Genomic DNA, 144,179 nt, shown 5'->3' on the forward strand with positions numbered 1-144,179 from the left:
TTATGTGATCATTTAACTTGCATTAACATGCATTGTTATTTCTTATTTTCATAGAAAAATGATATACTGCATGCGTCAGTTATAGTGAATGTGCCTTGGGAACAATCAACCGCTATTGCGTAGGTCAATATATAACTGATAATGAAGTGACTAATAGCAGACATTGTGGCCAGGAACGTCAGTTTGACCTAACAAGTTCTCCAGCCCCAAGGATTCTCTGGCTCATTGAAAATCCCCGTTTAAAATTCTCCATTTCCTCCGTTCATGTGTATTCACAAATGCTTACACCATTCAAATGATCTGTGCCTGTGTCAAATGCCAGGATTGTATAGGAAAAGTATACTAGCCTTCAGCTGAGCAACCAGTAACAGGCAGGAAGCAATTTAGGGCCTTTTGCAATTCCTCTTGAAGTCAGAAGAAAGGTTACAGGTTGGCCTGGATTCATACAGTCCAAATCTGATCGTACTGAAGTCAGTGGAAACCTTTGCACTGACGTGAGGGGGGCAGGACAGTCCTTTGCGTCAAACCTGTGTTTGCTTGAAATGGGTCTGAACTGTCAATAAGATAGCAACAGAAATTGTGTTCCTAAAACAGTTTTGGGACAATATGACTCAGATGTAACAGGAAAGTTATTTTCCAGAGTAGAAGTGTAGATAAATTCCATCTGATACTTTCGTTCTTTATCTCTGTGTTTGATACGTGAATGAAGAAATAGGGAAAAATAAAGCAGGTTAAGCTGCATAAACTGTTTTACTAACTGCTATGCAGAGAAGACAATCTGTTCTGGTTTTCCTCTATCTACATTCTCAAAGACACTAAAATGTCTCTGTTTGAACAATGTATAATGTACAAAACAAAAAACATCGGAAAGGTCTTTTTCTTAAAAAAAAAAAAAGCAAAGGGATCTCAATTTTAAATATATTTATCTTAACACACCACCAAATAGAAATTTCATGAGGACAGAAGAGGGGTCAAGGGATCGGTAATGGGATTTTGAGCCCTTCTCTGCCGGGCTCTGCTTTGAACCCAGCCCCAACTCACTGACGGCATTACCATACGACTGCCTCTTGCAGCCTTCGTAGCCGTGAGCAGTTCCTGCCCAGGACCACTCTCTGCGTGCTGAGGAATGACAGCGCTGTGTTTTCCATCGCCCAGCGCTCCGGCCTTTTCTCCCGAATCGAGGATTCCCACGTTGCACAGACAACAGCCCCCAGGCAGGAGCCGGAGCCGGGCCTCGGCGGGCCGCGCAGCCCTGGGCCTGCTCTGCACCCCGGCAGGGGCGCGCAAGCAACTTCCCCCCAGCACCCGCCTGGCAGCTTTCCCAAGCATGTGGGCTTTGCGTCACGGATTAATCAGCATCGCAGCCGGCTGGTGCTCCCCCTCCCACGTTTGGGTTCCCGCATGTTCACCTGGCCTGATAAATCTCAGCTTGAGTCCTTCTGCGCGCTCCTTGCTCAGAGTGCCGGGGTGTGCACAAACAGCAGGAGCAGGCTTTGGAGGAGCTTTCAGGCAGAAATGCAGCCACAGCCCAGGCGCTGCCTGTATCCCTAAAACACTCAAATCCAGAACCTCTGAACTGCTGTAGTTTTAACAAAATATAGAGAAAGCTGGAAAGCAGCTCTCATCTGTAATAATTACAACGGAGTTTCCCTTGTCCTTGCACTAGTTATTGTTTTCGCTCTTACCATAGATTGCTCACGACAGAAAAGACTATTAAAGATCAGAATATTTCTTTCTAGACAGGTGGCAAGAGCTTTGGTAGAAAACTCCCTCTTTCTCTCAGCCATTGCCACTTCTATTAAAAAGGAAACGAGTTGGTTTACACTGCAGATTGAATGAAGCATTAAATGACTGCGTTACAATGACTGCAGTGGGGGGAATGGTTGCCTCCAGTGGAAATGTGATGCTGTAATGATGCTTTTGGAAAGGTGCAATAATTGTTCAAGTATTCTAGTCTAGTTTGTCACAAAAGTTGTCCGTGGCTCTTCTCTCCCTGATTTTTGCAAGACTGGGGGGGCAGGGAGCAGGGAGGGAAGACACATGCTAGTAATTACAGCTGAGGCTGGGAAGAGGCAGGCAGCGGGGCACCTGCCAGCCTCCCAGGCCAGATGACATGCATCTTCCCTGACTCCGCAGCTCTAGGATGGGATTTTGCAAGGAAATAGCTCACTTGCCAATACTAATAATTATTATTAATAACCGAGTGACGTCCTAATCTCGGTTACATCAGTCCGCCATACCCTTAGCCAGAGCTGCTGCCAATCACGCTCACACAGAGCCCGTTCCCAGCAGGTTCTGTCGGCAGATCGCGCAGGGACAGAGAAGAGACGAGCCCCGCTTGCGCTGGAGGGAGACGGCGGGGAAGGCCCCGGGGCTGTGGCCGTGTTGTGGCGAGGGAGGGCAAGCGGACACGGTCTTAAGACCTGGCCAGACCCAGGGAGAGTCACCTCTCTAGGGTGGTTTCCTCATCCCTTCTGCAAATCTGTGGATGCCTGAAGGATGCCAGAGGGCGTGCGGGGAGCTGTGCCCCCGGGGGGCTGCAGGCAGACACTGCCCCGGCGACACCCCGGCTAGGGCAGGCGGCAGGGTCGGGCCGGGGGCCGACACCGACGGGGTGTCCTTGCACACTCCGGCCTGGCACTGCCGGCCGGCAGGTTTGGCTGCCGCTGCTGGGGACTGCGCTCCCGTAGGAGCCATGCAGCCCTCGCTTATTTGCATTCAAGGACCATCCCTTCCCTCCCTCCCCCCCCCCCCCCCAGTCGCCCTCCTTCCTCTTTTCCCTAGTTCATCTGCCAAACTTGGAGGCAGAAGCCCCCACAAGGATCACGGACGGCCTCGGTGGCATCGCTGAAAGTTGCGGGCCGGGGCAAGTGCGAGTGCAAGGTCGGGGCACGATGGAGGTCACACGGCGGGGAGAGCTCGCCTGCGCCCGGCCGGAGCTGCGCCGGGCAAGCCGCGGCCGGCCCTGCCCCTCCGCGCCCATAGGTACCGCCGCGGCAGTGCGCGGGGGCGCAGCGCGCCTCCCGAAATGTACGGAGAGGTAGAAAGGGGGGGGGAGAGGGGGGGCGGGCTCGGATTTCTGGGTCGTTTGTCACCGTTTCCCAAAGCTCTGATGTGTTGTTGCTAAAGCCGCTCTGAAGGAGGGACTTGTGCAAGCTGTCTCTTCCCTTTTACTTGTTAAAAGAGCAAACTGCTTTGATTTCCCCTTTTGCCCAGCTTTTTTTTTTTTTTTGGGGGGGGGGGTGCGAGGTGCGTTTTGCCTCGGTACCCCGCGCTGCTCCCGCGTCAGAAAATGAATGATGCAGCAGTTTAATTAAGAGGGAGCGATGCGTCCACATTGCACGGGCAGAGGAGCGCTTCGGGGCTGGGAAATACGGGCGCGTCCCGGGGCGCGCAGCGGGGCGCGCAGCGGGGCGCGCAGGGAGCGCGGCTGCCCGCGGGAGCCGTCGGGGCGGCGGCGGGCCGAGGGCGGCCCGACTGGCTGCAGCTTCGCCTCGCAACTTTTTTTTTCCCATTTTTTTTTTCCCCCCGGCCAATTTCCCTGGCGTTTGGGAAGAAGACTCGTGGTTTAAAGCGAGAGCTGCCGCGGGGGCCCGCGGGGAGGTAGAGGGCGCAACCCCTTTCCGCGGTGCGCGCAGCGGGCCGGGCCGCGCGGGTGGGAATGCGCGCGCGTGTGCGCCGGGATATGCGCGCACGGGTGCGGGGTGCGTGCACGGGTGCGCGCCGGCGGAGGTGGGGGGGGGTGACGAGCGCGGACGCGACCTCGGGGCGTCCCCGCCGCTGCCCCCGGCAGCTTCACCCGGCCGCGGCGCAACTTTGCGCCAGGTGCGAACCCGCGCGAGCCTCGCGCCGCCCGGCCGCTGCGCGCCCCGCCGCGGATCGGCCGCCCCCGCCCCGCTCCGCGCTGCCCAGTTACCTGCTGCGGCTCCCGAGGCGGGAGCTGGGGTCGGCGGCGCTGCCTTCCGCCTGCGCGCACGCCTCCGCCGCCCGTCCGCGCCGCGGCGGGATGCGACGGGGCCGCTTCCCCGACGGCTCCGGCTCCGCCGGCCGGGGCGGGCGGCGGCTGCTGCATCGCGGCAGCCGGACAGCGGGGAAGGAGGGAGGCAGGAGGGAGGAGAGCAGGCGATGCGCGGGGCCGGGACGGCCGCTGCTCGCTGCCTCCTCGGCGCAGCCCGCGCGGTGCCCTCCGCGGCCGCGCACCGGCCGCGGCCCCGCAGCTCGGCGGCGTTTGCAGTCAGGGCGTCTCTGATTTCCTTAAGAGATTTGGGGTTATTTTTTGTGGCCGGCGGGGGGGTGGCGGTGGCGGAGGGGGGTAAATTGTGACCCATCCCGGCGGCTTCTTCCTCTCTGATTCTTCTTGGTTTTTTTCCTCCTTCATCTGCTCATTTCCCACTTCCCTTCCTCTCCGCGAACCAGCCCCCTCCTTCCCTCTTAAAAAAAAAAAAAAAAGCGGGGGGGGGGGGAATGTATAGTCAGGGCTTCCCAAATGCGCGCCCCCGACCTGGTGCCAAGCGCGCCCCCTTCATTTGTTCCCCTTCTTGAAGCTCATTTTCATGACGTGGAAAAGCCTGATCCAGGGCAACAACAACACCACACACATACACGCACACACACACACACGCACACACGCGCGGAGAAGGAGAGCAGCCCGAGCTCCGCCGCCGCGCCCGAGCCCGCCCGCTCCCCGCTGCCGCGGCCGGAGCCGGGGCCGGGGCCGGGGCCGGGGAGGCGGCGGCGCGGAGCCTGCAGCAGCCCCTCGCCGCCCTCCTCCATCGAGTGTGCCAAACAGCAGCTCTGCATCCTAAAGAAGATCATTGAGGGGCTCATTGCATTCCCAGCACGTCTCAGGCTTGCTTCTTTTTTTTTTTTTTTTTTTTCTCCTTTTGCCTCAGCTTCAGCAGGAGTAGAGAGAGAGGGAGAGAGAGAGACACAGAGAGGGAGAGACAGAGAGAAACCAGCAATCTTTAAACTCGAGCTTTTTTTTCCCCTTCCCCCCCCCCCTTTTTTTTTTTTTTTGGTAACGATGTGCTAAAATCTCTCCTGCAAACCGGTAAGTACAAGCTTTCTGGATCCTTTTGTTTCCGGCTAGGGTCAAAGACATCCCCTCTTCCAAAAAGACGGTATAATAATCCTTTTTATTTTTTTCATTTTTTTTTATTACAGCCCTTGCAGAAGAGAAAGAACTTAAGTGGCTAATATTTTGCAAAGGAGACAGAGAGACTGATGCTGCAATATAGCTCTCATCTCTCTCCCTTCTTCCCAATTAGATCCTGATTTTAATTGCAGACGGTATTTCTCTTTTCATGCTTTTAACCATCTCCTCTTTTCCCACAGGGGAGGGTTTCATTTGCAAGTTGATGCTAAGGATTTCTTTCCCCTTCCCATTTCTCTCCCCTAAATGCATCTTTCTGCTTAAGTTTCTGGATGGGGGGCAAAATTTTCTAGTTCTTGCACGAGGAAGGCAAAAAGGTCCTTTTCTATGGCAAGATTCAGACTAAAAGCAGCGATCGCTCTGAATAATTTTAATGGGCATTTCAGTGATTCAAGGAAGGCTGCACCACCATCGTTATTATTACTATCCTTAGCATTTCTCTGTGCCTATACATTTAAAATATCTAGTGAAAGGAAGGGTGAAACCATATGTTGAAGGAGCTACATCTTATTAGTACAGTATTTTCATCTGATTGGAGAAGAATGGTGTCTTCACTCGGAAACGTATATAGTAGGATAGATAATTTATCAGCTGGTAAGTGTCAAGGTATTTTTCTTCCACTTTCAGCTTTTTAACCGGGTCTCCTGCTTGGTCTTGGGGGCGCAAAACACCATAATCCAAGCCAGGCTGAGCATTTCAACCCTGGGTGCCTCTTTAGCTGTCACTTCCCTTTAGATCTGCTGATCGCATGGGCATGTGCTTTAGAAAGATTAATCATCTCTAAATGCTTTAATCAGCTAAAATGACTAATATGTAGTATGTATTTATCTGACAATATACCAGTTGCATTAATTCATCACTGTATTTGAAAGGGGAAGGTTTTCTTTTAAATGAGGGCTGATAACCATTTGCTGTTTTAAAGATATTGTGGGTAATCGTAAGAGAAAACGTCTTGCCAGGGACATCAGCAACCTTGCACATTCCTTTGAGCTTACATGTGGATATATGGAGCTGGGAGGGAGAGAGATTCAGCGACTGAAATTCAATAACTTTGGGAGTTTGCATGTGTATGAAAGATGTAGTGCGACACTGGAGAAATCTATCCGCTGATATTTCCCCCTGTAGTCAATGCGGGTTATGATGTCTATAAAGCTAAAATTGCACACAAGTATGAAATATGTGCAGCTCTAAACACTGGTCATATGGTGAAAAACATGTAACGATGCAACACGTTTAGCCTGCCTGTTCACACTGTTGTATGATCTGCATGTGCTGCCTTCCTTAGAGATGGCATTCACCAAACGGAGGAGGGGGGAAGGGAGGCTGGTATGGCATGATTAAACCTTTTAACATGTCTGAAGTATAAATCAGGGCCAGGCTGGCACATCAGACACCCCTAGAGTTTGTTTTGAACGTCTACCCAACAACGGCTGAACTTTCCAGGAGCCTAACAAAAGTCGAGCAGGTAGAGGGTTATTAAAAAGAGTGGGACATGAGTGAAATACTGAAAATCTGCGTGTTTTTTCCCCCCTCCCCCTCCCCCCCCACTGTTGCAGTTTTCTAAACATCAACAAATGATGAAACCTTCCTCGGCAGAGACTCTTCACAGAGGAAGGATGTTGTGGATAATTCTTCTAAGCACAATTGCTCTAGCATGGACTACACCAATTCCCTTGATAGAGGACTCGGAGGAACTCGATGAGCCCTGCTTTGATCCATGTTACTGTGAAGTGAAGGAGAGCCTTTTCCATATACATTGCGACAACAAAGGATTTATAAATATTAGTCAGATAACAGAGTCATGGTCAAGACCTTTTAAACTTTATCTGCAGAGGAATTCCATGAGGAAATTGTACACCAACAGTTTTCTTCACTTGAACAACGCTGTGTCTATTAACCTTGGGAACAATGCACTGCAGGACATTCAGACCGGCGCTTTTAATGGGCTCCGAGCTCTGAAGAGGTTGTATTTGCACGAAAACAAATTGGACATTTTCAGAAACGACACTTTCCTGGGTTTGGAAAGTCTGGAATATCTGCAGGCAGATTACAATGTCATTAAACGGATTGAAAGTGGGGCATTTCGAAACCTAAGTAAATTGAGGGTCCTTATCCTAAATGACAATCTCATCCCCATGCTTCCCACCAACCTATTTAAATCTGTGTCCTTAACCCATTTGGACTTGCGCGGGAACAGGTTAAAAGTCCTTTCCTACCGCGGGATGTTGGACCATATTGGCCGGAGCCTGATGGAGATCCAGCTGGAGGAGAACCCGTGGAACTGTACCTGTGAGATCGTGCAGCTAAAGAGCTGGCTGGAGCGCATCCCCTACACCGCCCTGGTGGGGGACATCACCTGCGAGACCCCCTTCCACTTCCACGGCAAGGACCTGAGGGAGATCAAAAGAAGTAAGCTCTGCCCCATGCTGTCTGACTCCGAGGTAGAAGCCAGCCTGGGGATCCCTCAGCTGCCCTCTAGCAAGGAGAACGCGTGGCCCACGAAGCCTTCCTCCATGCTGTCCTCCTTCCATTTCACCGCCTCCTCTGTTGAGTACAAAACATCCAATAAGCAGCCCAAACCCACCAAGCAGCCCAGGGCGCCCAGACCTCCCCCGACATCCCGCGGCCTGTATCCCGGGCCGAACCAACCTCCCATCGCTGCCTACCAGACCAGGCCCCCAATCCCCATCATCTGCCCTACTGGGTGCTCTTGCAGTTTGCACATCAACGACCTGGGCCTGACGGTCAACTGCAAGGAGCGAGGGTTTCACAACATTTCTGAGCTCCTGCCCAGGCCCTTGAATGCCAAGAAGTTGTACCTGAGCGGGAATTTGATACAGAAAATCTACCGCTCAGATTTCTGGAATTTTTCCTCTTTGGATCTCTTACACCTGGGGAACAACCGCATCTCCTATGTGCAGGACGGGGCTTTTCTTAACCTGCCTAATCTCAAGAGCCTGTACCTGAACGGCAACGACATCGAGCGGCTCACCCCGGGCATGTTCCGGGGCTTGCAGAGTTTGCATTACCTGTACTTCGAGTACAACCTGATCAGGGAAATCCAGCCGGCGGCCTTCAGCCTCATGCCCAACCTGAAGCTGCTCTTCCTCAACGACAACCTGCTCCGCACCTTGCCCACCGACGCCTTCGCCGGCACCTCGCTGGCGCGGCTCAACCTACGCAACAACCACTTCCTGGCGCTGCCGGTGGCCGGGGTGCTGGAGCACCTGCACGCCATCGTGCAGATCGACCTGAAGCTCAACCCGTGGGACTGCACGTGCGACCTGGTGCCGCTGAAGCAGTGGCTGGAGGCGCTGAGCTCGGTCAGCGTGGTGGGCGAGGTGCTGTGCGCCAGCCCCGAGCGCCTGGCGCGCCGCGACCTGCGCGGCCTCGACCTGGCGGCTCTGTGCCCGGCCGCGCTGCGCCCCGCCGCCGCCGCCGCCGCCGCCTCGCCGCCCGCCGCCCCGCCGCCGCCGCCGCCCGCCGCCACCGGCGCCGCCGCCTACGAGCTGCCGCCGCCGGCCGCCGCCGCCGTGCCGCTCTCCGTGCTCATCCTCAGCCTGCTCGTGCTCTTCTTCGCCGCCGTCTGCGTGGCCGCCGGCCTCTTCGCGTTCGTGCTGCGCCGCCGCCGCCGCCGCAAGCGGCCGCTGCGCGGGCCGCGCCCGGAGGGCACCGCCGACCTGGGCGGCGTCGCCCTGCGCTGCCACCGGCTCTTCGAGGAGGGGGGCGGCGGCGGCGGCGGCGGCGGCGGCGGCGGGGGGGAGCGCTCGCCCGAGAAGGGGCCGCCGGCGGGCCACGTCTACGACTACATCCCGCACCCGGTGACCCAGATGTGCAACAACCCCATCTACAAGCCGCGGGAGGAGGAGGAGGAGGAGGAGGAGGAGGAGGAGGAGGTGGTGGTGGCGGGGACGGCGGGGGCGGGCGGCGGTGGAGAGGAGGCGGCCGAGCTGCTGCGGGGCGGCGGCCCCCCCCGTTTCGCCCCCGCCGCCGGGCCGGAGCCCGGTTCCCACTACCGCACTTTGCTGGAGAAGGAGCAGGAGTGGAGCTTGGCCGTGTCCAGCTCGCAGCTCAACACCATCGTCACCGGCAACCCCCAGCACCCCGCGGGCGGCGGGCTGGCGGCGGGCGGCGGAGCCCCCGGGGCCGGGGCCGGGGTCGGGGCGGCGGGGGGAGCCCCGCGGGACCGCGACCGCCCGCCGCCCTGCGCCGTGGGCTTCGTGGACTGCCTCTACGGCACCGTGCCCAAGCTGAAGGAACTGCACGTCCATCCCCCTGGCATGCAATACCCGGACCTCCAGCAGGACGCCAGGCTCAAAGAAACCCTTCTCTTCGCCGCCGGAAAGGGCTTCTCAGACCACCAAACCCCCACAAGCGAATACCTCGAGTTAAGGGCCAAACTCCAAACCAAGCCGGATTACCTCGAAGTCCTGGAGAAGACCACCTACCGGTTCTGACCGCCCCGGCGCCCCGGCCCGGCCGCCCGCGGGGCCCGGCCGCCCCCGCCACGCGCGGCCGCCGCCGCTCCCGGATCCCGGATCGATGAAGTGCCTTCGCAGACTTTTGCCAGCAGATGTTAATCAATCATTATTTTTTATACTGAAACTGAGACTTTGACTGTGCCATGTCTAAGGTATATTATTATTATTATTATTATTATCGGGGATCTTTGTACTGATCCTGATTAAGTAAATTCTATGTGTCTCTCTCTCTTTTTTTCTTTTTTTTTCTTCCCCCCCTCCCCCTTTTCCGTTGACAGTAAACTTCCTTTATATTTCCCCTTGGAGGGGCGGGGGAGGGAAGATGGCATTTTGTGGCTTGCTTTCTTCTTGCCCGTCATGGCACAGATTCTGTACATTTACTTAAAAATGCAAAAGAAGCAAACGAAGGCAGTTTGCTGCATGCCTGGAAACTGCAAGAGGGAAGGGAGGGGAGGGTCTTGCTCGAATGTCTCGCTCTTGTCGCTCTCCCTCTCTCGCACGCACACTCGCACTCACCCTCGCACTCACCCTCCCCTGCCGGAGGCCCCGCGCCGCGCCCCCCCGGGCAGTGCCGGGCAGTGATTGCCCCGCGCCCCGGGGGGATCCCACCCGCGGGGGGCACCCGGGGCCGACAAGCCCGGAGGATGCCGCCACGTGGCACACACACCTAGGGGATGCTCGGTGACACTTCCTCATGCCGCCATGGTTTTTCTGGAGGACATCCGCACTTTCTTGATAAAAGCAACATGCATATATGCAGGAAAATAAAAAAAAAAAAGGGGGGGAGGGGGGGAGAAAAAAGCTACTGGGCACCTATCACTAACAGCTTTGTAGGAAGCACTTTTAATGTTTTCTCTCATACACACATACACGCACACACACACACACACAAAGGTACAACGATGTGCATATATTTATTCTGTAATTTCAAGTGAATATAAATTGTAAAGGTAATGTTTAATCATTGTACAGTGATGCGTCTGGTATAGCTTTCCTAATAAAACATTTTGAAAAAAATGCACATATATATATATATATATGCACATATATATATATATAGGAATACAAAGCTTGAACCTTAAACTTCAGCTTTCCCCTACCGAGATTTCCTTCGCCACCTTAACCTTGAAAGCTATTTTATTAATAACAGTTCAATGCACTGTGATGTTAACAGAGGAAAACCCTGTACAGCTTCTCTTGCCAGGATGCCACCTGAGACTTTTAAAAATCCGATTTACAATCTGTATTCCCACGCTGCACTGTAGTTCGGGCACTTCCCGCGTAGTTAAAAATAGGCAGCCAGAATTAAGACCGCGTCTCTTCTCTTGGCGTTTCTTGCAGGACCTCTGGCCCTGCTGCCTGCCAGGAGCAGAGGCGGCCTCGCTATGGCTGCTCAGAGGCGCAGCGAGCCGTGAAACGGGGGCGGGAGGGCGAAGCAAAGAGCGTTGCTATTTGGAAAAATTATTTGGGGGGGAAAAAAAAAAAAAGCGACGCAATCCGCACCAGGACCCCGATAGCTTCCACCGCGCCTTGCTGCGCGCCCCGCGCACATCAGCGCGAAACCAAAGACGGTCGGGCCGGCTTCCACCCCCCCCCCCCGCCAACCACGCCGGAGGCGCCCGGCGCCGCCGTCGGCCGCCAGGTGGCGCCGCAGCTCCAGCGCTGGCGGCGGCGGGGCGCGGCGGGGCGCGGCGGGGCGCGGAGCCGCCCCCCCCGCGGGACCCAGCCGCGGAGCCCCGCCGCAGCCGGGGGGACCACCCTACAGACCTCCAGACGGGGGGCTTTATATAGAAATATCAAATATACATATATCTCCAAATATATATATATATATATACACACACACACACACAAATATATATATATATATCCAAATATATATATATATATATATATCTCCAAATATAGATATATATCTCCAAATATAGATATATAATTTGTCTTACAGGAATAGTTATATCGGAACTTTATCCAGGTGATTTGCAAAATGTTTCCACTGCGTTAAAAAGGTACACCCCCCCCCTCCCCCCGGCCGCTTCTTCTGGTTGTCGTTCGCGAACTAAGAACGGCTTGCACCTTTGCAGAGTGGGGCAGAGCCGGTTTTTGCACACGGTGTGGGGGTCACATCAGAAGCAGCGAGCCTTCCTTCCTCTTGTGTAACAACTTGAGTTCACCCAGCACAATGTATTTTAATGGAGATGAAAACATGAATGCTTGTTTTCACCCCAAGTGTCCCTATTTATAGCTTCAGCAAGTATGCTTATTGCAGGCTTTTTTGTCTATCTGTCTTGGAGAGGCATCTGGGTGTGACAGAATAGAAATAATTTCCTGAGCCTTGGTAATAGCTAATGTATTCTGAGATGGAGGGACAGTTCCCAATGTCTGTACATCCAGCATCATCTCTGCGTTATTGGTAAAAATAGTACGCATTTGAAATTCCCAGATTCCTCTTTTGGGTTGATAGTGTTTTATGACAAATGCATTCAGCACTAATCTTTTTTTTTTTTTTTCTAATGGATATTAGAAAAGCATGCACATGTTAAAAAATAATAAACATCAAAGTGCAAAGGCTAGCTCCTTCTTATGATAATCATTATAATTACATTGATAACAGTGCACGCAGGTAATGCGTGGAGTTATATAAATCAGGTTAAAGTACAACCCCTAGTGAGAGTGGTGTAGACGCTTGGCAATGTCAACAGGTCCCCAAGTGTTCATTTGCTGTATCAAAACATAGTAAAGTCAATTATAAATGATGTTTGTATTTTATTTAAACTCCAGAAAGGCAAGAGCATCTCAATATACTGTAGGCAGCAATCTCACCTGCAAAGAGTGAGGAAATCTGTTTATTCAGTGGAAATAACTTTGTTTTATGAGAATGGAATTTTGTATTAAAAGAGATCGTTTTTGGCTTACATTGAGTTATTTTTCTTTCCTTGTGTAGGAAACTTCCTTTTCCTTCTGCATTGGGAACTCACTGGAGTCATTTGGGGATGATTGCCTTTGGAAATGTTCAGAATATTTAACTGTTACATGTAATGTGTGTTGCGATGAGTTCTCGTTTGCTGTTTCACTGTGCTGACCTGAGGCCGAGTGGGTGGTAGCGTTACTTTGCACTGCAGGAAACAAAAGTGGATCCATCATCTCTGATCTGTGACGGGTGACGTGCTTCAACCTGGGTAGCACCTAACTGATAGGGATTATTATCATTATCAGCAGTATTATTGGTAGCATTAATAATACTGAGAAGGAATCGAATAAGTGGAATGATCCACATTTACTTTGGAGCTGTTTAACAGATACTATTTTAAATAAATAAATACTCTTTTAGCTTACTTCATGATTGTATGTCAAGTAGTTGATATCTGGTTCAGCACGTGGTGCTCATTATGTTGTAGTGAATCTTTCATCATGCGTTTATTTTTATTCACTCATTCGTTATACTGAAGTTCTTCCTACAGATGGAAAAGGAAAAAAGGCCAGGTAAATCCCAGACATATTCCATCGTGACTGTATATAGGAAAACAGAAAGGATGATGCTGCTGAATTATCAGTGCTCCTTTGTGTTTCCTGGATATTGTCATTGATGTAAACGCTGTATTTGTACCTGGTTTAAAAGACTTGTCTGAGACTTAGAAATTGCTTCGTGGATCTCTTCACTGTATTAACAGTAAAAAAAAATGCTAGTTTTTATGGTACGGATAACAGCTCTCTTAATGTAAAATGTGACCTCTGGAAAGTGTTCTGTCTCTGAAAGTGTGTCCTAGCAATCCAATAACTGCTATCGTTAGTGAATATTACAGAGGGGTCATTTATTAAGCGATTCAGTAGACTTGACTTTAGCTGTTATAGCGCAAGATTTTGTCAAGAGGACTTTCCAGAGAAAGAACAGTTTTGTGCGTATCATCACTGCTGGTTTGTTTTTAAGTTGGAAATGTACAGTTATGGCCAACTTGTGTTCTTTGCTGTAAATACATACAGCAACATGATAGAAAAGTCTCTCAAAATACCGGTATGCAATGCTCTGGGTTTCTGAAACACTGGTGTATGCAAGCAGTAGCTCAGGAGTGCTGCATTACTTCTACTGTACTCAAGTACCTACTTCAAATGAAGTTAAACCGTCCATGTGAATAAGATGTGAGGAACTGGCCTTAAGTACAGCAGAAATGTTCACGTGAATAAGGTGTGCAGAATCTGGCTGGAAGTTTGGGAGTTCATTGCGTATCTGTATTACTCTACCATTAGATATAACTTCTGGCGACTCCCCAGCCACTTGCAATCACATAGGTGTGAACTTGTTCCAGAAGTGCACTTCTTAAGGGCGTTTGTCGGTATTATGTGAATTTGTTTGCACTCTTAGAGATCAGACCGCTGGGCATTGCCTATTCCTGTTTTCTGAGTTGTGCCAGAGCTGATTCTAAATCTGAGAGATTCTAATTCCCCATCTCTGAGTTTCGCAGCGAATTTGTGTAAGGGTTATTCTCCATATGATGCAATAGTTTCCGTGGGAGAAATGTAGAGTGAATTTGCCCAACGTGCATTTTCACAGCTGCGTCATAGTAACGACAGCTCTTTGTCCAGAAAATGCTATTTTTAATTCTTTGTGAATCTGATGGGAGTGGAAACATATCTTTTTCCCGTTTATTGAAAAAGTTCCGTGTTATTCTGGCAAAAGTAACGAAGCCCCGGCTCCAGACCTGCCCAGGTTAGAGGAAGAAGCCCATTTATCACAATGCAGGTGGAACAAGCCCCATTGCAAAAACGCTAATTCCATTCCTGTTGAAACCAGTGATGAAATATCCGGTTAGTTCAGTCCCGCAGGAACCAAATTACTGCTCAGTTTTAGTCCACAGACCTGAACAGAGCAGCAAGGTCTGACCTACTCAGAAAATTACAATTTATATTCAGCGGACTCTAATATTTTAAAGGAAGCACTCCACAGGGCTAGTTCAGGATATGAATAAAAGTGTAGAGAAAAGTACTTTGTTACCAATTTAGTAACTTTGTTGGCTGACCTTTCTCGCAAGCCACTGATTAGCCAAACTATCATTAATACTTTTTATTTTAAAGTAGGAGTATTTACAGGAAAATAGATATCCCCGCTGAGCCAGGAAAAGTGGAAAATGGGGCAGGAGTTTAGACCTAATGTCGTCAGCTAATTAGTCAGCAAGATTATTAATATAACATTTGGAAATACCTTGTTAGTATTATCTTTTCCTTGAAAAGTAGGAACATTAACACAGAACTGGCAATTGCATTTGATACAATTTTTTGAAATCTCTTTTGTTTGACCTTTATAGTTTCCCACAACTTTTAAAATTCTGTACTTTTCAGTGAATAAACAGTTAGGTTTAGGTTCTGAGGGCGATTTGTTTGTTTGTGGTTTTGTTGTTGTTATTGTTGCTTTGTTTAATATTTGCTGCCCTGAACTGGCTTTCCTACACGTGGTTATCCTACACTAGAAGGATACTGGGGTGAAATATGGTACCTTATCTTTGGTCTCTGTGAAAGTATTTGGAAAAGTTTCTCTGTGGTGGGATTTGCTCTGTTAAATTGGTCGATATTGTGGTGGTTTCCAGAGCAGTGTCAGATCATTCGTTTCTGTAGAAAAAGGATGGGAGAAAGCTCAGAGGAACTGAGCCCTTGGGATTGCTATGGGAATTCCCTTTCTGGTTGTCACATTGGGTAAACTCTGTGGATGTGGCATCAGTCTTTAGGTGCTTGAATGTTAAGGGTCTTCATCTTAAATGCGTGATTATTTTTAGACATTTTGAAGAATGTATATGCAATACTAAGATGCTGGGTGCCTTAATAAGAATAGATAATAATAGAGGGTGTACAACATAAAAAATTAATAACAGTCATATATCACATATTGAGTGTTTAAGGTCCATTTACTTTTTTAAACATTTTTATTTTTCTACTAGATTTTTCTGAATCTCTCAAGAGCATCCTTATATTCTGTGAATTCTGAGGAAATACTTTAGGTTAACCGAGGGTCGAATCTCTCCGTATCTGGGAATCCAGATACCACTGACTGTAGAGGAATAATCTAGCCCGCGGCGTGGGAGTTTGGCATGTTGCAGCATGGTGCCAGCGCGGGAGGCTCTTTGTCACTACGCGGATTTTGCAGTAGGGTTTGAACAATTTCGAGCAGAGGTTGCTAAACTGTGATAAATCCCTATTTGGCTGGCATAGGCCCGAGACTTGGTGCCTCCTGTGACAGCACCGCGGTCGCTTCTGCTGGCGGTGGGACCTGTCACCGCTGCTGGCAGCGGCATCGGTTCAAAACAGTAATCAAAATAAAAAGTTTTGGGAGTCTTTGTCCTGCAGTGACCATCGCGAATGCAGCGAAGGACTTTGCCCCAAATGTTAAAGTGACATTAGTATATCGATTATATAAAATTGTTTTTTTCTCTCGTTTTCTTCACCTTTACCTAAACTTTTTGGAGGCAGTAGCTATTTCATTTGTTAAGAAACTGTAGATAATAATTTGTTAATAGTCTCTCTGACCATATTTGTTCAAAATTAAATCAGTCTATCACAAGAATAGCTCTCCTAAACTGAAATGAGTTTTCCAGTAGGCTATGTGAGCCTTTGGTTTTGTTTTTGGTCTCTTATATGTCCATTATCTTAGATTAGTTCCTTGAACTAAAATCTGTCATTGAGCTTTGGAGATTTGGGGTTTGGAAATCAAGGCTAATTATGATTTGCTTGTTTGGTAGTTGTTTGGTTTGATTTTATTCAGAATGTCACCACAAAGAGGAAAACATTGCAATGTGAAAAATCACATCAAAGAATACTTTTTTAATAGGACTTTCAAGCACAATTCTTTTTATCCTACTCTTTGGGGAGCAGAGGACCTCGGTTCCTAGGAGCTGCCACTCAGGAGCAGAGGTGAAATGCCGTTCACCCTGCTCTGTCCTCTCATTTCGGAGAGGGCCCAGGACGACCAGGCTCAAAGGCAGGCGTCAGAAGCTCCCGTCAGCAAGATTGCAGGGTCAGATACCGCCGCGTAGTCTTGGGCTAGCGTTTCTGGGAAAGCTGAACTTTTAAAAATGTGGACATTGGCAATGGACGCTGGCCATTTAAAAGCTTGCCTCTGTGCACTTTAGGAAACTGGTGAAGAGTTTCGGGGGTGTCGCCGAAGCTGCTGTGCAAGGGCACGTCTGATCAGTCTTCATAAAAGCACTGCTGGAAAAGATGCGTAATGCAAGCAGTTAAGAGAGCATCGTTTCTTGTGGCATCACTTCTGTTATGTTTTCTTGCAGTGACCCCAAAATCTGGCTGCTTTGGAAATTGGATAGTATTGGCAATCAAAGAAATATGGCAAGTAAAGTTATTCCTTTAGATCCAGTTTATGTTAGTATGTCCTTCAAAAGGGGGCAAATCATAGCTGTCGGTCCCTAGTTCTGCAGCCTTCACTGAGAATAACATTGAATTTCCTCTTTACAGGCATTGATTTCGGCAAAGGTTCAGTCATTGTTTAGTCTGCGTTTAATTCTCCCCTTCACTTTTAAACCAGCAAATTAAGAAATGCGGATGTAAGGAATTAAAAGAAAAAAGTCCTCTCCCTGTGCACGATGAGGGGCCGTGATCCTGCAGGCAGCGATGCAGAGGGAAGGGATGGGGATGGGGATGGGGATGGGGCTGGGGATGGGGAAGGGGATGGGGATGGGGATGGGGATGGGGCTGGGGATGGGGATGGGGATGGGGAAGGGGATGGGGATGGGGATGGGGAAGGGGATGGGGATGGGGATGGGGAAGGGGATGGGGATGGGGATGGGGATGGGGAAGGGGATGGGGATGGGGATGGGGATGGGGATGGGGATGGGGATGGGGATGGGGGTGGCCTCGCTGGGTTGAGTGGGAGCTGGGCTAGGGCGAACTCAATACAAACCAGCAGCTGAAGCTCAGGCAACTTGCTAGGTTAGAAAAAGTCAATAGCAGCATGGAATTGTCTTTGAAACCTCTATTTTTAGAGCAAGCAAACAAATATCTCACAGAATCCTGTTTCTCCTATGTTTGACCCAAGTTTTCAACCAGCCTCCAGCTTGCTGGCGTCCCAAATATTGCTTTTACCTATCTGCGTGCACAGGCACTCGTTTGGCTGACTGTGAGTCTGCCGCCTGAGTCTGCACGTTTAACACGTGCCGGAAATGGAGATGAGTTGGAAATACGGTTGTCTGTGTTGGGTGTTTCTGCAGGGCGGTGTTTTGCCCCTCAAGACGTCACCCTGCATGACGTGCCGACTGGAAAGCCTGCCTGTAAACGCGCTCGGTAAGCAGCCCCCCGAGGCTGGCCGCGGCGACGTCACCTGCCTTGTACTTCGGCAGCCCCTGCAATCCAGCCACAGCCTGCTAAAGCCTGCCGAGCGCAAAGCACTGAACATGTCTCCATGTATATACCAGAAGCGATACTAGGCGTGCACAGTATATACATATACATATACGTACATATACATGTACATATACATATACATACATATATATATATATATATATTGTTTGTGTATGTATTTATTTGTACATGCATATGCCAGCACGTCAAAGAGTAGAAATCAGCTTTTGAAAAGTTGTGGGGGATTCAGGTACACCGCTCGCTTTGGGTGGTTACTAAAAACGCGGGCGTTTTGGCTGTGAAGTGGCCAAGTCTCCACGCGAAAGGCCTACGTTGGCGGCGCAGGTCAGCGGAGGGGCTCTCGGACCGCGCTCTTAGTCTTAGCAGCACGTCACGTCTCCCAGAAGAAGTTAGTTGAGGCCATGCGGGAGAAATCACTGCATCTCAAGTCACTCAGAAACGTTGCCGAGTTTCTCAGGAACCAGAATTGTGGAATAACGAGTATTATATTTTATTTGGGATAGAGAGAAAACCATAAGGAGTTCAGCAGGGGCAGCTCAGATCTTCTTGGCTTTTTGCGGGGAGGGAGAATTTACCACTACATCTATTAGAAAAAAAAGAAAGCTGTGTGTGTGTGTTTGTGTGTATATATATTTATACATATGTATATATAAATCTATGTATGTGTATATATCTCTGTGTGTATATATGTATGTATGTATATGCCTATAGTGTATAATATATGTATCTATATATATGTATACATTTATATAAATTTATATTTCTCTACATAAATAGTCATGCAACTATGGGAAAAAACATTTCGATAACAGGTGCTTTTCTTTAAAAAAAAAAAAAAACACCCAAAGCTTCTTTCATTAAAATCACACTGACACAAATGCTTCAAATTATCTTTCACATGTAGAGAGGAACATGTAGGTTGCCTAGTGGTTGAGCAGAAGACTGGAAGGTTTTTACTCTTCTGTAGGACTCTGAGTGAGTCATTAGCCTTCCCACAGCTGTTTGACATTTGTGGCTTAAAGTCGCGTCCAAATGACTCAGGGGCTGGTTTGGAAGGTGGGGGAACGTGCCTGCTGAGTGGCTTGTGCTTTGGGAGTCTCCCCTGTCACGTTCACAGTGTTTTGATGATAAAACATCCTCACCAGTAATTTTTCTGGTTGCTGTAATGTCCTAGCCGCTTCTGAACAGAGGGGAAAAAAGATGATGTTCTTGCCCTAAAAGTAAGTTATTTTACAGTCTCATTACTTTGTCTAAGTGATGTTGGGGCTACCATATCAGGTTGGGATATTAGGCTGTAAATCAAGAATCTTAAGTCAGTGATTTTTTTTTTTTGGGGGGGGGGAAGTTTATGATATGTCTTTTATGTTTTCATTGATTTTAAATAATTTCGCTTCATTGTGAGAACAAAAATTTTACCTTAATCATGACAAACTCAAAGAATTTCTCAGACTGAAACCATTCATGTCAGGGTGAATTTTGCACTTGGCTTCAACGGGGTTGAACTGGATCAAAGTATTTCATTAAACACTGGCGTTAAACTAAACTTGTAGCTGTGCAATGATTAACTGAAATTGTTATTTTGCAATAAAAATGAGCCTCAAAATGTCTTAGTGGTTATGTATTCTCTGACTACAGCATCTTCGGATCTACGAGACCTTTAGGCAGTTGCTGTGTGTTGGCGAGGGGGTAGGTTTTGTGCTGCTTGTGATTATTCTCACGTTTTGCTGTTGATTTGAGTCGGACCTGGCTTAGCCCCTGGACTTGCTGGAATAACGCACCCTCAATGGGCTGCACTTCAAGGAAAAGCCCCAAAGTAAGGGGGAGAGCAAACTGTTTCTTTTTAAGCCTTTTGCTTCCCTGAAGGTAGAAAACAAACAAGAAATAATCCCGGAAGTGAAAGCAGATACCTGGGGGTTTGGAATATATGATATTGAGCGGAATATTTCCTTTAAGCGTCTTGATTTTTTCACCTTGCCTTATTACTTCATCTAAAGAAAATAAGCACCTTATGGGAAAGCTCTTCACAGGCTCTTTTGCATAAATGTTACAGTGAGCCTTTGTATGATATATAGCTGCCTGTTTAAAAAAAATAGGTCATCACCATACAAATGTCATTTTTATGCAGAAAATATGCTGAATCCATATACTAGCTTCTGGTTAAAGCAAACCTTTTGCTATTTTTTGTGATTTCAGCATATTTGCCTGAATGAAGAAGACTAGAAGGGGAGCAGAGAACTTGATATATATATATATATTTTTTTTTTTTAAACTAACTCGTGCAGGCCTAATGTCATGCTAACCACTCGCATACGGTGTCTCTGGGGCAGGCACAGACTCATCATTTTCAAATGGGTAATTGTTTTCAGTAGGGAGCACGAGAATTTGAGCTCGGTGTATCCCAAAGCTCAGGTGACTGCTACATTGCTGGGCATCTGGAGATGTGGAAGATTTGGAGAGTTAGGTTTGTCCAGCGTCACTCGTTAAAGAGGACGCCTAAAGGCCCGCATCCTCAGCAAAGCCACTCTTCCAACAAAAAGCCCAGAAGCTCTGAAGCTACCACTATAATGAGGATATTAATATCCATAAGGATATTAGGAGTAATATATGCTATTAGGTGTCCAGATGCTCTGTTTAAAGGATCATTGCATATGTTTTAAAAAAAAAAAAGTCTATTGCTAGTATTTCCTTGCTTTCATGAAGAGATTTAAAGACTTATGTGAGAATTAAAACAAATGAAGGACTGGATTATTATGAATATCAAAATACTAGGCTATGGTGATATATATCATGGACAGTTCTGGATCTTCAGGCGAGAGTGTGATAGGCACTGAATGGAGAACAATGAAGTTCTGAACAGTTAAGACAGTGATTTAACTGCTGGAGATGTTCCATCTTCATAAATTTTCTACTGAAAAATTTCTATTTTTAATTGGGAAGCAACATCCTCAAACTTATTTTTTAATGATCATTTTGTAGATGAAAAAAAATCACTTGAAAGTTGTTGCAAATAAATCTTTAACATTGTTTCCATCTTAAGAAAATGTACTTTTCAGCTTAATAACACATTTTTTGCAGCATGGAGAAGCTTTCTGAAAATAATACTAAATTAGAAGAAAACACTTCTTTCCTGAAAGTGCTTCCTACTAATACAAGTATGGCTAGAGCTAAGAGCAATTTTTGAATTTTGTTTTACTAGAACACATAAAACTTAATGTGCTGCAGTTCATGTAAAGTTTTTTTTTTTATAGGGGAAAAATAATATCTTTAATCTGGCTGGTGTTATGGTGAGAAGAAACGTGCTCTGAGGCACGTGGAAGTTTTCTATGCTGAGAAATGTCCATCTGTATCAGTGCTAATAGAAGAAATTATTCAGATTACAGAACATGTAATATAATTCCTTAAGGAAGGAACAGAAGAACAGTGATAAATAAAGGAATAAAATATTAAAGGAAGGAATAAAGGAGGTTTTGCTGGCAAAGGCCTTAAAGTTCCCAGACTTAGCTTCTGTTGTAATAAGTGCATATGTGATCACCAGGTGCGTGTGAATGTATAATCCGTCTGAATGAATATCAGGCAATCCAGTGACTTTTCTTCTCTTATTGCATTGAATTATTCCCAATGTAAACTAAAACACAGTTCATAATCTTTGTTAAACTCCACTTGTCATCAATGACAGTTATAGCTGTAGAAAAACTGAAGAATGTGAGCAGGGGATCTCAGGAAAATTGTAGTTACTTTGCTTTTCCAGTGATGTGCAGCTCTAAATCCAGAAGTTATACTAACTATATTGGAAATAATGAGGTAACGGTAAAACTTGAGTGATCACATTGCAGAAAGCAAATTAAAACACAAAATCCAAGTTGTTCCTTTCACTGAGTTGCTAGCAGTCATCTGGATATTTGCGCGTCCTTGGTTGTTGAGACTTGTTAAAATTAGAAACATAAAGATTTTTTTCTCAAGTCCTATTGTTTTAGATTTTTCTTTTTTTTTTACCCCACTGCAGTATTAGGAGAATGGACTTAATGACCTTTTGATTTTTTTTTTTTAAGTTCTGTCCAGCGTCCACAGTCCTGAATAATACATCGGTCTTTGAAGGAATATATGCAAACAGATTTTCAGCTGTATATTTGTGCATGAAATGTGTCTAATAAATTGTGGGTACGGGTAGAAAATTTGTGTATATATACAGGACAGGTTATGCAAGATAGTATACAAATGAACACTTGCTGGAAGAGTTATGGTCTTACTAGGCGCAAGCTAACCATTGCAAATATAAAGCATGTAATGTGCCCATTTGCATGGGCGCAGGTGGGTGAACGTTAGAAGAATGAACCTCATTAAGCTGTTAATGCATTGAATTTCTTTTTCTTTCTTTCACTGCTGGCTGATCTTCAGCACCTATAACTAATGTACTCAGAGCGGGTTGACTTCTGTGCACTTGCTCATCTCCCTTCATAGTTAAATCCGGAAATAAGAACATCTAAGACTTATGGTCCCCTGCAAAGCGGGTTTCAGAGTTTCCCAGTACAGAGCTGCACTGGGTGGAGAGAGGCCCGACAGGGACACTGCGCTCCTGGCAGCAAAGAGCTGTCCGAGCGAAAAAGCTGGAATCCTAAAGCTCTCCAGAAGAAAAGTTGTCTGCCTTTTGGACTGACTTCCAATTCTTAATTTTGTAACTCCTTGCGGTTAAATAAACAAAGCTCAAATACTCAGAAAACCCCGAACTCTCTGTGCAGCTCTGACGCTCTGCAACTCTGGTGCCTTTCAACTTGGCTCTATACTGCTTAGGAGAATTAAGTTTTTGAATTAACTTTTCTGTGAGCATGATACAAGCATTTTAAGCATTTAAAGAACAATGTGTTTCTGTGACACGGTCAGCATTATTTGCAGGTGCTAGTAGGGGGTGAGTGTTCAAAAAGGTGAATTGGGTGTGTGTACAAGTCAGTAGCAGTAAAGGCAAGCTTAACCTCAAATATCTTCTATATTTCTTCAAAGCAGTGTCAACAGTCATACAAAACTATCATATCTGATTACATTACTCCTTGTTATTCATATTTCATGCAAAAATAATTGTGTTGATTTTTACAGTGACTGTCTTACAAATCAGTGCATTTTTCATAGTCTAAGCTCACAAAAGCTCAGAAAGCCGTTTCATGGGCCCACGGACCCACAGCAGATATACGCGTCCGATGTCTGAATAAATGAATATTCCACTCAGAATTAATCCTTTGGCATCAGTTGATGCTGAGCCCCTGCGTACATCTTTCAATGTTACGAGAGTTTTGTGAGATGAATAAATCATATGTAACAAACACTTAAAACATTTGTTGTACAAGTTCCTGAACAGTATAAATTTATATCTTGGGGGGGGTGGAGAAGATCTGGACACTTTTCCTTTTTCTCGCATGTGAAAAATTGAGTGTTTGACCTTGCTGGCTTTTGTGACTGTGTTTGAAGAATATTGGTTCTAATGGAGCCTGTGCATGTTTTGTTTAGTTTTGTCTGAATATCATGACCAGTAAGATAGTGCCTTTGCTCATTTAGGCACTGTCCAAAACCTGCCGCAGTTGATTCCTGTTTGCTTTAATGGACTTTGATTCGGGTCCTTGCTGATTGCTAGGGAAACGCCGCTCCCAGGTGCAGAATGCATTTGATAGAGGTGTAAATCCACTGGTTATCTGGAATGAAACTGCTGAGTTTAGGCTGCAATCCACATTTGTAAAGTGAAAATCCCATCAGATAAGGGGGGGGGGAAAATATATCCAGGCTTGTGATCTGACGTACGAGGAAGCCACTGGAAATCTTCCCAGATTCTTACTGACTCCAGAGGATCAGGCCCCTGCTAAATCAACCGTAGCATTAATTTAGAAATGTTTATCTTTATAGCTGTAGTTTATTGCAACGTAAACATCAGCAGAAAGCCCCTTAAATCTAGTAGATGGAAGTGCCCAAAGTGTAAATCAATAGAGAAAGGTTTGACTTTGGGACCATAAAGTTGGGATGACAGTCGCTGATTAAACAATATACTGCAAAGAGTGTGGAAGGACAGACTTCAAGTAAGTAGGGGAGACAGCCTAGTTTGTATCCCACGATTGGCTGAATTTGGGAAGAGGGAGATGATGGCAAAATGTGGAGCTATGGCCGAAGGTGACTGGCGACGCTCCAAAGAACAGACGAGCTCTGCAGGTCGGTCAGGGTCACCAGCGTGAGCACAGGGTTGACTGTAAAAGAAAAAATACTGTCATGGAAATGTAAAATAGTCTTATGGTTGTAACAGAGAACTGTAGATAATCAGATTCAGATTTTGGGGATAAACAAGTAAATGTTGTATGTTTTACCAGGAGGCTGCGTGGTTCGTGGAGAAATTAACAGTATTTTGAGCCTTTGACCTTCTCGTCTAGTTGAGTGACTGGTGAGTGAAAGCTGACCAGTGGCCTACGCAGCGCTGGTGGCTAGTTTTCATTTGATTCCCAGCTCATTAAAATCTAGCTCTGAAATCACTAGAGGTCCTCATCTCTTCCAAAGCTGAGTGGCCCAAATAAGATGTTTTGGAAAAATTTCCATTCTTTTTTGAGTAAGCACCCCAGAAAACATCTCTCTAAAAAATAGAACTGTAAAGAACAGGTACTTCTGCAATGCTTCTTGAGTAGGGAAGCGGAAGCTGAGTGCAGGGCCTTAGAGATTATTCCCTCTAATGCATAAAAATCAAAACCAAAAAAGTTGGTAATGTTTACTATCTGTTCCAGAACCCATAACCTGGATATGCACACAGCAAAGCCATGATAGAAGAGTGCAATTTGTTATGTGGGGGAGAGGGTACATCCAAAACATTACAGCAAGCTTTCCAGAGGAGGTTATCAATTACTTTTCTGAGCCCACATCAAAAACAAGTTAGTTTATGAAGAAAAAATTTCTGATTGAGAAAAGTGCTAAAATACATTAAATACGAACTCAGGAAGGTCAGCAAAAGGGAAGCTGTGCTACTGGAAATGAAGTTCTGGAAAGATTCATTATTCCGTTTCTGTTAATTCTGTGTTTTGATGAACTGAAGAGGTATACTGCGTCTTCAGTTACTAACCTGGCTGATGACCTCGTTTTGGAGGATAGCAAAGAATATCAAAAATACATTCCAAGTAATGCACACAGATTGGATGTGATGCTACTGAGTGATACTCACAGTTCATTGTAACGAGGAGTAAGGTCACGGGGTGGCAGTATCAAACTAAGAGCAGAAGTCAACATTTTTAAGTATAGCTATACTTAGGGGGGTGACTAGGGCTTTAGCTGGGTGACTTGGTACGTGTTTCTGAGTACCCATCTTCTGCAGATCTTGCAAAATGTTGCCTGTTAACCAAATCGTCATGGCAGGCGTTGAAAACTGATCAGAGGTTAGAGCTAGGCAAGCTGCAAGCTATGGCTGAATTTTTCCCATAATTATGTAAAAAAGCATACCTGAATGCTTGTTATTGAGCCAGCTGAGTAAGTGAGGAGCTGGCAGCTGGGAACTCCTGCCTTCATCCCAGGCGCTGATACTGATTTGCTGAGTAGATTTGGAGAAATCCTTTAATACTGCCTTTGTAGTTTACCTCTCTGTAGAATGTTTTTGTCTATACCACGGAGGTGTGGCGAAAACATACAGCGCTGCTGTCTCTGGGAAATACTTAGAACATATTGTATAGACGGAGCTGAGTGTTTGCAATGAAATCCCCAAACGTGCAAAACTCTAGATTGCTGCGCGCTTGCGGAAAGGTTAGCGCCAGGGAAGATCTGGGCAATGCCTTTATCGAGTACTAATAAATATTGAAAGCAGCACGGGGAAAAAAAGTCGCACTTGGGAAGCTTTGCTCTCAGCTGACCTTTTAAACATACATTGCGTGGTATGATGAGTAAATAGTACCAGTGCTAGATACGGAAAGAACAAAGTCATGGGCACAGGACCTTTGTTTGTAAAGAGTAGGTTCCCAACAGGGAATCTCAGGAAGTGCAGGATCAGCCCTTGAGTTTCTCTATATTAGAGCAGAATTTACCCAGGGTGTTTTCACAGGATTTAAAAGGCAGAATTTTAGTTCTGACTTATGAGTGAAAGTTGCTACCTGTGGCCGCTACAGCTCAGAAACCCGGCGAGGCTCCCTGCTGTGCCAGTCACCTTACGGAGAGACGGTCTTCGGTCCCACGACGTGTCCCAGATGCCACGGTAGGTGGGTGCATCCATAAAGAAAAGATCAAGCTCTTTGGCACTCGGAGCAGGCGAGCTCAGGGGTCTGGTTAGTGCCGCCAGCAGCAGGAGCAAGATCCGACTCGTCCTGGTTGCGAAGCTGCATCAGGTGGGAACCTGGGATTATCATCAAACTTGACATTTTTTCAAATAGTTCCAACCTCTGAATCTGGTTAAAAGTTGCTCTGGATGGATACATTGTGTTCATATTTACCAATATATGTCACATCTCCAAATTTTCCCTAGACTAATTGGTGTGGATTGGCTGAGGTTTTATTGGAGTGAAGAGCAGATATTATTTGGTCTAGATAGAGCTCTTATAATTTATTATAAAAAAAAAAAAGTATCAAAGTAATTTTATTGTGGTGTTTTACCTTAAGCACGTATTTGCAGCACAGAAGCACAATAGGAAAAAGCTGGATATCTGCAAAGAGCCCAGGCGTCCTGGTCCCCAGGCCCCTGGTGTGGCTCCTTGTCAGTGCACCTCATTGCGTAGTCTCAGCGTACGCAACCTCAGCCCACTTTTCTGTTAGTTATGGCACAACATATTTCACACTAGATGTTATTTATTGTAACCTGGAACATAAAAGACTAGCAGCATTGTTGGGAACTGTCCTTTGTATGCCTTATATTAAATATAGATGCAGATCTCATTTACAGCTTGAAATACATGCCATATAGATTCATAAATTATATAAGAAACAATACCAAGTAATGAGACACATGTCATCTTTAGTTTCTCATCCGAGAGGCAGCAGTATGGTGCCGTGGATTTATTAACTAGCCCAGCCACTGGGTTTCCTGCAGTCCATAGCTCATCACTTTGCTTTAACCTGCAAATGGGAATGAAGATACGTTTTGCAAGAAGGAAAGATATAAGTGAGATAGCAGCCTGGCCCAAGTGATGGAGCATGGGGCTGAATTTGGGAGAGCCGGGTCTCAGCCTGGATCAGCTCAGAGAAGTCACTCGGCTCTTGCACGTCTCCCTCTCCTCGTCTCTAGAATGGTGCTGACTCCTCCTTTTTAAAACATAAGTCAGCCTATGGAAAGTATAGTATAAAACGACCACCAGGACTGGTGGTACCACAGCTGTGGCGGTGCTGTGGGAGCAGCAGGGAAGTGAAGAAGGTGAGGAGAAGTGAAGAAGGTGAGGTGCTGGTTTTTGGTAGTTTTATTCAAAACACTGTGCTACCAGCCAGAGTGAGAAGCTGTTAAAAAGGGAAGAATTCTGTGGATCTGACCGAAAACTTGATCTGTCTTTACGGGTTTGAAATACTGTCTGCATTGTGTTCAAGCATGACAGCCAGAGATTAAAAAACCAACCAAACCAACCCCCCAGCCCTGCTCCTCAGCCTTCCTAAGAGACCGTGAGTGCTGACCTCCTCACTGGAGATCCTAGGAGATGAATGAAGTGCTCGGGGTTAAAACATCTTTAATGTTTCAGATTGTTTCCTTATGCTGCATAGCTGTTGGTTTTAAGTGTATGTCTGCACCGTGCACATGTAAAATTGTTATTTTCACTGCTTGACAGCACATTTTGTTCAGCTTGGTGTAAATTCCATGTATTAGAACTAAATCAGCGTGAAAAATTTTGGGTAAAGATCATATTTGGACCAATGTTTCTGCTTTAGCTTCCACACATGAGAGATGTCTCAGGACGTATTTGCGAGACAGCAGGATGTTTGTTGTGACCCAAAGCGGAGGCCGGAGGGGAGTGTGGCAGGCCAAACCCGTTGCATCTCTCTAAGTCAAGGCTGGGAATAATGATAAAACTTCATGTAACATGTTTGTTTTGAGGCTAAACTTGGTCTCCGGTTGCCATGGATGTCAGCCTGCATCGCTAATAAACAGAGAATGAAATTAGGTAAGACACTATTATGGATAATTATGTTTTATTTTTAAATAAATAGCGTGCAAGCAAATGTGAATTGAAGATTGCAGAGAAGTCCTAAAAAAATAGGAACGAAGATGTGATGTATTGTCCCTTGTTATGTTTGAGAAATAATAACGAATTAATGGCATGGTTATAAGCAGGAAGATGTTCTTCAGATTACTGCTTTTCTAGGCCACGGTTACTGTGTGATTTTGTGTGGACACTTCCCTGCAGGGACACAAAGCCCGGCAAAACGGGGTCTGGCCACTGCATAGTAATTTGTAGGAATAAGACATAAGAAGAATCATTTAATACACTAAGTTCTTTTGCAGCTAGCAAAGCAGTTCTGCAAGACTTAAAAGTTCACTGAAATGATTTCCTGTAGGACTCGTTTAGCATTTTGTCATATTATGCCAAGTCTTGCAAGTTACTGATGAAACAGTAAAAATTCACGAAAGTTACGTAGGCAAAAATACTCAAAATTACTTGCTGTGTTTTAAAAGCTTGTAATCCAGAAGCCAAGTTTCAGTTGCCTTTTTTCCCTTTCATAATAGCATCCTGTATTATTCAGTAGAATTTCCCATCTGCAGGTTGGAAACCCTCGGTAGACAACGTGGATTTGTATGTGATTGGAATTTGCAATGAAGCTAAGTGTTCAGGACAGCTAGAAGACTAATGGTCTATTGATCATGAAAGTTATATTTCAGTGACTAGAATAAAGAATATAGTCTAATGGAAAGCATGAATGCTACAAACACAGACGCACAGAAGTATGCACGCTGTAGGGAGCTGAAAAATAAAAGTTTAGTTCCGAGCAAAGTTTACACTTTCTGTAGCTATTTATCTGAGTTTACAACAATAATTTGATAGCTTTATTGACTGAAAATCCAGACTATGAAAGCTTCCAAGATAATAATACTCATGTTAAACCTGTAGAGTATTTTAGGATCATTTGGGTGCTTCGAATAACTGTGTACAAATTGTTGGATGTCACAAACTCTTGCATTATTAATAAAAGTACCCTTGCATCTTCCTAGCTGTAATTATTTCTCTAAATATCTCCAGGAAATAAAATCATAAAATAGTAACCATTTAAAAATACTGGCTAAGCCTCTTCTTGAGAACATGCCAATAAAACGAGTCACACTTTTTATTCCTTTATATTGATTTTTGGAATCATAAAATAAGTACAAGATTACAAGATGTCCAAATCATGGTGATTACAGTCAGGTCAGGATTATGAGTCAGTAGTATCCTGCTACATGAGAATCTCCACTACTATCAGTGGATAACTCAGTATTTTTAAATATGAAACTAAACTGAAAAGATATTTAAAGATCACATGATATTTGAGAAAAAGAAACTATACAAGTCCCAGACCATTTCAGCAATGTTGAGGCTGTTAGCAATCAAATAAGAAGTTAACCACCCTCTCAGTATTTACTCTTCTTATGTGAACTATATGTAAAAAAAAAAAAAAATAACAATTTACTAATTCTCATACATGCAGTGCAGTCATTCTGCAGGTTGCCTCCTGATGTCTTCAGGACAACAAATCATCCTTGGCTGTAGGTTGACCAGCGCTCTTCTATGGAAAGGTCAAGCTGTATGTTTAAGAAGAAACGATATAGCTCATAGCGACCACAGAGAACCAAATTCTGCTCATTTTCTAGTAAAGTTGTCACTGTTTCGTGAAGTGCCTGACTGGGTGTTTTCTCTAATAAAAGAAAGTACTGTAGAGTGCTGATAAACTCCTATGCTGTTTTTCAGGACCAGACTCTGAGCGCTCTCCTTTCACGGGAGGAAGGATGAACAGAATTTACTTGTATGTGGATTCTCATGCTTTGCTAAGAGCAAGTAGCTCTTTACTTCATAATTAGCTCTACTCATTTTGGGCTTACCCAGACTTTTTCCTGTGTTTCTTGTTTGTCTGTCAAGGGGGAGATTTTTCATCTTGAAGGACAGTGTTTGAGATTGGCTGGACATTTGCAAAGGAAGCATGCTGGGCACAACGGGAAGCCAAGCAGCAGTAATTCTAGACTGCTGCTCATGGACTGTACGTATAGGTAAACATTTTTTTTTTTAAATAGGAAAATTTGTAGCACTTTGAAGGTGGATAGGATTATTTTAAGCTAATGTGTTTATACTACTGCTTTCTGGAAGTGGTAGGAAATTATGAAACTAAATGGTCTTGCACACCTCCATTAATAATGGCTTGCATACATTATTCATATACCTAAAGTAAAAAATATTTACGTGAGCTATTACACTGGATAGCCTTACTCTGAACATGACTTATTTGGGACCTCCAATATTTTTTTTACATTCAAGTTTCAATCCACTAATCTATTATGTAATTCTTTTTAAATTCCCAAAGGGAGGAAAGCAAATATCATCTTTGTGAAAACGTATTATTTCTTTCTAAAATCAGTCCATGAAGCACATTCTTTATACTTGATCACGCTTTACCATACAACTGTAGTCTAATCAATGTGACATCCATATCAGTTATTCACTGTTTTCATTTACACCGATGTAGCAGAGTGTCTTCACTAAAGCACGCCATAACGACTGGAATTACTTTGACGGTGTAGAAGGAAAAAAGGGTCTAGAAAGGAGCAATTAAAGAAAAAGAAAAGATCTGCCAATGCTCCTGGGTCAGGGTGCCAGGGCGCTCTCAACCTTGGAGCAAGAGCCCTGCCAGCAGATAGGATGTCACCAAGGGCAGCCGTGGCAGCAGGGTGAAGAGCAGCCCTGGGAGAGCTGTGTGACACCTGAAAGCTCCCGCACGAATGGCAGGAGCTGACGTAGGAGAAACGCCTGTCATCTTTCCTGGAGCAAATAGCACATCTGAAGACAAGGCTAAGCCCTCTCCATGCGAGAGCAGAGGATGATGAGTGCGAGGTGATTGTTGACATGTCTCATGGTCTGGTGTCACGTTTCTGATACCGGGTTGTCTTTACAGCGACTAAGCCGTGGCACTAAGCCCCAGACTGCTGGGACGGGTGACAGCTGATAAAGATCAAGAGGCTCCGTGCAACATCAGGAGCACCGTGCACCAGCAGCGGCCTCACGGACTAGCGACAGCCCAGGGAACAGCCACACACCTACTCATCGTTTTTGCAAGAAAGGGGGATATACAAGCAGGGGTCACCAGAATATCTAAGAAATAATCCCATTTGTGACTCTGCTGCTAGCCAATGGGGTTTGTGGCTTCTGGCCCCAGACTTGCAATCCTGAACTCAACAATGAAAGAAGTCAGGAATTACAAGTGAATGTCTTACTGTGGTATCTTTATTACATCTGTTAACTTTAAAGCTGAGTCACAGCATAGTATTTACTTCTAGGCAACAATCACTGAGTAGGATAAGCTCAATAGCACTCAGGTTACAAATGGAGAAAACTCCTGAAGTTATCTCCTGTTGGAAATACAATTTTGGCCCAAGTGAAGAAAACTGCGTGATCGTTTGAAAAAGTGATGAGTATTGCAGGATCGTGCTGTGACTGGCAAGAGTTTAGGTCCAGTTGGTTTTATCCTGCTATTGCCTGCGTAAGTTTTTTATGATATCTTCTTATCTTATTTCTTCCTTCTTTTATGGCACGTAAGCACTAAAAATATTTTTGAAAGCTGGAGGAAAATTGACGCTGACACTATACAGACCTTATCAAAGGGGCCTATGACCAATTATTAATTGGTTAATAATTAGAACTATGCAGTAATTTAGGTTGGATGAGACCTTTGAAGGTCATCTGATACAACCCTCTACTAAAAGCAGAGCTTACTTCCAGGCTAGGTAAGTTTTGAATATCTCTGTGGTTGGAGACCCACAGCTGCTTTGGATTTCTGCTGCAGTGTTTGCCCACCCGTGTTGTCGTGGCCCTGCAAGGACGACAGACAGCAGCCACATGGTGATGCCCACCACTCTCTCAGCACCGTCCTGTTCAGTGCGCCTGTGTGTGTCCTGGCTGCCAATGGGATCTCCTGATCTCCATCTGCTGTGGTAGCACTTCCTTCCCCCAAACTCGGCCAAAGCGGCAGAGCCGTGGGAGACTTTGCAAATAGGCAAAAAGTCCCTGAGTACCTCAGCCACTTCTAGTTGCTTCACCCCAGACAGCAGCGGGTCTGTGGTTTTCCTCTTGCCGCCGACGTACCTATGGAAACCCTTCTTGTGCCCTCCACATCCTTTGCCATTTTGACTTTTGACTGCTTTGGATTTCATGACTACATCCCTGCATATGCAAGCAACCTTCCTCTATTCCTGTGAATACCCTAACCTTGCTTCCACTTCCCGTGCGTGTCCTTTTCCCATCCAAGCTCACTCAGGAGCTCCCCGTTCAACCAGGCTGGCCTCAGCCGCACTGCTTAATTTTCTGCGCGTCAGAAATGGCTGCTCTAATGCTTTGGGGAGGTTGTCCGTATTCGGCTTTTATGGCTCTGTTCATTATTTTGATTTTATGTCCAATTATTTGGCTTTATGGCTATTATTATTATTTGCCTTTTTGGTTTTCAGGTCCTGAATTTGTTAGGTAATCGTAATAAAAAAAGCTAAGATATTCTCCCATTTGTTAATAAAGCATCAACATTTTTAGAATGAACTTGAAACATGCGTTTGTATTCCTTATTCTATGCAGGATACACAAATCCAGTAGAATTTTTAAATTGTTTCTAAAAAACTCTAATACACCAGGTTTCCACCTTTAATTCGGTAGCTTTTACTCCTAGCAGTTGTTTCAAACATCAGCCCAGGAAATAAGTATTTCTCATTAAGTGTTTCCTTGGGCTTTTCCCTGTTTCTTGTTTAAACAGTAAGCTTTAGAGGTAGAAATACGTATCATAATTGACTTTAAGAGTTCTCTTTTTTAAAGCTTTTTTCCACAATCCGTGTAACGTCAGTCTTTTCCCATCCCCATTGCTTAATTCACTAATGTGGGTCACCAGCGGGTTCAAGCACCCCCAGCTCCTGGCCAATTAGATTGCCCAGGCCTCACAGCTGGCTAGCCAATCAGCATGCATATAAACACCGTGTCCAGTTAGGGCAGGTTCTGGCTTGTCTCTTAACAAGCGGATGGTGCTGGTGGCAGGTCCTGGAGCCCCAGGGTTTGGGAAGCTCGTGTGATGAAACGCAAAGGTAGTCAAGGGGAAGGTACTTAGTGGGGCCATCTGGGCAAGCCCACCCCACGTGTTGCCTCTTGCTATAGCACCCAGGTGTTGGGACACATCTTTGATTTTTCAAAACCTGTTCTTTTTGGAATCATAGAGGTTATTTAAAAAAAAAAACACCTAAAAGATGTGTTCATTCTTAGGTGCCCACCAGGAGAGTGCAAGGAAGGGGCTTGTTTGGAATAGGTGGTAAAACTGATTAGAGTATCCTCAGCCTCTTTTTAAATGATAGTGCTTACCATCGGATGGGGTAAATCCCTCCAGGTACTCACGATCGATGAAAATGTTCTCATACCCCAGGATCCGAACTGGTTTGAACAATTGAGAGAGATGTGGATTAATTTAATAATCTTTTTTATTTTTGTGATCTAAGTTTGAATTCCGACTTCAAAATGAAAAGTTTGTGCAGTTATTTATTTCTGTTTGACTTTAGTATGAATTTTTTTTCTTTCAAAGCTATCCTGTTTCTGTGGTAGGAGTACCGAAACTCTTTATATATAGCAACCCTCTGTTTACAATGTCAGTATACAGCATCTACTGACTTTTCCATGGAATTAGGATTTCCCTTGAATCCTACTTGCTTGGCTGTAGCGTCTCTCTTCATATATTCTTCGTGCAACCTTCCTTTCATACGCTGGATTTTGACACTTTGATTCTGGGGACTTTCAGTTTACAGCACAGGAATTTGCAGATGACAATGAGTGTTTGATCCACGCAGATTACCAGTTCTGTTTTCCTCAAGGTGCTGTCTGCGCTGCAGAAAGACGAGAAGCATTGAAGGCTTTTACCTTTACACTTCAATAAACTACTTTCAAATTTACTTCTTTTTATTGTGGAGGGATTGTTTCAAGAGTGATAACAAAGAAAAAAAAAATAAGATCAAGTGTTAGTTTAGCTTCCTGAGGCACTGCTAATAGATAAAGAGTTAAAATTGTTAATGTATTTTCATGTTACTACCCTATACAGGCAGAACCAGAAGATGCAGTTTCTATACTGGGTGATGTCTTGAGAATTACAGGGATTAAAGAAAACAACCTATGATTTGCTGTAAGAGGAATCTCATTCAAAATATATTAAAACTTTTTTTCTCCCCTTTATCCACGCACTTGAAAGTGTAACTTGGAGTGGAGAATCATTTCCTTTCTCATGTAAAAAGATTGTAGGTGGGTAACTTCATTTTTATGGGTTATGCAGAATAAAATAATGAAATTCTCAAGCAAGGCCTGGAATATATTCGCACTGAACCAAGATAGGATCTCTTTTTGCATGACTATTTCTACTGAAGCCCAAAAGCAGAAAACATCATTTAGCTGAAACTGTTGATATGCCCTTTGCCCTCCTTTTAATAACAGTGATAAGGTTAAGGCAGGGATGTTATGGGTCCGATCCATGAAAATAAAAGTGGCAGATCTGAGCGCACAGAAATAGCACAGAGATACAAGGCAGAAATCCATAAAATGTACTCATACAGGGAAGCATGTTTGAAACAGCTGATGTCCTCGTGCAAACATGCCGATGATACTTTCTCTTTCAAAAACTCAGTTCTTTTGTGTGAAACTTGTGATCAACCTGCCGCTCAATCGAAGGTTCAAACGACATAGAGTCTCTTTCCAGCTGTGATCCTTTCAGAACAAGTGCCATGCTGACGCTCTCTGAAATCCGTCCGTCCCATAAAAGCCTGCTTTAAATCTTTTCATGGTTTTTGAGTTAAAGTTCTGAAGAAGGCTATCTGGGGGTTTACATTCAAGGTTTGGTTCAAGGGATAGGTCCCACTGCCCTAGTATCAGTTTTCTTTGGCTCTTAAATCTGATATTGACTAATATGGGGCAAGGCTGATCAACCTGGATGATCCTGGATTTGGGTTTTTCTTTTTTTTAATTTTATTTTTCTTTACTAACAAACCTGTAGCTTCAGAAGTTTATTTGCATGATGGTCCAATGGCAGAGTAGAGTGATCTCTGAGTTCATCTCTAGCTATTACTCATACTCTAGCTATTACTTTTTTTTCACATTGAGATCTTTTGGTAAGGCTCCCAGGTTTTCCAAATTATGTGTAAAAGGTGTTAACACCACAAGCATGCCTCCTCTGTGCCTGTTAGAAGAGCTGATTGTAACAGAAGGCCCAGAACTGTTCTAGGATCATGGAAGCTGCCTACTATCTGACATAACTATTTTTAATTTTAAATACTTAGCGGATAGCACATCTTTTTTCTTTCTGAATCTCCTTGCCGAAACTAATTGCAGACGTTTCATCAATTGTTCTTAAGCTGGAAGATTATTCTATTTTGGCATATTTTCCGTAAATAACCATAGCCAAACATGGTATCTATTTTTGTGTGCCAAATTATAGAAATTTCATATTCAGTCAAACCTCTGAAGATGCATAGAATATTCACATATTTTTAATAGCAATTTAATGAATGAAAATTTGGGCAATGTTTTGTTTTGATAAAGCTATAAATAGGTTAATTTACATGATGATTTACTCATATTTAATTATATATATATGTATTTTGAATCATTGTAACCTGAAGGGGTGCTGGGATATCTTGGAAGTTCTGCTGAAAACAGATAGCAGTTCAAAGTGAAAAAGAATATATAGCCGTGTATTTCCTGAAATATAGCCCTGGAGGAATTCGGCAGCGTTCTCAGGCCATTTGTACGGAAGTATGCCTCCTCAGATATTAGCATAATATTTTGTAGGGAGCAGTGTGGTAGCTGGCATACAAACAAGCTTGTAGAGCGATGCCCCAATTAGAGCAAAGCATATAGTAACATCCCTCACTTTTTAAAGGAAACTTAGTTCAAATGTTCAAAAGTAATTTATCTGACAGTAGCAGGAGTGTCTCCACAAACCTGTACATCATTCCTGAACTAAATTTACGCTTTTCTTATTTGCTGCACGCACTTTGAGGCATTCAGTGTTAAGGCTTACTCGTCCGGAGAGTAATACTGATTTGGTGACACCACAGGTTTTGGCTCAGGCACTAGTGACTAAGGTTTTGCTCTCTGTTGCTTCAACTTGGCACAAATTCAAGTGCCATATGACTGTTATACTTTAAATGGGACGCTCTAAATAAATTAGATCTTTACTAGCAAAAAGGGACAGAAAAGTGCATTGTGTCTATGAGTCGTGATTGTCAAAAAGTACCCCATTGTCCTTCGCTTTATGGCTTTCCACTCTAAAGGTACTACGTAAGTTTCTTCATCTGCTCTTCTTTTTGAGGCATTTCTGTCTCTGTAGGACATTATTTGCCACGATAGTGTCTCTTTCTGTCTTTTATTTATCATCTCCGTATCGCCACCTGAACACGTGTGACTCATTTTCTATGATCCTGAGACATTCTCTTATGGGTGGATAATTGTTTTTCCTATCAATAGTATCATGCTAACTTTGGCTTTTTACCTCTTACTGTGCTTCTGTTAAGATTTCCTTCCATTCCCTTTGGACCCATCTCACCTGCTGAACCTCTTCCAATACCCCCAGAAAAAGCCCTCATTTTAATAAGGTCCTTATTTAATACTAGTTTAGCTCTAACCATCTGTGAGGCACATCCCTTAAGCTCTGTTAGATATGCATTCCCATCACAACTACATCCCGATTCCATTGCAGCTGATATTCAAAGGAGTTTTTATCCACCAGCAATCTCAGTTGCCCTCTATCCTTCCCAGGTGCAATGTCACTAAACCCGGAGAAAGGACGTATCTCTGCCCTCCCGGTCTTGACTCGTTCCAGAGTGCAGCAGGATGACAGCAACGCCGGCGGGATGCGACGTCGCACAGCGTTGTGGCGGGAGAAGGGACATCGGCAGGCAAAGGCGACTGCTCTTCTTTCCTAATAAAATCACAGCAAAGTTCCCTGGGTGCCGCTGGAGGATGCAGCGATTCTTGTTACCGCTCCTCTGAAGCTGCTACCTGTGGGAAGGTTTTAATGGACTTCTCTTGCTATTGCCTTCATGGATTCCCAATATAAGACTATTATAGACTATATTTGGTGACCTTATACTTTTCTACCACTTATTGTTACTTAACTGGATAAATTTTTACTTGTCTTGTGCAGTCAGATAAATTTTAAATTTAGTTATCTAGATTTTTGTACATTTTGAAAATGATCTTCAGATTGTTTAAAGCTAGAATCATTTTCAATGGAGGCAATGTCTTTTCCATTTCCTTTTCCCCTCGCTCTTTTCTGCCTGTTTGTTACACTTCCTCTTTTCTTGTAGTTTCTTATTTTTCTCACTGTTTGTGCTTCTTCTTTTCCCTTATTTCTTTCTGTTCTTCTATTTCTTTCTTGTCACCCTGCTGCTGTAGTTTCTCACTATGCACGTTTCAGAAATTTTGCATGGTCCTCTTAGCCAAACCAGCCTTTAGTATTTGATTAAGATTTATTTCATTCTCTGGGTTCCTCTGACATTATAGAGGGGTTGTGATCAAATTACTATGACAGAGGCAAGACTTATGCAGTTCAGGTTCATACATCCATACTTCTGGGGTATTTTAAAATTGAAAATCTGTTTATTAAGGTTCATCTATTCCAGCTTTCATAGTCACCCAAAATCTCCTGCTTCAGGATACACTGAAAATGAGAATTCAGACCCAGCATGAGCACACCAAGCAGTGCTTTCCTTTGGGAATTGTCTTTCCCTTCTTAAAATACTTCTACTCTGGTTTCAGTTTTACTTTGGCTGGTATCTGACAATAGCACACAAGACACCAGCAAAACTATTATAATACAAAGAACTTTCCTATGTTAGGGTTATGTGTTTGATTTGAGATAAATATTGTTAAAATGTAGTCGTATGTGTTTCGGGATAATAATGCTGCACAGAACTCTAACCAGAAGCAAAAGTACTGAAAGTGCCATGAAAAGTGACTCTACGTATTCTGACGTTTAATCCTTGAAATACAAAAAGATATTGAATAAATACGGAAGACTTCACCCACATGTGTATGTAAGGTGAATTAACTAATAAAGTTCACATTTGTAAGCAACACTTTCTTACTTAGCGGGGTGGGTGAAAAATGTGTGTTTTCAGTTTTAGTGTATTTCCGTTTGGCTCATTCTGCCAACAAGCGCTCTGGGGTTTGGGGCTCCACACTTGAGGCAGCCTTGGTAATGTTCAGCAGTTAATTCCTGTCTTTCAGCCTGCGTCCCTTCCTTTGTCTGTTCTGTTTTTCATCTTAAGACTGAACCAGAACACTTCCACAGCATTACTGTAGTCAGCTAGAAGCTTTAAATTAATAATTGAATGACCAGTATTTGATCTGGTGGTCTAAAGAATACTGTATTACATTAACTGCTTTTGAGGCTGTAGTAGAACACGTATTTTATGGGTGTAGAAAAAAATGACTACACCTATTAGCATTGCGAGGAGATTGAGATTTTTTGGTGACGCTTCAGGAAGAAAAAGGTCATATTGCATTCTTACTTTTGAAAATTATTCTGGCAAATTTTTCTGTCTGTGGGGCTCTATTGCAGGAAACAGGATTTCAATAACTGTTACTAAATAGCCTTCTCAGACTAAAATTAAGTAAAATTCCTCTTTTGTGGAAAGACATCAGGTACTGAATGCATTAGCTTTCATACTTCCTTCAGTATACTATTAGGAATGTTACGCAGCTTCTTATTACTATATTAACCACTTGCTTTAATTTAATTGCTTTAATTTTCCAATATATTTATTTATTTATCTTAAAATATAGCTTTAGTTAAACTTTTGTGAATGTATATAATTATTATCAACTGGAATGAAATTCTTTAGCCAACAGTAGTCAACTTTATGGAGAGTACAAGGTTACCTTGGTAGTCAAGCCATTCCTTCCTGGAGCAGTTTTCTGATAATATTAACAAGTATTGCTCAATCTGTGATTTTAATAAAAGATTGAACCACTTTATTTGGGAAGTATTGTTAAAGAAGTAATATTAACTGTAAGGATAACTATTTATTAAGTACACAGCCATTGCTAAATCATGAACATTATGGTAATTTATGGAAGACGTTGTTTCTCGTCTTTCTTGTAAGTAATATTAACAAGATATTCTTTGGAGACTCTGTAATTCCTTGTGCCCTTTATGCAAGCACAGATAAAAATGGGAATGCTTACTGTGGGGTGTTGGGGTTTTTATTTTTTGTGGGAGTTTTTCCTCCCCTCCTCTGGCATTAACCTGAGTTAAATGAGTGTAAGAAAAGTGTACGTATTTGCTTCCAGAAACTTCATATTAGTAAGTATTTTTTGTCTGTGAATTCTTTCACTAAGAACAGGGGGGTTGGATGTGTGGTTTTTTTTTTTTTTTAGGGGGTTTCTAGGAGAATACTTCCATGTGTTTAGGTTGAACTTTGAAGGGAAGACACTCTAGAAGCAGAAACTACCTCTTCCTAGGGCTGTTTTAAGCAGAAAGCTTTTAGCAGCTTGGTTTGCTTTTTTTCCTTTAAAGCAACAAGCAAAAACAACAGCAGAACTTTTCCCTCCTACATACCGTTCTGTAAAACCTTTCAAACCGAAGGGGGGAAAAAAAAACCCAGAGCACCAGAGAAAATACTCAAAAGGAATTCAGATAACTTTTTCCACCTGAGATTTGCTTTCATATGCAAAAAGAAGGCAAGGAGAGATATTTTTATGATAGTAAATTTCATTTTGATTGTTCTAAAAGGAGATAATATAACCTTTTAATTTCAATTTTTGGCATGTGCCTTTTCATGATCTTTTCCCCTCGGCCTGTGTGTTGGGCTCTCTAAAGCTGTGTTTTGGTGTTTTCCTGGCTCAGCTGTGAGTGCTTTCTTAGGCTTGGCCAGTTCCCCAGCTCCTGCCTTTCCATTCTTCACCAATTCACGTCTTACCTGGCCTTTCTGCTATTTCAAGAGACCCTGTTTCGTGCCGGTCTTGTGGGATGTATTGTTATCTGATTCTCCTCAGACTGGGACTCTGGTTGGGACCTCCAGTGCAGCATGAAGTCACTGAAGGAGCCAGAGCACTGAGTTGGCAGGTTGGCGTCGAAGCTTCAGTCTTCCCACACTGAGGTACCAGAATATCTTCCTCCCTGTTTGATAATTTTAATGCCAACGGCTTGAGTCAAGGAATTTAAGGTTACAATGATTTGCCATGCTAATGATGCAGTTTGGACTGGAGATCCTGTGGTGCTGTTGAAGGGAGAGCACGTTGTATGAGAGTGTCTTGGAATGAAAATTAAGCGGCCACAAGATAACATACTCATGCTGAGAGATTTATCACGTGGAGAGGCAAATCTTCAGAATGAGATAAAACAACAGGTTATAGCAATGGGGTAGAACAAGGCAGAAATCTGCAGCGTTAAACCCTACGGTGACAGTGAGATTGAAGAACCTCAAGTGAGCTGCAAGATGTGTCTTCTGGTTAATGAGCAAGGGTGTAATCGTTCCAGGTGTGGAGGGAGTGGGTGTATATGTCTTTCCTGAAGATGTAAAAACTTTACCTGCTGATTTTGGAGCTGCTCTTAATAATTTTCAGCTACTCTATTATTGATCAGTTTTTTGTAGTGTTTATTGCACCCCTACTGTGACCAGAGAACCAAGAAAAAAATCAAAGCAAGAAAGAGAACGGCAGCCCAGGCTCCCAGCAGAGCTCAACACTGTTCACTGTTTATGTTGTTTATATTGTCTGCTTCACTCTCCACGCTCCTGTAGCACAGAAGGTAGGATAGACCCTGTAAGTCTTGCAGAGGAAGATCCCCTGGGTGAAGGGAAGCAGCATAACTTCCGAATCCAGACACCTGGGAGAGGGAAAACACAAGTTCTGGGCCCTCTACCAAACACATCAAGTCCTCAGCTAATATAAATCCATTCAGGTAAGTCAAAAGATACATGTAGATTTGCACAAGAGGAAGGCTGAGCCTTTTTTGCTGGGCGTAAATAAAACGCCCTCTGCACCATCACTTGTTTAAGGTGTGGCGTGCAGCACCTCGGCAGTAACGCAGAGGTTCCTTAGAGGCTGCTGTGTAGGTGAAGTGACACGGAGAGGACTGCGCTGACGGAGATCATGGGCCTTTGGGCGTCGCGTTTCTCACGCCCCGAGCGACGCGAGGAGGAGCTGACACGCGGCGACCGCACAGGCGCCGAGAGCCACAAAAGGCTCTGCAGAAGCAGAGGGGGAAGCAAATGAGGTTCCTGACGCTGGTGCTAGTCACATCTTCCCATTGTTTTACAAATGTAGGAATATTACATATTCACCTATTTTATAAGAAAGAACTCCTAAGCCTTCGTTCTTTGTTTTCCTACCATGAACTTATATTATTTTTTACTGAAAAAATTGGAAAGCTGAGCAATATAACGTAACTAAATGTCTAAGTACTTAAAGCAAGCTGGCTAGGAATCAGTATATAACAACGGTGGCTTTGCTTTGTTTCCTGCTCAGTAGCAGCAAGAAGTACCGGAGCTGGCGGGAGGACCATCTGCAGCAAGGACAAGGAAAGTCACAGAAACAGTAAGCAGATAAGCCTTGACAAAAAAATGCAAAGGGTCAACACAGCGACTTCATTAAGCGGCTACTTTCAGAAATATCTTTTCCTCACTCCAAAAGCAGGGAGACAATCTGTCATTTCAGCTTTTGGTCAATAATGACCTGCAAAAATGCAATAGGTTACAAATCATGGATCATGAAAATTAAGGGTTAGTAAGGCATGGTTTGAGTGTTATTTACTAACTGGAGATTTTTACTGCTCTTAGGTTATTTTCAGTATTTCAGCTTCCTAATTTCATCTTAAAATATTTGGTATTATTTTTTATTCTTCCAATTAAGTGAAAATATCAACCTTCATTTTAAAAGAGTAACTAAAGTTCCTGGTCTTCCAGGTTGCAGAACAGAATTAAAAATGTGCATATGCAATTTCACAAGCCAAGAAAGTTAGAATGAGTCCCCAGATTCTTTTTTCCCTTTGTTTTTGGAAAAAGTATTTCCTAAAGTGGAAGCGTTTTGGAAATAGCAAGCATTAATCATAATTTTGGATCTGCCTGATGTATGACTTAAGATCTTCAGGGCTGGCAGACTCCTGGGCTTCCTGGTGGTCTGTGCATATGTGTCTTCAAACTAGCCCAAGTAGGTAGTCGTGCAAATGTTTATTTTACGCTGATGTGCGTTTTGGCTGCCAGAATACAGAGTGGGCTGATTTAGGCTCTTAAATCGCAGGCTGTGTTTTGCCTGTATTCGAATTATTAGACTTTATACATCGTTAGTGGTGGTTTGAACACCGTATCATTGAGTTATGACCCACCTCCCCCGTCATGTGCCTCATCCAAGGCTGAATTATCTCCTCATATGACCTTCACGAAAATTATGGGAAAAAGTGGCAGGGAGAACTTCCCCTTGTATCTCCCTAGGCACGTCATGATTTTTTTTCCTCTTTATGTGTGTTCCTGCTGCCTCAGACACTCCATCTCATTGTTACTTTTCACTTTCTGATTCAAATGCTGAATCCAGTACTGGTACTGCTGAAACCAGGTCTTGAATCGCTCACCAAGCAGGTTTCATATAAAGAAAAATACTTTTTTTTTTTCAAGAAAAAAGCTTTAATTGAGTGTTAACCTTGACACATCTATGTTCAGCAAATTTCTCTCATGTCTCCAGATCCTTTAGCAGAAGTGACGCTTTTTCTCCACCAGTACGTTTCACATAGGAAGGAGTACAATAAATCACACAAGGTTTAAGAACTTGAGAGAATTAAGATTTGAGAGTGGAACAAAACACTGGTTGCCAATAACACCCAGCAGCTCTTGGGCCTTACATGCCTGCGGACACCCTCAGTAGGCTTCAGTGTGAACATTTTGGAGCAGCCTAAAGGCTTCCTAAAGGATTCGACACAGGTATAGACAAAGTCATCCCGTATGGAGCGTCCTTGGGAATGACAGAGCAGAGCCATGAGTTACTGATAGCTTGCTTTTGAGTGTTATGGGTCATGAGGTAGCAACTAGCTGGAAGAAAATATTAATTCTCTTTTCCCCCTCTCTTCGTAGGCAGAGAAGTGTACCCTAAACTGAACACGAGCATTATCAACCACAGGTGGCAGGTTCAAATCTTTTGCTTGTAGGACACTTTTTACATTTTCAAATATTCCCAAAGTAATCTCATTACAGCTTTAGAAGTAAAAAAAACAAACAATAGATTTTGATCATGTAGCACCGACAAACACATTTTAACATTTCCTTTGCTTTAAGCATGAATGGCCGCAGAGAAAATATGCTTTTTTCAAGCAAATTTGTGTTTTTTTCAGCTAAAGGATAGATAATACATTTTTGGCAACACGTAAGATTTGGGTCTACTAAGACATATCATTTAGTTATCTTGAAAAACAGCAGTTATTAATTTACAGATACAACCAAGTGATTTATATTCATGATTATGGTTCAAACTTTAGTAATACTTCTTCCCTTTGCATCAGACACCTTCTCAGTTCCTACTTTAATTGTTCCTTAGTATGAAAAGAAAATCACCATTCATTTTTCTTAGAAGCTTTATTATAACATTTTTTGCTCTGATATTATGTCTTACAACTATCAGATCATCACAAGTGCCTGACAGATGTCTACTGTATTAACCACAGTGAGACTTTCCGCAACGCTTGCTATCTTGATAGAGGCACGGTAAGTCATTTCCTCATTTGCACTGAGCGCAGCAAAATTTCTTCCTCTTTCACCTAGTGTATGTTTGGTTGGGAAGGTTATCACCACAACTGCTGTCGGGCTTGTACAGGGCTATAACTCAAAGTAATAAGAACTGGTAAATAACACTTAGATTCAATTTTACATTGTGCTATGATTCGCTCTTGGCTCAAAAGTGCTATCTGAGCCAGGATAAAGGCCCATGTTTTGGATACAGAGATAAATATCTATTAAGATATCAGAAGACAGAGTTTATACAATGCCTAATTGTATTTCTCTTAGGAGAACTGTAAGTACTTTGAAAATAAATATCAAACGTGCAGCTTTTCCGTGACAATGAAATTATTCAGTTGAAATTACTTCTGTATCTGGTGAGTAAACAAAATCAAAATCTTTTGGCTGTCAATTGCTGTATAATGAAAACTATTTTTGCCTGAAGCTGAGCTCACAGGAACTGATCTTGAACCGTGAGGTGCTTTGGGAAAATGAGACAACTTTCAGGAAAGATCATTCAGATTCCTTCTTTTGGACGCTCCTTTGGGACTGAACCTTTGCAAGACGCTTGCCGGCCGTTCCCAGCTCTTGGCCTTGCCGGGCCGGGTTCACACGGACCTCCGTTCAGAGTCTGAAGGAAACTCCAGTGCAGGTGTACGTGGTTGTTTTTTTTTTTTTTCATTTCATCCAAAGCTTTCTGGCTCAGTTTTTCCTCAAAATTGCTTCACAGTTCTTGTCCTAAATGTAGGAATTTTCCATTTCTTCTGCGTGGTCTTCAGCAGCTCACAATGAGCTGAGAAGCACAACAGCAGCATGCCCTTTCCCTCGTGTCTGGAGCCACGGTAAAAATTTGCTAGGGCGCTCGGTTAAGGCCTCTGTAAAAATGTCTGTAGAAGAGTTGCCTTGCACCGGCTATCAAAGCTGTCTGCTGAATGCAGTGTTTATTGAACCTCAGCAAAAGCACATGGATATCCATGGCGTAGCAAGCATTGACTTCTTACATAGCTGCCAGTGAACCTGCTGAAGCTGTTTCCCTTGCAGCGTGTCTCCTTATCCAGCCTTGGAGGGCGATGGTTTCACAGCTGACCCATGTCACTGTTTCCCGATATGCAGTGCAGTCTTAACAAAGTGCAAAAAAAACTTGCTTTTTTTTTAAGGCGTGTGCTAAACTCACTTCAGGTTGAATTCTAGCCGATTCATCAGACCTTGCACTGCTTCATGCTGTTCTGCCAAGGTCTGGTGGATTTATTGAGGCTTCATTTTATTTGTGTGATAAATAACCAAAATAAAGTACAGCCTGTAAAAATAAAGGGGAAGAGGGACCAACTTAAATTTTCCTTTGCCTCTGTTAAAACAGTCCCGTGATAGATTAATAATTCAATACTGATTGAGCCAGAGAGAACATGCAATGACTCCAGCTCACCGGCTAAAAGCCTTTTCAAAATAAGGAGTCCTCTGCTTCAGGACTGTGTATTTATTCACTGCCTATGTAAGTAGAATATAAAATAATCTTGAAAGCACCCAGTCTACACCCAGTGCTCCAGATGAATATTAAAATGCTAAAAATAGAGCCTTAGTTTCTCTTTGCGTTCTCTACGGGCTGGGGTTGTTTTAGCAGAGTTTCTAAAACACAGTCCTTTCAGTGTGAAGAGGAGCTGTGCTTCGATTTTTTTAGCAAGGTTATTTTTTTAGCTGTCCACTTGGATAAGTCTTCTACGATTTCAGTGTCAAAGATGAAGACTTTGGGGGCAGGGATATCATCCATGTGGTCTGCTTTCTGTTTGATGGTGAACTTCTACCAAGGGGTTCCCAGGAAGCGTTTGAGAGTTGTGCTGAATTTGGACCCGTTTTCTGCTTGCATACCTCTGCCTTATTCACTTGCCAACAGATCCTGAAATTCCTGGGACCAAATTCATCACTGATATAATCTAACTTATAACAGTAGAGCTACAGCAGGAACAGATTGGGTCTTAACAACCTATTCAATCATATAACGTAGGGTCTGTGACTCTGACCAAAATTTGACCCAATTAGATTAGATTTTTGCCCAACTAGGATATCTGTTTTATCTCAAGAAAAGTAACTTAGTACTCAACGTATGCAGGGCCTTTATGGCTCAGGTATACCCAAGCTGCTCTTGGCTTTGATGCTCAGAAAACCGTAAGACCTTGTGGAGCAGGACAGCAGGCAGCGCAAGGTGGGACTGCTTTCGCTGGTGACAGGGGTCCCCTGCCGGAGCCGCTTTTTGGAGGGCAACGGGTGACCTGAGCTGAAAAGGTCTTAGTTTGCTTACCCTACTCTCTCTCGGCTAGTCACTGCGTCAGCCATCATCCTGTCCCTCCTTGACCTCAGAAGCAAATATCTTGGGGTCTCAATCATCTCTAAACCCCACTAGTGTTGATTATGAAGTGAAGTTGCATCGCTCATGAATTATGTTAATTGTGTTTTTGAAGGTTTAGTGTCTGATGCTGGAGGGTTTTTTCCCAGACAACTTGTAGTCACTAACTCAACCCTTTGCATTCAAAAGCATGCCTGTGCCAAACAGAAAACCACTTAGTTACAGTAATTTTATAAAAAGTGGAGATATTTTCCCAATTTGCCACATATCATTCCACTCAAAGATCTCATCCAAACTCAAAAAAAAGTCCGATCTGATTCAGAAGCTCCGAACTCAATCCTAAATAAATGCCAGTGCAGGTTGGGACAGTCAGGCTGCCAGGACGGGACCTGTACAGGTACCTCATGTCCCCACACCTGGGCTTCCCAGGGAAAGAAGCTGGGGCAGCTGGGGTTCCTCCCACCAGAGGGTCCCATCGGGGGTAGGACTTTGGGCATGGCCACAGTGGTCAAGGAGGCATCGCTGCCAGAAAGCTCTGTAGCTCTAATGCCCTCCTGGATGCCACCCAGCTACTCCTTAGGAAAATTGCACCGTTTCAGGATAGAAAGCTCTAATATCAAGCTCCAATATCTAATATCAAGCTCTAGTATCTAATCAAAGTGTAATTCGCTTAACACAACCTCACAATGAAATATATGTTTTGTGGAGATCCTGCAATGTTCCCTTCCCACCAAAGTAATGAAAGTATGTCCAGCTCTGCGCTATATCAGCGGTTAAAGCAGATTTGACCTACCCAGAATACCCTGGCAGCTCTCGCTGAAACTTCCCCTGCTTGCTCTGGTTTTGGCTCAGGTTGTAAGTCAGTGATAACAGCGTTATTCTCCCCTCACGCAGCTTCCTTCACTTAAGGATTTCTGAAGCCTTCGCTGAAGTGTTATTGCCATAGTTATCCATACAGGAAAACCACAAAGCCACCAGACAGTGCATGGGAGGGTCCGCATGTTCCCATCGGATCTCCGACATGTGCCCCTCCACCTCGGTTAATCATTATTTCCCTGCATGAACCGATTGCTGCTTCTTGCAGGAATTAAAGGCTCCAAGGTGTAATTTAAAGTAAATGTTTGATATAGTGAAATAAAAAAAATCTTGTGAAGTTGTGGAAAAAGCCTAAGCTATCTTTTTTTCCCGAGGTGGCTCCTTAACTGAAAGCTCAATTATTAGCACAACTCCCTGAACAAACGCAACTGTGACCATCTAACAAGTTTTAAAAGTTGTTCAGCCTTGTATATGATTTAATTTAAAATGGGCCTGTTAAAAACCAAGAGATAAATGTCTTTTTGTTTAATGTCTATATTTTTAACAGTACCTCATTTCCCAGCTTATTTTTCTAGACTATTCTCTTACAGTCTAGTCTAAATGCACAGGCTTCTCACCGCTTCTCTTACTGATTGTCGGAAAAGAATTTGCTCTTAATTCCTGGAAACCAGATGAGGACACAGCAGAGACCATGTTGTTCCAGCTCTTGGTTTAATTGAGCTTGCGGTTGTCTTTACAGTGTCTTGGTGTCCCCGAGTGCAGCATTGTCCATCCCTGCTTCTTCTAGTTCAATATCGCATCTTGACCCGAAAGCACTGCTGTTGAGACCCTTTGTAGACTAATGAAAATATACTCAGTGAGGAAACCTGCTGGTTAACCCTCTTGTGAGACCTTTTTGTTTTGTATTTTTAGCCTCTCCAATTGCATAGAAAATGTTCATTAGGTGATTGATGATACAAGAGCGTAGCCCTGCGAGTTCAGGAAAGCACTTTAGCAAATGGTTATATTGACGGCGGTATGATTGCCGGCGCGCTCGAATGAAGCACGTGGTCATATGCTTTGCTGGATTGAGTATTTTGCAGAAGTGGCTGGAGGAAGATATAAATCTTGGAAAGTAGATATGCACAAAAAAATCCAACCTACTAAACCACTAATACCTTCATAATGCCTGTGAAACTGTTATGCCTCAATCTGCACTCATCAAGCAGTATGTTTAGCAATATTAAGAGGAGGATGATAGCATTACATTTCCAGAGCTTGCTTGCTTGCACCCCCATGCAAATGTATAAGGTGGTTGCAATGAAAGGGAGAGGGTGAGATCACCAAAGATCAGGTTTCATTTTAAAAACAGAGTCCTTGAGAGCAGTAACATTCATTTGTATAGAGACGGATGGCTGCAGGACAGCCACGGTGCTATATATGTATGATTGATTTTCTTTATTTTAAGAGCTGATTGAGGAAAAAAGAACCGTTCCCTGCGTGCTCAGAGGGGACCAGGCTCCTTTCTGCACTTGCTGGTGGGAGGCAAGATATTTGGGAAGTTGAGTAAATCTGTGAATAATTCAACAAATACAAATGGCACTTCCCAGCCATCTCTGAATTATTGCAGCATAACTTGTAAACACTTTTTTTAGCAGTATTAATTGAAAGTTTTCCTTTAGAAAATAAAGATTTAATTTTGAGGTTAGATTTGTTATGAGGAAAACTAAAAAACCAATTACTCTTCATACTATGAGAAACAGGCCCCTGTAAAACTCCTTCCGTGCTAATCTTTTACGGTTTTCTTACACTTCTGACATTTATTGCTAGAATCTTATGAGATCTGTTCATACTGATATTAAAATTAATAATTTATACTTAAGTCTTAAAAAATTGTGTTCGTCAGACATTTGATTCCCTCTTACAACTATCCTAACAGCTCTGTTTCGCGTTTGGGAGCGTTTAATGACTTCTTTGGTGATTAGAGCAGGAAGGGCCGTCGTCAGATGGACCCGGAGGTTCCACGCAGCTTCTGTGAACAACCACGTGGAAGGAGAACAGAATAGAAACGTTTGGTCACGCAGCGTGGGCCAAGCCTGGCGCAATGACGTTGCTGCTTTTCTTGTCCTTGCAGAGCCTGATGTGTGATACTGAACCAAAATATTATTAATTAACTAGCCATTCCTTGGCTGCAATAACCATAGCAACTCTATTTAGCTCAAAGTGTCTCTACAATCTGCCTGTAATTATGGCTGTACCTGCCATTGGTAGATTAGTTAACAACCAATGCAACGAGCTGATAAGAGCGTAGGATAAAGCATGGGTTTTGAAGCTGAGCCTTGCAACCAGGAGCTGTGGATGAAGGATACAAAGGGGACTTCAAGGTATGTAATTTTATATTTGTTGCATCCAAACTGTACCTCACTACTGAGTACGTGTCACTCAGGAGAATTTATATTTATAAATCCTTATCTTCAAAGTCTCAGTGCTTGGGGAGACTTTGAAAGAACTGAAATACTCTGTTATGGTTGTTTTGGGGCTTTCTTTGACAACACAAACTTTGATAATATTCTAATTTTCCCAAAAATGAATGTTCCATTTCAGGGATCTTAGGGATCAATGTTAAGGGGAACTCTGGGGAGGAACAGCTGGAGCATCATTTCCCTATTGCAAAGAACAATATTTAAAATGTTATCTTTCATGTTTTAAAAAATAATACAGTCGCAGATTTTAAGCACGGGAGTCCCTTGGGGAGTACCAAGAATCATAATGTTAAAAAGGGCTACAAATCTTGATGTTAGTGAGGAACACATGAGTAGCATTGTGTTATTTATAGAAGTTTCTTTATTAATCACCATACTGAAAAGTACTTTTGCTTAAGCACTAGCTCTACTCCTCTAGAGTCTGGGTTTTGTTTTTTTTTAATTATCATTATTATTGCTTTTACTATCCATTCATTCATTCACTCCTGTGGCTGTGGGATTCCTATGAAAGAGGGTGCAGGTGGGGCAGCAGGAGATACTGGGAGGGTATAGGAGGTGAGGATGAGCCACAGAGTTAAACTGTTCTACCAAAAAAAGCTTTTTCAAAGGCATTTTTCCCTTTTTAGGTTATCGCTGCATATAGAAGTGTTTTGACATGCCAACGTGACACATAGATTCCCATTTTTCCTTATTTTAACTAAACAGAAGTAAATTAGTTGTGTTTAAGGCTGCTTCACAAGGTTAGGTGTTCTTAACCGAATCAAAAATCCAGTTACTGCTGCCAGTATATAGTGAACTGGATGCTGGAGATGATTACTTTTAATTAGCTTTATTGCTGGTGTCCAGTTAAACGTTAACGGCGCCGTGTTGTTTGTCACCGGAGACCAAGCGCCGGGTCGAGGCGCGTTCGTCGGTGACGGCCCCGCTCCCACCTCCGCCGGCCTCAGACGAGCACCGGGCGCAAATACCCCTGCTAACTGGGTGCCGAAACGTTAACGGGAGTGCTAAAAGTAGTCATTGGCAATACACCTTATGTCCGTGTCGATGGAGCACGCCTTGCTCCAACGTGCATCGAAGACAGGCAGACCTGGAACGTAGAAATTCAGCCGCAAAAGGGGGTTAGAAAAAGAAAAATATGGGTTTTATTTACACTGCAGTTTAAGGCACTAACATATTCCACCTCGTTTTAGCTGCGATTTAACCAGCGGTCAGCGTGGTTACTTCTGCCTTCGCCAGGCTGCAGCGCCCATGTAACCGCGCGGGCTGCGCTGGCACCGTTTGCTTCTGCTTTGCAAATCAGTGACTCAGCCTGTCACCTGCGCCGGGTCCTTCCCAAGTGCCACCAGCATGACGTGCTATCTGGGTCCATTACAGGTTTTTGGCAGATATCTCTTTTTTTTTTTTTTTTAAAACAAATGAACATCCTCCTTTACAAAATAGGAGATTTTGTTTGTTCCAAAGAAGGAAAGAAAACATGCAAAGTCAAAAAATTAGGGAATGCTTTCTTTTCAGTTTCAGTAAAATATAAGAATAATTAAACTCAGATGAAAATCGTTTTGTGTGTATATTTAAAAGCAGTTTGCAGGGAACCGACTAAATTTCTCAGTGATTGCCCAGTAGTCTAACAATGCAGTCATCTATGCTGCGGAGATTATTCTGAAGATGAGAATTATCGTACTTGGTCCTTAAGGAGTTGTTTTATTTTAATCCTCGGATTTGGGGGTATGGTTTAAAACATGAATTGTTTGTAGAGTTTCCACAAGTGTCTCTGGTGTTTCCCGACCTGCCGGTGCTCCTCTGTGCCTAGATGGGGAAGAGGAAGTTCAGCAGCCTGGAGATCACGCTGATCGTCCTCTTCTGCCTGGTGGTGATCGTGGCCTGCGTCCTCATCGGGCTCTTCGCGACAGGGCAATCGGGAGTCAAATCGAGCCGTAAGTACTGCTGGGAATGCTGTTGCACCCAAGCAGAAAATCCTCCCCTGGGACGGTTCGTACCTACCGACTGGCGAAAATAGTCATGGAACCAGGAAACCGCTCAAGAACGGGTCGTGCCCCGCAGCAATCTTTCCTGCCGCTCCTGGGACCGGGCTCGGCAGGAGCGCTGATGTTCGAGAGAAAAAGGAGCGTAAGCGTTTCTCTGCTGCTCTTTGCAAAACCCGTGGGTTTTTTTTTCTGCAGCTATCGGTGTCGCTATTTTTACCATTAATCAAAGGTGAACTTTTGTCGCTCCTTCTCACAGATAACGTGAATAGCGTTATCTGTTATAAACATAGAAATAAACAGTATGATTCATAATTCAGGGTCATAAAAAACTTTTATCCCTCCCTCCCAAGCCTGCACTTCCCTTCGTTTCAGTCAAAAGGAAGGAGGGAGAATATTCAGAAATAGCCATACACCACGGGGGAAAAAAACACCCTATAACCATAAAGACCTGCAACACTTCCTGCTGATGTATCAGTACATTAGAAAGCGCTTGTCTTAGAGCGATGCTAATACAGAGCATCCTGCCTTTCGTCCCATTTTGTATGAGTAACCCTTTGCATATGGAGATTGAAGCAAACAGCTTGTAGGTGGAAATGGCAGTAAAATTAAAAAAAAAAAAAAAAAGACTTACTGCAAAACAAACACTTTGGTGTGTTAGTAGAACTGCTCACGCAGACCAAGACCTGCATATTTGCTGCCTGTTTCGATCGCAGCATGAGTGTGAGCGCAGCTGAGCAAAATGCGGATGTGCCTATATGACTTAAAACGTGAACTGGTGAACGCGTGTATTTGTGTGTCTCTCAGCCTGAGACAGGCTTTCTAAGCGTTGTAGTTCTCATCCCAAAGATACACAGGGTTCCAGACTATATGTAAAATAATCTTCAGTGTTGGGAGAGAAAGCCCTCGGGTATTCTCTCGTCAGCTGAGGCTGCCAAGAGGTCATCTTAAATCTGGTCCCACAACCTGAAATATAATGGCGCATCTTCTTAGCCTTCGGGTGCTTTAATGCTCCAAATCAAGCACCGGTGGGTAAACAGTATTTCAGGAGAAGGGGCACATATAAGAGCACAACACCATATATGAAAGAGAAAGACCTTGCAGCTCTCATTTGGCAGGTATATTTTACAAGAAGCAACGTAAATCACATTAGGGGACTTATTTAAAACTGGGTTATTGCATATCTTCAGAAATGAAATTAAAAGCATCACCCATGTGCTTACAAACGGAGAAGTGAAGCTTTCTTATCTTTATTTGGAGTAGTTGTGTGCAATTTTTTAAAGGCTCTTTTGAATTGCTATTGACAGTTACACAGTTTCAAGGTCATGAGAAATAGGCTGCAGAAATAGTTAATGACTTAAAAGATAATCAAGATATTTCTATAATTTGGGAATACTGATAATAACGCATGAATTTATTTCCCTAACAGAATTTACTCCACAATGCCCAGCTGTAGACTCGTCAGAGAGGATCGACTGCATCCCGGATCAAGTAGCAACAAAGGTCTGGAAATATTACAGGGAAAATTTAGAAAATAGGCTTTATCCCATAAAGCTTTGTATTTAACTGCAAAAACTTAACTTAGTCTTTACTAGATCAGCGTTTCTTTAACTTTTTTTTTTGATCTGTGAATGCCTGAATACCTTGCAGTGAAGTGTAGCCCCTCAAAAACCAGTTTCAGCCCACTGACAGGAGGTTTGATATTTTCATATTTCCCCCCCGGCCACTGTAGCAGTTTGCTGCCAGAGGCTGAAGGCCACTGCTAAAGTCCACCCCATCAATCCTCCTTTGAGAGAAGTGGGGACAAAATTAGGCCAACATCAAGCCGTTTGAAAAATTCACTCCTTATTTTTAACAACTTTGCTGAAACAGTTCTTTCTTGTGGGATGGTGAAGCCTGAACGTTTATAATAAGGTATATTCTAGAACTAGCAAGTCAGGACGCGCTTTACCAAGACGCACAAGATTTTTCGACTGTAATAGACACTATCATAGTTTCCTTTCAGAAGCAATTTTAATCGCAGTCTCTTTCTTACTCGGCTGACGTTTGGCTTCTGATGGAGCACAGAATTTAGAAGCAGCCTTGCTGAAGAAGCTGTGAGTTACTTCAGTTTTCCAGTGGAAATTTTCATTTTCATCCTGATTTTTTTTTTCAAAGCTCTTACATCAGTTTAAAACATTTGTATATCAGTTGTTATTGAAACATTATTATCATTACTATTAATACTTTTCATTTTTAAAAATATGTTCTCACTTTCTGATGGAAGCTGATGGGGGCCTGGCATCTTTTGTTGATTTTTGGAGGGGGAATTTAGCAGAAAAAGCAATGAGGATATAATGATGGGTGGTGCTTACATCATTCGCAGAGATATAAAACGTGATTAACCGGCTGTCTCGAACTCGGAGTGAATTCCCCAGCTAATTGCAGAACTGACAGTTGTTAATGCTCCGGTCACGCCTCAGGTTGTGTTATGCTATATAGGTCAATAAAATGCTGCAGGTAACTATATTAGTGGAGGATGAACCTCTTTCAATGGAAGGAGCCAGCTCCTTAGCCGGCTCCTGAAGCCTCCAAGCCTTGCGCAGCCAGACCCCCAGGGTCTGAGCAGTGTAAAAGCCCATTTTTTAAGTCTTTTTTTAAGTCTCCTTTTCCTTCCCCATTGTGCGATTTTGCTTACATTTCTGAAAAATCAGGAACCGACTTTTGCCGGGAATATGGGAGACTGTGGTTTAGAGCGTGGCCTTGCATCACTTGTCCAGAGCGAAGCTGCTCTGGAGGAGGAAACACTGCTCGTGCCTTCATCTTCTGCATCCCAGGTTAATGGTCTGCATGCATCTACTACTCCCCAGTGCTAGCTGGGAAAAATAGCAGCGAGGTGAGAGGCGTTATTCAGAAATGAGATATGTTGGCACGCTTTCATTCTGCAATGTATTTTTGAACTCTTGATGAGCTCTGTGAGGTGCGTGCCTGACGCAGCCCAGAATCCCACCATGCATTCCCTTGCACGTTTCCTCCTGCAAATATTTCACTTGTGCTCCTTTAGGCTTATTTTTAATCCTGCCAGAGGCAGAGCTGTAAAACTCCAGATACCTACTTAGGAAAGAAGATAACTCTTCTGTAGTGGTTTCCATTATGGGCTTGCATGATAAACAGCAGTTGGGAAAATTATGATTTGCCTAAGATCTTATAGTAGGTTAGTGTCTGTCTTGATTTCTTTATTCATCCAAGTCACCCTAAAATAAGCCAGAAAATGGTCTTTAATGAGTAGTACTGCACAGGGTAGAAGTATAGAAATGAAATAAATGTTATTAACCATTCACATGATTGTCGAAGATAGAAACTGAAAGAAAGCAGATATTTGTTAACTATTCCCTCCTGTGGCAAACTATAGTGAACTCTGATTAGACAAGAGGAACACGGCGATAAGAAATGAGCTACCATGACTAATGCTAGTGCTGTCCAGTATCACTCTAATTCCTCTGAAGCTTTTTTCTTTTTCTCTTTTTTTTTTTTTTTTCCAGCAATACTCTGCTGGCACAGGCTTATCTATTTGCTTTGCATAAAAGAAATGCTGTAGTTAAGCACATTGACAAGCTATTCTTTTAACCCTGGGTGCCGAGGTCAACGTTCAGAAGCCATCTGACAGCATATGCCATCGTACGCTGCTTTCTCGTATCCCAGACGATCTCTAATCACACTTCAACTTTTTCTCTCTGGCTTTATTGGGTGTTGGTATCTATTACGCTGTTATTACAGCTCAGGGGCTGTGGCCAGCTTTCGTCTCTATTTATGTTAAGTGATAGCTTTTATAATGGCCTCTCCAATACCCTTTGGATGGACCCTGCTCCTTCCTCTGCTCGGTGTAAAGGATCGGGCACTCCTGCACGTGTTTCCTTCTGAGATCTGAGTTCTGCAGGATTTAGTTATTTGTACAAAAACAATTCGGACAGAGGAGATAGGCGATTCTTACGCTAGCTGAGACAGCAGAGGGGATAGGTATTTCTTAAGCTATCTGAGATAGCCTATAACCTAGGTTATAGGCTATAAGCTATAATAGTTCCCACTAGAAGGGACCTTGGAAGATGGGGAGTGAACACAGTATTTCATAGCCCTATAGGATGTACTGATTTGTGGATGACTGGGGGAAAAATGATTCCCTGGTTTCTCTCCTCCAGCCTTGCTGCTGCTTTGACCCCTGATCAAAACAACAGCACTGATATTTTCTGATTTTTATCAGTCCACAGAGAGAGAGATAGAGGTGCATCAGCTTGGTGGTTCTTGGCTCACCGTGGGGGTTGATACAGGTTTCGGTGCTCAGCACAGCCACGAGGGTGCAAGCAGGCTACGGCAGCACAGGGCTGCAGCCAGCCCCAGAGCTTGTCCTTGCTCTGTTCAGAGGCTGCGAAAAGCATGCGCACTGTGCTGCGCCCCACAGCCCCAAAATGGGTCTCACCAGGGCTCGGGCCAGCAGCAGCAGAGCTCCTGAGCCAGCTCCAGCCATAACGAGCTGCGGCATATTTAAAAATAAGCATGGCACAAGCACCAAAAATACTTGGCCGCAGATGGGCAAAGGCAAAAGCAGCTTCAAGAGTCTCTGCGAGCTGGTGGGGAGAGGCAGACGTCCTGGAGAAGTGTAGTTTGGACGAGGTCCTGGAGATCCGCAGGTTGGACTTGGGCACCTGAGATCATTCGCGGACGTAGCCCTTTGCTCCTGGAGAAGCCTCTTACATCAGCGCTGCCCTTTCACGCCCATCATGAGTTATCTCTTTAATGAGAGGCAATGCATGGATGCTTACAGTGATATATTACCCAAATCTTACCCTTGAATATAAAACCCATGCAAAGAATGTGTGAACGAGTTAATTTCTAACCACAAAACAAAGGCACTCTGGTTTACCGGGCTACTGAGATGCAGTGTAAAGGCTAGTCCTGCTACACCAAGATATATATTTTAAGCAATAGGGTTAATTACTTGAGATTTTTTTGGGGGGGTGGGGGAAGTTGATTTATCTCAGGTTGAGGCTATGCTGAAGTGCTCTCAACATTTGTGGCATTGGAACATCAGATTAATATGTATGTTATACCAGATGATCCATGGAGGTGTTTCTGGGTCAGTGGAGGAAGGCATTATCTTGTTTCTATACACAAATTATTATTTTATAACTATTGAACTTTTTAAACTATATTTTAAACTGCTTTTAAAGTATAACAGCCGTAACTTCTATCCACTCTGCAGTGTGTGACTTTTGGTCAGGCTATACCGTATCTGTCATAGCTCAAATGATTCATTTTATTTTTTTTAAATGGTTCATTTTACCATTTACCAGCGGATCTTGTGACTTTGAGAGAGAACGAATGTCCAAAATCCATATTTTTTTTCAGCACCAATAAGCAAGTTTCTACTCTAAATCCAGAGGATAACTTTCTACTTGCTCTGTGCCACCAAAATCACCTGATCGATTTTCACAGAAGGAGTTGATCTGACTGTAAATAATGTACAGGTTTCTGGTGTGGGGGGTAAAATACAGTTCTTGTGCTTTCCAAATATTGTAGTACAGGGGATTTATTTGTATAAAATCTGCTTGTTTGTGCCATTTATGCACCAGAACCTCTGCAACCTGCGCGGCTGCTGCTGGAGCCCCCAGAGTGACACCAGCGTGCCCTGGTGCTTCTTCTCTTCAAACCATGGGTACAAAGTGGACGGCTCCATGCGAACAACCCAAGCGGGTAAGCCTGGCTCCAAGGCTTATGCCCAGCCAGACACCCTGTTCAAGGCACTGACGTTGCCGCTTGCGTTTTTTCCCTAAGGATTCCAGGCTACGTTAACAAGGCTGTCGTCACCTTCCCTCTTTGGAAACGATATCAACACCGTCCTCCTCACTGGAGAGTATCAGACACAAAATCGCTTCCGGTTCAAGGTTAGTTTTTTTCATATGCTTTTTTCTTAAGGTTCAGGCTATGTGCAAGATTTTGGGCTGGCTGTTATCATGGAGAAACGCAACGTGGTGGGGTTATGAGGGCTGCCTTAATTCTCTGCGTTGCTCTCGTGACCCCTGTTGAAGTGTGTCCTCGTGTATCCAAGAGCGGGTTTTGAACAGGAGAAACTTTTATCCAGCCGTGCAAACTCAAATCAAGCAAAGGTGTTGACAATCTTTTTTTTTTTTTTTTTTTTTCCTTCCCTAAAAAGAAAGGTCTGGACTCGAAATACACAGTCTGCCTCCGGACCTTGCTGTCTTGCTCCCCGCTCTGTTCAAGGAACAAGACGCATCCCTTGGGATGCTGGCACAGCTTCCCGGGCCTCAGCACCGAGGGGTAAAGCTGAGCCCCTTGGCCAGCGCCGAAACCCTCCTTTTCTTATCCTTGCTGCTCTCGCAGTGCATAGGACTGACGACGAAAATGAAAAATGACAACTTTTTAAAATGAAAAGTTTCCCAATACCTTCGGAAAGATGAGCTTTTTTATTCTTTACCTTTTCTCCCTCATCATAGGGAAACTTTTTGGGGCCAAACGTATTTGTTTACCTCTTATTTATGTCCTGGCCACATCTCACAGTCGTTTGGTCGGAAAGCTTTAGCACTGCCAAAGCTGTCTGTTCTTTATGGAAAATTCAGTAGTTTGTGAATATGCAATATTCACGGAGTCTGGGAGTGAGCTGGACTTTTTCTACAGGAAAACTTCCTCTTTTTGTGTGTTCCTGGTGAGCTAGGAAAAACCAGGGTCAAGGATAAATAGGGAAATAGCTGAAACCGGGCAACGAAAGTGGGACGAGAGAAGCAATGAAGGCAGAAGTGGAAAACTGGGACAGGGATGGAAATAGGCAGTGGACTGGGACTTGGGCTGGAAGGGGGTTTGCTGAAAGTGGGACCGCCGGGTAGGCCAGCCGGAAGGCAGGCTGGGTTAGTCTGTGCTCGGCCAGCACCTGGGTGTGGGGAAAGATTAAAACTGAGGAGCCGAAGGGAATACGGTTGTGTAAATTCTGGATAATGCAGACCTCCACGGGAAAAATCCTCTCAGATCAAGTAATAAAGGAAATATTCTAATATTTATAAACAAAGGGGCTGGGTAGGTTAACCCAGTCTTAATTCTGCCATTTATTGACTTCGACCTTTTGTTGTCTGAATGCTGTTTTGACAATGCTTGTTTTTGCTAAATCAGAAATAATTGTTCAGGCTGGAACATGCAAGAGTTAGACTTTAATTTCTAAAAGCCTAATACTTTTGTTGTTGTAATACGCGCAGATCACTGATCCTAACACCCAGAGATTTGAAGTCCCCCACGAGAACGTGGGAGCCTTCAGCGGGTCCGCGGCCTCCGACTTAAAGTATAAAGTCGACATTAAGCACAATCCCTTTGGCATCACGGTGACCAGAGTAAGCAATGGAAAAGTCCTGTAAGTAACTTTGGTGCTTTTGATGAATAATGCTGATGCCATTTGTTTTCTCTGAAAGTCCGTGTTGCAACATGAATAACACATGCCCAAGACGGGGCGTATGCAGGGTCCCCTGGGATGTGCAAGCTGCTGCTTTTCTTTTGATTGATGCACGTTTTGCAAGGACTCTGAGGGCCTTCAAAATAACTCCCCTTCATTTTCCTAAAAATAGAGAAAACCTACCTTGCAGCTCCCTGCCCAGCTTGCAGACCCATTAAAAGGGGGAAGTGTTGGGAGTAACACGCTCATTCAATCAATTGGAGAATGATTACCCGTCAGACCGCTAGGATAAGCGGGATTGCTGTCAACTCTTCCAGTTTAATTAATTAGCAATTACTTTTGTGCAGTTATTAGTATTGTTTACTTACTTAAAATCCTCTGTAGTGATTGATTTGTAATTATGGAGTGCACTATAGATGGGCTTGGCATTCAGTAGTCTAAAACTGATTAAATGGGTGTATGGAGGGGAGAATAAGTAATCCAGTTCAATAGGACCAATTAGAACCAGTGCTCTGGAAGACTGCTTGTATTATCAAATTAAATAAATGTCTAAGGATAAAAACAGTTGTGTTTTCTGTCTTTAAGGAAAAAAATCACAATTATGCTTGACTGTGAGTTTGTGAGCATCTAAAAGTAAGCCAACGTTTAAATGGGATCAAAGTAGCCCCTTGGGTGAAAATCCTTGATAAAGTTGGATGAGTAAGAATCAATATGTTATTACAATTCATTACAAAAGTCTTAATAGGCTTTATACCTATTTAGATAATTAACTTCCATCATCATCTGTTACACTAGAGCTCCCCCAAAAAGGAGCTAGCACTCTGATAGCCCAATCACCATCATCATTTGCAAGACAAGACCAAAAATTGTCATAATTTCATAGAAAATATAGATTTTCTTTTTCTACCAAAAAACTAGTCTCAGTACAATCTGTGAGCAGATGGGCAAGACTGTTCTTGGAATCATTAAAACTGGGAAAAAGTACATCAGATGAGAATTTGACCCATGAAGCCTCTTTAGAGTGTTAGTATTTTTTTTACTTTAATTAAAAAGGAAAAAAAAAGAAAAGAGGTAATATGTGTGGGTTATAAATGTAGAAAGCCCAGACTCCCCTGTTATTGTAGCTTGTTTATGCAATGTTTGTAATTGCTAATACACTGTGTATTTACTTAGTTTAAGGACCTCTTATTCTGGTAACAATAACATACTCAAAGTGACAAATACAGCTATATCATATATAGTACGGTTGTACAAATACAGTTATAGCACATTAATACATCTGGAGTGATTAAAAATTAAAATTAACGTAAGTGAGTTTGTCTAAACTTAGGAGAAAGTTGTATTACTCTCCTTTACGATTACCATGTGATGTCTTCTAGATTGTAGTATTTGTGACAAATTTAACACAAACGGCAGATTGTAAAAAGAGGTTTAATCAGAAATGCCTAAAGTCAGTAGACAAAAGCATATCACTTTGAAATTGTGTATGACATTGAAACATAGCTGGGTAGCAGTTTGCCATCTCAAAGTCAGTCATTTTCTCCGCTTTTGGTGAAAGACTGTGTTTCTGTAGATCCCCATAAGCTCTTAGTTTAATAAAGCTGAAGATAACCTTCAAATCTCAGGATCAGCTTCATTCCAATTGCTTTGTCCTTTAAATCTGGTTTAACTCATAATTACATTCTATTTATGATTGTTTCATTTAAAAAAAATGATGATTGAGGGGAAAATAAAACTACTAGGTACTTTTAAAATAAAACTACTAGGTAGGGGTCAATTTTAATATACTTCTCAATGGGGAATGCTAAAAATCTTAGAGAAAAAAAGAGGAAAACCAATACTGATAGGTTCAAAATTAATGAAATAATTAAATATTTTGATTGGAACTCTTTTTTTTTTCTCTCCAATTTGCCATTTCATAAAGAAAAAAAAGTAAATATTTCAAACCTATTTCTACTTTTCCTTTTTTTTTTTTTAATTAAAAAGTTACAGGAGATAGAGCAGAATCTGGCAAATTTGATAGGAAATGTCTGCTTCTTGCCTGTGTTGTGGGCACCCCGGTTGGGTAGCAAGACCCGTGTGAAGGTGCCCCCATCGGGTAGGGAGTAAAGACACCCCAGACGGGCAATAAAGCTGTTTGGTGGCGTGGGAGGTCCAGCTCCCTCCTCTCTTCAGTGGGGCTAAACGAAGAAGAGCCAATTAAAGATTGCTGCTTCGACACCGTGCAAATGTCCTCGCTCTTCCTTGAGTCGTGCCCATAGAAATAAGGAAGGAAATTAGGTTTTTTTTCTTAAACATATAAAGCTCTCCTAATCCTCAGCTGGAAGATTAAGAGTTTGTCAGTAATGAAAGGGATTAGCAAAAGATACAAAATTAAATTAACAAAAGATACTTTATTAATGGAATTAACTTTTACTGTGTGTTTTGCTGAGAGATGTAAAGGAGGAATATCGGTCTCTGGCTTACTCTGTTTGTGCAAATATAAATTTAAAAAAAAAAAAAAAGGCTCCGTATCTATTTTCAACCCCACTGCCTTCCTGTTCCTTGCAAACCTCAGCAGCTGCTTTATGCAAAGTTACTAAGGGAAATGTGATAGCCATCAGCTGGGATTGAACCATGCTACGGATTAAACTAATTCTGTAATCCACCCTCAAGGAGCCTCCTGCCTCGACCCCTGGTTTGCTGGAGCCCAGAGGGAAGGGCCAGCACGTGGCTGTGGTTTCCCAGGCTTGTTTTCCCTGGCACGTGCAAGCTGCCATTTATTTGAAAAAAATCTGGTAAAAAGTGGGTTATTTCTGTATTTCTTTCTACCCACGGAAATTTTCCATCTACTGGGCTATTGTGTGGGGCCGCAGGGAGTCGTGGGAACGTAGCCCCGACAGGAGCTCGGCCGCTGGGACGAGATGTTTCTGCTGCACCCTTCACAGGCACTGCTCGCCCCATCCTGGCCACCCTCTGCCCGGACCCCGGTTAAGACCCCACTCTGCTCTACCTGAAAGGAGTAATTATTGCAAAAATAATTTTTCATTCTTGTTGCTTAACCAGGTTCAATACCACCATCGGGCCGCTGCAGTACGCGGACCAGTATTTACAGCTGTCCATCAAACTGCCTAGCAGCAACATCTACGGCGTGGGAGAGCACGTGCACAAGCAGTACCGGCACGACGTCAACTGGAAAACCTGGCCCATGTTCAGCAGGGACATCGGCCCCTCTGGGGTAAGGGCTCCTTTCGTTACGCCTTATTCCTCGCACGTGAATTTGGGAATCCAAACATATTATGCAGCAGACCCGTTAATAATATGCATTGAGTTTCTCCCTGAAGACTTGTCAGGCACCGCATGTAACTGCTAAAAGCTGCATGTTACTGGTGAAAGTTCCCCGAGGAATAGCTTTTTACAAATATTTTGATTTTTTTTTATGTTCTTGTGAAGTGCTGAAAATCACTTGATAAACATTAATATATGAGAGTCTTCAGTTCCCACCGATACATAAAATAAATAACAATATGCCCAAATGCATCGCTGTGCGCAAAACTCGGTACGTGCATTTTCAGATAATGGCTTTGTAGCTCAGCAAATAAGGGCAAAATTCCACTTAACAGCTGTTTCTTTACAAGATAAACTATGTCTGTCAGCAGTTATTTGTTTCCAGTCTTTATGGCTGTCGTCTTCCAAAATGATTTCCAGGGCACCCATTTTGCAATAGTTATAAGAGAAGAATCTCATCTGTGCCCTGAGACTTCTTCAGGCTTTGATCCCAGGTGCTCTAGCGCTGGCACGCAGCGATGCGCCGTATTGCTCTGTCACTTCCTCACTCCAGTGACTTGTTAGCAGCGATACCGAGCGTACGCGGTTTCAAATCGCTTGTGCCGAAGGTGAGGTGCTGATTAAAACAATGATACTAATTTTCTGCTTGTTGCTTTTTCCTGATTCTGTATTCCCCCATGCAACCTTGCTTACATCCCCCACCGTACCCAGAAATCAAATCTCATTGCTATGTTTATTCACATCTCTTGCTTTGGCTAGAAGTTTTCAAACAAGGGAAATTTTTGCTGAAGCTTGTAAGCACTCAACTGAGCTCATGGGGGAAAAAAAAAGCCATGGAAAAATCTGTGTGTCTGATGTTACAAAATCAGCTTTAAGGACTTTATGGAGAAAGAAATCAATATAAACTGTGAATGAAGGAATGTCTGCTAATGATTTATCTGGTTTCATTTTTATTGGAGTTAAACTAATTTATTTATAACTAGCTAATGAACCTCTGATAAACACAATTTGTCCTTATTACCCGAGTTTAACAAAGCAACCACCCATACATATGCTTTATTTCGAGAGAGCACTTAAGTATTTTGCTGAAATAAACACAGGATCGAGGGGAGCTCTCCCTGTATACAATTAATTAATAATTTGAAATTAACACGCCTTATCTGGAGGCTTCTACCATGGGAATTTCTCCTGAGATGGGGTTGCAGTGTCAGGTTGAGGCATGGCCTGGTGGCAGCTGTCTGAGGAGGGTCTTTATGGGCCAAATTGTTAAAAGTAATCAGGCCTCTGACGGTGGAAGTGTAGATCTAGGGGAGTGAGTTGCTGAGATTTGTGTCTCTTAAGCTGTGCCTCTCGCAGCTCTCTGTCCATTAGGCAGCTGGCGAGGGAGGTCCCCGCAGGGGACGTTGGTGCGGTGACCGCCCCCGGGCAGACAGTCTCGGGACCTTTTCCCCCCGGCACCCCCCTTCCTTTGGAAATTTGATAGGAGAAACTAATTATACCCCCTCTGGATCTAATTGCTAGCAATGGCAACACAGGGTATGATTTGGCCCAGTGAAATGTCACAAAGCTCAGTTTTGTTTTCAGAACCAAAATCTACATTAGCTCACATTTGTCTTGCTATAAACAAGCTCTGTTGTAGAAATCATCCCATTGATTTTCCATCTCTACTAAATTTTCAGCTTATAAACCTCCTCTTTTTAATAATTAGCGTGGGGGGGTTTGAAGATGGTTCTTATCTGAGTGGCTCCATTGAATGTAGACTAATTAAGTTAAACCAACAGTCAGCAAAATTAATTTAGGCTACTTCTGAATAGCTACAGTTATGTTCCTCATTAATTTGTTCTGAGTTTTGTTTTGCAGGGAAAAACTATGACAACAGCTGTTATCATTTATAAGATCTTTTTGTTGCTCATAATACAAGGAAAAAGCAATAGAAACGAGACAAAAAAAGAAACAAAGCACTCTCTTATTTACATAGATCAGATATAAAAATGATTGCCTTGTAGGATTAATAGTAACATAGATTAGATGTAAAACCTTGTACCACCTCTTAGGATATATTATTCACCTGATGTGCATATATATTACCCAGAAATAGTACTGCAGTATATGCAGATCTGCTCTAAATTCCGTGGTACCTGTTTGCTTATGTTGTCTATATATTTCCAGAAACTTTTTGTTGAATGGAAAACATTCTCATAAAGCAGAAAAATGCCAGGAAGTAAAAACCAAAGCTGTAGGAAACTGTCAGTGTTTTTATTCTTGTTGTTTATTGTATGTGGAGAAGCTCAAGGCTCTGCCTATGATATCTTTTGAAAAATCCCAGAATAAAAACATTTGTTAGATTTTAATCAGCTTTTTTTTTTTTTTCTTTAAGGACATGCATAACTTATACGGAGTTCAGACTTTCTTCCTGTGTTTGGAAGACAGCACTGGAGCCTCCCTCGGTGTTTTCTTAATGAATAGCAACGCCATGGGTAAGAAAGCTTTCTCTGTCGCTCCAAGTATTGCGGTTAAACTTTGTTTTAAAAGGTCTGTGGGACGGCGATCCAAACTGAGCTAATTGTCCTTTATTAAGGACATTTGCAAATCTAATGAGAAAAGTCTGTGCCTTTAGGTTTTTAGCGATCCTCTTCTCTTTGCGGGACCTACGCAAATACGGACATTTAAGAGTCATCCGAACACACTTCACCTCCCTTGCAAGGGCAAGTCATGGTTTGGGGTTCCTGGGGTATTTCGGTGTTGTATTTCTTCCGAAGTAAGTTTTCTTGTGTTCAATATCAGCATGACAGAGTCGCTGTAGATTTAGCGAGCGTTCTTGTCCGGCAGAGTTTGAGGTGCAGCCCGCCCCGGCCGTGACTTACAGAACCATCGGGGGAATCCTTGATTTCTACGTCTTCGTGGGGGACACGCCGGAGCAAGTGGTGCAGGAGTACCTGAAGGTCCATCTACCTACAGAAATTGCACATAGAATTTTCCATTTGATTCTTAAGAGCACTTTTTTTTTTTTTTAAATTCTTTCCCCCTCTTTATAGGACAGTGTGTCTTCACTATGTTATTTATTAACTGATGGTATAATGCAATATTTACATAACTAAGTATAACTCTTAGCGTGTCCCTAGTGTGGCTGCTGTCACTGGGAGTCACTAGCAGGAGTGAAGCTGGGGTGTGGATGGGGTTAGCTGGGCTTACGCTCGCCTGCTGGAGCTGACCGTTCTTGTACGGACAAGTTCTTATTTGTACGGCAACGTTATAGGGTGGCTGCAGGTGCTTACGGCCGTGTTATCGTTTTATGGTACAAAGCTGTGGCAGATATTCCCCGTTAAGTACTTCTTGCGGTCAGATGATGTTGCGTTGATATCTTAAAGATCGTGTAGATTTTTGAACAGCATTGCACTTAAGGGGCAGGGCGAATGAACGGGTGTAAAGTCAGAAAATAAAACGAAGGGATGGTTAGAAGGACAGTACAACTTCATGGGTAGCAGTGGGCATAGGCTCATCGTCCCCAGATATTTGTATTTTAAAACATACAAGGGAAAATATGGGGAGGGCGACTGCATGACAGGTAGTTTTACCCATCCGAGTGGGTCAGGCTGGCAGGGTGTAGCTCTGGGGAAACCGAGGCAGGGCGGCGCGTCCCGCTGACGGCGCCGGCGCGCGGTTCTCGCCCTGCAGCTGGTGGGGCTGCCCCTGCTTCCCGCCTACTGGAGCCTCGGCTTCCAGCTCAGCCGCTGGAACTACGGCTCGCTGGATGAGGTCAAAGCCGTCGTCGAGAGGAACCGCGCCATCGACCTCCCCTACGTAAGCGCGGGCGCGCGGCTGGGCGCGGGGGCTGTGGGGGCATCTCGAGCGCCTTGCTCCTCGCCTGGTGCCTTTCAAGTCAGTTCAGAGTCGGTAAACCGCTAAGAAAACGTGCCTAGACACCCACCATTAAAAGTTGTGACAACTTTTAGTGCTGGACCAGTTGCCGGCTTGTGGGAGACGCGTAACGGCGGTAGTTCTCATTTGGGGTTGTGGAACTGCCCGTCGCTTCTTAATTGACAGGCAAAGATAAACCGCAACTCAATTTCAAAATTAGATTTCGGGTTAAATTGGCCTAATGGCCTCAAATGAGGGGAAAAAAGCCCTCATTTTAAGCTCAACTTCAAGAAGAAAGGTTGGGTTTTAAGGGGCTAGCTCCAGAAGTCGGGCAACTCCAACGAAGCACCAGCAGGTCTAGAGGCTGTTAAAAAGGATGCCAGTGTAGAGACTTGTTTTAATTAAGTTAATGCTGCGCGCAGCTCCTTTTAGGCACAAAAGATGTGTCAGTACAACACAGGTATAAGTGCAACAAGAGTTGCGCATCATTTATATATGGCGCTAACGGCACGCTTTCTGCCGGGCTGCAGTAGAGTCACGACCATAAATTCCCTTGAGGATGAATGGGAGTTAACAGGAGAAAATTGTATCGGGGTAATTAATCCTTCAGCTACCCTCTCCAATGTTGGGATCGATTTACCTTTTCTCCCAGGAGGTCCAATACACTGACATTGACTATATGGAAGAAAAGAAAGATTTTACTTACGACAAAGTGAAATTTCAAGATCTCCCCAACTTCGCAGGTTATATGCATGACTACGGACAAAAATATATTATCATCTTGGTAAGCGTTTTACTATTTCTTTTTCCATTTTAAATATTATCATTATAATTCTTTGTTATTATACTTTGCCTATTTTTACGTGATTATTACACTTATTGCCTAGCATTCTAGCCCTGGGTAATAATTGGTGGAGTGCATTGTGGTCTCTTCTTACTTTTTTTCTTTTAGGATCCTGCTATTAGCACAGCTAATCTAGCTGACGGTACAACGTATGAAAGCTATGCCAGGGGAGAGAGCAAAAAGGTTTGGATTAATGAATCGGATGGAGTAACACCATTAATTGGAGAGGTAACCGCGCTTTTATGACGACGAAACTCAGTCTGTTGGCACTGCTGTGATTTAATTAGGGGGCGGGGGGGCTTGGCCTAAACTTCATTTTCTAAGTTTTTTCCTTTTCATAAAATTTTTCCAGTGAGAACTAGGCATATAAGGTCTCGCTTAGCATATGGTATGCTGCCACTTTTCTTGATTTTTTTTTTCTTAGAATTTTTTTATATTAAATAAAAAGGAAATCTAAGATATTTAAGTCTCAAGTCCAATTTGTTAGCGAGCTCCTGTTTACGTTCAGTAGTGACTGAAGAGCCAACTCCCACTTGACACTTTTGAAAATTTCTCTTTAATAGTTATGAATTAAGCTCAGTATTGTAACTTGTGTAACTTAAAAATAATTTTGACCTAAAAGCAGTTGAAAACTCCAAAGTTAATGAAGTCATATTTTTTTCTGCCTTCTTTCTAAGTGCAAGTTATTGTCACTGATGCAGTTTATCATTCAAAAGTCTTCTGCCCGTTGCTACATTAACACTACCCTGAATGGTTAACTTGAATTTCTGAACCCCAAATGCTTATCTGGGGGTGTAGTTCAAATAGGCTGGAAAGAAATTCGAGTATTTTTTTCCCTCCTGCAGACTTATTAATGTCAATATACTCTATTAGAAATGCACATGCACGTTTCTCAGCAGAGATTGCAGGGTTTTTTTGAAGTGATGTTGCTGAAAATATTATGAGATTACCTGTATCCACTCATAAACCCAGTTGATTTTGGCTCTAGTTGAAAAAGGTGAGGCTACAGAGGAGGGAAAACTGCACACTTTCTAAATTTCTTAAGTTAGAATTTTATACCTCATTAAACATTCTAATGTAACTAACAGCTTAATTATTTGCCTTTGAATACTGCAGGTGTGGCCAGGAGCAACCGTGTTCCCAGACTACACCAATCCCGACTGCACCAGCTGGTGGGTGGAGGAGTGCAGGTTATTTCACAATACGGTGCCCTACGATGGGATCTGGATTGTAAGTAACTCGGAACTTCAATTTTTTTTTTTTAAAAAAATAGGCACTGCCAGGTGCTGCATTGAATTTGAAAGGGGATGCTCGTTCCTGCTAACCTGGAAATCAGTGTAGGACTGGTACGTCCTTTGCTGTTGAATTTGCAATCCAAATCTGAATATGAATTTTAAACCTGCATTTGAAGCCTGCATGCATGCTGAGTAAACGCATCTTGAACAGGCCCTGAGTACGGGTTATAATACACAAAATCTATATGTCTATTCTCCAGCTAGCTCACAGAATTTCAGGTTAGTAAATCTGCAATTGCTGTTCCGGATTAGGATTCGGAAAAATCAGGCTCCCTTAAATAGGTTATCCCACCGAAGGATTAATAGGGAATGTGGCGCAGTTGTTTTTAGGCTTAGTTCATGGAAATCAGGTAAGATTATGGACAATTTTGACTCACTCAGATTAGTCTCTTACAAGAATATTCTGTAGTAAAGCTTTTAAAGGTGGGTGCCTGAAGGAAATCCGTATTGAAACTTCTTAATCCCTGTTTAAGCACCTGTACAGGGATTTAATTTCTCTTTATACAGCGCCCCTAAAACTCATTTTGACTCAGAAGGATTTATAGATACTCAACTGCTCTGAGAAAAAGCTTAAATTATATTGAGGTGCCTAAGTGTGGATTCAGAAACCAGACATCGGTACCCACTTTGGAAATGCCCGTCTACATCTCCCTGTGTCAAAGGCCCCCAGGTGCGCTTCCATAGCGTTCTGCCCGGCACCGAACTCACATCGGAGGCGCTGGTAAATCCCAGCTTTGAAGGACTGTACAGTTTTTAAGTACGATACCTTCATTTTTTTTTTCCTTTATGCTGTGGCCGAAAGTGTCAAATGCCCTTAGACTCGGGAAATCAGGATGTAGTAAATTTTCCTCAGGTAGGAAAGAGACTTTTTTTATTCTTATCTTCTGATAACCGGTTGTTTTCACCATAATGAACTCCAGATCTACGTCTACAATTTAAAATTCTGGGAACGGCGTTGCGGTTAATCTCACAAAGCAAAGCACAGGTATATGCTTCGAATAGCATAGAATATAGCTGCATTTCAGCAAATTCTGTCTGATTTATGCTGATACGAATTTGAGCCTGGCGGCAGAATTCTGTGTCACCATATTGCACAGTGTGGCCTTCTTGCTCTTAACCCCTACAGAGAAATACCAGGGCAAAATGTCATTTTTTTTGTTTATTAAAAGTTGAAGACAGAGCTCAGGGAAAACAAAAAAAAAAAGAAAAAAAAAAAAGAAAAAAAGAAAGAAGATTGCAGTTTTATTCACCAAGTAGTTGCTACTAGGACCAAAAGTGCTAACTGGCTTTCATACTTCCAGCATGCACAGCAAGGTTTCAAATACATTTTAAGTTTGTCACTTACTTGAGTTTATTCAGATTTTTTTTTTTTCTTTTTGGCCCTTAACCATCATGGTACTTCGTGTTTTATGAGGGAATTGCAACATGTAGCTGACAGTTGCTCATTAAAATGCCTTGGGGTACGTCAACGTGGAGAATAGGTGTTTTTATTTGCAGGTTTCTAGTCTATGAATGGGAGCATTGGTTTCCTGTAGACAGATTATTTCCATCTGCAGCATTACAAACAAATCTCAGCATCTCTCACTGTTAGAGTACTTTAAAAAAGACTGAAGATTATCTTCCTTTTTTTTTTTCTTCCTATTTTCTCTCTTCCGTCTGCTTAAAGGTAAAATAACTTTTGAGAAAGAAAATGGGAATCTACTGAATATTGTGCCTTGCATTTTAAAAAGTCTTGATGATTTTTAACCTGTATGACAAAACAGTCCTTTAGCTGCTACGTACTAGGATATATTTTTCTTACTTATTTTTGCTAACGCTGTGGTTGCATCAGGTCAAGCTACCACGCATGAACCGCATAGCTCTCTTACGGAGAGCCAACAAATCTCAGTCTATGAAACCTGCCACCAGACTAAAGTCCATCCTGAGTTTGCTCTCTTCTTCCACGCCTGCTTTTCTTGCAGTACTTCTAGGGATGCACCGAGGGACGGATGCGCGAGTCTCTGCCGTGCGCTCGGCAGCGTGCACCCAGGCCGCGGTGCGCTTCAGCCAGCCGCCAGCGCCCGCGGGGCTGCGGGCACGGTGCAGCCGGTGTCCCAGCGCCGCCGGTGGCACGGCTGGGGACAAACCCCGCGCCCGGGCTGGCAGGCAGCAGCTCGGCCTCTGAGCTGTACCGTTTGTGCCTAATTGTACAGTACGTCCTCTAATTAATTATTCCTTAAAGGGTCTGAGGAGTAAAACATAAGGTTCTGTCGGGAAGAGGTGCTTGAGGAAACTCTGTTACATACCGTATCTTCCTTTTTCCAGGATATGAATGAAGTATCCAACTTTGTTCAAGGCTCAAATAAGGGCTGTGAGCAGAACGACTTGAACTATCCTCCCTTCACTCCCAGTAAGTCCGTCGTCTTTAACCACGAAGCAATATATGGAAAAGTTTGTGAACCGCTGTGCGGTCAGCTACAAGGATATGAAGTAATTTTAGTCCTCATGGATGGCATTTGATTATTCCTATTGACAGAAAACACAAGTATGCCTCGGCCTTGGTCAAAGGCATGGGTTACATAATTCATGATTAAAAATGGCTTTTTCTTTCCCTTTCAAATTATTACTGAACGTTATCATTGCCTTAGTTATGTCTAACAACATATTGATCTTCTTTCACCATCAATAGTTTCAGAGATGTATGCATAGCTAAAATGGAATTCAATTTTTTTTTTTTATTAAGTAATAGCTTTAGGTAACCATTGCCAATATGCTGTCAGATCAAATCACACAGAGTCAGGGTGTAGCCACACAGTCCTTCCTTGCCTGGGTGAACGGCTCTTTGCATGAGGAATCTAGCTGGCATGAAGTTGAGTTCAGTCAGTTACAGCCGGTCCTTAGCGTGCCATGTTAGGGCCAAATCTGGAAGTAAACGTGATTTCCTCTGACCTCAGACATACGCGTATGATTTGAATTAAGTGAAGAAGTTCCCATCTGTCCTAGAGTGCAGCTATAGCGTCTCCAGTTCTGTATTTAAGGCAGAAAACTAGAAAGGGGTTACCTGTTGGTTGACTGAAAGGTGCAACTTTAAATCATGAAAGATAATAAAATGAAAAATAAAAATAATTAAAAAAATTAAAGTAAAAAGCAGTTGGGAGCTCTCTTGGCATCCTCGTGCCCACCAAGGAGCTCCACGGAGGGACGATTGCTTCTGTGGTGACCTCGCAGCCTTGGTCTCCTACTTTACAGTAAAGAAAATAAGCCAGGGTGGGGAAATTGAGAGTCTGCGTACACCAGGTCTTTGCTTCCAGGCATCTGCCCAGACTCGTGGCAAAGCCGACAGCGAGCTCCCTTTGTGCTAAGATTTACTCAGAGCGGTGCCAGGAAGCACTGGCATCGAAAGCAGCCTTCGGTTAGTGTCTCATCGCACCTAGCCAAAGATATATTATGTGAGCTAATCATTTTGTGCCCTGAACAAATTGCAGCACATCATACCTTGGTGTGCTCAATTCCACTCCACCAGAAAAGCTGCGTTTCCAGAGACGGTAGCAGTAATAGGGGAATTCGTTTGCTACTTATGTGCTGATTGTCCTGAGGTAGAGAAAGCTCCAAAGCCGAAAACATTTCAGTTCGAGCAAAGACGAAGGAAAACTGGCAACCAACAGCAGCGTTGCCTGAACGGTGTTTCGTTCTTGCGCTAGTCATACTGGGCTTCGTGCAAAAATCGAAGATCAAAAAGGGCCTGAATGTGCCTTAAACAAAAGATTGCAAATATTTGGGATCAAAATATATTTGAAAACTGATATCTGTATCCTTTCATTGAAGACATTCTTGATAGGCTCATGTTTTCCAAGACGCTCTGTATGGACGCAGTGCAGAAGTGGGGGAAACAGTACGACGTCCACAGCCTTTTCGGCTATTCCATGACCCTATCAACTAAACAGTAAGCAACGCTCCCTAATATCCTTACAAAAAAAAACCGTGAAGCAGAGTATATGGCTGCAATTTCAAAAACAGCAGAAAATTCACGTCTAAAGGACCCTGATTCCTGGACCACAGGAAGTATCACATCCGAAAATCCAGTCTCTCCACAGTTTCAAAATTTACTGAATCTGGGCATCCAAAATAGCTAAAAGAGACAGAAAACTCTTGTCACGTAAGGATGTCTGCGACCCTATTACACGCAGAGTTCAAAGGAGTACCATGCTTTGTTGTTTACATTTCAACTGCAATAGTGCCTTAAAGGATAGTCATTTTTTTCATTAGAAAATTAATACAAAAATATACCTAAAAGTATGGGGAACTGTCAGCTACGTTTTGATAATTTTGAACTATTTGAACTACTTAAACCTGTCTAAATCAATTTACAGCAAATTGAAGAACAAATAAAGCAATGGTTCAGAGCTCTGCTAGCACAGGGCTAGGGACCACCATCATAACATTTAAAATGTCTCAATCTCATTTTGCATCTCGAGTTTCGACTAAGTTATGCGTCTCACCCATTGCATGTTCCGATTTGTGCATTGGTGGGGAAGGAATTACTCACTTCTTTCAGTGTTTCTCTTGGCTGAATTTTTCTTTTATTTTCTTTTTCTTTTTTTAAGGCATATCATTATACATTCTTATATTTCAGACTGGCACAGGAGATAAGGTTGAATGAACATAAATCTCTATTAATTCATTTAAGCCAATGCAGCTATGGCAAAATATACTAACTAAAGTCCCAGGCCAAACACTGGTAGTCAAAAACGTTTTGAAAGGTTAAATAGAATTAATATTATAAAAGTAGCTAAAAGACACCTGGATAGCTGTAAAAGAGTCCCTGTTCCTTGGATTATCCATTATTGCAAATTAGTCACTATAAATTTACCTTATGCAAAAGCCACTGGGGCCTGAGGCGTTTTTTTAATCTTTGCATAATACCAGCCTTGTTTCATTTTCAGAGCCATCGAAACCGTGTTTCCAGGAAAACGGAGCTTCCTGTTTTCGAGGTCGACCTTTGCTGGGTCAGGAAAGCACGCAGGACACTGGCTGGGAGACAACGCGGCGCTATGGGATCACTTGAAATGGGCGATACCCGGGATGCTGGAGTTTAACCTCTTTGGGATTCCTTATGTAAGAAATATTCCTCCGTGGCATCCTTTCAAAACAAACGGATAAGTGTTAATTCTTCACATCTGTGATACCTGATCATCTTATTAAACACTATTTATGTAACCATATTGACTTGCTGGATGTAAAATAAGAACCTTTAAGAACCTGATTTTAACATTTTTCTCCCCAGTAATTATTGATTTTTTTTTTTTTTTTTTCAGTTTAAGCCACTGTCTTACTTTCATTACTGCGGGGGGTGTGCGTATGGCGGGATACCCGTGTGCATCAATCGTACCATTTTATATATTCCAGGCTACCTGTTATCACTGGTATTTTTTATTCATCGATGATTGATGTGGAAAACTGTGGTGTTTTCCTTTGCCTTTCAAATTGGGTTAGGAACACCCATGTGTAAATGAAAGAGCTAGATTCCTCTTCATGATTCCCATTTGCACGACTTTTGAACTGTTTTCCTCGTGTATGCACATTAGCCCCAAACAAGTAAGTAAAGATTCAGAAGAAAGAGAGCAATGAGCAGTGTTAGCTAGTAGTCAGTTAAATTTTCTGTGCAACCCATACTTGAATTAACGTAATTGTACAGTGTAGATGATGGGCTGTAAAAGTGTTCTCTGACCTCTGACAATGTGGAAGAATAAGTATTTGCCTGGCTACTTCTGCTTCAAATAATAGCTTAGAAACTTCAGTAATTCCGGTAGAAGTTCCATCAAAGAAAAATACAGACATATCTACTTATGGAGGAGAAATTTGAAAGAAGAAAGGTAGAAATGTGTTGAATGGCTCTATTACCATGGTTAGCGATTACGGACGAGTTAGGAAATCTCTGGAAATCAATACTTGAAGGTCTGTGTAGAGCTTAGACGTGCAATATACTGTTCATCCAACACGTCCTGTTTTTATCTTAAGATTGGAGCAGACATTTGTGGTTTCTTTGATAACACCACGGAAGAACTTTGCAGACGGTGGATGCAAGTAGGAGCATTTTATCCATTTTCCAGGAATCACAACTCGGAACTATACATAGTAAGTTGTACCTTCTCTTACAAAACTTGTCTTGTGTTGCCCTACCGCATTCCCTTTATTACTATACTACTAATAATTACGTAGTTGACTAGTTGGAAATTGGTAGAAACTTGCACTCTCTTTACAAAATCCTAGCTCCAAAAGTTTTAGTTTCATTGGGGTTAATTGCGAGTGCTTGAGAGTCCGTTTTTTGAGAACGGTTTCATGCCCATTGGTTGTGTCTGCAGAGAAGGGTGAGCGCTCACTGCTACTTGACCCACCAGATCGATCCTTGGGAGCTCCCTTTCGTTGTGTCCTGAATGCGCATTAGGATGAAACCCAGGAGAAGCCTTGACCTGTCACCCTGCTGCCACCTGCACCCCAAAGCAACCCGCGTGGTCTGGGGGCTGGTGGGCCCGACCTCAGGTCCCCCCACACCATGCAGATGCCACGCAGATGGGCACCATCAACTTTCAGCTCCTCTGACACTGCATCCCCTTTCTACATAACTGACAAATAGCGCCATCCAAACTCCCTCTGCATGACGACAATAATAATCTAAAATATTTATTCTCAGCCTCAGGATCCAGCTGTTTTTGGGGCTGATTCGCTTTTGGTGAAAACCTCAAAGCATTACTTGAACATTCGCTATACTCTGCTGCCCTACCTGTATACGCTCTTCTACAAAGCTCATACTCAAGGAGACACAGTCGCGCGGCCCGTTTTGCACGAGTAAGTTTACTGATTAGGCTTCATAATATTTCTATTAGGAAAAAACAAATTCAGACAGGTTAAATGCTATCAGGGACTACCTAATCACATATATAATTTGTGAAAGTGCGCATTGGAATATATATAGACAAATTCTAAATTCATGAAATACCACTCTGAAGTAATCAGAAGAGTAATCAGAAATCACGTGCAATTTCTGCAAATACGCATATATTACTGTCAGTTACTCCAAGGCCTGCTGTGAAATGTCTTTGCCAGTTAATGAAATTATTCCCCATCATGATATACGCTTTAGGTTTCCTTGCCTGGAAACTCTTGAATAGAGCTATGTTAAAACTGCACACAGGCACTCTTACATATATGTGTAATCAACAACAACTAAACTAGTAAAGCCTGCGAACTTACACTCTCAGCTTCAGGTTGCCTCAGGTGAAAATAAACCTGCGCAGTTGTGCTGCGATGCTTTTCAGTAGTGATTCTAGCCAATCAGTACCCTGAAATATTAGGATTACTCCTGACAGCGTAGTTAACAAAAACAGTCAGCGCTGGGTTTTTGTTTGTTTTTTCCCCATTTGTCCAGGTTTTATTCTGATGAAGCAACATGGGGCGTTGACAGGCAGTTCCTGTGGGGTCCCGGACTACTCATTACCGCTGTGCTCGACCCGGTAGGTTTAGCCCTCCTGATATTTATCTATCTCATCACAAATTCACAGGGAACAGGGACACCTTGTGATTAAAAAGCACCTGAGTTTCGGCCTCTGTTGTTTGGTCTTGCGACAATTGCGTTATTCAGCTTAGAGGCTATAGCTCCCCTGCTTACCGTACATGTATTTCCTCTGGAAATTGTGCTCCGACTCCTTTTTTATGCCAAACAAGCCGAATAGCAAAAATAGGATATTCCCTTTCCCTGATGAGCCCAGTAAGTTTTCCCTGGTCCTGTTCCAGCCTGAACTCCTGCATGTTGACCAGAGCAGTAAGGAGTGTGGGCAGAAACCTTGTGCATTAGCATTAACATAACTCCATTTCCAGTGGCAATATTTTTTTTGATGTATCCTTAGATTATATTTATTTTTCATGGATATATCCCATTTGTGGCATTTGGTTGTCCTGGGGTTCCTAAAGAGCCTAGTTCTTGTTCTCCATTTCTTGCTTCCAGCGAGGGAGCCCACAGCATGTTTTTACCACTGCTTAAATGGAAGATCTTGCACTTTGTGCTATTAAATCCCATTTCTATTTTCGAGTCCTCTAGGGAATCTAATCTTCTGGCAGGATAGACCGATTCGCCTAGCTTGTGTCTTCTCTGAATTTCAGCCAGAGCAGCTTCTCTCACTCCTTTTCATTTTATTTCTAGTGCAGAAAGAAAAACAAATAAATAATGGCTTTTCCTGTTGCAAAATCTTGTAAATAATGATCGTTAATTCCAGTAACGCATACGCTATGTAGAAACGCAAAAAGTTTGTTAAATACTTGAACGGAAAGCGAGTATCGGAAACAAGCCAGTCCAGAAAAGGTAAAAGTAAAGAAAATTTAGTGATGGTTGTGACTATGCGCTGAGAGCGAACGTGAAGCGTTGTGGCTTGGGGCTGCACGCGCGGCAGAAAGCCATTAAAGAAAATAAGGATGAGGAGAAGCATCAGTAATAATGTCTTTGCGAATGTTATCGTGATTTTTTTGACATTTTTCATTTATTAAATTGACTCGCCTTCAAACGTGAAAGCTGCTGCTTTGCTCCCCTTCCAGGGCGTGGACGTCGTCCAGGCGTACATCCCTGACGCCGTATGGTACGAATATGAGACGGTAAGTAAACGCCAAGGGCGCTGCCGTGTGGTTTTCCTACGCGTCAGCCCGGCTTCGGGGACAGCTGTAGCCGACAGGCTAAGGCAAAGCCTGTGGGAAGGAAGGGGCGCGAGGAGGGGTCGGGGGCGAGGGCGGCCGGCACAGCCTCAAGGAAAGGTCCCGACGGGGTGGAGCGACGCAGGAGGCCGGAGGGCAGGTTGCACGGGAACTTGAGCAAAGATCATGTTTGTAAGAGTAAAACATGATGACGAGTTTGCAATTTGCATGACAGTCTGCAATTGTCTTTCACTGATCTTATTTCTGCGAGTAAGTTTCCCGCTGTTGAGATGACCCTTTCGATGGGTGGCAGAGGACGTTGTTCACTTCCGATGTGCCAACGTGGCTTGCTCTCTGTGCTGACAGAGCCACCATCGAATGCTGATGGGCATTGATTCATAATATTGTACGATAATATTGCGGTGGTTTTCTCTTCACGCGACCGCTGGCAGTTCTATAGGTATTTACCTACCTTAAAAGGAAGAATTAAGGTGAAATTCTGGATTGAAGAGCGCGCTCGTAGCAGCGAGTAACGCAATGCACCCATTCTCTTCCACCTCCCTCTTCATAAGGGGACAAAAATCTCGTGGAGAAAACAGTGGGCTGACATGTACCTGCCAGCAGACAAACTGGGGCTTCATCTGAGGGGAGGCTACGTTTTCCCTTTCCAACAACCAGCTAACACAACAGTCATAAGGTGCGTTTCGAGACCAAACGCTTTTTTGGTTAGATTGGGATGAAACGTGATGTCAAGAGTGGGCGCTGGACCATCAGGTTGCAAATCAGTAGCAGGCTGTCGTATTCAGCGTTTGCACTTAAAAATCTGAGAACAACCGAGAGTCACAAATCGCTGCCACGACTGATTACATAATGTGTTTAATGATCAACTACAGGTTTATTTGCATAGCGTTTTGTAAGCTTCCCACGTATTTTAATCTGTTTACATGAAAATGAAAGACAATCAAGGGCTAATCTAAGACAATTCTACAAGTCTTGCAACTCACTGGAACTTCAGATTTTTTAATGTGAACATGAAAGATGTGTTAAGACTGTCTAGATGTTTTTAGATAGCTAGGACAAATAATTTTTCTTTCTACAGCCGCAAGAATCCTATGGGACTTATCATTGCCCTGGATGAGAATAACAGAGCATCCGGGGACTTGTTCTGGGATGATGGAGAATCCACAGGTGAGCAGCCATCGATAGGGACATAAGTAGGATAATCAAGCTATTAATACTTACGGATTTTAATCTTCCAGCTGATTTAATGGAGGAAGAGCAAGCCATTGGGAATGTTGATTTTAATTTGTAGCAAGCTATGAATACTTGTTCTTATGTCGTTACTTTTTCATCGCTTTTAAGTGGAAAAATGTACGGTTCTTATTTTGACGAAATTTTTTTTTACTCTTTCAGGTTTCACAGTAGCCTTAAATACGTAAATTGGGTACGTTAGCGCACTGACTGTTAGGCCACACTGTAGGGATTGATGTATATTCTTGTATGTATCCAGGTCTGTTTCAATGGGTGCAAGAATACACACAATCATAGTGTGAAACTGAGATTTAGCAGAAGATGAAAAACTAGCCCTTTTGTTAAGTATACCTGGTACCGCTTATGAACTTGTGGGAACTAGTTACGTTTCTGGTGAAATCGGTAGAAATTGCATCAACCCAAAAGGTATGGTGTTGAAGCCGAAATTGTTTATGCCATCTGATTCCCACAGCATATCCCTGCCTGAGCGCACGAGTGAGCATGTGCAGGCGATACGCGCTCTGTTGCCGACCGACTAAAGCTGCCTGGGAACTCGCTTCCCACCCGGATATTCACTGCAATTATGCCACAGCCTTTTAGCCTCCTTTCTTGTGATGAACTGGGTTGGACTCTGCTTCCTTCACCAGCGTTTTTTAAAACTCATACCTCTGTTCCGATGGGTTGTGTAATATTAAGATTACAACAACTCGCCCAAGTGAAAAAAAACTCTGATTTAAGGTTAAATTCCTCTCGGCTATGAGGAAAATTAATGCCTTTGGAATGCATGCATGTCTAAGAAAAGCAGAGTTCGTTCTAGAGCAACGGAAGAAACTTGCAAACAAAAATAATATAATTCACCATTTTAATCTTGAGATGAAGAAAACTTTGGAAAATGAAAAACCTTGAAGTGTAGGGTTTTCTGAAGTATATCTGAGATATTAGTCAGGCATCCAGGTTCCATTCAATTAAAAGGATTTGGGGTACCGAAATCCTTTAGGTTGCTTTTGTAGCCTTTGTCCTTTATTCTATATTTCTCAGAAAAGCCAGCAAGCAGTTTAAACTTTTATTCTGAAATGATTTTTTGAAGAAGTTTTATAAAACACTCAAGCTCATATTAAAAAATGATTTAAGGACTGATATTTGACAGACTTTATTTTATTTGCAACCAACCATAACTTTAACAACTAAAGACACTGGTTTATGGCATATGCCTGTTAATACTACTGCATTTCAAGTAGATCTGATCTTCTCTAATTCCTGTCCTATCACATCCATAGGCTGCTATGAATTGGAAAAGTATTTGAGCTTTATTTAGCTATACTGGAATAAAACGCAGATTAGAAAATAGGAAAAACTGCAACAGTAAAAATATACAGAAAAAAATGAAATCAAAGTAATATTATCATTGAGATTCAGAAGATGACAGATATTTTCCCATGGGAACTAATCTGACCACCGTCCATGGTTATGTGATACCTGAATTTAGTGTATTCATATCCCTGTCTTCTGAAAACACATTTTTCAGCTAAAGAATCTTGAACAAATTACAAAGCTGATTGCACATCAAAACTTGCCCCCACCTTTGCCGCTCAGCAGCTCATGCACATGCATGTGGTCACCGCTTTGGTGCCTCTGCCAAAGCCCTCAGCTTTCCTCACAGGTCTCCTCGAGATGACAAATTCCCACTCGGGTATTCCCTGTTAGGACACTTGCATCAGCAACCTTAGCTCAAAACTGGAGTTTGAAGGGTTTCTGCGTGCTGATGGTGCAGAGAAAGATGCTGGTGGCAGTCACTGGGCAGTCTGTTAGGAGGACAGCTGCAGAAAAAGCCAAAAAAATAAGACTGTTTGTGCTCAAGAGGTAATGTGATGATAATATTAGATTTATTGGAAAGAGAAAAGCTTAGAAAAATTTATGCATCTAACTTTAGAAATCCCTTTTCTCATTTTACCTACACCAATCATATCTCACTCAAAAACTTCCAAGCCTCTACTTTTTAAATTTTGGAAACTTTGGGATGCTTTAAAGAAATAGAGCTGTGATTTGGCTGATTATTGCGGCAATAAATATTGGAGGCCTTGGGTGGCTGCTGATACGACAGGTATATGTACTCCGTTGTCAAGGCCTAAAATAACTAAGCCATTATTGTACTCACTTCTGTTGAGAAACAAAACAATAAAACATCTTATGATTTTATTTCCTGCTCAAAACTTACAGGTCGTAGTCTTCTCGAAGAAATAGTTTACAATTTGCTTGCAATGACAATATTTTTCTTTTCTTACATGGGGGGAAAAAAAGTGATAGACTATTTATGAGTCAACTTTTATGTTTCTTTTTCCAGGTGATGAGTTTATTTCCTAAAAGAGTTCTATGACCTAGTTTATTAATATTATAGTCATTTTTGCATTAACAAATTTATTTAATACGTTTTAATGTACATGCAGTTAAGTGAGTCTTTTTACATTTAAGAAATGATAAGATGGAATAACAATAAAATAAAAAATAATACATTTTAGAAAGGCAGTTTTCAATAAATTTGGAAAATATTGGAAAATTAGATCTTCTGGGAAACTGGCCTAAGGAAAACAGAAGTTTGAGAGAACTGTCCTGCGTATAAGAGATAAACAATTAGAAGAAAACAGCAGGGACAAGGAGAGAGAACTGGGATAGGCTAGCAAAAGGAAAAAGAAATAGTTTTCTAACAACATGCATAATACCAGAAAAGAAAAATATTGGTTGGAGTAGAAAATCCAGTCACTCTCTTTTTTGGGGGGGAGGCGGCTTAGGGGCTAGAAAAGCCAGCTGCAATCAAATAGATGCTGCGGTTTATTGCAGAAGAGCACGAGTCAGCCTGGGGTAGGGGTGGGACGCGGGCAGCGAGGTGAGGTCCCAGAGGCGGAAGCAGGGTGAGGATGGCACCTGTGCTGAAATGAGAGCAGCAGAAGAGCTGGGAAATACAGAACAGGCAGCTTAAATTAGCAAATCGTTGGAATAAATCACCAAGGATTTTGTACCGCCCTGTGGAAGGCGAGCTGCTGGCTAGGAAACCAGTTTTTAGGCTCATAGGGGATGAGCGAAGAATAATCACTGTTCTCAACTTTGGTAGGCTTTAGCTAGAGACCTCAACCTGCTTTTGAATTTCACCCCTGGGGGCAGATGTGGATAAACAGAAGCCCAGAGGAGATCAGCAAGAACAGCGACAGGCCTAGAAAAGGCTCCTCGCGAGAAAATATTGCTCCATCTAAACAGAACGAGAAGAGAGGAGATATTACGAGCTTTTGGAAACGTAAAAGGCTGCTGCAACGGCAAAAGAAATAACCTTCCACATGCACAATGAAGGGGGCAGGAAGAACTGGCTCTAATTCCTTTCTCTTAGATACTGAAAAAAACCAGTGAAACGTTGTGACATGCTGCCCGGGAGGGTTACTGAGTCGAGAAACGGAGGTGGTCAACAGTAGGTGAGACGAGGCGATCTCAGACATGCGCGGAGTAAATCCGCTCGCCTGGAAGCGCAGGGTGCGCTCAGCATCCCTCTCGGCATCCCCAGCAGCGTGTGACTCAACTTCTCCGGGACGTTACTTATCCCCAGGATCACTAAATCCTCAAAGCTGAGGTCACAGAATGGGTTTTCACAAGAGGAGGCTTCCCGCACATGCTCTCTCTGCAAACTTTTCCTCTGCGCCAGAGATTTAAGTGATGAATCTTAAATTCTGAGCTTTAAAAAGAAAAAAAAAATATCAGGATTTGAGAACAAAGTGAAATCACCAATTAAACTGCATCAAATCAACTCAATATTTGAGTCGGCAGAATGTTAAATATAGAAAGTCATTTTTCCCTCATTGGAAGATAATTAGAAGTTCATATTTTTTTGCAGTTTGCACAGCATCTGCTCAGTGGAGGAGCACTCTTGAATGCAGCTTCTGAATGTAGTAATGATATTAATTACAATTTATTGGTCTCTAATAGAGACACAGTCTTGCTTTTAATGCTGTTTGGTTCTGTACTGCAAGTGTAATTTCTTTCTTCACACTTTAGGTACTGTCGAAAACAAAGCCTACATTTACTATGAGTTTATAGTTTCTAATGTAAGTACTTCTTAAAAAGATCTTATTTTCATTTCCGATTTCAATCAATACTATCTTCTCTGTCCTTAATCTCCTGTAATATTTACTGAGAAGTAAAGTATTTGACAAAGCCAAAGCAGTGTCTTTTTCAAAATATTGTTGTTAACTAACTGTGACGTAAATCTTACATTTGGCTTTTCTTCTCCTAATTAATTTATTAACAAAAGAATCCCTATTTCCTTTCACGTAATAAACCCAGCAGCAAAGTTTACTGAGCAGGAGAACTGTGACAGTTAAAGTAGAGCAAGAAAGGAGATCACCATCATGTTTGTGAGTCTCAAAGACTGCAAAATTCTTTGTATGTTGTAAAAATAGGGCTGAATGTCTCCAGTGAGCCAAAGGAAGACCTAGGCCAGAAAAATGTCTGAATTTGCTTCATATATATATATATTTTTAATTGAAATAGCCTATACAGAGCAGGGTGAAGTCCAGATGAACAGAAAAATCTAATATTGCCTGGAGATTTCGTATTATAAGGATTCCATATTTTTTGTATAATAATCATAATATCTGCTAAAATATCTGTATTCTTCTCCCTTGCCATGTTGTAATACTCACCCTTTCATTTTTCTGAAACAACCAAAAAATACGAACCTGAAACACAAGTATGAAGCATGTTATAAATACAGAAGAAAGCATTGTGCTGTCATCTAAGTGACAGCAACAAACAGGGCAATAATTAACAAGGCAAGGAGAGGACATTGTCTTACTTTATGCTACACTATTAAAAATTACTTAGAAAAATTATATTTTAAAAAAATTTTTGACAATATAATGGGATTATTGTATTATTTTTCAGAATAGCCTACAAATGAATGTCATAAACAATGGCTACACTGATCCAAACAACTTGAAGTTTGAAGAAATCAAAATATTGGGGTTGCTCCTGGAACCAACAGAAGTTACTGTAACTGAGGGCAATGTTCTGCAAAGTTCTTCTCACTCTATCACCTACGATCCTTCAGCCAAGGTAAATTAAAATAGAAAGCCTGAAGCATAACGTCTTTGGAGTTATATCACCTTTATTTCATATATTGCAAAGGATAACACTAAGTACTATCGTAGATCTCACAGCATACACCATATATTTCATTACAGAATAAAAGTACAATTAAATCCACCGCCCCTGTAGAGACCGTGCATTTTAGTTTTGCTCTGAGACACTTAGTACAACACAAGGTTTACTTATGCACTTATTCATGTAGCTGCATTTGACGTGCAAGGGGAGGAATAGCTTTATGATCTTATTTGATATTGAAGAACGGTAAATAATATTTACATTTTAAATGATTCTTTGAGCAGTGATTGTTAAACAAAGATGAGTGTAGGCTTTTAAACCTCATTTCTTAGTTTATACAGCATTTCTCAGCATGAATACAGAGTGGCAGCAACCTCACAGATGTATGTGCTAAGCAGGCAAACATACTGCTGCAGATGGGAAATTTTCATAAACTACACTAAAGATAGCGCTTGGAACTTGCATTATACGCTGTCTTTAATTATTATAAGCACCTGAGTTACCTGTTATCTCAGTGACTGCATCAGCATCAAAGTCATATTACATTTATAGTCAAGAAGGCTAAGGAGGCGTGCACTTATCTCCATTCCTTGCATCCTTCCAAGGGAGTTGTGGGATTGGCTACATTTTTCAGCTTCTTAATATTTCAGATCTTATGCGCATGAATTTCAGTGCGTGAATTTGCAAAACCCGCGAATGCATTGAACGTCCCAGGACGCTTGTTTGTGAGTTCCCGTGTAGGAGAACTTTATTGTTCCTGAGGACCTGCACCTCTGCAGACTGAAAGACTGATGGGAGGTAGGATTTAATAACTGTTTGTTGCTTAATATTTATAGGCTGCTCATATAACAGGGCTTCAGCTTCACCTGGGAAGATCATACAAGCTGCAATGGAATCAAGAATCCAGCATCAACGAAAGATATAATTGTTACCCCAGCCCTAACGCGACGAAAGAGAAGTGTGAACAGCTCGGCTGTGTCTGGAACGTAAGGAAAAACGTTGCCTCTGAGCTGAAGGAGAAAGGAGGAGTTTAAGGGTCATAGCTCTCTTTGGTATTTGTTACACTGAAAAAGGCGGTCTGACGGTTTTGTCCGTCTGCCAGACTCCTTTTAAAACAAAGGAGGAGTGCAGCCATTAGCTGGCCTGTGTTAGCAGATTTTATTTACTTCACTGAAACTAGGGCAGTCTGCAACAGCTTAAGTTCTTCCAAAGAACACTAAAAATAGAGGGAAAATGTGTTATTTTTTTTGAAAGATGGTAACAAATAATAATAGAGTTATAAAAAGTAGAACAGACTTCAGGTCACCAACTTCAAACAACTCTTTGCTGGAACCGGGGCCTGCAAAGCTTTGCCACTTCGTCTCACGTTCACGCTCGTTGAAACACGTTTATATTAAAACTGATTCCCCTAGATCACAGGATGAGAAAAAATCCTTGAACTCCAGGGATCTTTTCACCCATATATGAACTTAACTGTTTGTATCTCTGTCTATCAGCTATATCCAGATCATGAGACCTGACATGAAGTTCTTTACAGCATATTTTTATTTCTGGATAACATAGGGCTGTAAGCACCTGTCAGCAAAGAGCCCTGGAAGGCATAAACTTTGGAGGTCCCCTCCTTCCATATTGCATTACTTCATGACTTAAATTTCATGAATCTAAATTTCAAAGTTTAGAACCTAGGTAAGAGGTCTAAATTCTCTAAAAACCTAGGTAAGAGGTCCAAAATTCTCTAACTGCCACTCCTGAAACAATAGTAGCTCAAAAGGTTGCTAGACTTTCCTAAATTTGTTGCACTTTTAGAAATATTTTTGTAATTTTGGATATTTGGAAATGGCTCTTCATGTGAAATCAAACACTGGTCAAGTTACGGACTAGATATATTTTAAACACTTGCTCAAGTTGAAAGGTGCTTTGAATTTGGTGACAGCAGATGAGTGAATATGCATTAGGAGTTCAGATGTGATTAGTAGGCATAGTTTCATTTGAACAACTAGACAGGATTGATGGTGAGTATCTAGAGGTGGAAGGCTAATACATTAACCTACATCAGCTCGTTTAACCCCAAAATAACTGGTTTGAGTGTTTATGTTCAATTATAGCAGGAAACTGAAAGTAATTTTGATCTTGCTGTCAGGACATCTTAGATAAATAGGATATAATTCTCAATGGATATTTCAAAGCGCTTCTTAAATGGGTATATTCGTATTCATATGAATAAAAACATATAAAAGCTGATGAAACGCTCTCAGCCAATGTTGCCTGAATATCTAATGAGTTTTACACACATCCTCTTGAAGACATCCAAAAGGCCAGAGGACAATGAGATTAGGAGGGAAGAAGTTCTAGGAAGTCAGCAAACCAAGCCTAAAGACTTTGTGTCACAGCTATAGGGAATATAAATCATTCAGGCCGGTGTGAGGATTCAGTTTCCTGACTGAACTACTTGTATGGTCTTGATTGAACTGTTTAATTATACCGGAATTGGTATAGAGATCAGTAGGTTCAGTATTCACAGAACTCTACCTTAAATAACAACATGACAAAAATTGGAGTGCTGGACTTCTTGCTGATTTAAAAGGGAAAAAAAAAAAGGCAGCAGGCCTATATAGTTCACTAATCTGCAACCTTTTTCCCCTTTGCAGGAAGTAATCTCGGACACGGATATTCCGTCCTGCTATTACAGCGCCGACAACGCTTACTCTGTTGATCAAGTGGAATACGCCTCAGACGGTCTGGCAGCCAACCTCATCCTAAACAACGTCAATACCAAAGCTTACGAGAATTCAACCTTACCAATTGGTACCCTTCGCTTGGAGGTGAAATATCATGACAACAACATGCTGCAATTCAAGGTACTGTCATGCTGGAATTTCTACGAGTTTAAACTGTTTTACTGGTCAAAACAGTTTTATTTATGGAAATTACATACTTTTAAGTCAATTTTTCACTATATGAATAGAGGCATTCTTGCCTCAACAGGTTTCTTCTTCTAACCAAATAGTTGTTACTGCTCTTAGGCCATATCCTTCTTATCCTAGAATTTTGTCCCAGGCTTTACAAAGTAATTACATGAATCAAAGGTATAACTCAATGTGTACCTGTAACATCGTTCAGAAACTCTGGAACTAAAAACATTTTATTAGTATACAGGTGCAATTATTAAGTGTTATTATGATTACATGGTTAACTTTTATGTTAATCATTCTATATATGTTGTAGAATTTATTATAAGTTATTGTTTATACTATTTATTATAATTTATTACTATGTACTTAGTAAGACTATAATAAATTGGGTGCATTATTAAAATGATCAGGCATCAAGCCTTGAATTAACTTGCATCAACCTGCAGAATACAGAAAACATTAAAAAGAATCTCTGAAAGCTGGCTAAAAGATGAATCAAAAAGATGACCCATACCTAAAAATATATATATATATGTGTGTGTGTGTGTGTGTGTATAGAAATCAGCATATTTAAATAATTAGCTATTAGCCATTCCTAAGCCTTAATAAATCCATAAGGTTTTTTCTTTTTTCCAACCCAAATATTTTGAAGGAATTAGAGAACGACTGCATATTGGAAGGAAAAAAAAAAAAAAAAAGCTCATCACAGTAAATTTATTCAATGATTTTCTGTATTCACTTTAACTAGATCAGATTTCTATCATTATTGGTAAGATTTCAAACAATTCTCTGTGTCAGACTGGGAGTCTGCCAGTCTACGGGAGCGTTTCTGTCAGCCTATAACAAATGCAAGGAGCAGTGCTTGAACAATTATTATTTTGAAGTCTAGAAAACGTAACAATTACTAGTGTAAGCTATGTGCTTATAGATGTACATCGAAATGAATTAATCTTCCATTCACAGATTTATGATTACCAAAACAAACGATATGAGGTTCCAGTACCGCTAAATCTCCCCAGCTCCCCTACGAGCACCGCTGAGGATCGACTTTACGAAGTGTCTGTTCAGAGAAAACCCTTTGGGTTACAGATTCGGCGCAAAAGCACAGGGACAGTTATGTAAGCTGCATTTCTTTTATTTCATTTTATTTATTTATTTATTTATTTATTCTAGCTATTTTCAGGTCAAATCATTTTCTTGTGAACTAGGTTTAAATGCCTTATGGCTAGTTTTTGCATCCTTCCCACATAACGGCTATGTCTGGCAAGCGCCAGTGGGGTTTGCTTGCCTGTTACACGTGTATGAAAATATTGACCCACGGGAAGGATTGAAAAGAGAAAAAGAGTAGCCTCAGAAAGGTGACTATCAGCTAAAGCTGCTGATGAAAACTGTTATACTCTTGTTTTCATTTTCCTCTTTCCGTTTAGCTGGGATTCTCAGCTACCCACCTTCACGTTCAGTGACATGTTCATTCAGATATCTACCCGCTTGGCATCACAGTACATATATGGATTTGGTGAAACTGAACACACCATGTTTCGGCGTAACATGAGCTGGCACACCTGGGGATTATTCACAAGAGACCAGGCTCCGGCCGTAAGTGGAAACAAAGTTGGATTTGGATTTTTCTCTATTTGGCTATTGTGATCTGCCATCCAAGGCAAAATTTGTCTGTGACCCATAAGTGAGATCTCAGCACCACTGATGTTTCCCCGCCGTAAAGGTCCCACATAACTCTTGTGGCTTCTTAGTCTCCTCTAATGAGGACAGGGGCCAATATTAGCGATCAGTGAACCTAATCAACACGGGTGTTCAGCAGGACCTCGAAGTCAGTGGCATTGGACACATTTATTGGCTTTGGTCATATTCATTGAGGCTTAAAATTTCTCCAAGTTGTCCATTGTGTCTCAAGGGCAACAGTTTTCTCTAAGCCTATTTCTAATTTGTGACCGTCAAGCCCAGTGTGGAGCTCTGGCCCCGAGTCAGATGTTAGGTGACAAAAAATGGCTTAGAAAAAACTGTTCATTGCTGCTTTTTCATGCTTCTCTGCCAATTATTCTGAAAGCTAGATGTGAGTCAGGAAAACTCACGACTTTGGGATCAAACTAGTACTTACAAAGGTAAATCAGGTATCTTATGTCTCTGTGTGTGCTTGTGCTATTTTCTACAAGATAACACAACATTTGCAATTTGCAGGGGATTACCAGTAAAATAGTGGTGGTTTATTAAAGCTATAATTTCCAGTTTAGGTTCTGATATGTCTTGGGTATTTGAAAAATAACAGAATGGCCCTAGCATGCCTCAGTCGCACTGACACCTGCTACTGTTTAAAAGGACGGGAGAGTTTTGTCCTGAGGAAGCTCTTTCCCATTAGCAATTTTTAAAGGCTGTAGTACATTTGTTTTCCTTCCCCCTTAAGCAGCCTGAACAAGGCAGACCTTAAAATACGAAGCTGAAGATGATCTTGGATGGGAATGTTAGTATTTATGCACAGAACGATGTTGAACTTCTTGTTACATGTTTGGCAGTTGTCTCCGATCAATTATTGGCTTTATTAGTAGATGTAAATAAGGGAATGCTCACGATGTGTTTCTTCTGCAGTACAAGTTGAACTCATATGGTTTTCAGCCATTTTATATGGCTCTTGAAGAAGATGGCAATGCCCATGGAGTTCTCTTACTTAACAGCAATGCAATGGGTAAAAAAACCCTTCACTTTATTCTCTCAACCTGTTTTAGTTTTTTGTTCAGTTTTTCACGGTAGCAGCTTACCCAGGCATTCGTTTCCTCACTTCTTCTCCCTGTTCACAGATGTGACGTTCCAGCCCACGCCGGCTCTGACGTACCGCACGATCGGGGGAATCCTGGACTTCTACATGGTGTTGGGCCCAACACCAGAGCAAGTTGTGCAGGAATACACTGCAGTAGGATTCTTGTTCTATTACAAACTGAAACTGTTTATTCTTTAAAAAATTTTATTTTCTCTTTGCTACAAGTATTCCTTTCTATTTTCAGCTGGTCGGACGACCAGTCATGCCGGCCTACTGGTCCTTGGGATTCCAGCTATGCCGCTATGGGTACAGAAACGACTCGGAAATCGCTGAGCTGGTGAATGCAATGAAGGCAGCTGGCATTCCCCAAGTACGTTGATAGCAGCTAAAATTTGCACTGATGCTTGAATCTTTGGCTTCAGAGTATTAACAAAGAACATGGGGGGGGGGGGGGAACCCACAACCATGGCAGAACAGAGCACACAGTTTTATGCCATAGCATAACTGTGCCGAAGAATTAGTCACCCAGCAAAGGAATTGGCAGAAGCTGATAAATCGAGTGGAAAGTGCCCTTCCACAGGCACTGGGGATTCAGTGTGCTGACACCTGCTCTTCACAGCTTCAGAGCCCCTGGGCTGCAGGGGGACACATCTCACCGCGAACCCTCTTGCAGCTATGAGTCTAAGCTTCTTTCTCCATAATGAAGTCCTTTCCTTTGAAACACAGGAGAACAGCATGGTAGCAGTGTCCGGTAGCTTAGAGAGTGACCCATTTGCAAAGGGGGTTGATCTGGCCTTTGGGGTGAGGCTCTCTGAGCCCAGCGTCCCACCTCCCAGGCCCAGAGCAGCAACCTGGGACAAGCAGGAGTTCTCAGCTCTAGCACTTGATGCCGTTCTCAGATGGACCGTGTTAAATGTAGATACCCATCTTCTTCGGCCATTTGCTTTACTATTTGTGTCAAAGCAGCACGCAGATGCCCCAGTCGGTCATGGGCTCTTGCTGCGCTAGATATGAAGGAATAGTGATCAACAGGGTAAACAAGCAGGGAAAGAATATAAAGCAGCATAATTCAATGGTATGTTGTTCTGTGTCAAGATAGCTATGTTTTTGGCACAGGCTGCTGTTAGGACAGTGGGAAAAGCAGAATGTCATCCTTTTAGGAAGACCTAAAAATAAATGAAGCTTCATTTGATATGTATCAAATTGTTTCAATATGGAACGACTGTTTCTGTTGTTGCCTTACTAGGCACAGTTACGCAGTTTCTGTGTACATTTATGTATATGTATATACATACGCATGCAAATCCAGCACTTTTTTCTCTAGCATGCCTAAATTTCTACCTTCAGAATAAACCTGGTAGCCAAAGCTTCATTTCATAGTGAACTTGCCAATAGGTTGTCTGAGGATATTCATTTAATAACCTTAGCTTAAAGCTACAGCTGATTCCAATTCCACATTTCAAAAATGTAGTAGCTTATGTAATTTGGCATATGTTCTACAAACATATATTTAGAAAAATGAAAAAAAAGACCCTCTTGTATTCTTTTTTTTTTTTCTTTTTAATTGCAGGATGTTCAATATTCAGATATTGATTACATGGAACGGCAGTTGGACTTCACCATTGGCTCACGCTTTGCTGGATTACCGGCTCTAATTAACAAAATAAAACAAGAGGGAATGAGGTTTATCATTATCTTGGTCAGTTTTGAATTCCAATTTTAAACTGAAATATATCATTGCTGAATGCAGAATATATTTAATAGCATTTCTATTGTTGTCTTTTGAACATAAAGGTGTAATACTGTATTACCTTTGATTTTAGGACCCAGCCATCTCAGGAAATGAAACTGATTATCCCACCTTCACAAGAGGTTTGCAGAAGGATGTCTTCATGAAATGGCCCGATACCAATGACATCATATATTCAAAGGTACTGTTCTTAAAATATGCATAACAGCAGAGGTATACTGTATACAAGTAAGCAAGATGCCAGCCTAGACTTCAGTGCTATCTACAGGAGGAAAGACTTCTAATATTATACTCATTCCTGAATGTAGATGACACATTAAATAAATGCTACAAACTGAACTGTCCTCAGTTTGTGTTGTCATTGGCATGCATAGCAGTGATGCACGGTTTTATCTGTCTGCTGTTGGTACTCATGTTATATCTAATTTGGTTTGATTATTTTAAAACATCCTTTGTCCCATTAGGTCTGGCCGTTTCTTCCCAACGTACAAGTTAATGAGACACTGCCTGAGCAAACCCAAATAGAGGTAAATGTTGATGAATTTTGATTATTGATACAAATATAGAGGGAGAAGCACATTAACTAAGAAGATAGCAAACTAGTTGATACAACCTAGTCTAAAGAGTAATATGCAGAAACTGGCTATAGCTTTTTTACCAGAGTTAACAAACAAGTGAATTTTATTTTTACAAATTCCAGCATTTCAATATTGGCATGCTTTTCAGTGCTGTATCTGCTTTACTTTCCTATTACTTGAACAGATCTACGGAGCACACGCTGCTTTCCCAGACTTCTTCCGCAATTCCACAGCTGAATGGTGGAAGCAGGAAATAGCCGAATGCTACAACCACCCGACCAACGCCTCAAGAAGCTTGAAGTTTGATGGCCTATGGATCGTAAGTGTAAAAATGTATTCCCTTTCTGAGTGTTTTGCATCTTTTTATCATAAGATTTTTTTATTTTTTTCTAAACACCTTGAAAGCCAATAAACTTAATCCTTTTCAATTATAATGCCTTTAGGGAAGCACAGAGACATTTCAGGTTAAGAGAGTATGAATGATCTACCAAAGAGTAACATACCTTTTTTTTTTTTTTTTTTTTTTTTTTTTTGCTAATAGCATCGCTATTTTTTCCCCCATTGAAACATTTCACTTTCTATGAAATCTTCCTTATTTACTTTCGACCTTGTTTTGCAAAGATGTCACTCTTCTATTGGCTCCTAAAGTGCACGATTTTTTCACAGCACGAGATAACTTTTTTTACAGTCACTACTTCCACAACACGGGAGGAGTTAGATAATAGGAGGTTTAGCTTGTTACTTAAATAAAATGAACTTGCGAAAGTTGCAGAAGCTCCTAAACATTCATATTTTGCTACCCCAGAAACCTCTAGACATCCAGTAAAAATCTTTAATATTTTTCTGTAACGCTAACTGGTTTACTATTGCAACCAGAGGACCACAGGCACTGAGGGCACAAGTAATAATTACAAAGTTCAGAGATTTTAGCAGTTTGTGCATCTTTATCTAGCTCCATCTTATGTATTGATTTCACTTTTACACATAGGAAAATCTGTCCTTCTTAGTCAATGTGACTCAAAGACAGAGTTTGTTTAAAAAAAAAAAAAAAATTAAAGCCCAATACCTTCAAGTAATCTCCCGGGATTAGACACTGTGCTATCTAGGAAATGAGGTAGCCGGAATCTGCCTATTAAAGGACTTTCTCATCAGAAAAATTACTTGTTAAACAGTAGTTTTACACTGATCGAGAAAGAAATGCAGTACGTAGCCCTGAAAATCAGAGTTCTCCAGTTGAGCTAATTTACTCAGTAAGCCTGCTGAAAAAGAAAATTAAATATTTAGGGCACAATCTAAAATAGCTGAAAGGAGCTAATTGCCCAGATTTCCATAGAATTTGTTCAACCAGCTCCCTTAGGCTCCTTGCAAAAAAATCACAGCCTTATGCTGGAGAGGAGCTACACCAGCCGCATGCCAGACCTGCCAGCTTCTGCTAGAGCATGCCCTGCTACAGACACCTTGACGTATCCAGACCCCTGGGAGCAAAATTAACAGAAAAGAGCTGGGCTCTAACTACTCTGCCAGACACCAGCAGACACAGCCACAGCTTATGTATTGCTGCTTAAGCCCAGAGGGTATCTGCCATTGAATTGCTGTTAAGATACCAAAAGGGGCTGGAGGCGAAGGGACCGGGGCACCGGGCAGGACGGGGCGCCCCAGCTGGTTTGCTGCGCGCCGGACCCTCTCGCTCCTCCCTGGACTCTTCTGAGGGATAAAAACTGAACAGTGCAACCATTAAACACTAGCGCTGTGGGTTTTTTTTTTTTTTCTTTTCTTTCCTCTAAATACTAACTGTGAATGTATGAGGAGAAAAGCAGACCAGCAGACTCAAGTTGCAGCTGCAAAACCTAAGGACTTTCACTATGCTGCTTTTTTTTTTTTTTTAACCATTTAGTATTTAAATTAATTTTGTATGATTCAAACAAATACAGTCAGTTTTTGCTGTATATTTTTAGGATATGAATGAACCTGCAGCCTTTATGAACGGTGCCATCGGCGGTTGTAGAGATCCCCACCTAAATTTTCCACCGTATATGCCTCGTAAGTCTGATGACTGCTTAAAACAGTCTTTGGTCATTCTGGTTAATATATCATTTCTTTCAATGGTATATGCCTAAAGTTAAGTATAGAAATAAATAACTGAGCTCCTAACTAAAAGTGGCCCTTTCAGACCTTATAAGCACACTTAACTTCCATCTATTTCAGGAGGAACAGTGACTACATGGCGTTTCTAAAAAAAATAAACTTATCTTTAGCTAATTGCCTGCATATGGATCTTGATGCCTATCTAGATACTTTGCTTCAAGTATGGTAAAGAACGTAGCTCTCAGTGTTTTGCGGAGTTTTCTCGGGTTAATAATGCAACCAATGATTAAAAATTCACAAAATATGCTTATACTTCCTCTCATTAGCAGTTATCTATATGTAAAAACATAAGGCCTAATTTGAGGCATGCCCTTGAAATACTCAGCTTTCTTGCCTTGGCTTTACTTGAGTACGGGTGCGCAGTAGTACTAACTAGTAATGATTCATTAGTGTTTTATTAGAATATTCCTGTTGCTTGACTTTTGTCTTTAGTTACTATGAATTGTTTCTCAGAATTTCTCAAAAAGTTAATATTCAATGATAAACAGAAAACTGGGAGGAAAAAGTCTATATAGATGATATGTCAGTGTTTACAAAGATCTGCAGTGTTTTCTGAATTAGGATATATGCTGCTTACTCTTTGAGCCCCTTCAGTAAGGGCACCTATAACTGAGTTATTAATGCACTTGCAGACTCAGATATCTACAAGGGAATATTAGGAAAAATCTATTTCAGAAAACTTGGAATATTATGTTTATAGTAATAAGTAAATGGCTGTACACATGCATAAAAGTGAATGCCAAAAGAGATTATGAAAACTAACAAAAAGTAACTCATTTAAACTATTATTGAGTGTTAATAATTAAAATATAAGTGTCTTCATTCCCTTTCCATTAGATTTAGGATACCAGTCAGAGGGATTAATTCGCAAAACTCCATGCATGGAAGGGCAGCAACATCTTGCGGACGGTACCCCGGTCAGACACTACGACGTCCACAGTCTGTATGGATGGTCCCAAACAAAACCTACCCTCGAGTAAGCACATAAGCCTTAAGGTTTTCCCTTTAACAACTTATTTTCTCAGTTCCCATGCAAACATCCTCATATGTTCCTTACTGAATAGTATCCCAGCCTATTTCAGATAACGTCTGATCTAATGATAATATATCTGCATTATTTCACTTCCAATTCAGTGAGTAAGCAACGAACAGTATTTCTTTAGCGGTCTTAAAGACCTTAAAGCCCTTGGTAACTTTGATATTACCATAAAGAAAGAAAATCCCAAGGCTACTCGAATTGCCGACTGAGTGGACGCTGTTGAATCTGGCAGCGCGCCGTTGCATGCTGTCCGTCAAGGCGCTCTCGAAGTCGCTGGCAGGACGGGAAGGCATGGCTGATGCTTATATTAGCACCCAAATTTGGGTCTTGTAAATAGACATTAATGTAACGCTAAGAGGAATAACATCATCTCTTCTGAGCATTAAGTCTGAACTTAAATGTAGGGAAATGTTTTCCTCTATTTTAAGAGGAACTAGAACAGAAATGACTATATTAAATCCCACAGTTTATGCAAATATTGTCACACTTGGAAACTACAGAAAACCCTTATTAGAAAAAACAGCTCCCAATTTACTCGTACCTAAGGAAATTCTTACTTACCTAAGGAAATGTCATTATAAATAATTTAGTGCAATTCTAAACCATCCAAGCAGGAGCATCATTTGCACACAAAACCTGCATAAGCACGTGACTTAAATGTGGACAGCCACTTTTTTACATAACTTGACATCATTTCAATTCTCTCTCTGTTAGACATAGCTTCTTGATATTGGCTTAATGTCATTCTTCAGCAATGAGGCTTTTGCAATGACTTGCAAGTCAGAGCCTTTAAAAGTGAATATAGTAACCGTTTTGGCATAAAACGGGGCTTTGGGATGTAAGTGGCTGCTATTGCCGTAGGCACCTTAAGCTCCGTCCTGCAGCAGAGCCCTGGGACCCTGCGTCAGCAAAACGCTTAGGCCACGCTCCTCCTTAAGCAGCTCTGCGTAGGACCTACGCTTTCTTCACGTTTCACATGTTAGTTGTAATTTCCAAAGCATTGTTTAAGCAGGGTAAACCAAGCAGAGGCTGAAAACGCTTGATAATATATTGTGAAGAAAGAAAAGATACTAGAAAACTCACTGTTTATCTTGGAAGAACTAATTACAGTACATTAGTCTAGTTTAATTACTATGGTAATTTAAGTGACTTGTGTATTTTTGCTGTAATTATAGTGACACTTAAGCTGCAAATCCTGGAGAAAAAATAAATAAATAGTGCCTTATTGAAGCAGCTGTTAAAGCAATTATTGTGGAGATATCGTTAGAGAGCAGTGCAATTTAATCAGTGTAGCTTTTTAACTAGTATTTCAGTCTAGTATTTTTCTGTAATGATTCACAGTGTGTGTGCACAGTTGCAAAGGAGTTCTTCTAAGAAATCAGCCCGGTAATGCATTTCCTCCGGTCGCGTAGCACAGAGCAGCGACGCACACCTCCGAGAAAGGCACAGAGCCCTCAGCTGAGCAATTAGGAGGCATCAGTTCCTCCTGCTCCACTTTTCTTTTTTTCTTTTTTGGCCTAACGACTGTTTTGGTACCTTTTCAGGTATTTTGTAGCAATGGCTAAGGCTTTACTTAAGAAAATGAACGATTTTTTTTTTTTCCCCTGTTCTCACGCTTTGGTCTCTACTTTGGGGAAGAGGAATATGGCTCTGGCGGAGAAACCCTGGAAAGGTGGCTGAACCCTGGTCTGAGTGTCTGTTGCTTATGAGAAAACCAAATGAGATCAGCCCAAAGGTTAGCTAATGCCAGGAGGTGTCACGTCAGTTGTTTTTTTTCTTAGCTATGAGGCCCTTCACCTGCTCAGAGCAAAAAAAACATCTGGTTTGATATGGTTCCTTCTAGACAAACCCCCATGCTGGCCATTTCATACCAATTTAATATATATATATATTTTTAAATAATTACAAATCCATGGCTTATTTTTTTTCCAGTAACTTTTTGGCAACTGAAGTTATGCTGACAGCTCTTGTATTCCTGGCACCTCCATTTACCCCCTTCTTATCTTCTTGGTCTGAGTTTTGTTAAGATTATTTTCAGCTGTTGCTGCAAACATGCAGGTACTGTAATAAAGGAATTACATGGCCTGGACCACATCACATAACCCTTTTTAAAAAAAAAAAAAAAAAAAGGTGCAAGCTTGCCTACGTTCCTATTTTCCCACCTAGTAATTAGCCTTAATTGGAAATCTCTATTTTAGCACCTCCTGTTTTATCAGTTCTCTTTCTAACCACAGGTCGGTTGACACTTACTTCTTGGTTGCTGCGTACGTGAATCACAGTGAATCCCAACCCAAAACGCATCTGGGCGCCCTGTGGGCCTGCTGGTGTTCACAAGAGCAACACAACCCCGCTTTGCTATCAAACCGAAAGCCACTGGGCTCGTTGGCAGAGACGACTCTTGCGTGACGACGTTTTAAACTATTTCAGTTCTCACGTAACTGGTCTCTTTGTCGGTTTTCACTGCCAGGGCTTTGCAGAGCGTCACGAAGGAGCGCGGCATCATCATCACCCGGTCAACTTACCCCAGCAGCGGCCGGTGGGCAGGGCACTGGCTCGGGGATAACACCGCGGCTTGGGATCAGCTCACTAAATCTATTATCGGTGTGTAGAAGGAAAAGGCTCTGCCATCAGTTTATGCTCTGCAGTCATTTCTTCTCCTTGATTTCTTGCTTTTAAGAGTCATGTGGTTTTAGCTGCAATAGGCTAGTTTGTTTAGCGATCGCAATTCAGGCTCAGTTCCTTCTCCACCTTTTCTTCTTACTGCTGCCTAAGAAGCTCCTCGCGTTTTCTGTGACCGCGGGCTGCTAGTTGGGCTCGGTTGCGGTGGTGCTGGGCGCTCTGATTCGCCCTGGGACCGGCCGCCTTTCAGCCACGGGCTCCTGCCGCTCGTTTCACGGCACCTGCTGGGCTCCCGGCTTGGTCTGCTTCGACAGACCAGCTCCCTGGTGCTCCTGTGGAAGAAAAATGTGACATATGGGAGAAACTGGGCATTTTTTTTTTCTTTTTCGGTATTGGAATATGTGTTATCTATGCAACCATTAAGTATACCAAAGGGGGAAAAAAAAGTTGTTAACGTTGAATCACTTTTTTCTTGCAGGTATGATGGAGTTCAGTCTCTTTGGAATATCTTATGTAAGCTAATGAGTTATTACCTATATTTAATTATCCTTACAGCATACAAGAATCTATAGTACTCCAACTGGATGTTTTTTTTCTTCCTCCCCCCGTTTCCAGACCGGAGCAGACATCTGTGGCTTCTTCCAGGACTCGCAGTATGAGCTGTGCCTTCGCTGGATGCAGCTGGGTGCATTTTACCCATACTCCAGGAATCACAACCAGAAGGGGACAAGGGTGAGGCACAGCTGGGTTAACGGGTGGGCCCCGTGCGGACCAGCCAGAACAACCCCCCAGCAGAGCCGCCTCCAAAAAAAAGTACAGTCCAAACAAAACGGTCGTGAAGAGAACACACCTGGTTACTATCAGACAAATAACACTTACAGGCTAGCCCTCCTGCAAGCCCGCTCTGCCACTCAGACCGCTTCCAGTAAGCATATTCCACGCTTGCTCTCACCGATTCCAGCTCCTGCACGTCTCCCCTACGTGCCGTTCCTCTTCAAACGCCCAGCACCAACAAGAAGTGCTAAAACAGCAAGCTGCCAAGGCAGCGCACGCCGAAAGGCGCGAGGCTGACCTCAGTGCTCTCATCCCTACTCGTTCCCAATTGTACGGCGAATCGGCCAAGGGAAGAGCGTAGTAAGATTCGCGAGCGAGTACCTCAAATTTCTGTGCTCTGCACATCTGCCACCATCAGATATCGTATTTCTTTTAAGAATAAAGGAAAATAATTGCCTAAATGCAGGGCTGTGCTGGCTAAGGACTATATTATAGAAAGCTGTAAAACAAGATAACTAGAAAAATAAAAAAAATTGAAACAGCACTTATACTCCAGTTAGAGCTTCAGGTCTAGCAGAGTAGAGCTATTTATATGGCATATATCTAATGGATTAAAGTCTCCTTTTAAAAAACAGTGTGCTTTATCTTGCAGCAGCACACCTTTCGATAGGACTTTTAAAGCCTTTAAAAATGCAGATTCAGGGTTATCATGTTGCTTCCAGTCTTACCCAATTTGCCAAGGTATTGTTCAATACATTTAATAAAGACTGGAAGTGCTCCCTGACATCAGTCATTAGTGCTTCGCTCTCTTTTCGCAAGTCCTGAGTGCTGCCCTGCAGAAAAGGAGGATAATAAATTATGTACACCCAAATGTGTCACGCCTTCAGTAGAGTTTGCATTAAACATTTTTTTTTTTTTTTTTTTTTTTTTACAATACTCCCCCTAGGTTTTTCTCACCCTCCTCCTTTCTAGTTCCCCTGCTTAGAGCTGACAGTGACACCTACTGTTTCCACTGTCGCTTAGTCCTTAATTAAGAAATAAGTAAAGGTGCTCTTGGAGGACAGGGAGTTTGCAAGAGTCTACCAAGATTTCCTCAGCAACGTTCTCTTATGCTGAGTTTGATGCACGTTTGATAATTACTACTACTAACAGCTTATATGAATTTATGAGCAAAATATGAAATGGAAAAAAACCCGCTAAACTTGAAGTTTATTGTAAACTAGCAAATTCTCAGACCCTTTTTTTCCAGCTCTTCAAACGAAATAATCCAGCGTGAGTAGCAACGGTCTCCTCTCTTTTAGAGGCAAGATCCTGTTTCCTGGAACTCGACGTTTGAACAGATTTCCAAGCACGTGCTGAATATAAGATATACCCTGTTACCCTATTTCTACACATTAATGTATGAAGCCCATGCCCATGGAAGCACTGTGATCCGCCCTGTCCTCCATGAGTAAGTGCGATTCCTTTGTTCTCCGTTCATCAGGAATTTCCACTAAATTTTCATAAAATTTCCATAATTAGGAAAATTATAAAAGTTCTAAGTAATGGAAGACTTTATGAATACACCAATTTGCATGAGATAGTGAAAGCTCATATCCTCAACCAAGTCACGCTTTTAAAGCACTAGCGCTCCATTGCATACTACGCAAAACCGAGCATTTGTTATCTAGGATTAATGTATAAATTTTAAAGTTCATCTTTAGCCTCTTCAGAGGTGAGCAACAATGAAGTGCTACCTGATGTTGAAGATGTACAGAGTCAAAAAGTAAATGTTGCAAAAGTAGCAGAAATAAAAATGAGGAAAGAGTAGATCCAGTTACTGACCAGAAGTCTTAAATAAGTTTGGAAAAGGTTAACAATCAATGTCTAATAATTCTTTTGTTACCTTGCAGGTTTGTGGAAGACAGAACAACGTGGGACGTATATAAACAGTTTCTCTGGGGACCTGCCCTGCTCATAAGCCCTGTACTGGAGCCAGTAAGTCGTTAAATACTTAAGGGTATAGGAAAATATTAGAAGTCACTTTTGCTAAATTTCACTTTTTGCTTTAATATACCTGAAACATATGTCTTTCATTCCAGAATGCTGTAACAGTGAATGCTTACTTTCCCAATGCCCGCTGGTATGATTACCACACCGTAAGTCATCTAAAAAATTCTATATTATTTATGTTCTTCCCAGCGCTGTTTAGATGACAGCAGGGTGTGCTGCTGCGAGTGGTGGTGAAGCGAGAACCCACTTTCTCTATTTTACAAACGTGTGTCCGGTAGGAGCTCTTTCAGCGATGCAACAATCACATCATCTTAGCTGGTTTCTTTAAAAAGCCATTGGTTCCTTTTAATGTAATAATGTTTAACACGGCCAAAGTGATTGTAAATTAAAAGGTGGCATAATACCTTTAATTCAAAGTGCTTACATTGACTTCTGTCACCCTCGAATGATATACAATACTGTCTTTGCTAAGAATGCTGGAGTGGAAGAAGACAAACCACTCGGAGCTGCATCAGCCTTTCACAGAAACCAAGAAAAGACTTGGAAGAAGGAAGAGCAGGCATCCAACGTCACTTAATTCATCACTAGTTAACATTTCACCTGGTTGATCCCTTTGGTTGAGCCGCAGTCAGCTAGGGTCAGGTCATTCTTTTATAGATGCAGAATTTCACATTTTGTCTTAAAAGTATGCAGTTACTCCTGCATCAAAAAAGGATTTGCAGTAACATCTCCCTTTCATAAAGGAATTAATTAGTCCAGCAAAAAATCGTGAATATATTCTTAACTTGATGGGTATGTCACTATAAAAAATGTAAAATCAGAGCAATTCAATAGAAGGGTTATTTTTTATTTTATTTTTTCATAACTAGAATGAACTTATTGGCTTCAGGGGACAATTTGGAATTTTATCAGCTCCTTTGGAACACATCAACCTTCATATTCGAGGAGGCTACATCCTTGCCTGGCAAAATCCTGCTAACACAACTTTTTACAGGTATGAAAAAATTAACTGAAAAATTAAAATTCAACTGTTTTCTTGTTTTCTTGTGGTTTTTTTTTTTTAATGGTAGGACTTTAATTACTGGTATGGAGAATAAACTGCATAATAATTTTATGGTGACAGCATTGTTCTGGACTCCTAGGTTCAACTTATGAAAAGTAAAATTTTCTGGTTCAGTGTACACCATGCTCCAAAGTATCTCCCATTTCATATAAATACTAGCAGTCGTGAGAGAAGCTCTGTGTGTGATAGCATCTTAGCTTTCCTTTTTTTGGCTTCTTTTAAATTTAATACTACAGATTGAGGAAGACTAGTGTCAGAGAGAAACTGAGCTGCAAATAGTATTTGTAAAATAAATCATAATATCTGATAAAGATAAAATGTGATTACCTGAGGAAATTAAGGAAAAATTAATCTGCTTTTTTTGCAGTCGAAAAAATCCAATGGGACTTACTGTTGCTTTGAATGACAGTCAGCTTGCACACGGACAGCTTTATTGGGATGATGGGGTTCGCATTAGTAAGTGACATGGATGTTTCTTGCTTTCATAAAACACTTTTTTGTTGTGAGGGTGGTTGAACCCTGGCACAGGTTGCCCAGAATGGTCATGGAGTCTCCATCCTTGGAGATATTCAACATCCAGGACACGGTCCTGGGCACCCTGCTCTAGGTGGCCTTTGAAAGGGGGGTTGGACCAGGCAATCTGCAGAGGCCCCTTCTGACCTCAGGGATTCTGTGCTTTTCCCGCCCCCCTCTCCCCCCGAAGATTCAATCTTTGGTTTCAATCTGCTTTTCCTGGATGCAACGGCTGTTCTCGTGAGGGTTCTTCGAGCCCTGCAGCTATCCTGTAGTCAGCGGTGGTACATTGACACTCAAAAGAAACAGTCTGATTTTAAAACCTTCAAATCAAAACAAAGAAAACAAGACCAGGAGCTGGAAAGAGATGACACAAATTACAGCGGTTCATGAAAGACAAATAATGCTAAATAGCTAATTAAGGAACTTTCCGATTGCTCCACTTTTTGCCCTTGTAATAACATATTTGTCAATGTGGAAACTCCAAGCTGTAAGAAACCACATCATTAGTTAGCCATCACTTTGGGGAGGGGGGTTGTTGCTTCTCTGTTAGAAGTCCCCAAGGTAGTGAGAGATGTTTGATCAGGAATGTCAGGAGCAGGTAGAAATCATGGACTCTGCTGGCCAAAGCAGTCACATTTCTGGAGGAAGTGTCTGAACAGGCCTTCAAATACAAAATTCAAATTAAACCTTCAAGTTAACATTGTATTGAAATGATTTTTCCTGATTTAAACCACATAATGTTATTTATAGAATTCGTATTTTGTATAAATCAAATTGTGCCCTGGACCTGGGACAATGTATATAATAAAGATTGATTATATGGAAAGCTTTAACTATTTTCCTCAGCTTTAATAAATTCGGAATGTCTTCAGGTAAGAGACACTTAGAGGTCTCTTATCCTTTAGATCCAAACTGGATTATCCTTGTAATAACTATAAACTACCACCTGAGATTACCAAAAGTAATGCATGAAATTATGTTGTTTAGCATAAGGATGTGTAGGGAAGTTTCCAGGATGCCATTAGTGTATTTTTGAGGTGCTTCACATGCATCACGGCCTGTTATCACTGGAATTTGGAAATGACAGCAACGTTTATGGAAGTTCAGTGATAAATGAAATTAGCATAGATTACAAGGTACTCTTCACCAGAACCTCTGTGATCTGTTTTCTACAGCGCACAGAGGCCAGAAGCTACAATGCCTCTGGTTATCAGCACTACTTGGAGTTCATTTAGTACTGAATAATGGGATTGATAAAATATACAACAGTGATTTCAAAGAAGCCTCATCACCTATCATGATAATGCGTAATTGGCTGATGAACAGTACTGGATGGGGGAAATCACTCCCATGACTTCTTCAGTGAGAAACATTTTTCTCTTGCTAATCTTAGCATCCTTGATCTTCCTAATGCTGTTTGCTTGCCTTCTTCTGTAACTTGCCTCTAAAACTTTCTTAGAGCCCTTGTTCTCACATAAATAGCGTACAGCCCAACGGGAATGCATTTTATGTCTAAAAGCAGGTCTTATGAAAATGCAGAATTGTGTTCTATTTGTGTATATGTGTGTGTATATATATATACACACACACCCCATATGTATATAGTGTATCGACACAATTCTTGGATAGAAATGTTAAAAATATATTAACTGAGGCAAATAGCAAATACATATTACTTTATTCTTTCTTTTTAATAGATGCCTATGAAGATGGTGCATATTTGCTAACATCATTTACTGCTAACCAGGTACGCAACGTTAACTCATAGTTTTTGAATAATCACTTTGAGTAGCTATTGTTGTATTTTTAGCTATAGGTATTTTAATTTTGGATTTTTTAATGTTTAGATATCCTACCCTAACATGAATTCCTGGTGATAGGCCAGTTCTTAATCAGGTGCATGAAGACTGCTGTGGGGCTATAACTGTTGATTTAAAAATGCCTTTGGGATTGCAATCACATATATATTAGCATATACTAGAAGAACAAACTCATTTTGCATTATTCATATTGGTATATATCAGGGCAACTTAATTTACTTTAGTGGGGTTATTCCACAGAGGTGCATGTTCGCGTTAAGTGGTTGGCCCAGAACGAAACCTCCAAGGCAGGTGTTCAGACTCTCTACGTGGATGCAGGCTTCTAATATGAGAGTAGATCTGTAGCTTGACAGCCAACTGACAAGAATCTTAGGCATTTACACTTGCCACTTTTTCTAGTACATATGAAGGAACTGAGGAGGAGTGTTTTGTGTTCGTGATTGAATAAAATGTAACTAATACGACTGCATTAAGAACAAATTCAAAAATGGTTCCAAAAATATCTATTTTAGCATATTGTTAAAAAAGGTATATATTTATGCTATTATTTCTGACACAATTCTGAAAATACAAGTATATTTCATAAATAATTTGTATAAAGTGAGAGCACGTATCAATGCAGAAATCAGATAAATATAAGGCTAATGGTATTATTTTGCCAGCTGCATATTCAGTGTCACTTTTGTAGATAATTTACTAGCATCTGTTTAAATGAGTGCATTCTAGGTCATCAGCTTAGGCATGTTTTGAAGCTATGGATTTAAACAAATACATGTCACAAAGTTTACTGCTACAGACTAGAAAAAGATTAATATATTAAAGATAAATATATCTGGCCGGTGACTACAGCCACAGCTAGAGCCAGGAAAGTTCTTTTAAGCGTCCAAAGAAAAGTGAGCAAACGGTCTTAGCGTCCACGTTACCTCTGGCGTGCAGAGCTAGACGAGAACAGCCGCGCCAGGAAAGCCAACCCTTGCGGAGTGAGGAGGAAACTCAAGGCAACACATAGCATAGTGTAACACATAGCAAGGGACTGCTTGTGTCCCTGGCTTACAGCTACCGAGAGGCAGCTGCAGCCGGCAAAGCAGCTGGTCTTGGGATTTTTCTTAAGGACAGGCTCTTAAAATTTCTTCTTTTAAAACGCAGAAGCTTAAACAAAGAGTAGCTAGTCAGGTACCCAGCTGTGCTTGGAAATACTCAGGCCGGCTCCCTGCCAGGCCTGGTGGTCCTCGTTGTTCTCCATTGTGCTCTTCTCCCCCGTCACTGCTCAGAAAAGAAAAGTTCACAGGGCCAAAAAAGAGGTACTTGGGTTTGTAGTTCGTTTGCCCCAATTCACTGCAGTGCTTATTTATTTTATGCAATTATTTTCAATTAAGAACATAAATATTAGTTTTGGGAGGAGGAAGGGGAATACGTGGCCACAGCAGAAATCACTTTCTAGAAGTACAAGGAGGAGGGAACTGTACCTGCTCCAGGAGAGTCCTACTCATACTGTCACAGCCATCACAAACTAAGTGAAGGATTATGGGTTATCAACCTGAATTCCTGTTCTTCAGGCAGTCTAGAACATGCACAATGAAGTCCAAGAACAGCAGTGTTTATTATAAGTACTGGTGTTTCTAAGATGTCAGTTTTTAATTTTTTAGTATGATGAGTTGAATATTCAGAATCAAATTAGACTATAATTACATGGACTATCAATTTAAGAGATGCTTTTTATATTGTAATAGGAAATATACTTTGTTTCTTTAGTTTTCCAGGGCGCCATAACGTGTTATTTTATCCCCTTTCTTCTTTTTTAATTTTGTCTTTGTCAAATAATTGGATGTTAATTGCTGAGGAAGAGAAGCTTGTTTTGCTAATACTCACTATGAGCAGTTGCAAGGAGATTATAAAATAAATACATGGTTTTTTCCTGCTCTTACAGAAAGCTGGTAAGGAAAAGCCTAATTAAAGAGGTCCTGAATCAACCAATAATGGAAAAAAGTGCACACTAAAATAAATACCCTCACTACTAGTGCATTAAATATGCATAAATATATTGTATCACATTTCCATGGAAGCAAAAATGGGATCTGAACCAGCAAATACCCTGCCAGGCAACTGGCATGACATTGTCCTGGAGACCTAGTACAATTGGGTACAACCTGAAGAAACTGTGTGCCCAGGATCAACCCAAAATCACAACTCATCCACCAAATGCTTCTCCCAATTCACACTTATGTGACCTCACTATGAGGTTTGCAGTCCCTCATAAATTTTTTTTGCATCAGTAAAAGACAATTAGACAAAAATGCAGTAAAACGACATCCGAACAGCTCAGAAATGCAAGCCCTAAGCCACTGTCATCTTGTATCTGCTGACATACAACCCTCTCCCCTTCCCTGACCTTTCCCTCCCAGGTCCCAACTACCCCAAGAGACACGTTTCTATTAGGGAATTAGTGACCCTCCTACAGGGCTTGAGCCCGAGCAGAGAAGTATTTCCACAGGATCTGGCAGCTTTGGAAGCAACGCGGAAATAAGAGTCGGTTCAGAAAAAATGGAGGCTTGTGGCATCATGAAAAACTGTCTTTTAATCCTTTCCTACGCGGCAAAATTCACAACAGATAAACGCGTGCAGGGACTCAGCACTCTGCCGGCAGCAGAGGAGTCTGCACACAACTGAGAGGGGACCTGGGAGGGCAAGGGAAGACACACGCGGGGATATGTATGTTCCTCCCCAGGGAGCAATGGAGACCATGCATCGCCCGAGTGTCAGGCAAAGACCTAGCAGAGCCCAGGGTCCAGCCAGGTTACCAATGGAAAGGCAATCGAAGTCTTCAACGTTTGTCAAATAAATAACATACAGATATTGTTTTTTAAAAAAAAAAAAAAAAGAGAGAGGAGAAAAGTGCAAGGCTCAAGTGGGCTGGAAAAAGGTTACTCTGACACATAATGGCCTCATGACAATCTCCGACTGCTTTTTTTTTTTTTTTTTCCCTTTTCTTGTCCTTTCAGAACGTTTTGGAGATCAGCGTCGTGCACCACGGGTACGCTGACCCAAACAACTTAATGTTTACTGAAATCAGAATCCTGGGAGTGAGCACAAGCGCCCAGCAGGTGACGGTAGCGCAGAACGGGGAAGCGATCACCTCCGCGCACAGCGTGGCCTACAACAGCACAAGCCAGGTGAGCCAGACAAGAGGCCTCGGCTGTCCCCATCCCGACACGCGCGATCCGACGCCTTTGGGCGTCCAGACCGCAGCTGCAATGCAAATACGTTTCTTTACTGCAGTAAAACCAGTGACATAGTAGAGGTGAGAACTCAAACGACCCAAAAGGCAGGGCACTTGGGCAGTACAGACTTCCCCGTACAGGAGCAGTGAAGCCTTGCCACCAGTCCTGGCAGTGATCAGTGAGACACATGAGCTACAGGCAGTCAACGTTTATAGCAAACGCTGCACAAGCTAACATGGCGAATATACAGCGGGTAGTGTGCAGTATGCGCAGCAGAGCATCTCATTGTAGAAATTACTGCGGAGGAACCCAAACCTTCCCTGACTGTGAAAAACCAGTGCATTTTGTTTCTTGCTTGGCTTTCGCTCTTCCTAATAGCTCACTAGCAACCAGTGGGACATGATGGAAGGAAAAGCTACTACAAGTGTTTTCTTAGTCTCTACGTGACCCTGTTGTTGTCCATCTTGTTTGACAACTTTTCATTTCCCAGTCCTATTGGCAGACCACCATTTCACCATTTCTTCTTCTGTTACGTCACGTTTGGGCTGTAGGCAATTCAGCACAGGCGTACTACTTGCAGCCGTCAAACGCTAGTTCTTCTGCACTTACTGGCAAAGCTTGCAGTAAGGTCAGCGCGCCAGGGTTTCAGTCCACGTGGTCCATGTTTGTCCCGTGCGTTTCCCAGCGTTTTGCTTTGTGCTCTGTCACATGTGGGTCCTGAGGGATGTAGTGCTGTCAGCTTTCTGGCAGTGAGACAGCCTCATCTCACCTCATGATCTGAAATCCAAAATCTACGTCACTTAAGTTCACAGAGGCACCACCACCAGGGAAAGAGGAATAAATTTTTGTAATCTAAAATGAGAATCCACTATATTCACTATCAAGTGCAGAAAAGGAGTGTATCCTGAAGGGCAGAGTTACTCACTGCTTGTTTTGTTTGTTTTCTTCCAAAGGTCCTGTTAATCACCCAGCTTCAACTTGAATTAGGCAAAGACTACACAGTGCAATGGAGCTAAAAAGCCTGCAAAATAACATCAGCCACATCTCTGGATTTTCTCACTGTTCTTAAAACCACCTTTCAATTTTCATACTGCCCCTTTGACATCTTAAAATACTTTGTACTATGAAAACATGTTAGCAATGGTCAGTTCATATTAAGGTATTTTGTGTCAAAAAAGTCATGTTTTAGTATTGGTCATGGCTAAATACACTCTCTTCGTGGGATACAGAATTTGTGTGTTAAACATTAAGACACTTCAATTTGACTTCATCTTTCAAAACTGAAAACTGAATGCAAAATGCTGTGTTTTCCCTAAGTAGAAGTTCTGGCTGCCTTCATGCTCATTAAATTTTATAAAAAAAGATACAGTTGGCATTAACTGCATGTGTTTGGGGCCATAATTCTACCCATATTTAGCTTCTATCTTAATTGTGCCATATAAGCTGCTACTACTGAGAAGTATTTTTAAGGGTAGACAAATGGAAATGTCTTCAGATAACTGGTTTAGCATGAAATGATGTTTCCTGTTGCCGTTGATCCATATAACACTAAGGTACCCGCAAAAGTCACTTGAAGTTTTTTGTATGACCTTAGGCAGCCATTTGTGTTCTCCAATGTTTTGATCTGAAGTTGTAAAATTAAACTTGAAGTTTCAGGGTTAACTAATAGATGTTGGTCTCTGAGTTTTTAATTTCACTGAAGGAAATGTGGTATGCTTACTATAATAGTAATTCATGTTGAAGATTGTTGTATCCCAAGAGTGCAGCTTATGATCCAAACAGATTGGTAAAGCATATTTTCAATTAAATTTGATGGGAATAAAATTCTGTCAGAAGTAGTAGTAATCTCTAGTGACTGTGCTTAAAAAACATTTAAATGCTTCCTCTCTGCTTTAAAATTTTATAGGAAAACAGTTAAGTAGCCAACAGCTCATAGATGGATCACTGAAATTATAAAACAGAATTTATTAAAACTTCCCAGTAAAGTAGGGAAATTGGAAATCCAGAAAAATTTGATCCTTTAGGATCAAACTCACCATGCTGATAAACAATTTTGTCCAAAGGAACAAAATACCCCTTTTTTTTCTCTTGTGCTAGTGATGACCGACTGAGTAAGCAAGCTGAGTGCAAGGGAGTGTCATATTGCTGTAAAGACGGGACGTGCAGATTACTGATCCATTTAGACCCCTTCATTATGTTATGTCCTATCACTTTGTGCCCACCTGACTGAGGTATGAAATATTCGGCACGGTCAAGGCTTTTCATTTATTTTTTTTTTTTCAATAGTAGTTTTATTTGGCTGAACTTATCATTCCATTTTCTTGGCTTTGTAAAGTCTTGCAAGAAAGCTCAGTGTGTCAGCTGAACTAGATGCATTTCAACAGGCATCAGCCACATAAGAAGGTTTTTACCGAGTGCCCGGGATAGCAATTCACAAAGAACTCGTTCAGACTGTAAGAAATCAAAGCTTCAAACAAGCACTTGCCACCCTCGGTATCTCTTCCAAAGGGCCCAGGAAATGAGCATCCCTTCCCCTAGTTTGTACAAGTGCATGGAGTTGAGCAGAACATGGTTCACAGCTTCCTCCTTAAATATTTATGCAGCATCACTGTCCTTAGCTGGAGACAAAGGAAGCTGTATACTGAACTCACTGACATTTTTTCTCAGGTTGAGTAATAGCTCTTTATGCAATTCTTCTCTTTGGGTCAGATGCTGCATGTGTTGTGTAACATCTCACTCTGCGGGGAACCCCATTAAAGTTCAATGAGCCTTGTTGAGTATTGAGGTAGTTTTCAACAGAATTAAAGGAGCAGCAAAAAACATACTACGTGTGTTCAGGCTATGATTTTGTGAGAGTCTTACTTCAACCAAATCAAGGACATCTGTCTCTAGACCATGCAAGAGTACTTCTGCTCCTGGTGAAGGCTGTTTCTCTGTTCCGTGCCTTCATTTGCTCCCTCCTTCCCCTATTTCAGTCGCAGAATAATCCAAAAATGACCAGATTTCGAATCCACAGTAAAAGATGCATCTTTTTTCAATACCCAAAGATTTTTCTTTCACGTTATAGAATGCCTGTTACATGCACGATATCTTGGTCCGAGCCCTTGAGTCCACTGAGAGCTGTGTAGCTTCGGAGTCAGGACAAGGGGAAGGTGACCTTGTGCTAGCTTTGTGGCTCCAAGCTCCCACGGGAGTCTTTAGCACTTCTTGTTATCTTGTTCTCCCTAGAGCAGGGCTGATAAGCCATTCTGACAAGACTGTATTTGTTTATACTTCTCGCTGAAAGGCCACACAAACTGCCGCTTTACCCACGCTATGCTGTCGAACAGAACTTCTGTTGGTACAGTTAATGTTCTCAGGGCGCTGTTGTGGTTTGGTATGAGAACAAAAATTGAACGAAAGCTGCAACAGGTCATCTCTCCACGCCAGAGAGCGTTTCTAAGCACATGCCTCGAGTGAACCACAAGGATGGATGTGTATGACTGGAGTGAAAAGTAATCAATTCCAGGATTTAAAAACTAGTCACTGCTTCTTTATGCAGTCTAAACAGAAAGATATGTTTCTTTTCACCAGGAAAAATAAATGGTCTTAACACAAAATTATTGACTTTAGAATGATTACATACTCAAGACTGATTGGAGACCACCAAAGGTCTATCAAGCCTATATCCTGTCTCTGTCTCAGCTGAGGAATGAATACAGGAACAGAACAAGCACATATGATCCTTGCCTCAAATGTTTCCAGTTCCCATACGTTTTCAGCTTAGGGGTCCACGGTCTGCGTTTATATTCTGGATTTTGAATTAAAATTTGATTTGTTTTCTATTTGTTTTCTGTTATCCAATCTTCCTTTTTAATCCATTTAAACTTAGCATGCATAGCATCATGTGGCAGGAAGTTCAGTAACACAACTACTTTTCATGAAACAGCTGGAGACCTATCTCTTCCTCTTCCATTTGGAACTGGCTCCTTCTTGGTTTCATTTGATGTTCTCAGGTTGAGCAGAAGTCTGATCTATTTGTACTGGGTTTTAACTGTAAAAAAAAAAACAAAAAACCTACCTTGCTTTCATTATGGTTTTTCTTCATTAGTGAAGAAGAAATAGGGAAAGAAGAGAGTCCAAGAGTACTTAATGAAATGCTACCTGGCTGAAGCTGCTCTTTCTAAATGTCAGAGGAGCCCAGCAGCTCAGAGCTACCTCTGCACGGGTCCCCGTTTGTAGCGACGCTCCAGTCACAGTTCATTTGTGAGAGATGAACCCTGAACAGCAATAGCTGATAAACAGAAACTGTTTCTGTTTGAGCCGTAAATCTGTTCTACCTCAGCAAGGTGAGCTTGTTGGCATTTTATAAGCCATCATACTACGTAGCAAAGTAATGCAGTACTGGGTAAGACCCGTGTAAAACTACTAGTCCCTAAACCAGTTAACAAAGAATAATACTTTTTCTATCTTTTCTCCCAGTATATAAGATTATGACTGAGACTACCATTCTCTGGATAGTTTGATTTTCCAACCTTTAGAAAAAATATCTATTTCAGGTAAAATAACATAGCAACATCCTTAGACTGGATGTAATTTTGCTGTCCTTTGCACCAGTTTCCACTGCAGAAATTCTCACTGAAGACATAGTGTTTTCCTTGAAAGCTATTAAGTTTTGCTTTCAATATTCTTTCTCTAAACTTTATTAGCTGCTGTCCTGGGCATACTTAAAAAATAAGTTGAGAGAAAATAGTACTTGCTAGAAGTCATAAATTTGTTTGGTATATTAAAATTTTCTGCTAACTTATTACTAATATTAAAATACCAGAGTTACACTATGAATAGCATATGAGGACTGAATTTTAATTACCAACAGAGAAATAGTGATTGCCAAAAAAAAAAAAAAAACCACCCAACAGACTGCTGGAAATTAGAAGGGTAAATTTAAAATACCACTCCACATGCACCCCATTCTTAAACTGCCACCGCGTTTTGTCAGAGACAGGATATTGGAGGGCTTTAACGCTCTCTGATCTGACCCAGTAACTTGCTTTACATTATTATGTGCATCATTTGCATGGACATAAACAGGAAAGCTCTTTTTTTTTTTAATGGAACATTTTGCATTTTTAATTACTTAACAGAATCTTAACTGTGCAAGTAAACCCTATTTTCAGCAGATTTCTTGGTGTCATACATACAGCTGAAATTGGCCATTAATAGATAGAAGGATAGATATTTAATTTTACCCTTAGTAAGCTGGGTTCCTCTCATTGAAACTTTTTTTTTCCCCCTAGTCCTGGAGAGACTTGTTCCCAGGCGCCACCAGCATTTGCCAGATTAACCAGATTCAGAGAGGGCCTAGTGAGTATAGTTACTGTAATTTTTCAAAAAGTGTTCAAGTTTTCGTTCAACCCAGGGCCGGTCCAGAGCTCGCTGACATTGATGAGATTCTTTCTGATGGCTTCAGTTGGCTCTGGACTGACTCCTAAACCATCAGGTCTGTTTTTTAATACTTGTGCCTCATACCCCTGGCATGGGTCCCAGCATAGATAAGCTTCATTTACCAGAGCAAAAATGGTCTTTGAATCCATTGTTGCAGACCTAAAGCACAGCTTGGAGATTAAATCAAGGTCAAGTAACAGTTTAATGGACTTTATAAAACTCTCTTAGTTGTGTGCTTGGAAGAATGTAGCTGCTCTATACCAAATAAAAACTTTAGACTTAAAGTTTCTTTAACCTTGGCATGCAAAGAACTTGGAAAACCGCTTGTGCACAATTTTGGTATAGCAGTTATCTATATAATTTTGGTAGTTTTCTCTAGTACATGCATAAACCAGGAATTCAGAATGCTAAATAAGAAAATGCGGCTGTACAAGCAGGCCTGCTAAAGTGGAAGATTAAAAAAAAAAAAAAAAAAAGGTCAATGAATTCCATCACTGTATTTCCCCATTCAGCCTCTGCTCAGCCTGTTTTGTTACATACCCGGTGCTTGATCTTAGTGGGTACTAAGTATTACGTAGGTCCCCATACCTAAAGCCTGGGGATTTCTCATGGTCACTACAAGCCCTTGTCTCCCTTTTCCCTGGTAAGCATTTTTGTTTTAGGTTCCCCTCCAGCAGACATTCATGCATGTAAGTAACTTTGATCACCTGAAGCATAATCATTTCCTCACTGTGGTCACAGTTTTAGCAAACATCATTAAATGCCTATTGACATGGGATTGAAGTGACATAGCTACTCAGAAAGGTTGCCTCTGTCAGTGAATTTTTTCATTGCCTTTCCCTTTTACAATTAGAGTATTTTGTAAAAAAAGTTCTGTTTTTTTTCTCCCTCAAAAGTATTCTCTTATATTTAGTATTCCGTACTACTCTCTCCCTGCACATTAAAGGTGGACGTGGAATCATTATACCCATTCAGCCTCTCTCTAATGGCTAATGGTCAGAGCTCTGAACCGATGATAGCTAGACAGGATGGGGACCGCTTGCAAAATTCATTACTGGCACGAGGCAATTTAATAGCATGCGTGTTTGAATACAGTAGAAAGAGCAAGAAAAAAAACTTAGCAAAATATAGCAATTGCACTTAAAAGTTAATGGTAGTTCCGCAGATATCTCCAGATTTAGCTACTTTTCATGTTTTGACTAACATACTTCTGAAACATAAATAAATCTGAGTACTACTGCTATAAGATAGTAGCAGATATGGAAAAAAAACCCCACCCAATAAATACCTCTCCGGAGGACAGCTTTTCAGGTACTACCTGATGATGTTCCTATTAAGACAATTACATGCCTCTTTATTCATGTGACGAATAGCTCATGCTGCAGCTATTTCCCAGCATACCAGTGTAGGTGCCATACAGGTCCGAGCTGTGCTCCAGAGCTCCACATTAGCATGACAGCAAGGCCACGGGCCAGCCTGACATGGGATTGATTGAGGTCAGGTCTACAACTCTACCACAAATCTAGAGAAAATTACATTTCCAATGATACATAGTATGCCCTTCAGTACCTCGTACTGCTGAAGCATTTCATATCCAATTATTATTAATTCATCAGCCAGTAAGGGAATCACTATTTGCCCTTTTTTCCTGAAGCCACATAGCAGATCAGACAGAGAAAGCAGCCTAACTAAAAACGGCAAGTTCTCCAAGAAAATGCTGTTAGATGAAAGGAAGGCGTGATTAGAATCGACACGGTGCAGTGCGTGCAGCAGCGTCGGAGCAATCTCGCGAAGGAGGAAAAATGTGGATGCAACGTAGTCACCAAAGTGACATTTCCACATTTCTGACCCAGTAACATTTCAGGCCCTGCCACGGAAGTACAGCATGCGCTCTCCCTCAGGTATTAAATGTCAACTTTGAGATTTAACATCTTTGTTGGTAAAATGCAATATAGCAGCACTGCTTTCTTTATAAGGAAGAGATTCTTTCTAATGGCTGAACAATGATTTAGATTAGAGAAATTATTTTTTCCCCCACCTATTGGTGTTTCTGAAGTATAATGCAAAAGCAGAAGCAAAAAGGCTTTCCTAGCTCAACAGAGGCACAGCAGCAGGTTCGCCTGCGCGGCCAGGGCAGGCTGGCGAGTCCTACACCCAGCACGTATTGCAGGGGAGGAGGGCACGCATTCAAAACACGAATCCTCATCTTCTCGGCCAGGGCTGTTCACGAGGTGCTGCACTTGCCTCTAGTCCCTTTGCCATTTCCCTCACAATAAAATACTTGCAATACTTCTAATCCTTTTCCCAGTCCCCACCTCTCTCCGCTCCTTCACCCTCTTCTCCCCCACCAAAAAAACCCTACCCGCACAGCATGGCCTAAGGGAAAGCAAATCTGCCCCTGCAAGAGCATGAAAGTATTTTCTTATAAAGGCCAGGCGACTGGCTCGAAAGGCCAAGCTGGGGGTCTTGGCCATGACGCCCTCCTGGTCCTTGCCCCCGCTGTGAAAGCTCTACATTTGGTCTTAAAGAAAGAGAATGTGGAGAAACTGAAATGCAGGTTTCCCTTTTACTGCTTTTCCTTCCGAGTTCGAAAACCAGCAAGTAAACGAGACCTCTTTGCAGTCTCCTGTGTGATTTATGGTAGTGGTTTATTTTTTATTTTTTATTTTAAATATGGTTATATGGCTCTAGTAATATGTGGTACGCAGACCTAATTATCTTCTCAATGCGTTCAAAGTGGAAGAATCAGAGGCTTGTTCAATAACACGGCACATGAAATGCAAGCCTGGATGCAGCTTGGAGCTTTCTTTCCAGATATCATAATGCAATGCGAATATTGAGGTGACACTTCTGTAAATTACACGCTTGCAAGATTAGTAGCTACAGGCCACTCTCGGAAGAGAGCCCTGCAATAACCAGCCAGTGAATTACCTTAAGCAGATTTAGAATCAAAAATCTGTGGAATCAGTCACAAAATACCGGTGTTTTCAGGATACTTTCGGGTCAGAACACAGGTTTCTGAGCTGCAGCGTCGATTCCTGCAGTATCACACCTGAAATTTTCTTGCTCCCGCTGACCTTGCCTCCCGAATCAGATTTGCCTCCGTGAAAATATTATATGCTAAAAGGAGCTCTTGTGCCGCTAAAAGGAAGTGTCCATGCCACAGGAAAACCCCAGTTAACTGATGTGCGAAGGAAATTGGAAAGAATCATCTCTCATTTGCCTTTTACTTGCCTCTCACTCCAAAGAACTTGCAAGCGGATACGCTGGCTCTGAAGAACTTCTGGTAGGTGCAGTGAGTGAACGGCTGCTGTCTTCTGGCTTCTCAAAAATAGCTCACTGGGATGAAGGCGTCTGTGAGCAGAGTATCTCTGCCGAACAGGAGCAGGTATCATTGTGCTAAAGAGACGTTGATGCCCCCGGAATTACTACTCCATTAATGTAAAAGACAAAAACAGGTCACACTTGACTGTGCTTGTTCTAACGATACCACCACATACATGCCGTTAATTGGATTTGCTTGTGGATTCTGTAACTAACAGCTGGATGGCAACATCTGGCAACGCAGCAAGAGCGCGTTCTGTCGTGTGCAAAGCGAGCAACATTTTACCTTTCAGGATAGCAAATGGTGCAGAAGTTTTAAAATCTCTTCACTGTTCTGGCACAATCTTGAACTCCCTTTCGGGGAAGGGCAATTCTTTCTTTCCACTTTCTTACATTTTACATATCTTGACATGCTGAAAAAACTAGCTGCTTCATATATTTTTGAAGCTTCTCCCAACTCCAGTGGTAGACAGTATTTTAAGAATAGCATTTTCATTCTATTTTTATAAAAATTCAAGGTTTTTTTGGACTTATCAGCTGAGGGACTTTTGGCAGCTTGTTCAGCTACAAAAGGAAATTTTGTTAACCAGCTGTTCCAGTACTCTTTGTACTTTGCTCATTTTGCAGAAAAAACTAACCTCATAGTGTTTACAGAATTAAGTCATGTTGGACAGTGTGTTCACTACTATTATCCCTCTGCAATATGAAATGTTAAAAATGAATTTGATGGGACACAACACTTCAAATTATCCAGCGTGGCAAGGTCAAGTGTTTAAATATATTCAGTATATATTATACATGCAGAATTCATAAGTGTGTCTGTATATACACAAGTATATGTAGGTGTGTGCGTGTATATACATATATATACATATATAAAAAAAGTTGGCAATATTTTAGATTTAATTATGCAATATGAGTTTCTCTTTTACTTATTATATGGCTATTCTCAAATTCAGACCCTTGTTCGGTTGAATTTTTAATGCACGATGCATTAGGCACATTATAATAATCATGTAATAAGCAATTTAGAAATGCTCTCTGACCAGTGGTTCCTTTTTAATAATCTCTGGAGACCTTTCAGGCGGATATAGTGCTCTATTTATTCCCACTGCTATAAACGCTGTACTCAGGGTCAGGCCATAATGCAGCTGATACTAATATATTCCAGTTATTTTTAAAATTGAAGCAATTTGCATTGAGCACTCTTGGTGCAGTAAAGGCAAATAGATGTGACATTCATATGGGATGGCCAAAAAGTATTTGTGAAAACATGGCGTGTGTAAGACTGCTAGTTCCTGGACACAGGTCTCCTCCTGGGAAAGAAGGCTCAGCACCTGCGAGCCTCCGCCCGGCCGCGCTCCGTTCTGCTGGGCTCCCGCTACGCGCTGGGACGGAGGAGAGCCCCGAGGCTGGGCCCGGTTATCTCCCCCAGGCTCACGTCTTCCCGTGCACGGCACTGGAAGAGCCGGGCTGGAGAAGCTAGGCAGCTAGCTGTACAACAGAACATATTCAACTGCTCAGTAAACTTTGATATACAAACCTAGGGCCAGTCACAGGAGGGGGAGTTAAATCAGGTGGGTGCAGGAGCACACGTCACATCCTTCCCATTCCTTGTATTTGTGGATTATTCCTATGCAAGGCATCATGAGGGCTGTTCAATTCACTTTTAAACAGTGTGTTAAAAAAATAACCTCAAATCTGTTTTTGATATTTGGATAAATGTCTAGGACTGAGGACCATGGTCTTATATTTTGAATCTGGAAAGAGATGCTACCTAAGAATTACAGAACTTTGATTGCTTGTTTTTGTAAATATGAAGATAACGTGGAATAACAGACTGTGACTCATGATTGCAATGCTTGAGATTAAAACAGCAAATAATCACATATTTTGTGTATGTGTATTTGTGTTGAATGTATGGAGTCGTGCAGTCTTTTCAGAGGAGGTAGAAGGTGTCACAGGAATTTGTTCATCGGTAGAATGAAATATGCCAAATTAATGAAGTAAAAGTAAAATGACACAAAAAGCTTGAGCCCAACTCTTTCTGACAGGTTGTGACTCATGACTGCAATGCCTGATATTAAATCAGCAAACAGAATGAGGAAAAGAGTTGGGCTCAAGCTTTTTTTTTTCCTGTGAAAATAACTAGCATTTCTTAACAGGATTTATAGTAGGTCGGATATACATTTATTGAATGCTAGCATTAATGATACCCTTCCATCTCCTCTAAAAAGACTGTAGTATTTACAGTAGGTCAGATACACATTATTGAAGTTAATCACAGACAGAACCAGCAAAATTTTAATACCACTGCCTTAATATCACTAAATAATACTGCTTTGGATAATGAAACTATAACAATGTTTGCAAATCCTAGGAGAAGCAGTACCCCACATTAAAATGAACCTCTAGGTACTCACAGTTATTTGGAAACCACCTTGATCCACTTATTTTTTTGCCATTTCTTGTGCCTTGCCCTTGTGCTATAGAAAGGAGTGCATGCCTGTTGCACTTCAATTTTTTCTGCCTCTTGGCTTAAGACAGTTTCTGGTTGTTGGCTTCAGACTGCAGCAGACTCTGAACTCCTCAAAGCCTTTAATTAGGGGTACAGAGCTAGATATATTCTCTGTTGCCCACTGGCAATTAATTAGTTTAAAGAAAAGACTGCAAGCCATGGACCACTCTAAGTATCTTCCTGCCTGGGAATACTGCCAGAACAGGACAAGTCCATACAGTCAGCCTCAGATTTGGGACCCCAGTACATCAGGTTCTCAAGTACCCCTCCACAGAACCAGGCAGTTCACAGCTCTTCAGAGCTGGAGTCAGACAAGGATATACATTATTACAAAATAAAGATTAAAGTAAGTTTAAATGGTGCATTGGTTTACAAAAAAACTTCCTGGCCAGGATTTTCATCCCTGAAATGGCCCTTACCATCTCGAGTAGTTCCAAGAAATCTCAGGTGTAGCTTTCTCCAGAAAGGACAACTGCTGCTGCACTCCTGCCACCGTTCTGGTGGCTTGGCCCAGAGACCTGAACCAGATCATGAATCTAGGGTCAGTGGTACTCCCCCTCAGAACTGTAAACCCATTCCACACATAGAGCCACACCACTGAGGGAAAGAGGGTTTTGGAAAAAGTCTCATCTGGTTACAACACTCATGTCACCAGCAGGTGGTCCCCCCCTCTGGTCTAGCTCTGCCTCTTTTCGATGGTTCAGCAGTGCAACCCTGTTCTAGCAGGGGATCTTTCCCTTCTCGGCCTCCCCGTGCCATCCCAGCTCCATCCTGCTCTTCCTCACCACTCTTCCTCCTAATTCCTGATTACCCACCATAGCCCAGCTGCCTGCCCCATCCCTAGCTCTACTCTGCTGCACTATCCTCTGGCTCATAGCCATCACTCCCCTCCTACCCCTGAGTTTCTGCAGAAACTTAGAAATCAAAACACATACAGAGAGTTTGCATATGCCTCATATTTAGATACATTTATAGGTCACTCCCATCCCCTGGTTGGCAAAAGTACTGAAATCCAAAGGCTAAAACATAGTTAAATACTATGCTACATCAGGGTTTAAGTCAATCAAATTTTTTTCTGAATGTTCCAAAATTATATAGTTTCCTCATATTAAAAGATGAATGAAAACAGAATTTCCTGTACTGAATATATAACTCTCAGATTAATTTGTTGCTACCCAATATTCACTGAATTATTTTCTACTGAAGCAAGTAATGACTCTTAGGAAGTATGCTTTGTTATTTTTCGTACCAGGCAGCTTCCTCTACAAGTTTTCATATGCTTCCTTTAATGAAATACCTCTCACAATTGAGCTAATCTCTCTCTCTCTCAACTCCTCCTTTTCTCATTTTCACTGCCAGCCTTTGCCACCTTCTGTTCACTCTGTGCCATCAGTCTTCAGAAAATGCTTTTAAGGGTTCTACCTATTCCACCTCTAACTTTAGAAAGCGAAATATTTTCATGACACCTCTACACACTGTAATTTTAAATGGATCTAATCGGTTCTGCTCTCTACTTTTTTTAACTAGAAACATTTTCAAATGAAAATTGAGATAGCCCATCCTTCAGTGATAGCCTCATCTTTCACTCTCTTTCCATATAACATTTCAAGCAGTTATAAAAGTTCGCCTGACTTTGACAACTTACCCGCAGCACAAAAGCTTTTTCTAAGAGTTTTAATTGAAGCTAAACATCTATTTAGGTTACAATGTCCTATCTTCAACTTGAATAGAGTAATTCCTTTTCTTGTGTTTAACCTTTGATCAGCTACCTACCTTTGAACTTTCGGATAACTACCCCTCCTCGTTATCCTTGTCCCATTTCTCTTGTAACTCTTGCGTAACTTCACCTTATAAAACACAGTGGAATTCTTCACAGGTGCGATAACCTTTCCTTTTATTTCCACAAGGATGTTTTCATTCACTTTGTTTGTTCTTTTGTTATTAAATATCGCCACTACATACGGATCTGGAATGTAACACTGTACAACATTTGTACTGTTTTAAATAAAATCAGCATAAGGAATCTGGTTTTGGTATTCCAGCTTACTTACGGAAAGTCAGTTTGTCTGTTACGGACTTTGAGTATACCCAGCCTACCCCATGGACTGCAGTCAGCTTGCCTGGCTATTTCATTGGACCTACTGACTAAATTGGCCAGCCCTTCTTTGGAGGACCAACTGGCACTCCCAGGCACTGTATTTCGGGGCAGTTTGCATGACTCCACCAGTGGTATGCTTGATGCCTCCAGGAAGCATCAGGCTTACAGTAAATGTGAACATTAATCATAATGCATATACGCAATGCATCTGGCTGTGTGGCGGGGGAGCCTCCTCCAGTTACCCAATCACTGATCAAGGCTGGTGGCCTTTTCTACCACATATAGTCAGAACAACACTCACATGCTGAATCCTGCAGGGACAAAAGTTTCACCTATGCATCATCTTTCTTGTATAGAGCTGGGTCTTTCACTGGATTTAACTTCCTTCTCCATTCCAGCATAAGTCCTCCCTCATATGAAGACACACCTTGGTCAAGTACATTCAGATCTCCTATAAGGTATGGTTTCCCGCCAGACCAGAACTGGAGGGTGACAGTGGATACGGGGCATCAGGACTTGAGCTGCAACAACTCTTCTATATTTGCAGTTGTCAGAGCTCAGTTAGCACCCAAAAGGATTACAGACTCGAGCATAACACTAATTAGACCTGTTGAGAGATTGCCCTCATTGCCTTGAGAGCAGTGCTACCCTGAACTGGCTGTATCACTGTTACAATGAAACCATTATTTCTAAAAGGGCTGTACTTTCAGACAAACTGGCTTGCGTCTCCCTAGTAAGTCCCCACACCACTTGTCTGTATGACAAGAATGAGATGACTTTCCTCAATCGGCTTCCTAAAGAAGGAACCCAGCAAGACGACGGACAGCAGGAAGAGCCTGGATGTGGCATTCCAGAACGCAGAAATGACTAAGGATGGTTCCTGACCTGTATTGTATGAATCATTGCTCTACAGCACCGGCTCCACCTACTTAACAAAGTCATTGCTTAAATAAATTTGTATACTGCCTTCATGCTGATACCTGTACAGAAAAAGTGTTAGACTACAGGAAAACCTGCACACCACAGGGAGAAATTCCAATCCTGCTGGACAGAAGGCTAGCAGAGGTGATTCTGGGTTGCAGCTTCCAGGTAACAGACACCATTAAGGATGCTTCACTTTCCTACTAGGAGCCAGAAAACTAGGAAAATAAATAAGCAATAACAACCAAAAAGAAAAAGATTACACTTTGCCTACTTTGATTGACACTTTCTTTTCAGAATTACACCTGCTTATGTCTCTCTCTTCCACCTCCCTCTGATCATGCAAAACAACCTCTGGAGAGGCAAGAGGGAGAAAAGTGACAATCATGTTGTTTTAGGTTTCAGCAGCCTTTTTGTATGAATCCAAAGTAGGCTTTTCCCACTGACAAATGACTGGTATTACATAAAGGGTGTTTGCAGAAAAGCAGCTCTTAAATTGCCCAAAGAGAGCAGCTGGAATAAGTCAACACGTAACTAATTTCTGTCACTTAGCCACCTAACTTCTAACGTAGGTACCAATCCTACACTACCTACCTTGCATTCATGGAGAGGTTAACATATTTGAAGTATTGTCTGCCAAAATATAGTGGCAAAAGTATCATCAAATCCTTGCTAACATTTAATTTAACTGTATCACTCAAAAGAGCATCTGGTTACACAATCAACATGAGTAAAATAACGTATTAGCATAAGTCAACAATTCAGATGTTAAAAATGTAACTGCGGTGTGATGTTGAATGTTATTTTTAGGGTATAAGCACTGCATGATTTATAATGTTTTAAACAATTGATTATCTCATTTTCAAATGTTTGGATTAAATGATTTCTTGCTTCGGGACAGAGACAGGTAACAGCCTCTTCTTTACTAATACTTGTCTCTAAATAATAGTCTCACAGAAACCAGGAAGACACGAGTTGCATGTAAGGGCAAGACGCTGGGAGAGATGAAACAAAGTGAAATGAAGCCACCTACTAATGTTTAGGTTCAAGGTGCATTTCGACATGGAATTTAACTGAGGCAAGGCTCCACATCTCATTTCAAAAGGTGAACGGCATAGAGCTGGAGAGCGCCCCCCCCCCCCCCCCCCCATAGAGATCCTCCTTTTCCCCCACTTCTGGGAAGACTTGCCAATACTGCCAAGGACAATGTATTTCCCCGTGCGCTTCTTTGTTAACGATGCCTTCTACATACAGAAGCTTACTTGAAAGTTTCCCAACTTTGAAATAGGAACATGGACAAAAAGCCTGCTACTGAAATAATCCAACAGTTTGGGTGATTTCTGAGAACTACTGCTCCACAGATTAACCTGGTTTTCCCTTTACTGAATGTCAAGTTCACAAGTGAACTGCAATGTTAATGAACGACGGTCAAAGAACGAACATTAGGTGGAGCTTATTTGCCGCCGAGGAAGGCAGTGTTGGTTCCCCCAGTGTCCCAGGTTTCTGGGGATACTCAGCTTGTTGCAGGCTCTTTTTATCTTCTGCTTGGCTTTGTTTTAATAAAATAATCTGAAATTAAATTATTTCTGAAATAAAAGACATCACCAAAATGATCTGAAATGAGGGATCATGTTGTTAATACTCAAAAAAATAAGTGATAAATAATATTATTGAGGGAATCAGTCAGGTGAGTTTTGGGAGAGTCTAGGAGTGAAAAGTTCAAATAAATCCTCTTTTTGAGCATTCTTGTGCTGGTTGTACTGGGCACATAAAACTTAAAAGACTGCTAATTCACCTGCCTTATTTCACTAAGGCAATACCCCAGGTCTCTGTGCTCAGGGCAGTATTTTATAGTGTGCTGTAAATATGAACCAAGGGTCCAAACGCTCCTCAAGTACTGCAGTGCTAGGTGACAGTTCGGTATGAAAAATCTGCCTGCATAACTGAAAGCTCTACGAAGTGCAGGGGAGCGTGAGGAATGTTGATTCGCGTTTATAAAAATATCCATAGTTAAAATATTTTGCCTGACCCAGTGATTTTTACACTTGCAGTTATGCTTATAAACATGATCTAGCCAGGCTCATTTTAAACAGAAATTACATGATATGGTGAAGAAGGCCATGAGTCCCTGTAAATTATTTTCTTAGAGAGCTTGAAGAACACCTCAGAAATTTTTTTATTCTGTAAGAAAAAACATAGGCTATTTAACACTCTTTCTCCCACCCATGTGAACTCCTTAGGAAGACGACAGGACAAGCATGTCGCTGGCTGCAGCGATGGGCTCTCACTGCCACGGGAAGCTGGCAGTGGCGCGCCACGGCTGCGGTTTGAAAGTCAACCATTGCTGCAAGGAGACCGCAGCAAAGCATCCCGTAGAGCTCTTCTGTTGTAAAATGCAGCCAAAACAGTACAGAGTTAGACGGTTTTGGTGGCCTTCTTGGAATAAAGATATGGACACGGCTAAGGATAATTAAACAACCCCCAAATAAACTGCAGTATAGAGATATTCCAGGTATTAGGATAATTTACAGCAGTGAACACCACGTCTGTAACAGATAACCCATATTCACATTGTTCAAGCCAAAGACATAATCAAAGAATTACTGCATTTTATGACGCTGCGATGTTTTCATTTAAAAAGGCAATTTGTGACGAATTCTAAAATATGCACATATTTTTATATATTAATGCCATGGACAGGACTGCACACAGGCACTACATTATATACCTGTTGCCACGGTAAATGCCTGAACTGCTTGGAGATAGTTTCTCTGTGCTTCGGCCTTGCCCCAGCACGAGGCCGAACCCCTGCCCGGAGCTGCGCGGCGCTGGGCGGACGGCAGGCGCGCAGGGAGAGCCCTCGCCGTGCCCGGCGCCCGCGCGGCTCGGGAACCGCGCTTCCGAGAGGATTTTGGAAAGGTTCGTGCAAAAAACCTGCCAACATTCACCGAGAGCTGGTCCCAGAAGCCTCAGCAAGTTAAAAAGTCCCAGTTTTAACCTAACACTGGCTAAATCTGGTCTTTCTAACACTGGTCTTTCATGGGATTAATATAAACATCGCTACGTTTTCTCAGCATTTTTAGGACTTGATTTCCTCATAGAGCAGAAGTCAGGAAGGACTTCCTTGAAAACACTGGAATTACACTGGAAAAACCTACCAGGAGAAGATGCCCATATTTTTGCTAATAGCGGACTATGCTGCCTGCTCCTCAGAGGTAGGTGTCTCTCAGCTGCATCCTAAAAATATTTTTCCCTCCGACCAGTATTTTCATTACTGGATTTATATTACACCATGTTATACTGACCTCCAACAAGCTCAAGTTTTCGATATTTCTTCAGATATTCTTACGCTCTTACACCTTTCAAAAAATGAATACTGCCATCAGCCCGCACAGGCTTGTGCTGGCAGCACCACACGCACGGCCAGAGTTATTATTTAAATAAATACCCAGTACCCAGAAAAAAGAACAACTCACTAATATCTTACGAGAACAATTTGAGGGCAGTTTTTTTGTCCCTCATAATGCATTTTAATGTGTTTCTTAGAGAGTCTTCCACGACAGTTCTGGCGAGGTAATCCATACTTTCCCTCAACTCAATTTTTCCTTGCTAAAGAAGAACAAAAACTGGGCTTATCTCCTAGCTGCTAGATAATTCTTAGGAGCATTTTTTTATTTATTATTAATAGATGTAGTGAATATACTTTCCAACATACCATAAAGCATTTGTGTGAGAATAAACATACATATACAGGTCAAAAGGGAACTTATTTTTTCCTTAAATAAAGGGGGAGTAAAAATAATAGCAGATTGTCTTTAATAAATGTGCACTGAAAATGTCAAACTTTGAGGCTACTTATTTCCAGTACAGATTGATTGAAATTTCCTTTACATATTGGGTCATGAATCATAATATTTGGTTATTTTTTTGTCATGTGCAGAAGCAACACATCAGAAAGGAAATATTTTCAGCTGCTGCAATTTTGGCTTTCATAGTCATGTGTATATTAAAAATGTATATTATGATAAATATTTATACACACAGACATGCATCCACATAGTCTGCAAAAATGATTATGTCAGCAAGAAAATATGACAAAGTAAATCTTGTTTTTCTCTCTTTTAAATATATAATATAGAAAATAAAAACATAAGATATTGTCATGTGCCTTCCAACAGGAAGGAAGATACTATTTTCATATCACGGTTACTCTGTATGTATGTTAACCTGTTTGGAGATTGCGGATATTTGCTGTTACGAATATATATGTTTAGAAACAAAACAGATACGTATGTGCCATGTGCTCACATACATATCTTTCCAGCGATCAGTTCAGCAGGGGAGGATATATTCAGTGAGCATCGTCTGAGGAGATCGTTTTAAATAATCACCAAATTTAATATACCTATACCTGTGTAGTAGGAAGGCTTAAAATAGTATATTCTTAATATTTCAGCAATTATCTTCAAGAAGGATGAGAAAATAGATACTTCGTTTTCTATAGCCTGATATTTTATAATTTTATTTTAAACCTTTTTGAATTTTTTGAATTAAAAAATCATTTAGTTTGTATTACTATCACATAAAAGTAAAAAGTAGTAGCTATGCTCTTAAAGCAATTATCAGAAGAGAGGACAGAAAGAGTATGTGCAAGCATCCTCATCAGGCTTAGAAGCTCACTGGGGATCTGTCAAATGGCTGCTACAGAAGAAAACATGGCTGCGCTGTAGCACTCGCTGCCGCTTTCAAACTCTGTGCAACCTGACGGAGAACTGTTGTACACCATGAGAAAACGCTGCTAAGAGACTTTAGTCCCGCAGTCCCTTGACTGCAAGTATTCTTATTTATTTTACAGGCACTTTATAAATATTTAATTTTTACAGGACCCATGGAATAATCTGAGCTTTTAGTGCAAGATGACAGAGTGGCTTTTTGGTTTAACTTTCACGTACGTTTCATGTTTTCATTGCTACTCCGGTGTAAGAGCGACGATACTGTGAAATACCCAAGGTAGTTTGGGCTTCCCAGCCGGCCAGAGGCACGACCCGCAGCGGCGGAGGCAACGGCATGCCGAAAACCATCCTCCTCCCTGCCCGCGAAGCGGGAGCAAGGCCGTGCATCACTGCGCCTCTCCACCATCCCTGCAACCGGGGAAAACGTTGCAGGTGACAAGGTGAAAAAGTAGGAGGACAGGGAAGACGATTTTTTTTTTTTTTTTTGACTTCCAAGTCACATATTTTAACAACTGAAAAAAGCAGTATTGCTGAAACAAAAGAATTTCAACTCCCCAATAGTCTTTTTTGTTGTCAACTTCAGAAGTTTCCAAAACCTAACAACATTACTTCAAAAGCATCTGGTTTAAACGCACACTAGATAATGAAAGAACATCTTTTAAGAATATTTTCAGACGCATAAAACCCCCAGCAAGCTTCCTTTGCTGACATTTTGACAAACGACGTACCAAAAAAGATCTGGTCGCGGAAATGATGATGGTGGGGAGAGTGACACTTTCTCTCCAGCTAATTGACAACCTGGGAAACAAACACATCAAACGAAATACATTATGGTATTACTCTAGCGAACGCAGGCTGTCAGAAAACGCGGCCTGTTTGTTAGTTTGAAATAGGTATTCATTTTGATCTTAGGCAGGGTACAGATACGAATTCGGGAAGCAAAAGGAATCTCTCCCTCAGTCCTAGGAGCGCAACGTGCTTCGAGAAAACTATGAACATGCTTGGGAAGGCCTGTTAGACAGCGGTGACGGACTCTGAAAAGGCAGCGATTTAAGCTTTTTTAGTGCTCTGCAGTTTCCTCCTTATTTAACAGCTTAGCTGGGCCAAGAGTTGGAAATAACTCGCAAACGGCAAGGCAGGAGAACGCCAGGCCAGAGGGATCGCTCGGCCCTGGAACGACTCTGCAGTCAGGCCAGTACAGTGCAGGGTGGAAACCAGCCACCTCGAATAGCTGCTTCAGGGGAAAATCAAGAAATCCATCAATGCATTTGATGCCAAGTAATTTAGATCCAACCTCGTTGCATGAAATTGTTTCCTCATCTTACCAAAACAGTAGCAGCAGCTCACTCGGGCCTAACGTGGCGAGTACGAAAATCCCAATCCAGACAGGTACCACAAACGCGACTGGCACGCTGCGGCCGCCCATGACAGAAGTCGCCTGGTCCATGCACGCTGCGTTTTTCACCGTCAGGTTCCTTCTGCACCGAGAGGGAATTTCTGTGCATCCTCAGGACTGGTTCAGTCATGCTGGGGCAGAAAAGCCGCTCACTTCACATCTATTAACAAAGTATTTTCAAAGAAAAAAGTAAATCTCCTGGGGCATTTAAAGAGGAGAACAGAAGTGACTTCTGTTGGTTCCATCTACAAGAGCTTTTAGCAGATGCTTCCTGTAAGAGGGAGATTTCAAGTGCATATACATGAAGCAGAGAGAGGAGATGCCTAAAGGAAGCCGTCATTTTCAGAAGGGTATTTTAGTAGGAGGTTTGAGATGGAGACTGGGAATTCTTTGAGTCCCCTCACTCTCTTCTGACCAGGGGAAAAAACCCTTGTTTGTCCATCAATGACAAATACTGACGGATCCTCCTCTCACTCTAACAGAGTCACTGCTAACAGTATAAAAACACGACTTAGTATTTGGATGCAAAACTCAATATGCTAAAAGAGCAGCTGTAATGCAAAACCAGATGTGTCATTAGTGGTAAACCCCCTAAAGAGACAGATAACATCTTGGGGGTTGAGGGCGGGAGGATTTTTGGCAATTACAATTATCAACTGGTACTCTGCACTGGATAATTATAAATTGAAATTTCCAAAGAATTCAAGTTTTAAATTATATATACATAAGATCTGCACAGAAAGGAATTCCTCTTGCTGTCACTGCTGGTTTTAATATGAAAGCAACACAAAATAGCTCTGCAACAAAATGAAAAATGGGCTGCTACATCTATGTCTGGCATTTTAAAATGTCATTGCTTGGACCTTACTCAATCAAGAGCTCCGTGTCAGGCTGTAACAAGCAGAAGAAAAGAGCTGAGATTTCTAACTCGTTCTTTCGCCAGTTGTCCTCCCTGGGCCAACTCAACGGAGCTCACTTGGGCTTGGGCGGGCACAGAGCTGGCTCTGCCCTGCGCGCTCTGGGGAGTTGTGGTGCAAGCCACCCTTGCACCGACGAAGGCGCAGGGCTCCAGCCTGGGCTGCCGTTTCCCACCCACGGAGCAGCCGAACCGCAGGCCACGGCTCGCGGGCCGGTTCCGCACTGCTCGCTGCAACCGACTCCCCAGCGGGAACACCGCTACCTTCACAGCTCCCCTGGGAGTTAGCAAATGACTTCCACTTTACAGATGGCAAGGCACTTATTCAAGATCAGTCAGGAAATGTGCCACATGCTAGAAATCAAAGCCAAGCCCTAAATTTGAGGCCATGAGCAAAAGCTGAGCCTTACTTTTAAAGCTTTCACGCAGCAAGCACTAAGTGACTCCATTGCAGCAGGAGCGCTGAAGCCACTCAGTAGCTGGGATGTGCTGAACATCTTTTAGAAATGCACATTAAAAGAGATTTCTGCTAACTGGGAAAAGCAAAACGTCCCTTTCATCCTCTCAGTAGCCCTGCTGAAATGCGGAGCTAGAAATCTCCCAAATCATCCCCCAAAATTGCCATCCAGCAGCAACAGGAAAAAAGAGTACTTTTCACTTGAATAGCCCACATGTTAGATGCAAGCTACCACAAAACATTGAAAATATTACATTTTGAGTATTGCTAGCCCCTGCCAACATAGTTATTGTTAGAAGTTTTACCACAAGAACATCTGCCAGCTCTGCAAGTCCTCCCACTCCACTCATTTTTTTAAATAAAATTAAGGAGTTAGGGAAGATGGAAAAGAATGCAATAAATGTGACATCTCAGAACTTATTAGTGAAACAGATGAAGTATTATTACAAGCTAGAAAAGGGGAAGAAGAGAAAGAATATAATAAAACCCTTTTAAAGGACAGAGAAGAGAAGAAAACAGTAAAATTTAACTTATGGCCTTAGAACTTTATGACCCCCAACTGAAGTCCAACATGCAGATTTTAGTGCATTCAGCATCACATTAAATTCACTCCCTCCTAAAAGCTAATTCTGTTAACCATTTGGTTTTCAGACCCCCTACTACCGTATCTATGGTGCCATGGAGATATGGGGAGAGGAGTGGGCAGAAGAAGATTCAAACCTATGAAAACTGTCTCTTCCTCCGTGTTTTCCTCTTATGCCCAGCTCTAGAAATAGTAGCTTTTGACATGCTTATTTTTCGTTTCTGTTTGTCTGCCTCTGGGACAGTTTGTCTACACGTACAGAGGTATGCACAGAAGAGGCAAGGTGGCCAGTCAACTCTGTGCGGCATCGGTGCCGTTAGAGAGCACCCAGAAAAGGAGCTCACCTACTGCAAGGTCTACATACAGGCGACTGCAACAGAGGTGCAGCTCAATAATTACATGTGATTTAAAATGTTAAAACACTAAAAAATTGCATTCATGATGGCTGGATTTCTTACCTACTTGATAGCATTTTCATAAAAATGCGCAGAAAGATTAAATCAAAATTTAGATGCAATTGTCCTTTTTCTTTTTCCCAAGTACTCTCACAAATGGGGATAGTTCAACCTCAGAAAAACTTACGTCAGAAACAACATTTCTAATAACTGGATCCAGAATCTTCAGTCAAAATAAATGTCTCAGCTTCCATAACACTGTTTTAATTTCAGGAAGAGAAAGCTATTGTGAGATAATGACAGTTACATTAAAAATAAAGTGTAAAATGGAGTACTGTATAGGAACGTATTTAACAAAGAAATGACTGAAATTAATTTGAGAGTGAAGGCATACCTTCCAGGAGTTTAACACTAATATTTAAATTCCAGTTTATTTTTATTTTTCTACGGTTGTGTTCAAATAAAGAAAAAAATAGGTTTCAAGCATTGGGTTGAGGATGCTTGTGTGAGCAGTGAGAGTATCACTGCCTGGGATACTCTCAATGGATAGTCTTCTGCCACTGAACTACAGATTCACGGTCTTATTCATAACTAGCCATTTGTCTGATTTTAAGAAAATAATGGACAATAATTGCATTGTTTGTCATTCATTTCTATACCGAGATATTACAGACATTTATTAAACATAGGGGTTTTCTTCTCGTTTAAATAGCGTCAAAATAGCGCTGAAAGCCACAAGCGTCTGGTTGACTTATGGCCTGGGGAACACCTTCAATTTCCTCAGCAGGAACCTTCAAAATGATGCGGTCAGTGAACGTCCATCCACACCTAGAAGAGGCATGGACGCTACATTGCAGTCAGCTCAAGCAAACGAAGCCAACACAATTCACACAGCCCCACAGCACCTACAGTAGTTTGTCTATTTTTATTTCGCATTATTTTCCTCTACTTCAAAACACTTAGTATAGACAAGATAACATGGATTTCAATGTGAGTACATCTAAAAGTACATCTACCTCAACTCAGAGGTTGCTTGTCTCTCCATCTTATTAGAACATGACTGAAAAGAATTAACAGCAGGAAGCTATCAAGATAGGTAACAGCAAATAGCATTTGACCTGGGTCATTTGACAGCAAAACCACCCACAACAAAATTACTGTCTAACAGTAGAGACAAAGCTTTCTATGGAAACGAATAAAAGCATGCACACCCGATGGTGGCAAGCGGGTTTAGTTTCTCTAGATGCGCACAGCACATCTCTGTCTTCATCAGCCTTTCCCAAACAGCTTCCTCCTCTCTCTCAGTCCTTGTGGAAATTTTTCACTTTTAGTTTAATGGCATTTTCCACTGGCAAAAAAAAGAGGAGGATAAAAAAAGGAGTGCTGGCTCAGAAGTCGCCTGCCTTGAGCTATTCTAGAGGTTTCTCACTTATTTCCCCCCAAATAACTCCTAGAGAGTTAAGAAACACCGCAAACATCAGTGACCAGTAAAACCGGCAAAATAAACAAACACACAAACTCACCAACCCCAACAACAAATCGCAACAGTTGTCATGTATTTTTGCAGGACTGCTTCAAATTCCCTATGTACGCAAGGGAGGAGCCGCGCTTAGCCCCTACAACAAAATTCGTCGTATGCCCTGGCTGTTCTCAGGCTCTTCTCACACGCGCAAGAAAATCTTGATGAAGCTTCAGAGAGCTGAAGACCCTCTGTTCCTTCTCCATTCTCCATAAATCTTGCAGAAAGGTTTCCTGGAGAGTCAGTAGCATTAACAGTTTAACTGTTTTCCTGGCCTATCACTTAGGTGCGAGTTTGCAGGTAAGTCAGTTGGGGTATGCTGGCACTGGCTAGGAAAGCCTCCAAAGCCCCAGTGTCCAGCCTAACGCTAATAGTCCTAATAGGCCCCCAGGGATAATCTCAGGAGTGATTTCAGCAACTCAACCTTCCCCCCTCCCGCAACCCACAACACACTTGGGGCAGACAGGATCTTCAAAACAGCCAATTTTACCCATACAGAATGCCACGTAAACACAGTTGAATCTTGGCAGAGACAGAGCCATTAGATACTATCCGGAAAAAAAGTAGCAAAACGAAAATAAAAACTTCTCACCCTATAGGAGGCTGATTGAACAGTTATTTCCTTGAAAAAGGGAGTTAAAACACAGGACATAATGCATTGAAAATTACACAGCAATTACCATTGCAAAGTCCATTCCCGCAGGGCATGCAGATCCCCACAGGGCAGGACAAAGCTTTGCAAGAGGCAATCCCTGCAGGACCTCGTTTCTGACCCTTTCAGAAATTGCAACTCAGTGCCATTTTTCCACAAGTGCCGTAGACCTACGATACTCCTAGGAGCTTGTCTGGGGCAGTCAAGGGCAGGTACGCAACAGGGAAGAGTTTGGACATAGAGGCAGTGGCAGGGAGGACAGCAGGAAAGAGGACACTGAAAACACCTGCTTGTGTAAGAGGAAAACACCATTTCTGAGTAAATACCACTCACCAATGGTCTGTGTGCAAATACCTACATTTTTCGAGGGAACAGCTGGCCTGAAATCCCAGGCCTCTTTTCGGAGCAACCACGTGCTCCATTGTTCCTGCCATCTCTCCATGTGACAAACACTCTGGATTTCATCCTTCCCAAGAAAAAACAGAGATCAGCTACTTTTCAGGAACGTCCTTGTGCCAGACCCAACCGAGGTCGGTGATGAGCCGGTACGGCATCCTAGACGTGCCGAGCTATCCCTACTGTGTCCTCCAGCGGTTGGCACTGTTGGCAGCCAGACCCTCAAGAGTCATAAATTAGCCAGGCTGCTGGACTGGCCCAGTGTGGCTAGTCTTAAGGTCTTGTAATAGATTTTAAAGCTTTTTGTCCATTTATATTAGTTCCTACTCTTAACAACAGCAATGCAAGGGTGGATTGGGTTGCATCTTTCTCTCCTTGGGCAACAGATTCCATTGACTTCTGATCTAGGACAGTCTGAATCCTCCGTTGGCCAATTACCCCTCATGCGGGCACCTATATATGCATACGCTTCACAGCAGCATACATATTGGGATAAGCGACTAACTTTGCAATGGTCTGTAAATGAGGTTTTTTTTGTATAACCCTTGGTAACTTTTTCCAAACTTGAATACAGGACTGGCTAAAACTCTATAGAGAAAGTATTCAATGTAAGGTGAAAAAACATACATTGTATGTCACATTCTCAAAACCGCTATGATCACAGTAGCTGGTACTTAGCCTGCAGTTTTAAAGTGATCCTTACTAACATTTTGGAGAACTCACATCCACAGATTCTGCATGTTTTAAAGAGCAAACAAACACTTCCGAGTTTGGGGTGTCCTCCAGGACAGGGGCATTCTTCTGCAAGACAACCAGCGCCCTGCTACAAGGACACTATGCTGTAAATAGCAGACTGATAGAAACACGCTCAAATGGGTGAACAAATTAGTATTATAAGCCTAAATACAATCTCACAAAAACACAGAACTTTCAGTTTTAAGCAGCATGGTGAGAAGAAATGCAGGCCTCAGAGTACGTTTTTACTTACAGTAATATTAGGTTACGTGATCAAGAGATCTATGTGGGCTTATTATGCTGAGCCATTGTTTTCAGTGGAAATAAATCCTATTGTCTTACTCTTAAATATTGTTGATTTTTTTTCTCCGTACTGTGAAATCAGCAATTATTTGATATGCTTACTTTAGAAGGTAGAGCTCTTTAATCATTCCATGATTATAGCTGCCAAAAGCTTTTATTTCTGTAAATGACACAACATCTGAAAAGCTGTTAACCCTTCCTCTAACACATCCTCTTTGCAACCACAAAACATCCTTGGGTTTTATACAAACATGCTACACGGGGAATTTTGGCTAAAATGACTATGAATCAGATTAGAAGAAATTGAACATTAAAGGCAGTGTCTGATTAGATATTCTTTAATATTAAAAAGATATGGAAGATGGGACGCTCTGGGGAAACCAAACCTGATGAGTAAGTAATAATTTGTTTTTGAGTAAATTTATACTTTTAACCTTTCAGCTTTCTGCCACTAAGGCAGTGGCAACTTTGTAAAGATACCTGACTATGAATATTTTGAGATAAGACTATATTTTTTGCTCTAACTTATTGCACTATCTCTCCTCAAACTTTTTAATTAGATATGTACAACTTTACCTTAAAAATGTCCTTGTGCTCTTCTACTTTTTTCCCTTGGACTTAACATCAATATTTCTTCTGTATGTATTCAAATAGCTCTTTAAAAGTCTACCTTCTATATGAAAGAAAATTGGCCCAAAGATTTTTTTTTTTTTTTTACATTTTTACAGCTCTCCACCACAAAAAAAAAAAAATCCTACCTGAATAACTTATCACCACTGAAGACCTATGTTATTTAAGACAATAGCAAAACAAATCGCATTGATGGAAACTTTAAAATTTCAAGTTGAAATGGCCCTTACGGCTATGTTAGAAATGCTATAAAACACACATTGTTTATGAAAAAGCTGACACATTCTTTTTTTGCCTGGACTTTCTAAATTCACAGACGCATTGAGTAGGTGTGATGATTTTGCCATGAGAGCTCTGAAAAGCTTTAAGGAAAAGGTCTCATCTGTGGGGGAACGCGTTCCTGAGTGGAAGCATGAACTCCTCCGCAACCCTGCTGGGACGCCTCTCCATGCTCCGTGTGTCCTTGTCCCGCGCCAGCTCCCCGGCAAGTTGCCTGGGACTGAACTCTTCTCCATTCTAGTCCTCTTCTCAATATTTTCCATCCTCCTCTTCTGCCTAAAATCACATTTTACATCTGAAAAAAAAGATGTATGCAGCATTTAAGTTTGCTACGTAAATTATGTGCTAGAGTGGTTAAACAACTTACCAATTAACTAAAAATGAGCCAATAAAACACTGAGATCAGGGAATTTCCTTTGTAGATTCAGCTATTATGCATTTTATTTCACTTCACAGAGAATTTGGTCTACTGCAGAATTATTTTCATAAAATATTAACAGTTTCTCCTTATTCACAGTCATAAGCACAAACTAAGCATCTGACTGTTTTCCATCATTCTAATAAACTACTCTGAAAGAAAACAATTACAAATGGTTTTATATGATGAAATAATACTACACTGACAGGAGAAAACTAAGTTTCATTTCTGAAAAGCACAACAGAGGGAAAGTCTACTTGACTGATGAAGAAATGTTAGGGCTCTCAACGTACAAATGCAATTTGTCAGTCTTCCTTTTTTTTAGATACCAGAACACTTCAGATATTCTTGTATCTTCTTTACACAATTCAAAATCGCCTTGAACTTCTGTAAGAGGCAATTAGCAAGACTGAAAGCTACCTTCAGTTTTGTGTACGCTGTTTTTAAATGCCAGCCACAGAGGTTCAGGTAGATTTTGAACACTTCAGGTGAATAAAGACTTCTGGTCTAAATACCTGAGAGCTTTTGTTTGCACACTCTGTGAATTCATAAAGGTGCTCTCATAGCAAAAACTATGTTTGGGGAGGTAAATGCATGGAATACAGGCTAATTACACTTACAAACTGTAGACTGCCTATAATATGAATGGGAATGAAGCGAGCCCCCAGATTCACCTCAAATTCTAGGGATATTTGAAACTAAAGCCCTCATCTAGATTCTGTGACATCTTCTCTTTTTAACTGGATGCATCTAAAGACAACAGGCACAAGGCATCTTTCATTCATGGTGTGCCTGAAATTTAAACAATAATTAATAAGATGACAGCAGAGTTTGGACTGTGATTAGAGGCAATTATAAGCAAATAGTAAGTAATATGAAAATCGTAACTACTACATATGTGTGTCCATGTGTACATATACATTTACAGAATGGGACTTGGAGAATTTCCTTGGTCTCACAGCTCCAAGCAGAAATGCTCCGGGTAACTGAAGCTAAATTTCAGACTGGGCAGGGATTGAGGCATAATGCTGAAATTAAACAATCCTGTACCTAAATGCTATGTTTCTACTAGCAAAAAGGAAATCCTCTTGACTTAATTTAATTACACCTGTAAGGACATTATATCACAGCAAGATATTTTGAGAACATTGTGTAATTGGAGAACCTAAAACTAATCATCCAGCTAAATCTAACATGGAGCCTTCCTCTATTTGGTCACTGCATGTCTTCTCCATATCGCTGTGAGGCAATCCCACAGCTTCTCGAAAAGTAAAATAGTGCTATTTGCAGTCGCTTTTGCAAAACTGTCATTCTACCGTATGTTTATGTAATTTAGGACCAGTATTATGGGGCCAGAAATGTGTGTTGGCTCCAAAAGCAGATGTGCTACAAAAAGGGAAAATCTGAAGCGGCTTTAACTTGAGATCCCTCGTCTTTTATTTGTTCAAATCAGGGTTCTCACGCATAGCTACGCACCGGCTTCGGCTATTTTGCTGAAACTATTTTTAAAATAATTTTGCCTATAAAGAAAAAAATTCAGCCAATTCAGCAATTCAGTTCAAAATCTTTTGGTATGAGTGGCAGATTAAAAATGTTTTGTTAATAGGCAGTGAGCAGAAGAAACATCTAAGGGTGTATGTTTGGCATTTGGTGTCTTTCTCAATAATACAGCTCCATAAGTTGCCAAAACACCAAGGTGTGCTCACTTCACAACAAGCAAGGAAAGGAAAGAAGGTTAGGAAATATCATGAAAATAGGAATGCTGTAAAAGGAAAGAAAACTTACTGTACATTTTTCAACATTTACTCAGATCACATACCCAAAAATAAAAATGTTTGCCTTTCCCAGTCTCAGCCAGAGTATGTTGTCAGATACGCAGGTTATATAAAACCAAGAGAAAAGTATATTAAAAAGGAAAAGTAAGCAAAGAAAACAAAAAATAGAAAGGAAGCAAATGTCTTGCTTTGAAATAAGAGATTCACTTTCATATACATAAATATAGATGATTCTTTTATCATGGCATGTATATCCTTAATTAGGCATGTACGTGCAGGATTTTCTGCAACTACAGAGGATCTGTCAATACAGTTCACAATATATCTGAAAAATTACACCGCATCAAATTACTGTGTGCAGCAATTGCTTTTGCAGAACAGTGCGGAGGCTTGTTTACAGCAACATATTTATATATATTTTTAAAACCAACTTAAAAATCAAAAGCAATCACTGCTGCACTAAATATTTGCTTGTACAGACCATTTAAAATGAGCATTTTATTTGATATTTCTTCTCATAAAATTAGTTCTGCATCCACCTAAAATCACTGTGAAATATATCTGCCTTAGTACAGCATATAAGTGGAATAAATTTATACCATCGTTGCAGACGCATATCCTAATCTATGAATGAAGCTGGCTGGTTCTTTTGCCCTGGGCAAACTCATGCTGAACTCATAAAAAGAAAACAAAAAAGAAAAAAAAGGGAAAGAAAAAAGATAAAGAAGGGTAGAAGGCACATTGCTGCACTTCTTATTTTGAGAACTCACTTGGTCCGGTAAGAGAAGCAGAACAAGCAGCAAAATCTTTGAGTACCGCAGCACATGCAGAGATACCACACCTCGAGTTTTAGCTACAGTGGTATTTTATTTTAGAAAACCCAGAAATGGAAAAAAACAAACAAACAAACAAAAATCAAAAAAACCCCACTTCTTTCCTGGCAAACAAGCACTTCAGATTGCACAAAGTCATCATGATTCAAATTCACAAGGTTGGAAGGATTAGTTGCATATCTCAGCGGAGAAACTACAAGGGGAGAGAAACCCCTAAGTTTGTGGAACGTTTGTTGCAATCTTCCGTTATCGTTTTCCTCCTTCTTGACCCATTTTTTCAAGGAAAACATCTGTACATCTCAAAATATACATCTACTGACAATTTTTTAAACTCCGATTAAATCTAATTAGCTAATCTAAATCTAATTATCTAATGATCAGTGGCTAATAAAACTATGAGTCTGTGAGGTGTTTCAGTACAAAATCAGAAAGAATTGCCACCGAAGTTCAACGGATGGCTTTGCACAGACATTACAAAAGTAGGCAAGAAAAGAAATCAGTGGCAATAAGAAGGAAACGTCTAGACACAAAATATAAAGGAATTTATTTTCTTGAAGATGTTTCATTAGGAATCCAAGGTTTTGCTCACATTTATTAGACTGCAGGAGATGACAGACAGAAAAATGGATTCACATTCCACAACAATTCTGGGAAAGAAGAATACTTATTTGGACATTCAGAAGTTTTCTGACTCCTATTTGCCTAGTGAGACGTTTTCAAAATAACTTCTAAAGTAAACTGAACAGAAAAAAATGGCAGCAAATCCAATTCTCCAATAGTGGATGTGAAGATTTAGTGGTTCAGCTGTATTTAAAAAAAACAAATATTGAAAGGCTTGATCCTTTAGCAGTTATATTGAGTGGCCTTCTAAAGTTATGTGCCATTCCACACATGCCAGACAATATCATTAATCATTGCTAACAACAGACAAAATGTTTTTGTCTAAAAATGTATTTGTTAAAAAAAATGTAGATTTAGGTCGACAAAACTATTTATATCTAATTCACAAGATTGTCTCATCTGAGGAAAAAAGTTTGAGAACACATCAAAGTGTTTTACTTTGTTTCAACATTTCAAAGTAAAATTGCTTCTATTTTTTACTTTCAAACAATGTTTCATTTCAAAGTACTTTTTTAAAGAGTAAAACATGAAGGCATTTTTCAGATTTTTGTTTTGTTTCGAAAAAACTAATGAAAATAGTTTAGATTAACATAAAACAAGCCGTTTACTGTCTGGGGCTCACCTAGCAAGACAAGTATCAGTCAGCCATACCACTTCATAACTCTGCAATTGAAATGAAATGGGAAACGATGAGAAACTGTATCCCATCATTTGATAAACAAAACACAATCAGATGGCTCATATCATATTATAATGTGTGTGCAGGGGGTATGGACTTAAGCCGATATGATACTGATATCAAAGAATTAAAGTCAACGGGACTCCATGCAAACAACAGCCTGATGGTGTATTCCACAAGATCAGAGCATCTGGCGTGCTTGTGTGCGTGTGCGTGTGCATGTGCATTCACACAGGCATATGCATGTATTTAAAATACATACAGATTTTTCACATACACATACGGTATTACACACACTAAACTCCTGAGAACGAATATGCCATTTTGGAGGAAAATAATTATTGCTTTGCATAGTCAAAGCGTTCCTTGGAGATGTTACGGCCAGGAAGATTGATCCCAGTTTTGAAGCTTCTGCAATCTTAGCTGGCTTGGTCACAGAAATAATTGTAGATAGCATAGTTTAAGAGCTGAAATGGTGCTTTTTCTTTTTCTTTTTTAAATATTTTTTTCTCCTTTCAAGATTCTGTGACCTATTTGCAAAGGAAAGAACTTCCCTGTTTGCTGGGAAGGAATATGCCTGCCTGTCGGATTCGAACAAAGCCATCAGCTTGATCACAGGAGATGCAGCTGTTTTCCCCAGTTAGACAGCACACAAGAAACTCTTGTGTCAGATCATTTCTAAACATTTACCTTGGAGGTACAAATACAGTCATTCTTTACTTTCAAGCCACACACCACAACTCAAGAACACTTGGGAAACACGTCAGATTTAGCATCTATTATTTTTCAGACCCAGAGAAACATCATTCAGTCAATCAGCCTTCTCTTTAAGAGAACTGCACAAGCAAAGCTCCTACAATTTATTAGATCCCATTAATAACTATTTTTTTTTTCCATTCTAACCACGATTTCATTGTGTGGAGTTTGTACTGAGGAATTAATAAATCCTGTAAAACACTGGGACAAGATACCACTTTGCCTACACTAGAGCGGTCAACAGAGAGGCTACGTGGATATTAGTTCTTTGAACCTAGAGCACCCACTTGTATGTGGCTGCTGAAGTAATTTGCTTCCTCAATGTATCATCAGTTTAATGCAAATTGTAACTTTATGAAGATGTGTTCTCAAGTGCCGATTTACTTCATCTGTACTATACGTGGATTGCTTTTGGCATGGTGTGTAACAGTAACACCTCGGTCCTCAACAGCAAAACATAATTTAAAATTACAGTGAACATTATCATTTGTCATTCTTATGACTTCTAATGACAGACATCAATCCCAAACTATTGCTCCAAACCCCCAAAAGTCAGCCCATTAGCCTCCTTTTTCTTTACAAACGTCTGAGAACAAATCCATGCCTAAAGGATGTCCCTGCACTTACAGTGCTGGATTAGGAACTAATAACACCCTTTTGTTAGGAAAGCACAGCACAACAACCCTTCTTTGTATGGTCGGTCATCTAGTCAAAAAGGAATAAAAAGGCATTCCTACTTCTCAAGAGTAGAGGGAGGATAACTGCATTAATGAGTGAGAACTGAATGCCAAAAAAAAAATACTTACAAGAACTAATAAATAGGTAAATATATTTCACCATATCTGGGAAACAGAAACAAATTCCAGATGTGATTCATAGTACAGAGCACTAGCAACGAAAAAGATAAGCAACAGACCTTCCTTCAAGTGCACCAGATTTTCAGAAGTCAAATATGTAAATTGAACATTAAAAAAATCAGAGCTGTATCTTCACCACAGGTCAAAACCATCAAAACCTACTTCAGGTATTTGTATGGGACGTTCCATAGAGCTCTCTGGGAAAAGCAGCAGATTAAAAGAAAAGAAATAAAACTGAAGTTCTGTATTGCATTTACAGAGAGGAGGAATCGAGGCCAACAAAAGAGCTCTCTAGGAAGTAAGAGTTTCCACAGCGTCACCAACTTCCCACGGCAACACAATAAATCCTGTAACAGATCATAATTGGATTGCCATAGCAGGGACTTCACATTCTGATATTATTCTGATTCAGTATCTCAAGTCCATGGTATACACCTCTCTGGGGGCCTTACAGAGACCGTTTTTCTCAACTGCACTGGGACTCTTCAGCAGACAGGGAAAGTGCTAGGTAACAGATGGTAAATTTAGATTGGGGTCATTTTTGTTTTCCAATTTGTTTAATTTTAGAGATCTATGGATATGTAAAATTAAATAAAACCTTCTCTTCCTTCTGCCTAATATATAGCTATGATTTATGTTCTAAATAGCCCCTCAAATGTTCAAGAAGTCCATTACAGTAGCAATTGTTACAACATAGCAAGTGACAGTCTTTGTTCCAAATAGTCTAAAATCTGAACAGAAAAGAAGAGCTATGAAAACCAGGAATTGCTATTTTCTCATCCTAAAAGTTGCAAAAGAAGCTTCTGGTTCAGCATGAGATGAAACCTGCAGTGCTCAGTACTGCTCTGACATCTCAATGAATCGTTCTCTTACCCTTTCGACAGCTACTTTACATTGAAACAGCTGCAAAAATTGGTCAAATAGTAGGGGAGCAATTCAGGAAATTAGACAATGTATTTGTGGATACAAGGAATGCAAAAATCTGCTAGCCTTGAGCAGCCCCGCTAGCGCCGTTCTAAGGAGCTGGAGGTTGGCAGGCAAAGCCACGGGGCTGTACCTGGACAGCGGGTTTCAAAGATGCCAGCAGCTGAGACAGAGTGGGGACTTGCTGAAACCCTAGTCCTGCCGCTTCTGCAATCCTGCTCAACTGTGCAAAGTAGGAGATTCGAGTAAGGCCTCAGTCGTATTTCATGTCAGTCCTCTGTAGGGCTGCTAACATGCTTAACGTCAGACGCTGGCCTAAAAGGTTTGAAGAACTGGCCTCACTGGCCACGTTTTTGTAACAGAGTGGTCTGGTGAATGAGGTTGGTGAGAAGTTAAAGCTTCTCTGTTGAGATGCAATTTCCTAATCATCCTATTCTTTTACATTTTGATTTGGTGTAAAGTCACATTTCTGTTTTGAGTCAGACTATCCATTAGTCTTTGCTTGTCCCAAGCTCGTGAGAAACGTGCCGCAGACTGTGTGACAGCTGTAGTATAATTCATGAAGAAAACAGTACCTTGTCAAGAGGGAGGTATATTGCAGACGTAATAAATCAGCCAACATCTCTCTCGTGATTCATTAAAAGCATCTAGGTATTGCCTTAACTATTATCTTTAGTTTAAATAACTAGCTTCCTTTACTGCTATTTTTTTATTGATCAGAGGCAATAGCAGCAAGGTGGACTTGCTGACTGGTCTGCTCTCTACTAATCAGGGTGATGGGACAAGGCCAGTGCTTTCCTCTAGCTGCATCCATTTAGTCAGGGCGTCTGCTAGCGAGAAGACATAAAACTTGCAGCAGAGCCACAGCTCTTGGTTTAAGTACGTGAGCTGGAGAAGGTTAATGGCTAGAATACGTTAAGCACCGCAGATAATTTTCTGGGCAGAGCGCAGAACAGCGCATGAGCTGATCTTACCTGTGCCAGGACTAGAATGAAAGCGACTCAGCTGTCTTTCTGAATTGCTAAGTCTGAACTTGGAGGAGTGTTTTGTGCTCAGCGTGTCTGCACTGTATGAATAACACAGATCACTGCTTTGCCTGACGAGCTACCCCATCCTTCAATATTTAAAACAGCTAGTGAGGGAGAGCACTGTAAATATCAGCTACCTAAGAGGTATTCTGGGGAAACCATTTGTTAGCAACACAGTGTATAAATTAGAGCAAATTTTGTGAGCGTGTGAATTCAGGACCCCAATATGACAAGACCTTTTTTTTCTCTGCCACCAGGCAACAGTAAACCTTGCTGCTCTGGTTGCTGTTCCACCAACTTTCTGAACAGAGTGATACACCAGTATCAGATGAAACCTTTTTTTACTCTTTTATGCCATATGATGCAGATAAACTCATTATAAAGTAACCAAAAATTGGAGAGGCTGGATTATATGTATGTGTCTATGTATGTGTTAATATGTCTCACTTCAGCTGTCTCCCAAATGTTGTGAGAACTGAAATAATTACGCTGTTCACAACTTTAATGAGAAGATTCTCTGTTTTCACTACTTCCAGGATCCTTTTCTCTTCTAAATGCTGGAGAAAAAGTACAGCATTTGATATAAGGAACTCCTGTGATTTAGGCACTTCTGGAAATTTCAGCACCATGTATTTGACTTTGCTTTTATATGTTTTAAGTTTCTTCAAATTATGGGCAAACTCGCAGTGAAAATCTGTCACAAAGTAACCATTTAATGAGACCTCTTGCTTCAGCTGCCCTTGCAGTAAATCACCCTTCTCAGGCAGAACTCTGAAGATTTGTTCCCTTTTCAATACCCACCCAGGAAAGCCAGTTGATTCATCTTTCCTTCTGCAAAACTCAGGCACCTCAACTTTCAGACTCCCCTTGAAGATATGTAATGATACTAGAAGTCACCCAGAAGTCTATTTGGATTTAGGAAATGAATTCTGCCAGGACTGTCCTCAAATCCTGGCAATTCACGTTAGGTTGAAGGAGATCTACTCTGCGGAAAGCAAAGTATTATACTTACCACACAGGTTATTCCTCTTGCAAAGCAAACTGAAGGAACCAGAAACAAACAGAAATGATTCCAAAGAAATGTCTCCACAGACACAGCCCCTCCAGAACCCCTTCCTACAATTAAAATGACTCTTAAAACTACTATTTTTATGAGGGAAACTGCTTCCCTGATTACCAGATTCTTTATCAGAGACATCCAGAGTCATATTACGTTAGCATACAGATGTACATATTTGCAAAGGAAATGGCAAATTTCTAATCACGATTCACCTGCTGCCAGACTCACTGTAAGAATATACCAGTGATGTCAACAAAGTGTCAAATGAAATTATACAACGTGCAAAGTAAATGTAGGAAAAGATCATTTGGGAAACGTTACTAATCATGTTAAACACACATAGCAACACTAAAAGCCTGAATTTCAAAGGCGTGTAGGTGCCTAATGAGATTTTTTTAATGCCTTTTTAGCACTACTGAAACATCCTAGGAAGTACCTTACTGCACCTATGTACCTTTGAAATTATCATTTTATGTTTCTATCTCCAAATCTAAAATTACCCTTTCGAAATTGCAGAATGAACCAAGAAGACTCCAAGGAGCAATGTCATCTCTGCGTGTCTGAGATTAAAGAAGCATTTAAAGAAGGCATCCTTTGACTTCAGCTGGCTTTAGACCAGGCCTAGTAAGTGGCAGAACCGCTGCAAATCCACTTGCATAGCCACTTTATGTTGGTTCTTGGTGAACACATTTACTGGGTTGTGATAACACATGTATGTTTAGAATTTATGTCACATTATCCATTCTTCACCTTCTTTTCCATTTAAAAGAAGAACAGGTTTTTTTTTTTTTCAGTTACCTGTATATGAGATCTGCATTCCATATGCATATACAGATGTTTCTGCTCCAGGTAGCAGTCACTGACCAGCAGAAAAGCGCCATCTGCCACGCCATCGCACCTGATCCAGGCCATTTCTAGGGCTCAGGGATTCTCCGTGTGTTTCTAAGAGGTGTTTTTAGTGATTTTTCAGTTTGATGTACACCTGAAATATGGGGACTGTGTTGCAGCCCAGTAGAGTGGCTCAGAGCATGCGTCCCACATTATGGAGTATGTCATGAAGGAGTCTTGGGATAGTTTTGCAGTCAGTTGATAAAGAAAAACCAGGTAAAAATTCCTGGATTTTGTTTTATTTTGGAACAAGCCACGCCCTATTGAAAAAAAAACCCATGACTCTTAACAGATAATAAATTGATAAGTGTGGATGACTGAGGCCTGGCACCAAACTAGGAAAGGAAGCTTTTGAGAGCATAGAGATACATGCAAATTCAAGTAACTATTTTTTTTCCTTTTGAATATGCTGTTTTACTCTTGGTTCATAACAGAGATATATCCTCTTAAAGATGACGGGAAAACACTGCATTTGAAAAATGCAATAAAAATCCTCTTGCAATTTTTTCCCCTCGCAAAGAGTAAACTATTTGCATAGCAATGCCCAAGCCTTCCTGTTCCTCCCCACAGGCAGCCTCTGATGCTTCAGAAACTCAAAGAGCAGAATACAAATCAGTCCCTACTTCCATGACATCCCATGATTTCAGCTGAGAGCAATTTAC

General features: G+C 41.8%; 2 protein-coding genes across 4 annotated transcripts; both read left to right on the forward strand.

The window, feature by feature from the left end:
• Positions 1-4,729: 4,729 nt before the first annotated feature.
• On the forward strand, positions 4,730-9,609 carry SLITRK3 (SLIT and NTRK like family member 3). 3 transcript variants are annotated; one of them, XM_068954390.1, is made up of 2 exons: positions 4,730-5,746; positions 6,709-9,609. In XM_068954390.1, exon 2 carries the CDS (start codon positions 6,727-6,729, stop codon positions 9,607-9,609), a length of 2,883 nt encoding a protein of 960 aa, XP_068810491.1. In that variant the 5' UTR covers positions 4,730-5,746; positions 6,709-6,726. The 3 variants fall into 3 exon arrangements, with proteins under 3 accessions (XP_068810491.1, XP_009666871.2, XP_068810492.1); XM_009668576.2 differs by having other exon boundaries at positions 4,730-5,050; positions 5,164-9,609; XM_068954391.1 differs by having other exon boundaries at positions 4,730-5,050.
• Positions 9,610-49,246: 39,637 nt separating this feature from the next.
• SI (sucrase-isomaltase) lies at positions 49,247-108,063 on the forward strand. Its single transcript, XM_068954359.1, has 48 exons — positions 49,247-49,381; positions 51,288-51,411; positions 52,889-52,962; positions 57,066-57,186; positions 57,268-57,377; positions 58,698-58,849; positions 61,934-62,105; positions 64,533-64,632; positions 64,985-65,097; positions 65,831-65,956; positions 66,666-66,797; positions 66,966-67,085; positions 67,974-68,087; positions 70,457-70,541; positions 71,957-72,074; positions 73,075-73,246; positions 74,150-74,266; positions 74,823-74,977; positions 75,558-75,642; positions 76,718-76,774; positions 77,383-77,507; positions 77,910-77,998; positions 82,097-82,146; positions 82,985-83,155; positions 84,040-84,189; positions 85,852-86,061; positions 87,079-87,233; positions 87,543-87,711; positions 88,717-88,813; positions 88,926-89,038; positions 89,130-89,255; positions 90,456-90,584; positions 90,709-90,816; positions 91,100-91,162; positions 91,398-91,532; positions 93,169-93,253; positions 94,196-94,334; positions 96,865-96,998; positions 97,495-97,529; positions 97,632-97,748; positions 99,092-99,240; positions 99,683-99,767; positions 99,872-99,928; positions 100,652-100,776; positions 101,213-101,301; positions 103,059-103,108; positions 106,181-106,351; positions 107,353-108,063. Exons 2-48 carry the CDS (start codon positions 51,288-51,290, stop codon positions 107,413-107,415), a joined length of 5,436 nt encoding a protein of 1,811 aa, XP_068810460.1. The 5' UTR covers positions 49,247-49,381; the 3' UTR covers positions 107,416-108,063.
• The last annotated feature ends 36,116 nt before the right edge of the window (positions 108,064-144,179 follow it).

This window comes from Struthio camelus, chromosome 9 (genome assembly GCF_040807025.1).
Source record: "Struthio camelus isolate bStrCam1 chromosome 9, bStrCam1.hap1, whole genome shotgun sequence".
Taxonomy (NCBI): Eukaryota; Metazoa; Chordata; class Aves; order Struthioniformes; family Struthionidae; genus Struthio; species Struthio camelus.

What these genes read in the sequence shown, in the direction of transcription:
- SLITRK3 (XM_068954390.1), top strand. Translation starts at nt 6,727, where the DNA reads ATGATGAAACCTTCCTCGGCAGAGACTCTTCACAGAGGAAGGATGTTG.
- SI (XM_068954359.1), top strand. Translation starts at nt 51,288, where the DNA reads ATGGGGAAGAGGAAGTTCAGCAGCCTGGAGATCACGCTGATCGTCCTC. An exon ending in ACTTAACAGCAATGCAATGG is followed by an intron (nt 88,814 to 88,925) that starts GTAAAAAAACCC and finishes CCCTGTTCACAG; the next exon opens with ATGTGACGTTCCAGCCCACG. An exon ending in GGATGATGGGGTTCGCATTA is followed by an intron (nt 101,302 to 103,058) that starts GTAAGTGACATG and finishes TCTTTTTAATAG; the next exon opens with ATGCCTATGAAGATGGTGCA.